At 40.0% G+C, this 144179-nt stretch overlaps 1 long non-coding RNA gene across 1 annotated transcript; it reads left to right on the plus strand.

Moving 5' to 3' along the window:
- Positions 1-8027: 8027 nt before the first annotated feature.
- Positions 8028-84350, plus strand: LOC110291991 (uncharacterized). Its single transcript, XR_002377630.2, has 3 exons — positions 8028-8194; positions 35274-35380; positions 83245-84350. It is a non-coding gene; the product is annotated as an uncharacterized LOC110291991 (long non-coding RNA).
- Positions 84351-144179: the final 59829 nt, after the last annotated feature.

A 144179-nucleotide genomic window follows, 5' to 3' on the forward strand; every position in this document is an offset into this window, starting at 1 on the left:
ATTGGTATCTACTTTACCATTTTGAAATTGCATAGCTAAATATACTTGGGGGAGGGAGAACAGAGAAATACACATAGAATAAAGGAAAATGAGAAATTAAGGAGAAAAATTTTTAAATATCAAGGCAGCTACAGTGAACATTAGTCGCTCCAGGGACTAGTGGGTCTTCAGACACATCTTCTTTAGCAATGCCATTGCTATGTATGCGAAGAATCAAAGCTAGCGAAACACTGGCTCCTTCTGAGCTTGCAAGTTAAGTCAGCTTGCTCTCTAATATGACAACCTGTAGCAGAGTGATTTACTGAAAATTTCTATGTGACTGAGCAAGCACATTCCAAATGAGTTGTGTGCTGTGGTCTTACCATGACATCTTCAGAAGCTGCACTCCAACCAGTTGTGGAAGAGGCCCTCTGAATATTTTGTTTGGGTGTTCAGAGCCTCCATTCCCTCAGAGGGTTGTAAGGATGGTTTTGATTCATAGAACTTAAGAGAAGGAAGAGGCTGTGCACAGACTGCCCATAAAGATGGCTTTACCCTCAGGGAGTAAGGAGCAGGTGAGAGCTCTGTAGGTATGAGTACCCTGAGACCGAAACACAGGAACACTGAGAGCAGACATAACACCCATGGTGGAAGCTCCGGGGTTCGATGACCTGAGCAAAGGCCCCAGCAGCTTTGGAAGGACATGGGTCCCTTGTGTCTTGCCAGTGACCATGATAGATCAAAAGCGAGAGGAAAAAAGGCCTTCCTACAGCGGCTCAGTTTCTTAGCATAAACTTCAGGGTTATTATTATTTCTTTTTTTATAGTGCAAATACATTAAAAAGCAAATCACAGAAAATTAAGTTTTGAGGTTGAGTTTCTTATCAACCTTATAAACTGGTAAGGCAGTCAGAGAGAGATAGATGAGTCAAATTAACTGAATTTTAAAAACCACTTTTCCTAGAGCATATGGGCTTTTGAGAGTCACATGGCCATAAGCTCATTCCTCTGGTAGAACCCAGACTCATGGGGTAAATGGATAGGATTGTTGTTTTTAAGACACATAGCCTGGCTCCAGCTCTGTCCTTTGTCTACTAAGTCCCTGTGAGGCAGTGTCTTCACCTGGAAAGCTGTCTGGCAATGTGCAGCTTTGCTAAATTGGGTCATTATGCTGGCGCCACAGCGAGTGTACATTGAAATGTTTGTCCCGTGCTGCACAGATGCGGAGTGTCGTTTCCAGCAGAACATGGGTCTTCCGAAGCTTGGCTTCTCTCAGATGGGAGGAAAGGACTTGTATGTGGGGCCTCATTTGAGAAGTCAAGATGGGGGTGGGGAGGGGAGAAAGAAGTAGAGAAACCCTCAAATAATGTTGGAATATATGATTTATTAAGAATCTAAAGTAGAGCAGATCTATACTAATTAAAGCCCTTCTCCCCCACAGTACCAGAAGTTGATGCTAACGTCTTTTATCATATGTTCCTAACAAACCACTCAAGCAACCCTAAAATGGCCAGGATAGATTGGAAACTGAATTCTCATAAAAATTAAGTACTGTTCGAGCCCACAGAGAGTAAATGATTAAGCCCAGTTTGAAGCATGCTATGATTGCTCTGTGCTTAGTAATCATTTCAAGAATGATTATCTAAAACCTTCCTCCCTGATTGTAATACCAAAAGAATAACAGTTACCAAGTACTTAGTAACTGTTCAATGCCTAGGTCCACACTGAGAATTTTACATATATTTCAACATTTGCATATTAGGACAATCCGGTATGACAGGTTACATATCTTGGTTTCAAAAAACAAATACCCAAATTTCTCATGGGGAGAGAAGGACACATAGTATAGTGTGTAGATAATATGATGTAGATCCAACTGAGATGTGCCTCAATTTGAAGTCTTTGATTTACCCCAAATTCTTCTCTCACTGTAATACCTGAGCTAGATATTCTACACTGTGGGAAGGAAGCCAGACAACCAACTATACTTACACATTGCTCACAAGATTTACTCAGAATAGTCCAAATTAGAAGCATCTTAAAGTGGAGAAGAGATGGGCAAAGGCTGTAGATCCATGCAGCGGAATATTACTCAGCAGGGAGAGAAGCAAACTATTCAGGAATACCGTAAAAGAGATAGACTTCAAAAGTGGGGAAGAAGATAACACGAGAGAACACACATTGTATAACTGTAGTCTTTTACAATAACTTATTATCTAATTTATTATATATATAATTAGCACAAAATGCAAAGCTCAGAAAATATATCCACCTATACTGTGTGTGTGTGTGTGTGTGTGTACACTTTGAAAACACTTTGAAACAGAAGTATGATGATAATTATATAACTAGATTATCAACATATATACTTGAAGTAGACAGACTATATAATATGCAAAGAATATCTCACCACAATTTCTGCTTTTTTAAAAAAAAAAAAAAAAAAAAGATAGGTCTCGTAGGGATAGTGCTAGCTCAGTAATGATACTAGAGTAGGCCTGGCAACCTGAGGTCTATGTCTGAAACTCATACAAGGGTTGAAAGAGAGCACTGAGTCCACAGCTGGCTGTTGCCCTCCTTGTGTGTATTGTGGCAAGCTTACATGTGTGTGTGCACGCACACGCACACACACATGCACACACACACACATACACACACACACACACACATTCATATGCATGCATACACATACCTACACACCAGTAATAGTATGATTATTACCATTATTATTAACAATTACTTATTAGTAAATAATTTTAAAGTATGAAGAATATTTACCAATAATTGAAATATTATATGCTTATAATGATGATTAATAACAACAACAATAATAATAACAACAACAGAGTTTTTAAAATTAACGCACTACGGTATGAATGCATGTAAATGGCACCGTGAAATTCATTTCTTTGTATGGAAACCAAAATGAATAAAACCAGTTTGAGAAAACAGTCTATACGACATCTAGCAGCTTATGTGTTCTTTATATTTGGGTCAGTGTATACTTTTCTTGTTACTTTAGACTGTCTTGGTTTTAAATATTGCATTGAAGGAATACCTTAATATTGTGAGTCACTTTAACAAGTACGTGCTCTTTGAGGGTAGGGTGTGTGGGAGGACATTGGTACAGCTGGGGGAAGGGAAATAATATGATCAAAATATGTTGCATGAAGTTCAATAAAACCATTGTTAAAGTCTTCATGCTTCTATGTATCACCCCGATGGAGTTTTTTTATTTATAAGTAATATTTTCATGAATACTGAAGAAGATACTGAGGGTCTCATCCTCATCCTTAGCCAGGTGCTTCTCATCAGTTATTGATAACTTTTAAATTGATTCTTTACACCAGGGGAGGGCAATGATTTCCTCTGCCCTAGCATCTGTACCTTCTTCTAGAGTCTCTTCTCTTTATCATTATCCACCTTAGTTAATGAGGAACGGTGAGAGAGGAGGCTGACTCTGACAGAGAAGGGCCTCCACAATGGGAAGGAATTGTGAGGTCACTTCTGAGTAGGACCATCAAGAGACTTCTAGACCTGAAGCTTCATGGGGACCTGGTAATATGGACAAATGCTTAAGACATACCTTGTGTGTGAATAGTGAAACACATTACTGACAGTCTGGATGTCCCATGAGAAAGTGGGTCTGTGATTCAACTTTAGTTGCAAGAGGCCCTGGTCTGTCCTCATGATTATGCCATAAGTAATCATGATACTGTTCACATTTTTACTGTATGAAAGCAGAAACTTGCCTGCTGCTCCTGAAGCTAAATTATAGAGCTGAGGCCGACTTTCACAGACTCCTGCAGCAGGATGTGTGCTCTATACAGTCCATGGCCAGTGGCTGGGCTGAGATATGATATTTGCTTGTTGCCTTCCTTTGCCTGAAAGGTGTGATTCAGCCCTTGATCAGTTAGAGTTGAGGTCCAGGGAATTAAAGTGCAAAATTTGACTTACTTTTGAACAAGATATTCCAATTCTAGGTAAAATTCTCCATTTGCAGTAGCTAGCTGTCACGGGGACTCAGAGTCTCCTTAGGTTAGGAGGATAGGGGAAAACCACACATCTTTTACTTCTTCCATGAAGGTCTTTCCTTTGTCCTGGGACAAGGAGAATATAGAAAGTAATGTGTACCAAGTATAGAAACATTTCTATGGCTCTCTGGTACTGCAGTATATATGTGCTTATGTGCTGTTTGGAAAGGGTAAGGGACTGACATTTTAAAGAGATTTTTTAAAAATATAAGACCAGAAAAAAGCCTAAATTAAATTCTACACTAACCAAGCATTTGTATCTATAGAACCAATTGGGTAAAATTAAAGCTGGAACTCAATAGAGATTAAATAACAATAATAAAATAATTGGAGGCTTTAGATTTTAATGAAGGGCCATTATATGCTCTTTCTATCAATATAATGGGCTATAAAGATGAACTCTTACTCAGTCATCGGTATTAAAGACCACTTTTTCACCCTTCTAAAAATACAGCGCCTTAAGATGCTCTCCAGAGACTCCAATTTGCGTTGATGACTTTCTGACATCTTGGCAAGGAGCTCAGCCTGCCGTCTCAGAAACTTAGAATTCTGTGTTCCAAGACTTGACCCTGACCTGGCCTTTACCGTGCCACATCTTGAACATCCTCTCCTTGTCACTGTTCCCTAGGTGACACAAGAGACCTTGCCCAGGTAGATGCCACTATTTCTTTCTCTTTCCATCCTTAACATGCAGCAAGTAGACAAAAATATTTTAGTTGGCAAACAGCAGCAGGGGAACACAAGCAGAGAGTGAACTCAAAAGCTTCCTTTGTAGATCCAAACCCCATGCCCTCTGGGAAACCTGGGGTCACATTTCTGTAGCAGCACTTAGAAAGACCACAGTGCATCTGAGAGGGAGGGGATGATGGTAGGGGGTGGAGAACACACAATGAAAACCCAGATCATGACACAAAAATCCTACAGGAGCAACGTAAGTAAAGAGCGAGCATTAAGCAAGCCAGAGATGAAGAGTGTCTACCAGCTGTGTTTGGATGTGGTTTGTCCCACCAGGACCCATGTGTTGGAACCTAGCTATCAAACGGTTCAATTGAGAGGAGATGACTACCTTGTGAAGGAATTAATGCTAACATCTTACCATAGGTTCTGTCTCATAAGAAAGTAGATTAGATTTCGTAAGAGCAGCTTGTTATAAAAGAGTGAGCCTCACCCAGCCCTACTCTCTTGCTTCCTTTCTTGCCACGTGACCTCCAACTTCCCTGTCTTCAGCTCCATCTAATGATGAATCCAGAGAGTTCTCCCAAGAGATACTGGTGCCATGGTATATGGACTTTACAGCCACCACAACTAGAAACAAACTGTATCTCTCTCCTTTTTACATTGCATAGCCTGAAATATATTATAGCAACAGAAAATGGATAGATATATCTTAAAACTAGTTCCTACCCAGTTTTTCCTCAAAATACAGACTTCAGTTTTGTCTTTTGATAAAGGAATATGTCAAAGAAATACCTTTTTCTTTTTTTGTCTCAAACTAAAAACAAAAGCAGGATTAAGGGCACAAAAATCTGAGAGACTAGTTGCCTTATGAAATGATGTAGTGATTACTTGGCTAGTTGGCTGCTATGTAGGGAAATTGACAAAGTGTTTCTTTAGTGTATCATTATCATTAGAAGATGGAGCTCCATTGACTTATGTGTGACTCTTCCAACTTTTATGCAAACTATATTCTAACTGTAAGTAAAGCATCCCAGGGAGGTACATGCTGCAAGTCAAATCTCCAGGGACACGGAGCCAAGAGTGTCATTGGTTCACCCTGAAGAAAAGAGAACTGAGAGCTGGAGTTCTCAAAGACCTAAAAGAGTCATTTTGGGTCACCCTACATGAGGGAAGTCACAAGGGCTGAAAGTTACCAAACACATCTTTGGTGCTTCAGGAGAGAGCAGTCTACAAACTGAACCTTTTGTGAGTCAAATGGATTGGCTCATGAGATGACAGGCATCCAAGCCTCGGCCTTATGGTAAATGGTCTTCAGTAGAAATGCTGCCAAAGAAATGTCTCAGTTCCTCTCTGACTGCGCTGAGATCTAGCCAGGACAGCCAGGGACTTCAGCCCTAACTCACATCCCTCAGCCAGGGAAAGTACATGCACCCACACCAAGTTTATTTCTTTACTTAAAATGTACTTTACGTAGTTATGATTTAAGTTGGTTAATGATTATGTCTTTCCAGGCTCCACACTGAAGGAGGCTGACTGTTCATGGAGGCTTGAACTGAGATTAACTTCATAACTTTGAAGAAATTACAGGGTCTGCAAGATGGGCTTTCTCAATATGCAAGATGGGCTTGCTAATAGTATCCTTTCATGATGTCATTTGGTATATATATATATATATATATATATATATATATATATATATATACACTGCATACAAAGTGTTTAAAATGGTATCTGTAACAGTTATGGATAAATAATAAATAGTAAGGCTACCTGATCTGCAGCAATGATAGCAGGAACAGTGCCAGTCCTTGCCCATGGATTCAGCAATGTAACTGAACGTAACTGGACATAACTGAAGGTATTAGAATGCACTCTCTGGAGAGCATGGGCTAAGCCTGCTTCTTCAATGTCATGCCCCAGTACTAGTCTCAAGGGCTGTAACTCCAGTTCCAGGGGATCCAATGCTCTTTTCTGGACTCCATAAACAATGGAATCTACATGCACACACCTTCACAAAGACACACATGTATATACATAATTACGATTTATAAATTCCTACACAATGGAGATCAGAGTGAGGCACTTCATAAACCTCAAGTGGCAGAAGGAGGAAGATGGGATGAAGCACGGAGCTCAGGTTTCAAGCCAAGAACAAGAGGTTTCCCTGATGCCACCTGTGGCTCAGCAGACAATTCCACATTTGTGATGAACACATTTTGAAACTGTGAAAATCCTTGTTTGGTGCGGGCATCAATAAAACATTGTTTTGTGAAGTCTAGCTGAAAAATATATGAGCCCCTCAGAACGGGGATGAGAGTGATCCAGCTGGGCCCATTCACTCATAATAAGTGGGATTCCAGAGTACAGCTTCACACAGCCACACACCAGAGTGTCATATCAAAATGCTGTGAAGCCCATTTCGTCTTCAGATCCTGCCAGATGGGACGGATACCCAGGCACTCAGAACAGATGCTGGCCTTAAACAACCTAGGAATTGAAACATTATAAACATGTCAGGTCCTGGCCCTTGGGGTCACTCCTAAATAGTCATGATCTTAACTGTGGGGTTGCTAAGGATCAGGGTTCTTTGGTTCTATTAGACAGTCTTAGGCATCATACACTTCTCAGGCAATGGTGTTTTCACACACACACACACACACACACACACACACACACCAACCATCAACCATTATTTTATTTTTATCAGAGTATGTTATTTCCCTTGCCAAAAAAAAAAAAGAAAAGAAAAAAAAAAGAAAAAGAAGAAAAGAAGAAAAAAAAGCAGCTACCCTAAGACTTGAAAACACAGACCATGTTTTGCTTGGGGCATGCCTATAATTCTATCATGGGGTTCTCTGCATTCAGTCCAAGGGACTAGTTGAAAAGATCAGAACCTTCTATTTTTTTCTCTGCAGGCCCAGAGTGTCCTGTACCTCTGCGAGCACTTTGTTAGAGCCTTAAAATCAACACTCTAATTACAGGCAAGAGGAAAGAACGTCGGAAATCCACACCAAGAGTGAATGGAGAAGGCTGCTCTGTCTCAGCAGAGTTATGTAAGTGGCTCAGCCCTGCTCTCCCCAATGACATGGAGTCCTACAAACCCACTAGGCACATTGTGTCTCTTGTCGCCCCCAACCTTTGCTTACATTTAAGTATATTAAAAAAATACTACTGTATTTATGTATGTCAGAGGTCATGTTTGTTAAGACCTGTTGGGCGCCGGTCTGTGACATAGTGGGCGTGTCACAGTACAGTTGTTAGAGAAGGTTAGAGAACAGCGTTCTGGTAGCAGTTCTTTCTGACTCTGAGGGTTCTACGGGTAGATCCCAAGTCAACATTCCCAGCAGCAAATGCCTTCGCTCACTGAGCCAACTCAAACTCTTTAAAGTTTGGAGAACCAACAGCATATTTGTGGGAAAGCCTGGAATGACCAGAGAAGCTAGGCTGTACAATTACAGTCATCAAAAGAGGATTCATTTGGAGGCATTAATGCCATCAATTAAGGTATTATCAACATTGTTCTTTGTTTATAGGGAACTCCAATGGCTAGGCTCAGCCCTGGAGAGCAACTTTAAAAGACATTTAACATTCTGTACCTTCCTCTGTCTATAATGAAAAGAAATTTGAGATTTTAAAAGTAAATTGTCACTCACCAGAGTTTGGTACATTTTGGTCCTCAGACCACCTACATCAAAATCTCCTGGCAAGGCTGTTAAAAATATATATTAACACTACCAGGAACTGCATCTTATTAACTTTTGTATCACTAGCTCCAACATACTACTTAGCCTAATGTAAGTGCTCAATAAATTTGTTGAATAACTTGACTTATAAATTAATAGGATCCCGAGAGGGGCGACTCGGATGGGATTGAGTTAACTAGGCCTTTGCTTTTATCTGTCCTTCCTCTGATCTTCAGTTGGCAGAAGTAAAACAGTTGGAAAAATCCAAGTCAAAACATTTTCCATCGTTTCCTCTAAGCCTCCAAATTTCCATCAAGTCAGTAATCTTTAAGAGATGAAGTTAGTCTTGGAGCGGTTCTCTGCTGGCTACCACTCAAAAGAGTCTTAGTGGTCCAGAATTAAACCCTAAAGCTCGGGCAAATAAGAAAGAATTCAACACCTGGTAGAAAGTGGGAATAAATGCATCCCCAGTGGAAATGAAGACTCCAAAAGTAAGACCCTGGGGACAGTGGAGGAGCACATTTGTACAGGTGTGCACACAGATGCCATCTATGACCTTCAGAACTGGCCTTACCACAGGAGTTAATGGCACCTTATAAGGCAAAGATTGAATACTAAAAAGCCTTTGATAGGGCTGGAGAGAAGGTCCAGTCACAAGACACTTTTACAGCTCTCTGATTGGACCCAAGTTTACTTCCCAAGTTAAGCCGCTCAAGACTGCCAGCTCCAAGGGTTCTGATCCTTTCTCCTTGCCTCCATTGCTATCTGCAGTCATATTCATGAACCCATACATAGATACACACATATGCCACCCACACTTTTAAATAAAATAAATCTTCTAAGAAGCTTTTAAATGCCCCAGTATTTTTGTCTACTGTGTTGCTTTGCTTAAGTATGACGAATCAGAATAATAGTTAAATACCAAATCAGTGATGGTCAGACCCCCCCCCCAGATCTACAGTATCGAGGTTTACTTGGTTTGACATGAGATACAGATTGAGTCAGGTGTGTACTGCACGCCCTCTTGAAATCCTCACCACTCTGATTTCATGTTGGCATAGGCACTCCTGAATAAAGATGCTAATGTGCTTAGCAAGAAGCATCAAGGAGTTGGCTGATGGGGGACATCTGGATATGCTAGGACACAATTTAACAGGCAGCTGCTTTCCTAAAGCTTAGCCACTTCATACCTCCTTTGTGCCTTTACATAGAAGGCTTCATAGAAGCTACAACACCCTGGAGACAGTCTGTCCCAGACCAAGTCCTTATTCTGTGTTTCTTATTGGAACAAATACTTGGTGTTCCTTTCACCCCATCAACAAGAGAAGGAGACTTGCTGACTCTTGGAGGGATAGTGACAAGCCCTACTTGAGGCAACAGCAGCAAGCCAACAAACCCTTCACATGTTATCTGCAAAAACATAATTTATGAAAGGTCTCTCCAACCAGGGTGGTCTGCACCTGGTGTTTCTCCACACTTTGTCTCTTCTGGGTTATTTTATATATATATATATATATATATATATATATATATATATATATATATATATCAAGAGCCAAGAAAGCTTGCCATTTCTGGTAGTTGGTCATGTGTTGCAGGAATTTCAGCATACCATCAATCGGTCTCTTTTCCATAGAAGACCAGGCCGAATACAAAAGGACCCAAGGCCCAGTCTCGTTCACCAGGACTGACTTAAAAGCTTTTGAATTTTTGGAAAAAGAAAACCTCAGAAGTATCCATGTTTAGCTCTACTCCACCTGATCAATGTTCAAGAACACAGGCTGTATTACAAAAGATATAAAGTTCTCCAGAACTAGAGGATCAGAAGAGTTCAGGGAAGTGTGGTCAGGACATACAGCAGTAAACCACGTGGTGCTGTGTAGGCTGAGCTCTACCTTTCGACCCGAGGCCCTCTATGCTGCCAGTCTGGCCTCACTTGGCCTGGATGTGTCTACAGCCTCAGTTAACTTACTCTCCTCTTCATTTTGCTTTGAATCCCAGGCATCTTCTCTGTAAGTATTAGCCTGTCTAGGTTGCTCCAAGACAGGTCTAGAGGATGGAAATGGAATCTTACTTATTTGAATATATTTTGTCACCTGTGTCCAGGAGGCTGCGTGTATTCCAGAGTAATTGTGAAGGTGCCCAGTACAGTTGTAAAAGACAGCATCCTGTCCTGTAACTGTGTTCTGTTGCCACAGTTAACTTATTTAATCATGTTTTTATTTATTCTTTGAGAATTTTATATTATATATTTTGATCATACCCCCAACTCCTTCCCCTTTTACCTCTCTACTTATCCAACTTTCTCACCTTCTTCCATCATGCCCTGGCTTCTTTTCTACCTTCCTTAACACCTGCCATTTTCTATTACCATACTTTATTTCCATGGTAGGCATGGGCTCTCAACATTGGTATTGTAGGAATTTAAACTTCCTCCATGATGTCCTCCTTCTAGCAGGGCTGTTTATGCACACGACTGGCTGCAAGATGTACACAAGATGTCTTTCCCTGCTGAAAACAAGTTCTAGACACTTAGGTCTCTTCAGCTCATGACATCAGTTAGACATGGCGCTCTCTGAGCAATCAAGCTCCATAGTCCCACAGTGGGGCAAAGGCAGGACAGTACCACCCAGCTCCTCTCCTTCCTGGCAGATAAAGCACGTTTGCTTCTAATTAAGAAGATTAATAAAGAATCAGGACACACTAGGTTCACGTCAATCATTGCTTTTGTGGTTCTTCTGACTGTAATTAAAAGTTATCGTTCCTAAATTTCACTGCACTTGAAAGCTCCCTGTGAGTTCCACACTTGGTACCTTCGTTCATTTCCTCCCTTCACAAGTAAAGAAACAAAGTTAGATTCTTGTGGCAGGTCAGCTTATCAGGCCCCTCGATACCAGCCCATCTAGAAAAGCGCATTGCTTTATTCTCAAAACACCCTGAAAGAAGTTGCATGTCTTTTATTTTTCATTCAAAATATGCAATTTCTGTTTTTTTTTTAAATCTTACCTTTACCTTTTCTTTTAGTCCAGATGTTGTTGCCCTTGAGATTTCTGATAGGAAAGGCATCTTTAACGGCTAGTTTAAAAATTTACTCATAGCTCTGTTATCATGCTTGAACCCAAACGAGACAAACTTCAGCCTCGCAGGATTGATATCTCCCCAATGCATCAGCTTCCCCAAATTGACACCAACTACCAGCACACCTTGTCCCTAGGATTGACCAGGAAATGTGTGCGATTCTGGAGACACTGATCTTTTTATAGAATTTGATGGAGTGGAGTCAACCCCAGGTCAATTACTGGGGCATTAGCAATTTAGTTTCCCTGCCATCAAATTTTATTAAGAACCAACAGGTCAACTGGGCAACCTGGACTTACAAGTTTTTTAGGTCTCAGCCTGGAGTTGGAGACCAAGTATCAGAGAAAATTCATAGCTCATTGTTGTGTTCTGGCTGAGTTCTCCCTGGCGAGAATGATTCTCTTAGGAAGCCAATTGATTGCCTCTGTGTGTGTGTGTGTGTGTGTGTGTGTGTGTGTGTGTGTGTGTTTCTATACTTTTGGATATGCCTTCCTATCTTGGAAATGGTAGTTCTTCCTGCATATGTTCTTCTAGCTCTCTCTTCCTGCATCCTGGTGGCTGGGAGCATGGCTGGTTGAAATGCACGAGTGTTGCCTTTCTCCAACCACTCAGCCCTCTGACCCAAGGCTCTATCTTCTCTCTGTTTCTCTTATCTGTGTCAAGGCAGGGGGCTTGTAACATTCTCTGCACATCTCCCATCTGCAGAGTTCAAAGCTGGAGCCTACAGCTCAGTGCTTTTTTTTCCCCACTTATCTCCCAAGTCTTTGCTGTGCAAATAAGGGCCTCAGCAGCTTCATCTATAAGGCGCCCTCACTGCCCAGCTTAACACACACCCAGACAGCCTGGCTGCCTCTATAACTCTAGCTACTTCTTTGAAAAAAAGAAAGGGGGCACACAACTTTAATTTGCAAGCAACATGTTTCTTAAAACAACCTCATGGCTTTTGCTTTATTAACATCCATCCTTACCATGGTCCATGGCATCAGACCAAAGCCCTTGTCTCCAAGGACTAAATAGTCTCCTGAAGCCAGAATTTCAGGCTGGGAAGACAGTTGGTTAAGTGCTTGCTATTCAAGCTAGAGGACATGAATTTGATCCCCAGAAACCACATAAAAAAGCTCCGTGTCTTGGAACATATCTATAATCCCAGTACTGGAGGGACAGAGACAGACAGTTCTTGGAACTTGCTAGCCAGCAAAGGAAGGCTATCCTACTTGGCAAGTTGCTGGCCAATGGGAGACCTGGCCTCCACAGGAATAAAAATAAATAGATAAGGCAATAATAATAATAATAATAATAATAATAATAAATGAATGAATGAATAAATGGAAATTCAAAGAAGCCTAAAGGCTGATATTTAAGTTTGACCTCTGACCTCTGCATGCATATACATACTTGAGTATACATGACCACTCATACACATAAAGAATTCAAATGTCTATTGAGTCATATTTTTAGACCACAGTATTTTTCTCAAAATCTTGTTACCAATACCGTTTCTGTCACTTGGATGGCATTGAGTGGAATGTTCTTCATGCCTTTGTAGCTTTGTTCAATATTGTCTCACTTAAACTGTGAGGCTCCAGGGGCTTGGGAGGTCTGTTTTTTTTTTTTTCTCTCTCTCTCTGGTTCCCAGTACCTCTTGTAGTGTTCTTTCATGGCATGTCCTCCCAGGGTGCTTAGAAGGACTCTTGGAGATTCACACAACGAGTGAAGTCAGAGTATCACAGAACCTGACCCAGCAGGTAGAAAACACACACACACAGAAATGCTTGTAGTTATAGATAATTAATACCCATCTACTACTACTGCCTGTGTCAGAGGCTGTCATTGTGGCCCCCTCTGGATTTCTCAAAAGCCAATCATCTGTAGTCAGAACCTCCTGGTGCAATAAGGCAGTGGAACAAAAGCTGAAATCAGTACTTTTTTTGCCAAGAGAATATTCCTTCCATTTCTCAAATATGGGTGAGAAGAATACACTACAGTTCAAAGATAGTTATCTGTTCTGACAAGATGATACTATCAAATGAAGGCACTCGGGGATTAAGATCACTGTATCTTTCTGAAGAAATATTTGAGGGCCAATCCTAGCCCCTCTTCCAAGTCTATGTGACATAGACCAAGCTTCAGGACACAAAGCCAAAGACCAAATGGAAAGTGCTATCGTTTTTTGAGCTCAGAACCGGAAGTGTGCAGTGTGAGTTGGGGGCTATGGGGACAGTGATACACATACTGAATCCAGAGATGGGGACAGGCAGGAAGAAGTGATTTACAGAAATTGTAGGAGAGTATGTGCAGCATACTGTATTCTCAGCCAAGTCTGCATTCACCTGTCACCTGCTGATACTCTCTCTATAATCTCTCTCTTGTATTGAAAGTTGAATTTTCCAAGGGAGATCCATCCATTTCAAATATTCTAAATCTGCAAATATTTTCAAAGAAATCGAACAGAAACATATCATTTGAAGCCACAGATATTTTCCACATTTTTTTCTTTGTTCTTTTTGGACACTTCTCTAACTTATGTTTGGTTTCACCGCTTTTTAAGACGAGAAAACATTATCAGTGGGACAGGGAGAACACCAGCCCAACAGAACACTCAGAAACAAGCAACAGAAGCACATTGTTTGGGCTGCGGATCCTTTTTTTACTTTTCCATATGTTGGTCTATGGAGCTGGTGATGAGGCAGAATGTCTGTCACCCCGAAAGCTAGTCTGGAGGCTCTTTCAATGGGGGGGAGGGGCACACAGCACAGAGCATTGGCTGAAAATAGAAATGGATGTGTGGAGGAAATGTTTTGTAGGTAAGGGCCTTGCTTTCTAACTCGTCTGCAAAATCCTTGAGACAGAGCCATGTACCTATCATGCATAGCGCATGGCTTATTTTTAGTATCCATTTACATACAAAGTTGATTCGAAGTCCTCGACAAACACTTCTTTCTGAAAAAAAAAGTTTGCTGGCTGTTGCAGATACAGTCTCCATTTAAATGGCATCCGTCCCACTTTGCCTTGGTGGCTAGCCATGCATCTTAAAGATAGCCTCTTCTACCATGTTTGAATAAGCAGTCCCAGACTCCAAAACCAAGAGCGGCCCAGTGAGATTTCGCCATGTGTCCCATTTGGCCCATGCTAGGATCTATCTTGTCTCTGTCACTAGTTGACCATCAGCTAAGTCATATCTCTGGCAACAGAACACTTCCAGTATATTTATTACATTGTTTGCTCAGATGTATATTGGAGGTGTGCCACAATTCAATATTAATAGAAGGTAATACTGGTGGAAGAGGAAAAGAAATGGAGGAAGGGGCAAACTTCCAGTGAACAGTGCAGGAAGGCTTCTTTCTCAGGTGAGCATTGCTATAAAGGGAATAGGGTCTGATGAGTACACTCTTGCCATAACTTGTCCTGGTGAGAGGTTAGTTTTAGACTCAGCCAAGAGGAAACTCAGAGTTGCATTTTCCTTTGTGGACAGTCCTATAATATATGGATTTGGTGTGGATCAAAGTGAATGATTCTTAGTCGAGCCCAAGACGACATTGGGAATTCAGTAGAAATCCCTAATTGCTTATGGAGCGTCTTCAGAGCAAGCCAGAGCAGCCACTGTCTGTGTGTGAGAAACCTTTGTGCGGAAGACTTTACGTCCCTGCACCATTCTCATTCTACTTGGCTTTCTGGGCCAAGTGGGTTATACGCTGTCTTCAGTCAGTGGGTTGGGATGAGTGAGGAGTAGTGTTTCATATAATTCCTTGAAATAGCTTCAGAGCTTCTGCACTGGTGTCTTGAGACATGGCTGGGTTGGGATATCTAGTTTAGTACTTGGAAAAGATGTGACCAAACATCTGTGGTGAACACAGAGAAGTCTTCAGATTTTTGAGGGAGTTTTTCTGAACTTTACAATAGACCAGAATTTGGTTTCAAGTTAGAACAAGAAGGCTATGTAGGAACAATATTTCTTTTAAATGACTCCACACTATGAGATTACACAGGGAGCAGATGAAAGTGGAATAATAGAGTTCAATACATTGTAACTCAAGAACAAGAAATTGTGTTTGGCAGGACTTTTGAACATTTTGAACATGTCTTAAAGCCAGAAACAAGTGCCTGGCCTAAACATTAAACATTAGGGGATAGTTATTTGTTCAGGTCCTGCTTCGTGCTGTGCAAAGGAACCACAAACAGGGTGGTGGTTTGTTATACGGAATGCATTCAGTGCTATGAATCTAGTTGCGAATGCATGGTGGTGATCATGAGTGTTTACTATTTCATCATTATGATATAGGCCATAGCTTGGAGGCAAACTACCTTAGAAAAATAGGTCTTTCCACATCTCTACTACCTACAGGAGGAAACAAAGAAAAAGCCAAGCCTTTTCATGGGTCTTTTTAGCATGACCATCAATAGCACAGCCTTTAGCAGACAAGGGTCCCCAAGCAAATTCATCAGGTTCTGGGACTGTAGACCTCAGCCATAATAGTAATGCTGTTTGAGGGAGATGGTTGTGTGCTACTCATGTTCCATTTATAGTGGATCCATTGTGACTCACTAAGGAACAGGAGCTGGGCCTTTGGAATGTACATATTTTACTCCAGAGCAAATGGGGCCCTGAGAGTGCAACATTTACTGGCTTTCAGGTTTAGGTGGCTTTCAGGCTTTGGTGATGGTTACACAGTGTGGAAGGTAGAGTAACACAGAGGAAACTAGAAACTGATTTAGTTCGTGTTCCTTCTCCTTTTCTTCTTCTTGTTTCTTCCACAATTCCTAACCCACAGTTTTCCCATAGGTCAAATAAACTAGGACTGTCACATCTATCATTTGGTGAGCACTGTGCATAAATGCTTCAGCATGTACCAGCTCATTTAATCACGTCCTCTATGGTCAAGTATTTTATAAAGCCAACATACAAGACAGAGTCACAGAGATGTTAAACCATTTTCCCAAGTCTGTGTAGTTAATGAATGAGTAAGAAATAGAAGCAATAAAACCGAAAGCTGCTAATTGATTGATTAGCTGTGATTGATTTTCAAGAGTCACGTTGACTTAACTACCAGGTGGCTGACAGACTTATCTCTCCATTCCCACTTCTGTTTACCATTCATCACAACACATTTTACCTATATAGGACTTTTATCTACTCATGCTGATACATGACATTTTAAAACTAAATTCTGTTTGCTTTCCAAGTCACCATTCATGTCTTAGGTGGACAATAACACCTGCCGACTCTACAGGGAAATGACAGAGAAGAGATGAGTGGGCAGATATCAGTTTTCCTTCCCTAGGAACATGCCAAGAACGTGGCTTTATTTTTCTCAAAATGGTGCTTCCCAATCTATCCCAGTACCCCAAAGATCAGATCCACCTTGACTATGGAGACCAGTTGCTCAGAGAACAGCAGATGAGAGGAGAATACACACTTAGGTTACCCCTGAAGCTAAAAGGCTACACACACACACACACACACACACACACACACACACACACACACTCAAGCATATAATCATACACACCAAGCAATCACAGACTCTCTAAATCTATTTAACAAGAAAGGGGAGAGCTAGCTGGAACCAAAACAGCACAAAGCCAGAGAAGTCCCTATTGAAGATCAATGACTAATGAAAAGTTCAAAGTGAGATTCTGTCAACAAGCGTACTAAGTATCTGCTGTCGGCTAGAACTGGGAAGCAGCCACAAACAGGAGGGGTGGATGCCTCATTTTCTTTGGGGTATACAGTTTATCAGGGAGGAGAGACCAGAAACAAGCATCAATAAACCTTGGTGAGGGGATGCTGTTTTGAAGCTGAAGCATAAGAGCCACCAGGATGGCTCTGCTGGTGAAGGTTCCTGCTGTCCAGTCTGGTAACCTGAGTCCAGTCTCTGGGACTCATGTTGTAGAAGGAAAGAACCAACTCTGGCAAGTTGTTCTCTGACAGCTCCACTGGTGTGCACACGTGCGGGTGGACTCCCCCAGCACACTAAATAAAATAACATTTAAAACGTGATTAATTCCAAGCTGAACTCTGAGGGGCTGTTAGAATTTGTCTAGGCAAAGGTTGGGAGAATAAAGAGATAAAAATCCTACATCAAAAAAAAAAAAAAAAAAAAAAAAGGTCAAAATATTTTAATGATGTCCAGTGCCTTTCCATGTTCTGATTAGCGGAGGTCTCGAAAAAGCTCATTGAGCTTCTACCAGAATAAGCTGGCTCTATTTTTGTAACATGTTCTACAGAATTCTCCAAGGTTGCTTAGCGATGCCACTCTAAGATAACTTGATAGAGCAGAGGATGGGTCTGTGTGTTTTATTTCTCTTTTGCCATTGAAATGGATAGTGATTCAGCTGCTCAATAAACAAACCTCGACATGAATGAAGCAAAATAACAGAAGAAAATCATGATGGAACATAGGAAGCAACAGCTCTGTGGCAGAGCTCACAAAAGCTCTCAACTTCAAAGGTCAGAACTTTGTCAATCCTATGGTTCTACCCCCACAATAACATTGTATTGTAGGATATATGGATGAAGTGCTTAAATACAGGATGAAAAAAAAAAAAAACAACAACAACAACAACAAAAAAAACAGGGGAACCAAGATCAGCTGGCCTCAGTGTGTAGCAGGCTTATGAGCACTTTCAGATGAAGGGGTGAGTACTGGAAGGAAGTGGTGTTCCTCATTCCATGACTTAGCACTCCTGTAGCTATATGGTTGAGAAAGAGATTGATGCCAGTCTCCAAACCTAATGCCCAGCAGAGTTGTTCAGGCAGTGTGATTGCACAGAGAGTAATTTAGAAAGCAGATCATTAGAGGCAGCAGGAGATGCTGTGTGCATGCATATGCTAACAAAGAAAATTGGGCTGACATGAACAAGAAAAGATGCATGCCTGTGAGGATCACCCTTGGGAAGAACAGAAAGAGGCTGTGTCCTGGCTTTGTCCACTCCTTCCAGCCCCTTTCTACTTTAAACAGCAAAGGGAACACACATGAAGGGTTCCTAGTAAGAGTCTACACTTTTCAGGGCCAATGAGAAATATTAGCCCTTGACAAATAAGTGTGAAAGTGAGAAAATCAAATGAGAGAACACAGAGTATATTGGGACAGTTTTCCTTGTACCATCAACAAGCAGTCACTATGAACTCAACAGAAGATCTCTGATGACTTAGTAACCTGCTTTTTCCTAAGCAATGAAATGAAGAATGTTTTTAGGGTAAGCATCCCAGAACCTGCTGTCCAGCGACTATTTGAATCTTCTACCTTCCCTCTGCTTCTGTCCTCTAGGTACTATGTCCTATTTTGATAATGGAAGAGCAGCTCTTCTTTCCAGCAACTGGCTATTTATTATTATTAAAAACTATCTGTGCGCATGGATAGATGGCTCAGTAGTTATGAGAAGTTGCTGTTCTCACAGAGGATCTTGACTTGATTGCATCTCTAGCTCTCATGCAGGGCCACTCACAAGCACCTATGACTCCAGCTCTAGGGGATCTGGTGCCTCCTTCTGGTGTCTTCAGGCCCCTGCATGCACACGAACATAACCACACAGACCCATACACATGAACACTTTAAAAATGAAATAAATCTTTTAAAACTATTCTTTAAATCCTTCCCAAATTAACTGTCTTAAAATTCTTTTTCAACTACAGAAATGGACACTTGAGTGATAATTGCTCCTAATGAAATCTCATAGTGCAGAGCACTGTTCTGCTGTGCAGTCAATTGTTCATTCAATCACAGTTTTTTAGAGCATTTTTAGAATTACTTTAAACAGCCTGTAGCCTTCCTTACTTTGTTTTGATAACAGCATCTACTATTTCTGCTTCAAAGAGTATCTCTATGATGCACATGCTTGTATTTCTCTGGAATTTCTGTTTATCTTCTCTAGTCAACACTCACTCACCAACTGACCCGAAACTCTCATTCTGTACAGTTTTTGTTGCCCTTCACAGGGTTTACTAAGTATTGATGAATTTACTACATTAGTTTGAATGTTAAGATTTTCAGAATATAATGATTTAATAATCCCATTTATGCTTACATCTATCTATCTATCTATCTATCTATCTATCTATCTATCTATCTATCTATCTTCATCTATCTACCCATCCATCCATCTATCCATCCCAGATATCAGTTCAATCACCTACCCACCCACTTTTCCATCAGCATCTGCCACAACAGTAAGGCTTAAGACCAGCTAATTCTTTGTCCTGGCAGAATTTGAAGCTCCTATCTTATAGGGAGAAGTAGGTGTTGTATGTAGTATATCTTTCCTGTAGCATCATTCTGCCACAGACTTCCTGAGCCAGGCCTGGCATATAGGAACAGTATGTGACATCCCTCTCTAAAAGTATATGTTGCCCTAGGGGAAGCTAAGGGAACAAAACACCAAACCCCTGACCCATAGACTTTAGGGTGACAATACACCGAGGACTCTTTCCAGATAGTCCTCAAAATCTGATGGGATAATCTATCAGGCAAGAAAGAAGACTGGTCCTACGACAGGCACGGGTTACACAAAGGCACAGAGAAGTAAGTGCAGGCCATTGAGAAAGCAATGGGACTTCTTGGCTCAGACCCAGTATTCATGGAGATGGAGCAGAGGCCATGGCAGCAATGAGAACCTAAGAGGCACTGTTATGTTCTTCCCACCGTGAAGTCCATTGATAGCCAGCATGAAATTTCTGAAGGCTGATAAAATTAACCTTGCATTTCAAACCAGTGTGGAATCAGCTCACATGAAAGAATCCATGAGAAATGGAATCTTATTTCTGAATTCCAAAGTGGCTTGTTACATGGCATGGGATGAATAGATTTCTTCACAGTACTCCATAGAGTGTCACGACAGTCACTCTTCCTGATATTAATTGTATTTAAAGGGACTATGGCACTCTAGTTGTGTTAGATAAAGAGAGACAACATGTGTTCACATCATGGCTGTCTTATTTTTTAAAGTTTTCCCCCAAAAGTAAGAATTCTGAACCAAGGACCTATAATATTTTCTCTTTCTCTGACTGAATTGTTTCTTCTAAACAATTCCCTGAGATTTCTCCATTGATTAAAGTATGAGGGCTTCACTGTGGGAATCCTTGAGTTTTAGCCAAACACAGATTACTCTTTGGATAATACTGTGCACAGGGAGACGGAATATGCCTACTGTTGTGTATCTAAAAATGATTAAGAAGCTCTGTCCTGAATGTGAGAGCCAGAATGAAATGATACGCATTAGACACAAAGCAAAGAAGAAAAGTACCACCCAGAGGGCCAAAAATATGGGTTTCAACACGGGCACGACTGTAGGTCTATCAAAAATACAATAGGGCAGAAAAGCTGCTTGCATTAAGATCCATGTTGGACTCCTACAGAACTCAGACAGTAGTCAAGTGTGGGAGATCAGCCTGTTCCCGGGCAGGTCCTCAAGGCAGGATGAGGTCCCGAGAGACCAGAAATGTTGATGATTCAGCCTCGCTGTGGGCCCTACATAAGGAATTCATATTGTCAGTGTGTTTGATCCTCAGGTAAGCTCTTTTGTCTCCTAGCATTCCATCATTTTTCCTTGCTGTTGAGAACTGGGGTACGAACTGTGGAGGGAGGGTGTGGGGTAGGAGGGAGGGGAGAGCGTAGGTTATTCCTCTATACCTGGGAAAATGCTAATTCCTGTTTTTAAGTATATAGGCTAAGAAAAGGCTTAAGGGAGTCTAGGACATCAAAGAACTCTTAAAACAACTTTTTTCCTCCATGATTTAAATGAAAATGAGGCAGACATATATGGATTAAATTTCCCCTTCCTGTGCCTGAGGTTTCATGACTGGGGGCGGGGGTTGGTGGCAGTAAAGTGTGATTTCCACAATGCTGACCCTGAGCCCACTAACCCACAGCGTGGTTGTAAGCAGGCTCCCATGTTCTCTCCCTGGTGCATGCATTCATGCATGTGTGCCATGTGGTGAGAGAACAACCCCTCCACGGTAGATGATGTATGCGGCGTGCCAAGAGAGAACTAGGCCACGCTAGCCTTGAGAGCACTTCAGTCGGGTTGTTTTTACTCATGAAGGACACTTTGTCCTGTAATTACTCTGTCATTTCTTAGGTGAAATCCTGAACAGCTTTGCACCTTTCCATGTTGCTAGAGCTCTCTGTCAGAGCATGTCTAACCAAGCTGGACTCTGCTGTCCACCCCTCTTTCTGAGGAACAAAGGGGAGCAGATACAGCAAAAACAGATTAGCACATAAAGGAAGGGAAAATGTGTTAGTACAGGAGAATTAGGTAAGAACAAAATCATAAACAATATTCCTGTTTCCTCTTGGGATCTTCAAACACCTACAAAATATATTGCATTAAGTTTTTAGGTTCCTCTCTGCTCGTCAATACACAAGCATCGTTTTGTATCTATCTGTAGCAGAACAGACTGCTAAAAATAGCCATGACTTAACTCAGAGGCAAAATACACTAGGATTCCGACAAACGTGAATTAACTAGTGTTAAAAGTGTCCTTTAATACTTTGGAAATCTAAAGAGGATAGTAGCATTGTTCTTGCTAGCTCGCTCTTTCCTGTACTACTGATACATCTTTCAAAGTTAGAGACTTAAAAAGAGACAAGTTTTATTGCCTCAAAATAACCTGGCATCTTACCATTTCAAATGCAATAAGTATGTGATACTTTTTTTTTTCTTTTTACCAAAATTAACCTTTCAATTTGAAAGATGGATTATTGTAACACATTAAAGCATGCCCTACAGGGCATTCCTGGGCTGTATCAGAATGAACAGTGAGCAGGCTTATCGTCAACGTAACAATGACGTTTTTGGTTTCATGAACTGTTCACAGTTTTGATACTGTCCTTTGGAGAGACATCCTTATGGGTGAGTGGCCCATGCATTGTATGGTTTGTGTGGCTAAGGAGCAGGCATCCGACCTCTGCGTGTGATACAGGCACTCATGACATGCTCTCAAGACCCTCCTCCCATAAGGTTGTGAAACCACAGCCATCACAGTTACCAATTCATTTAGATCTAAGCTATAGCAAAGCATCCACAGGCAGCCAGCTGGTTGTCCCTGCCAGGGACCTGCACTGCTCCTCCTGTCACACCGCTGCTCAAGAATTTCTATTAATTTGAACTTGTGAATTCAAGCACTTCAAACACTAGCATGGAAGTGAACACTCCTAGTGTTCTGTTCTTTTGGTTTTGTCTGGAGTGCTGGTCTGTGCTTGTCACCCTCTTTGGTGGTCAGTGAGAAGCCAAACTGGTTATTATATATTTCGAATGTTGTTTGTGAATGGATGCATTGGTATCTAGAATCTTCCAGATTAATATCTCTCTCTGCCTCTCAAGTTCCACGACCACACACTCAGCTTAGGCTACGCTGATTGTTTGTCAAAGCTGTTACAACAGGCCTTGATGTAGCATGAAACCCATGACATTCCATAGTATAGGCATGTCTGAGCATCTCACTGGCTACTTTCTATTAGTTCTTCAAGAACCTGTTGGTCTGTCAGTGAGGCATCTTTTAACCCCTTTATAGACCCCTGGTTAATTTATTTGGTGATTCTTCCATGATTCCTTAAGCAATGTCTTAGTTTTATCCTTATTGAATGAAGTACCCTGTCTATGTAGCTTTGGGTAATCTGGAACTTGCTGTGAATAGTTCGTGCTAGTCTTGAACCTACAGCAATCCAGTCTTTCCTGTGCCTGTGCCACTTACTCAGGTTCTATTGTATCACTTCTTGTGAGTCATAGTTATTGTTTATCTGTTTAGTTTTCCTAGAGTTTTTAAATCACATTCTCATTTGCATCAATCAGAGGAAGACTTTGCAGTCCTTATCTGAACACAAAAGGTCCAAAATGAAGGAAAAATTGGGTATTGCTTCAGAATTCTCCTGGCTCTAAGAACCACTCTAGAAGTCTGAGGGCATGAGCTTAAGTCACACTGGGGAGTGGCTAGTGTGGGAAGGGGAGGTCTCTACTGAAAGTAATAGAGTCTGCTTACAGGCAGAAGGCAGGCCAAGTCATGTTTCTTTGAGAAGGTAGGATGCAAATCGTGGAGAAATCAAACTCATCAGGATGCACAGCACCCTGAGTCTGACCTCCAGTATGACAGAGGAGAAGGATGAGGAGACATGTCACAGGGGTTTGCAGGAGGCCTCAGAGTCAGTGATGGGTAAAGAACACTGACAGGGTCACCTGTGGCTTCAATGAGTCAAGCAGGTTAAGATATAATAGACAAAATAGATAAAATGTTTCAGTTTGATTGACTTTTCAAATGTGATCTCACTGTGTAGCCCAGGCTAGCATCAAATTTATGGTAATTCTCCTGCCTCAACCTTCTAGGCATTGGAACTGTCATCCTTCTTCACTGAACACAAAGATTTATTTCTAAGTTGTGATTACAAAAATCATAAAAAGCACTGAAAAAACACAAATTCTTAAAGTTTAAAAATATCTCCAAATTTTAAAGCATGATAAAGCATAAATAGGCAGAAGAAATCTTTTAAACATTATTTTATATATACCTTGGTATATAAGGAATCTATACAAAAATAGAGTATATGACTCAACAAGAAAATACAATTTACAGAGTGAAAGGTAATTTGGAAAGATTAAACAACACACACACACACACACACACACACACACTATACTGCTGGGTTTAGGTACAAAGAAGGAACACACTAACAGAACCTGTCGAGAGAATTATGGCATGCTTTTTGGTTCATTTGAATGGGGGCTTCGTTAGGGCTGCAACTGCAATCCTTAGGTGAAGTTTTTCTTCCTTAGAGAGAATTGTCATTTAAGGAAGGCCTTTTATGTGGTGAAAACAGGCCCACCTATATTATCTGAGATGATATCCTTAATGTCAACTGATTTTGAACTTTAATCACTTCTAAAAATATGCTCACAGCACCATCTGCTAATACTTACTCTAGTCCATCTCATGAAAATGTGTCAAATATGCATTTTTGTCTATTGTTAATCTCCAAGTAAAAGCTCAACAAGTCATATTTCTGCCTCACATGAAAATATCTTAAATGTAACTGAAAATCACCCTACACCTTTCCTCAGAGGATACAAAGTCCTCGGGTGACATTTTCTTCAGCATCCATAAGCTATTGTCAGCCAATGCATCTGAAATAAATAATAAAGCAATAAAAAGATGTAGAAAACAAAGATGCCATGCATGTCTCTGCAGTCACACATGCTAATCTATATTTACAAAGCAATAGAGGAATATAGATTGTACCACGTGCCTTCATGGTGTCTGCCACTGTTGCAAAGATGTGTTTGGTGCTTACGGCTGCCTTCTCCCACTTTCCATTCCTCACACTTCTTCCTTATCAAGTTCCTTAGCCCTTGTTGTTTGGATGGCGTGGTTCAAGCCTTCCTTCATAAAGAGTTTAGGACATTATTAGTCTTTCCCAGACAGTGCAGTACAGCTGCCAGATCTTAAGTGGAAATATATGGTTTTTGAACTATGACCCCTAGACCAAGAAAATGTAAGTCTGTTGGAATGGCCCCAAAATATATGATAGTGCCTCACCAGGAGAGTCATTGCTGGCCTCATGATTCCTGAATGTGGAAGAAACAGTACCCTGTATTAGATACTGCTGTAAAGCATATTGGTCTACCAGGGGACACAGCTTCTATTTTAACCAATGACATAGCTGGGTTTCCAAATACTGTTCAATTGTTCTATCAAGCAGCTGCTGAGGGATAGTAGGTGTGGTTGTTTGAATAGGTATGGTCGCCATAGACTCCTGTGTTTGAATTCTTGGCCACAGGGAGTGGAACTCCTTGTGGTCTTGTTGGAGTAGTTGTGGCCTTGTTAGAGGAAGTGTGTCCTTGTGGGGTGGGCTTTGATGTCTCCTATGTTCACGTTCTGCCCAATGTGGAGTACAGACTCATTCTATTGCCTTTGAAACAAGATGTAGAACCCTCAGCTCCATCTCTAGTAACATGCCTGCCTGGATGCTGCCATGATCCCCACTTGATGATAATGGACTGAACCTCTGAACCTGTAAACCAGCCCCAATTAAATGTTGTCCTTTATAAAAGTTGCCTTGGTCATGATATCTCTTCACAGAAATAAAACTCTAAGGAAGACAGTTGGGAAGATGGTATATTTAGCCAGTGATCATAGAACAGAGTACACTGTAGCCCTCCCTGTGCCACAGAGTGAGTTAATTGATCCTATCCTATACAATATTCACATGGTAAAAAGAGCATTGTGTGCACATCCACAGATTGCATTTATGGAATCCAAATACAGAATTAATGTGTGTCCTGGTAGGAACAGAGCTTGGCCCCACAGATGGTAAAAGAACAGTCCAATGGAACATATTCGCCAACAGGGAGCTGACTGACACTCCCAGGCAACACTGTAAGGTCAGTGATGTGGAGTTGGTCTCCTCTCCACACAGTATGGGCACCATGCTAGTGGTTGTAGGCATCCCAGTCTTGGTGAGCCCTGAGAACATGCTCACCCCTTGTCATTTCAAGTATTATATTTAAAAGAGAGAACACACATCTATGACCTTCCATTGTTTACATTTTGAAATCTATACAGTCTAATTACTGACAATATTTACTGAGGCCTACATAAACATAACCATATGTACATAAAATTACAGGCATACAGGTATATATTAACAAGCAAGGGAGCAAGAGCTCCCTTGGAACACTAGAATGGCAACAGTAACATTGTGTTGAGCACTTAACTCCTTCCCTTCACAGATCAGCTATTTAGAAGTTTCCTAAACTTATAGATGCTATTAGTACAACTCAACAGATAAAAGAATAGAGATGTAAAAGAGTTCCTTTCAAACAATATTCCAAAATTAGCACAGAGGTGACCAAATACAGCAAAATATCATTTCTCACCCATAATGACTTGCCATGTCCATGCTTGAATTCAGTGATCCACCCAAGAATAATGTGCTGTGAATTAAAGTTCTGAAATCTCCAGTGCCCAGTTGTGTGACCTTGCCAATATCATTTAAACTTGGTGACCTTCCATTCTGGATTATACAGTCTATATCTTTCATTATCAGCCAAACCTAGTTTTTTAATCATTTTGTGAACAGGAACATGGGAGTCAGATGTGAAATTCTATTGACTTTCTTTGTAGCTTTTTAAGAGGCCAAGTGAGAATGTTCAAAACAGCAGATAACAATTCTCAAAGCTATCCTCTTAATAGTTTTACATGGAAATTAATATCCTTATTACAAAGCATAAAACTCAACATGCCAACTCAAGAAAATCAATACTACCTGAAGGGATTTTGCTGAGGGGATTAAAAACAGCTCCTTCTGAAAGACAGGTGAGTGAACCCCAATACCGAGAACTCACTCAATTTGCTGAGCCCCATTATGCTTCTTAGTGAAAGGATTGTGTTGGAGAGATACTTTAAATGCTCTCACAGGCCCAGCATTCTGTCCACAGAGACCTTCAGGATTCCCGGGCTAGGGCCACTGTCTCCCACCTTTCTATGACAAACATGAGAGCCTTCCAAGGAAATCAGTCACCCAGTTGATCTGAGTTCACTGCAACTGCAGTACTCAAATGCCAATGTGCAGCTCTGTCTGCTTTTCTGAATTGAATTGACCTCATAGTGCTGTAAAAATGTATCTTTCATTGACTTCAATGCAAACCACTTAATCCCTGGAAATTAATCGAGGGAGTTTGAGTTTGAATTTCCCTGGTGTTATTGGCCTATGGAAAATCTTGTTACTTATGTCTTCCTTTTGTGTGTTACATCGTTACTTTTAAGAGATCACCACAGCCATCTCCTGTTTCTGTTAACACTCAGAAAATCCAAGTGGGTTTACTTCTTAAATTGCTAATAACCTTACCCAGTCAGACAAATTATCAAGTATATGGACGACAGTTGAACACAAACTCATCTTATTTTATGAAGGCAAAAAATATAAAAATACCAAGATTTCCATTTTGAGAGTAAAAACTGCCAGAGCGAATTACTGGGAATGCAGTTCAACATGATGAGATGCCATAAATTATACTGAGTATTTCTTTGTGTAGGTATTTGGTCCTGTATGCTCTTATTGATGAAGCGCCAGTCTCCTTGCCTCTTTTTGCTTAGGAGAACTAACAATTGCATTACCCTGGGAGAGAATTTACTTCTATTAGCTGACTGTGGCACTCGGACAGAAAACTCATATTGTTTTGTAAGAATTTTGACGGAAAAAAAAAAAAACGTTCCCATAAGAATGTCTTGTACCCCAAACCGACTGCTACCTGCCCTGAGTTCTTTTGGACTCTCCTACCAAAGAGCTAAGGATGGTCTTTTCACCCAAATTAAAAGTAGGATCCAGTGTAGAAAGCTTGCTCTGCTACGACACAGCAAATGCGAGGCTGCATAAAAATTCTTCCCAAACAAAAGTCTGGCAGAACTCAGGAATGGGAACAGAAGGTAAAGTGGAGTTCTCCCAGGCTACACTGGAAGCTCTCGAAGCCTGCTGGATGAATCCCCACACGCTCTCCCCGAGCGGGCATGCGTTTTTGGCAATGGAAAAGTCCTCTGTTTAGGTTCTGCCATTTGATTTTCAAGAAATTGCGGTCGTACACAAAAGTGAAAAAGAAAAATCAAGAAATTTCAGTTCCATATGTGTGAGGAATAGCTTCAACACTGACCAGCTGCATTTCAGCAGAACCTGTTTGAAAGCTTGGGAGGAAGGCTCAGGAGTTAGTGAGGCGACCCTCCCCGCCCCTCCCCCTATGTTAGTCAGTCTGTAAAAGATTAATCCTAATGAGCCCTTTTCTCCAGGCGGGCACACCCAGGCTTTACCTCACATACCTGCGATTTCTCAGTGTTTGGGCCAAAATGTGTACACTCCAGTGCTGATAGACGGCATCTTTCCAGAAACCATTAACCACAGTATTAGCTGTAATAACTTAGTTTAAGGAATGAAGCCGAGCAGGGTGGCTCAGCTTCGCTGTGGAAGCAATTTTCAGGGGGGAGGGGGGGCAATAAAAGCAAACATGTAGATGGGACTCAGGTTTCTTAAACCGGAAGGAGAAGCCAGCCCACTTCCCTCTCGTTTCATCTTTACTGAGTGGCCACCACCTCTTCCTCTGAGCCATTGCTGGTCATTCTGCAGCAGGTTGTGGCAATAACCTAACTGATTTCTACACTCAATGGCAGCTGCTGTGATAGAGTAAAAAGTTCTTTACTCAAAGAGTCAGATTCAGGCAGATTCAATTTCCTGATGGCGCTGCCAGACTTTGGGAGGACGGGTGCACACAGGGCAACTGTGCCAATCCAGGGGACAGCAGCAGCTAGCTCCATCTACAGGGTGATCCAGCACTGTCCTCGAACATGGAGGGGGTCACTCACTGTGAACTATGGCTAGAGACTATAGATGATAGCATGGGCATACCACTACAGTCATGATGTTAACTTTCACTTCTGTTCCGTGACTGATTTGCCGTATTAAACTTTTTTAAAAAGAGATTTCTTTTTATATCTTATTTTTCTCATTCATCTTGGAGACTGTTGTGACTGTTGGAGCTGAGAAGGCAAGAGAGTTAGGGGAGGAAAAGAGCCACAAACACAGAGAAGCAACAAACAGAGGGCACAAAACAGGGAGGAGTCTACATCCAGGTGTCGGTAGCATTTGATCTGCACAGATGCCCAAAGCAGTCACTCACTGAATAATTGTGCACACAACTGTATGCCCAGAGAAGTTCTAAGGGAGGTTCCAAGCAGACCAGCATAGTTCCTTACCTTAAAAGGCTTACATTTTGTAGAAAGCAGAACAGCATTAGCTAACAGCACTGTGTTCTTTCGGCCAAGGTCTAGCATGAAGCAAAGTGCCTTAACTTTCCATAAACCATGTGATTAATTAATAACATTTCCTCTACTTTGTTGATAGGAAATTTGAGGCTCAGATAAAACAAACAACTTTTTTTCTAATACCATACAACCAATAAATGGGGCAGTCTAGGAATCACGTCTAGACCTTCTGAACTCAGGGGGGTTCAGATTGTGGTACGGTAGCTCTCCCAGGACGCAACGGTTAGTGCTAGCCGCTCATTGGAAGAAAGGCAGAGTAGAGGCAGGGAAAATTCTATACTCACGAGGAAGAACTGACTTCTTCCCATTTTACTGGGAAGCTGCTCATGGTCTCTCAGTTGCTCCACTGTCCATGGCTGTTCTAACTCTCTGCATGCCCACTATGAAATGATTGGACATTATTTGAAGGACACTGAAGTTCTCTCCCACCTGTCTGACAGTCTGACTCAAACTTGTGCATGAGAGCTGGCAGTTTCTATATGGTGATGGAAAAAGTCACTCTTTGGTTTAAATTAAGGCACGTGGGAGCTTAAGTTTAAAATCTGATGCTTAACTAAGTTTTGGGGATGTTTTCACTTGCTCGGAACCACTTAGAAGTAAGAGTGGCTCTTTTTCCCCCCACAACACTAAAGTATATAAATACTAAGCATTCATCAAATACTTCTAATAAGATGTTAGTGTCTGAGATTTTCCACCATTTTTTAAATATATGTGGAATTTGGGACCTGAGGAATGGCTTACTGGGTAAAAGCATTCCCTACACAAGCTTGAAGACCTATCTGAGTTCAGATGGTTACCCATACCCACATAAAAAGCTAGGCGTGGCTGCAGGTGCCTGTAACATCATCACTGGGGATGGAGGTAGGCAACTCACAGCAGCTCCCCAGCTGAACACTCTTGTCCAAAGTGTAGGCTTATAGCACAGTGAGAGACTCTTTCAAGACATTGGGACAAAGAGACCAATAGGATGGAAGAAAACACCTTAATGTCTGTGTCCTCCTCTGGATAATGCAGGTGTGTGTATGGGCAAGCATATCCACCCACTCACATCCACGAAACACATGCACAATACATACTCACATACATACATACATGCACACACACACACACACACACCAACTACATAAATAAAAATAGTAAAATAAAATAAATATTAAACTTGCAGACACATGAGAAAATATGAGACACTATCTCAACGACATTCTTATGGTTTCACATAGGTAGAATAAGTAAAAAAAAACCTAGTTTTTGCCTATTTTTGTTTGTTTTGAATATAGTGGCTACATAATTTTAAATGATTTATTTGGATTGTGTCATATTGCTTTTGGAAAGTACCAATTTGACTAAGGACATATTTTCCCATAAGTGCTCTACTGTTTAAAACCAGCCACTGGAATGTACCCATCATGGATTTGGCTATGTCTGTTGTAGACCTGTTTCAATGCTTGCTATGTGTCTAACTTCTATGGATTGCAATGTACCTTTAACTGATTTCTTAAAACTGTGCAAGCCCTGATCATTACAGGGAGCTCCTTACTACCATACAATCATGGATCCCTGAGTCATCTCCTGTGCCTTTAACCTCAATCCTTTTCAGGCTTTAGAAAGACTTGATTTGTATTAATCAGCCTTTTCATACTCTCATGAGTGTGTGTGTGTGTGTGTGTGTGTGTAGGTGTGTAGTTGTGTGTGTATGTGTGTGTGTAGGTGTGTAGGTGTGTGTGTGTGTGTGTGTGTGTGTGTGTGTGCGTGCGTGCGTGCGTGCGCGCGCGCAGGCACACAGCTTGTATATGACAGCATCAGCCATGGAACCTGGGCAGAATTTTGGATCGCAAAATGCCATCGTCCACTTCTTTGTAGGGTGATCGCGTCCCAAGAGCAGACCTAGTCAACTGCTGTTTACTCTCAACTACTTAATAAAGATTTCTGCTACATTATGTGGATTCTGTTTTAGTTGCTATGAAAAATTCTTCTGTCAGTATAAGTTTATCTTCACAGTACGTTTCCTGTTTAGTTTCTTTAGTTGCTCTTAGAAGATTCTTTGATTCTTTGGTGCTTGGATGTCTTACTATGATGTGTCCAGGTCTAGATTCCACTGTATTTATCATGTCGGAGCTAGCTCAGTCTGGCAATTCATAGATATAGATTTTGGAATGATTTCTTAATTATTTCAACACGGCATCTTCTCCACCCTCTCTATTGTATTCTTCTATTCTCCTCTGAATATCTCCCTTTCATATTACCCAACTCTGCTTTTCATGCTGTATTATGAGTCATTTCCAGACATTTATTTTCCTATTTTTTTTAATTCCATCTTTAACTAGAGCTAATCTTTTATTTAAATAGACACTTAAATTTGAATTGTAATGACTATATTAAAAATCTCACACATTTGGTTTACATTTTCCAATACTTGACTAATCTCTTTTATATCCAAATGACACATCTATGCCATATATGTATCCATTTACATACACAGATAAATATATATTTATAAAAAAGCATATATATATAAACTAACACAATACTACTCTTTTAATCATTCTTTCATTCCCTTTGAAATATTTGAGCATTTAAACATACTTTATAATACATAGATTTTTTTTTATGGAAGAATAAGCTATGCATAACTCTCTGCTTCCTGTGCATAATGACTCCCATTTATGAACAGTCTCATTCTTTTTTTTTTATTTCTATTCTATACTAATTATTTTATTTATTTTTTTAATTAGGTATTTATTTCATTTACATTTCCAATGCTATCCCAAAAGTCCCCCACAAGCTCCCTCACCCACTCCCCCAACCACCCACTCCCACTTCTTGGCCCTGGCGTTCCCCTGTAGTGAGGCATATAAAATTTGCACGACCAATGGGCCTCTCTTTCCACTGATGGCCGACTAGGCCATCTTCTGATACATATGCAGCTAGAGACATGAGCTCCGGGGGGTACTGGTTAGTTCATATTGTTGTTCCACCTATAGGGTTGCAGATCCCTTTAGCTCCTTGGTTACTTTCTCTAGCTCCTCCATTGGGAGTCCTGTGATCCATCCAATAGCTGACTGTGAGCATCCACATCTGTGTTTGTTAGGCCCTGGCATAGTCTCACAAGAGACAGCTATATCTGGATCCTTTCAGCAAAATCTTGCTAGTGTATGCAATGGTGTCAGTGTCATTTTGGAATTTCCAAGCTGGGAATTAATTTTGAATGCAGACTTCTTGAATGAATCATAGTTATCCACTGAAGGTTTGATTTTCTAATACTCTGTGTTTAAGTGTTGCTTGTTTAATAAGCCTAAGTTTGTAGACTAGAGATCTACCTAAGAATTGAACATTATCATCAAATCACTGTTTTGAGTGATCTGACCACAAATCTAAACTCCACTCTATTTATTTCTGGCAAGTAACTTTCCCTGCAAATAGGCCAGGTTTTGAATAGATCACAGTAAAGATCAAATACTTTCTTTTTTTTTTTGATTTTTAATATTTTTATTACATATTTTCCTCAATTACATTTCCAATGCTATCCCAAAAGTCCCCCATAGCGCCCCCCACTTCCCTACCCACCCATTCCCATTCTTTTGGCCCTGGCATTCCCCTATATTGGGGCATATAAAGTTTGCAAGTCCAATGGGCCTCTCTTTCCATTGATGGCCGACTAGGCCATCTTTCGATACATATGCAGCTAGAGACAAGAGCTCCGGGGTTCTGGTTAGTACATCATGTTGTTCCAACAATAGGGTTGCAGATCCCTTTAGCTCCTTGGGTACTTTCTCTAGCTTCTCCATTGGGAGCCCTGTGATACATCCAATAGCTGACTGTGAACATCCACTCCTGTGTTTGCTAGGCTCCGGCATCGTCTCACAAGAGACAGCTATATTTGGGTCCTTTCAGCAAAATCTTGCTAGTGTATGCAATGGTGTCAGCGTTTAGAAGCTGATTATGGGATGGATCCCTGGCGATGTTCCAACTGTAGTTTGTATAGATTCTCCATCGACATGGGCTCCAGATTGAGTTCCTCTTGGAAAAACTATGTATGTGGTATTCCAACTTTGTTCTAGCTGTGGTCTTTAATCAGTATCCTGTGGATACTTCTTCTAAGTACTCAAGCCACAATCAACTATTTAATAAGATGACTATTTTAATTCAGATGACCGGATGATTAAATAAAATGATTAAGTTTTTGTAAACAGTATGTACCTATAAAAGACTGGCGGCCATAAAAATATTCAGCTAAGCTAATCATTTTGATATTTGTGAGGTTGTACCAAGTGTTAGTCACAAAAATGGAGATAAGACATCCTTTCTCTCTGGACTTTTATTATTGTTCCCACTGTTGCTCTGATTACACATGCTTAATTTCCATTCTTTTGTTAGTGAAAGTGAAGTAGCAATAAGAACTCCATAATTTAAAAAAATGGCCATTTTAAATGTACAGTCTCTAAACACACATATTCTCAATATTTTTGTAATAGGACCAAACACTCTTCAGTTTTCTATGAGTATAGTACAAGGTGAGAAAATAAACTCTGTAAAATTAGCAGGAGAGGGAACAGAGCTGATTAGAAAAAGAGCCTGGTGCCAATGTACATTTTTTTCCAAGAGGATGTGGGATGAGCTGTGAGAAAGCAAGGGAATAAGGAGAAAACTGGAAGGAGATGCTGAAGGAGCAGTTTGGAGTGGGAAGACACCGTCTATCCAGCAAGGCTGACAAGGACTGGGCAACATCTTCAATTACTAGACAAAGGCACTGGGCAAACATTTTAAAAGGTCAGAGCAGAACAAAGTTCTTGCCAGGAGGGGACTGTCTTGTAAGGAGAGGGTGTCAGAGGGAGTATTTGGTAGAGGTTTTTGGCAGAATTTATTCAACTGGATCTTGTAAAATTTATTTCTGGAATTTGGAATTGGAAAGTTGGATGTAACAGAATATTTAAGTAAAAATAAATGTATGTAAAATATACCAATAGCAAAAAAAATATGTAAAGTCAAGTCTTACATAACTTTTAAAACATTAATCTTATTTTTCCTCAGGAAATGATTATAATTCCAGCCATGACTGTACAAGAGATTAATTTAAAATTTAAAAATCTTCACAGGCTCTAATTATCCTTAATATTCTGGAGATAGAATGTGGTTTTTTTGTGAGTGTTAGAAATAAAATAAAGTATACAGCACAATGGTATCAAGTAGAAAACCAGCTGAGCCTGTTTTAGAGAAGTCTTAATACCTCCTAAACAGCACCCAGAGAGGAAACATGTATCTTAGCGTGTTGGTCATATTCAAATCCATTAGTCATAGTCAATAAGTTTTAAAATATCAGTTTATACTTAATAAATGTAAGTCAGAGGAGGCTGCTGCCTTTCAATTCCCTAATCTGCAAGCCCTCGGAGCTCACAAAGAACCCCACAGTCTCGCTTCACTTCTGGGCAAAGATTTAATAGCTGTGAGCTTTGTCGTGGTCTCGTGTTACTAAGACTTCATTACTTTTACATGCCACTCTACAGGACACTTACTAATATACTATTAAGTATTATCATAAATAATTAAAACACAACTACGCCCGACAAAATGAAAGAACAAAGTGTATTCTGTATGGCAGTCAACTTGTATGTGTATGTTGGCTGGAGAGAGGCAAGCACATATTTAAAAAAAAAAAAAATCAATTACTTCGAGACCTCAGTTGGACTGCAATGGGCCTACCTCTCATTAGTGTGAGTTAGTGAGGTCTATTCTTGGCTTCTACCTAGCAATGAAATCATAGAGCCATTATATTATTAGTACATTGAAAATGTATATTTTATTTTTAAAAAAAAGTACCAATGAATCTGTGTCTTCACTCAGTCTTTCCCACCTTGCCACAGCTCCACTCCTGGTTGATTTGGCATAGCCAACACTTTTGCTGCTGCCTTGCTTGTAAGAATTTATCATCGCATTAGTTGGCTGACATGCATCTGGTAGCAATGCAATGTGGTCAGCAGTCAAGACATGTTATTCAGGATGTATTATCATATATTATATTCTCTTTCCTCAGGTAGACTACATTATAGTTGAAGAAACAAGGTGTGAGTTGAAAAAGAGAACAAGAGGAAAAAGACACGAAGGATGGCAATTCCATGCAATGGCAAACAGATATTGAAGGTACACATTAGGCGTCACTGAAACCCTTCAGATTTCCAGAGATTGGATTGAGTATAGATCTCATGTACCCAACTGTCACCCATCTAGTCTAAGTTCCCCATGTATATAGCAATCAAAAGATCCATGTGAAGAAATGGAATAGTGTAACAGTTCCCCTCAGATCACGTGCATCTAGAGGACAGGGCAAAACCCTTGTTCTTAGCACTCGCCCCCACACCCCATCAGCCTCAGGGAGCAACAGGAATACAAAGTGACAGAAAGCTGACGTCTAGGTGAGCATGTATCCTTCAGGTCTTCCAAGCAGGATTTTGCTTGCAGCCGGCAGAGTTCAAAGCCAGGGGCCTGATCAGAAGTTTGCAAACAGCCCCCTGTCCACAGCATTTTGAAGATCTGGAGCAAAGTGAACATGGGGAGCTTAGACAACTAGGAATAAACATTCAGCAAAGTAATAAGGGTTGGCCAAAATTAACATGTGTTTGTGGTGTGATTTACTCAAATTTGGATAATAGCCAGGCTTTCTTGGCCGGTCCCATGGAAGTGTGGTTATTTCTCTGTTGTTATGAATCAGCTCATTATTTCTGAAGGTAAACAACTTAAATCACATGACTCTCACTTTGGATAATCTCTGAGAGTCCTGAGTAGTTTCTGTGTTACAGGTTGGTTCCTCTCATGAAAGGAAGTTAAAGGTAACACAGTCGTACATTCAGAGCAAGTTCCTTCTCTTAGCAGGTGGCCGAACTGAGTTGCTTCAACTCAGGGAGTCTTTCATTCTTTGCCTCTATTATTCCTTGGCAAGCCTACTAGGTTTCAGTTCAAACTGCAGCAGCATCTTCCATCAAGATCAATGTCCTTTCTGAGGAATGGGGACCTGTCTCAATAGTGTACAACAAGCAGGCTGAGCTTGCTTTGGTCTCTAAGAGATGTAGAACTGGGCGTGAAGTGGGAAGAGGGGAGTGCAATACTTTGCAGAGAGCAGCTAACGTTACCAGTTGGAAGGCTGGGCATGCCACTATGTCACACTCCCCGGTGGCTCTCACTAATCTTTGGGCCACTACCAATAGCTTTCATAGGTTCTGTGCACTCCTGCAGGAGTGCCTATATCTTACCTAACTTCAGCATCATTTTATACCTTTCTTCCCCTGTGAACAGACAGCTATATATCATCTGCCCTCCATTCTCTACTTCGAGCTTGGCACATACTCATGGTGTTTTTGATTGTTAATAATGCATATAATGTATTTTGATTAAGTCTACCCCCATACCCTCTCCTTAAATCTCTCTTCTATCTCTTCCATTACTTTTACCTCCTAGCTTCACATGCTCTGTTTGTCAACCCACTGAGTCCTCTTAGTACTGCCTGGATACACATGGGCAGGGTACCATCTACTGCCTTCCTGAAGAAAACTGACTCTACCTCTGCTAGCAGCCATCAATGGCCAATAGATCCTCGGGTGGGGGGCGGGACTTGATAAGCCCCTTCCCTTTCTGTGCTGGGAATTTTGTCTGGCTTGATCTCCTGCAGGTTTTGTCCTTGCAGTCACAGCTCTGATTGAGTTCATGTGCAGGCACACAGCTCATTAAGATCCCACCATCGCCATCTTCATCTGAATAAGTACGTCATGGGGCTTGAAAGATGGTTTAGCAGATAAGAACACCTGGTACTTGGCTAGAGGACCATACTTGGTTCCCAGAACCTGTGTCTAGCAGCTTACGGCTTTAGAACTCTGGTTCTAGGACATCTAACACCCTTTTCTGGCCTCCCTAGGAACCGACATATATATGGCAAGAACTCACACAGACATGCATAGCCATAAAAAAAACACCACCAAAAGCTAGGCAGAATTGAGGAGTCTGAGGCAGGAGGATTGTCAGTTTGAGACCAGCATGGACTCCATAGCTGTACCTGGCCTCAGAAAATCATAAAGAACAGTTTCTTTCTTTCTGTGTGCTGACTGTTATGCTCTGGTCCCTCCTCACTTTGTGCTGCACAACTATTGCCCACAGTTTCTTTAAGTCTTGGCTCGATAATTATTTTCCCAGGAATGCCTTCTCTAGGACCCTCCCACCACCACCTCCACCCGAAAACCAGTGAGGCTGACTCATACATGCCCACACGGCACCATATAATTAGCCTTCACATTGCTTAGCACTTGTACTCTTAATTAATTTATTTGTATCTTTATCTGATAGATGCTTCTCCCTCAACAAACTGTGAGCTCTAAGGAGACAGTGGGAATGTCTGCTTTTCTACAACATTCAATCCCTAGGGGTTAGATTGGTACTTGGCCTGTAGTATGTGCTCAGTAAGTATGACTGAGTATATAACCAAGTGGAAGAACACAGTTCTCTAATGATGATGAGGTCTTAGGGTCTTCCAATCTTCTGGGATTAGCATCCTTTCTTAGAGGTTTTGTATTATTTCCTGCATGTTACCTTGGGCTTCCATCTCCTTCAGTGCAGCTATAGATTTTCAATTGATTTTCTTATGTAGTGGATGAGAGAGTGGTAACCACTAAGGCAGAGGGTTGCCTCCAGAAAGTCTTGTATTGTCCCACTGGGGGTGGGTGACATCTGAGCTTCTGAGTGTGTACCTACTTGCCACAACAAATCAGAAGTGCAAAAGGGACAGGAGGCCCTGAAGAGACCCTGTATGTGCAAGTCCTCTGGGCTCCTTCTCTGCCTCTTGAAAGGAACAGTGGACATTGTAAGATTGTATCTTATTTTTCTAGATCAACACATGGAATTTAAAGGGAATTGTTGAGCTGAGGGGATGGCTTAGTGGGTAAAATGGAGGATCTGGGAACCGAGCTTCAGAACTGATGTAAGACGGGAGAGGCAACACATCTTTACAACCCCAGCTTTCCTACGGTGAAATGCAGGTGGAGAGAGAATCCCATGGTACTCACAAATAGTTTACTGTTCAGAGACTGGTGAGATAGGTCATGATACTTACTTCCAAGCCAGACAACAGAGTTCAATCCCTGGGACTCACATGGTGAACAGAGAGAACTGACTCAAAGAATGTGTCTCCTGACCTCCACAGGACACCATGGAATATATACATACCCTCGTAGTAAATTTAAACATCACCCAAATTTTAAGTTTTCTCTTTAGGTTTTCCCAATAGAATTTCTAGTAGTATGAAGAGATTGGATGTTCCTTGTGAGTACGGAAAGGTTCACTGGCTTCTCATCTTCTCCTGTAGTGTGGACATCAATGAGACTGCAGCATCCTCACATAGACACGAAATTAAGGGTACACACAGCCTTGGATGCATTCATCCTCACTGCAGGGAAATGGACCACGGTGGCAGGGACAGAAAGGCTTGGGGCACACAGTCACTGTGGAAATGGAAGAAATCAGCAAACAGCAAAGACTCGGGAATCACTGAAGTCATAGCTTCTTTCTCTGTGGGTTTTCTCAGCCAGAGTTTTTACCCAGTTCCTTGCTTCTGCCTGTCGCAGGCCCTAGACTAAAATTGGTGGCCATGACCACAGGGTCTCAGGGAGAGCAGAGGGCGGCCTGCTTCCAACAGCCTCAGCTGTAAGAATGCACACACTCTCCCAGGGGAGAGGTAGTGCGGCCAGCCAGGGCCTACTGGGAGGCTTGTTTCCAGTTCTCTTTAGAGTTGCAATAAAATGGTAGAAAGTAGTTGTGAAGCCTCCTTTGAGCTATTTTATTGTCTGTTTTCTTTGCCACCAAAGGGTGAAGTTGATAAACTGCTAAATAATCAACCTTTGTATATTTCATTTGAAAACTTTAAAATTTTAAATACTCACTTTATGGGCCTGATAAAGCATGGCAGCGACTCAGTACTGTCCTCATTGAACTCCTGTGGTGGGTGGATGGGATATGTTTGGTTTAATAGCACGCTGAGGGGCTCTCCCTAGCCTGGATTATTGCCCCAGTCCATGACTCACAGATTGGAGAGAGGAATGACTCCTGGGAAAGCAACGATTTCACATATTTCCAGGGAAGAGGCTGGGCTCAAGATAGAAGTAGAATATAGTCTTCCAGGGTTGATTGGGCGAATGAATCATATTTATTGGGACAGAACTGTACAGATGGAAGTGGATGTGGCTGAGGGTGGGAGGAGTCTAGCACCATAATCATTTACCACCTTGGGATATTAATTCATTCTTTTGAACATAGGAACTGAACATTAATTTCTGGTTATTTTTTTATCCCAATGTTCTGTGCAGTGCTCAGGACATATTATCTGCTCAATAATACATCCTTGTTTGATCAATACATACATGAGTAAATAAGACAACTGGGAAAGCCTCAGTTGGAATGGTGCTTTTTGTTGTTTTCTTATGGTTTCTCTCATGAGTGTCTCCTGTGTGACTTAGACCACAGCAGTTCATAACCTCAGAGCTCTGGGGACTGAGCATCTGGCAGCAGGGTGTCAGCATGATTATGCTCCCATGGGGGAAGTGCCTGCTTTAGGGTTCTGGAAGCTTCTTTTCTTGTGACAACATGGCAGACACCAGCCCTCACATACAGGTATCTTCTTCTTGTATGACAGATTTCAAAATTCTTCCTCGTTTTGTATAAAGACAGTGGACAAGTTGAATTAGGGACACAGAAGGGTCCACCGGGACCTCTTCTTAACTCATATAGCTTTAAGGTCTTTGTTTGTTAACTAAGTCCATATTTTAAACAACCATAGGTTAGGGATTCAAGAACTGGGCCAAACACTGTTTACCTCAAGACACGTTCTTTCTTGTGCATTTGAATACATTTAAAAGTTGAACTACATAATGCATTTAGAAGTTTTGCTATATAACCATTCAAAGAGCATCCATTTATGAGATGTTTAACTTAAACATCTCTACATATGAATTTATTCTAAATGTCAACAGATTCAAAAGTTCTAGACTCAATCATAAGCATAACACAGAATTCCCTTTGAGCTAATAAAGGGAGCTAACATGTAAGGTTTCTGAGGAGATTGAAGCTCAAGGTTTTTGAGTTTCTAAACTATCGTTCGAGACATTTATAAGCCTTCTGTAATACTGCATATTTAAATGAGACTCTCAGAGTAAGATAGCGGTTGAGTCCAGTGATTCCTTTTCTTTAAGGAATTCAAGAGTTTAGACTACCTACATTCAGAAGAGCAATATTTTACATTCACAAGCTTTTGACTCATGCCTGTTTTATTGATGGGTTTCAGCAGTTAACATAGCCCTGTTACAAATGTAACAGGTGCCCACTACTAAACCTGATGTGGTGGTGTACACCTTTAATCCCATCATGACGGAGGCAGAGTCAGGGAGAACTCTTAGCAGTTCCAAGACAACCTGGTCTATAGAGTCAGTTCCAAGACAGCTAGAGAGATCGTCTCAAAAACAGAAGTTAAAAATAATTCTTATTAATAGTAGGCATTTGCAATTTTCATATGAATAATATTATGTTATAATAAATATAATTATAATGATTTATATTTATAAAAGTATGAATTTGAGAAACATTGAATGAAATGGATATACTGGTTTTAATATTATTTCTACAAATTTGTTAATGTATTCAGCTTCATTTTTATCTTTCTGTAAACATTAAACTTTACCTACCAGCATCAGTGTAACTTAGAACTCAAAAATTCATGTTCAAGGTACACAAATCAATGGCTGTATATAGATAAAATAATTTCAGGCTATCTGGCAGATTTTAATAAATATATGGCCTATTGGCTTTGTAAAGACACAGAGGTAGACTAAACAATGTTTGGCATGGTGTTTCTCTATGTCACCTTTCTGTAGAGGCCCGTCAATAGATGGGGTGAAGGTAGCTTAGGGAGCCCAGAAGACGAGAGCACAGAGATCTGTGTTACTTTGATTCCCAGGAAGGAATGGAATGGAATGAACAGTATGCAGTGGGAGATCATGTAAATAGTGATGAAGTTTATGAGTTATAAAATGTGCTAAGTTCCTTCTTGTTACTAAAGGCTCCAGAGAAAGCTGGTCTTTCCCACTTTTCTTTAGGGTTTTAATGTGGTCCCCTTATTTGCAAGGTCTGGGACTGAAACTTGTCCTTGGGGAGTCAAAGATGCTGTGGGGTGATGTCTGCCTATGCCTAGGGCACTGCCCTCACTTACAACAACCACTGAACTCTGAGAGAGGCTGTAACTCCCTTGGAGTCATAATAGGTGAAGCTCATGAAGCCACCTGATGCTAAAACAATTTGATCATTTGAAGGACAGTTTTAAGTTGGGGCTGGGGAGCCCAAAGGAGGTTTTTCTTCTTTTCTACCTAACCCAGGGGACCCTTTAACATTCAAACTGTCACAAGCCTTTAACCCAGAACTGGGGGACTGTTGGAGAAATCATCCAGGGTACAGAGGTGCCTTGTTCTCTTAAGCAGTGAAGGGCACTGACTTCTTCCAACCACATCAGGAGAAAATTATATCTCCTTTAATTTCTCTTATACATCCTAGCTTCATTTCTGAGACTGTTCGGTTCTCTGAGGCTGTAGCCTAAAATCAGAAATGCTTTCTTCCCATCCCCACCCCCAAAGAAGAAAAGATTTCCATTTGGCGGAAATGCCATTCAGAGTGACTGATTTTTAAGCTCTGAACTCAGACCCAGAGCCTGAAATCCAGGCGCTGGCAACTGGGTTGGGATTTGAAATTACAAGGACGGGCTGAGTTTCATAGTTGGGATGTTTTAAGCAGTGGGGGCAATTGCTTTTCTCACCTATCTCTCCAGAAAGAGACGGAGGAAGGGAAACATTTAAGAATTAAGAAAAGGAATTCTACAGCTTTTGAGTCACTGCTTCTTGCTCTGCTAGAGGCAGAATTTCAGTTTGCATTTACTCCGGGAAACTTGTGTGAGGAATTTAATAAATCTTTTGGTAACTGTGAATTGTTTGAAAGGAGAGTTGGAGAAGACAAAATAAATGACAGAGCAAGGAAAGCATACAACCCAGTCACTTTATTAAGGCTGGACTTGCTAGCTGTGTAGGTGTCTGAGAGCATAATGGGCCTATTTAAAAATAAGCAAGGCATTTCCAGGGTGTGCCTAAAAGGAATTGGTCTACTGGAAAAAATACCTTTTGAATATTCTTCAGGAAACAGTAAGCACTAACAATGGTACCAGGACATTAGGAAATATAATGTTCATTTAACTTTATTTTTTTGGTGGACTGTGGTTTTTAACGGATGGAATTGTCCGAGGCTTACTTCTTCTTTCTCTTCCCCAGCCCCCAACCTTCAGATGTGCTGAACTGTTTCCTTGTGTGCCATTTTAAATAAAAGTATTTGTAAAGGGAACACAATGTTAAGAGAGATGCATAAATAAGACAAGTGATAATTGCAGTGTCTAAAAGGAGACTTCTCATGCTGCACATCGTGCTGTGGCTGCTTACACAGAGAAAGGGACAGTTACCATCCTGCACTGTGCCTTCCATCAAGTCATGGGGTATAAATCTGGCCTATAAATGATCAGGAGGTACTGTACTGTGTAATGTGTACAATGTTCATAAAAGAAATTAATGAACAAATAAATATCCTCTGATGGATAAGCTGGTAAGAATGTAGCTTGCAAAGATAAATAAATAAATATAAATAAATAAATAAATAAATAAATAAAACTCTTCTGCTTTAGTGGCAAAGGATGGCGCAGAGGTGACATTTCTTTGAATAGTGTGCTTGGTCTCACAGAGATTAAATGCTTAGAGAGAAATCTCAGTTCCTGACCTGATAAGTTATACCAGGAACCAAATCCTTGTAGCTGTCCACAGGAGTCTGCTGATGGTGAGGGGGCAGGGCTAGGCTATTCTCTTACCTTCTGGTAACAAAGCCACCAACTTACCTGACATTCTGAGACATAAGTATTAATATCCACAGTCAGAATAGAACTAATCCCCCAACCTAAAGAAGAATAGCAAAACTGTCGGTGGATCCTGGTTTGAGGTTGGCAGTCCAGAAGCCTCCTGAGCTGTTATGGCCAAGATGGACATGCAACAGACATCCCATGGGAACCGCCTTGACCATTGCTCATTTCTTGACTGGCATCTAAATGACTCTGTAGCAGGTGACAGCCACTCTGAACTTTGAGCATACTTATTAGACCATGAGCAACTTTGCCACTGATGAGTGTATCCTACTATTCCTAAACAGGATTCCAGGTGTCTCTTGGGGTAGGGGATTGGTTTCAAGACTCCATGAGGGCATTGGGACCCATGGATGCTCAAGTCTCTTATGCAAAATAGCATAGGACTATTAATATCTCATATCCACCCACTCACCCACATGCTTTAAATCATTTTTGGGTTACTTTGTAATACCTAATATATTATACATATCATGAGCATAATTGTATTTATTGTTCAGGATAGAATGTCCAGACGAACACTGCTTGGTGGGGCAGAGCCTGTACATTCAGATGGAAGACTGTATTTCTACTCATCCTTGAGTTTACATCTCTGTCTTCCATCATTCTCATTCCCTTGGACCCACATGGTTTCCTTCTCAGCTGTGCATCCTGACCCATTCAGTGAAGCACAATCCAAGCTTTACTACTTAATGAAGCTCCCCAGTGCCTCTCCCCCTAGAAATTCTCCTCAGAACCTGGTTACACATGAAACCCATTTTTTCAAAGCTGTCACTTTTCTTCATGTTCCCCTTCAGAGTAGACCTAACTCCTTAAAAAAAATCAAGGACAATATCGAACACGAAGATTATTCCTCATGTGGACATGTAAGAAGGTGACCTTAAATCATGCCACTCAAAATCTTAACCCCTTGCCTTATGTACAAAGTTGAAAATGATCATATAAAATGTATATTGTCATTTTAAAATATTGTCAAGGACTTGCATGCCTGATTCTGTAGCCTTTCAGCAGTATTTTGTGTTGAGCCGATGTTCTCTCCTATTCTTGTTGGCAGTGCGTGAATCAAACTTCCATTTGTCTGCAGTGAAAGTTTTGTCAGACATTTTAACAACTCCTTGTAGCTAACGTAATTCCACTATAATTATATTCATATATATATTTAAAATTGTAGACTATCAAATGGGAATCCAATTTATCATTTATCAGTGTTAATAATTTAGCACAAAGATAATGGGACTCACACAAATAACATTGAATTAGAAGCTAGGCACAGATGACGCTATTAAAGCCAAATCATGGCCAGGATGGGATGCGAATCACATGGGATGAAGTGCTCCGTGTAGTTCTGCTGATGGTACGATGCACAGAAAAAGCAACCTTAAAATAAACACGTTTTGAAATTCTCAAAAACTGTGGAATAATCCAGCCAAAAAGTGACTTTTAAAATGGGAAAAATAGAGCAGGTCCACCTGGTGTTATGGCTGTAAGATCAAATCCCCCAATCTGCCCAAGGTTTGAATAGCAACACATCTGACGGAAGCTGGGCGTGCCTCCCCCTGCTTCCCATGTACTGTATGATTAATGTAAATTCTGAATTATGAAGAATCTTGCGCACACTCCTCCTGTCCTATAGCTGTTTCATGTAACATAAGGTTGCCAGATAGAATGCCGGCTGAATTTAAAGACAGAATTGCAGTTTAATTTGAATTTTGGATAAACAACAAAGAAATTGTTGGTTTATGTTTTCCCTGCAAACACGGTATGTGACCTATTTACCAAATTAAGTTTGAGTTTTAAATCACACTTTAAATGGCTATCTTCTAATATGGAATTTATTGGATAATTTGTAGCAATTGAGAATCAGTTAGTGTGCTTGTGCTTGCTTTTCCCTGTGCCTGATGGATGGTGTGTATGAATGGTGCTAGTCTCTTTCAAATTTATGACTTCTTTTCTGTTATTTTGAGATAATTTAAGAGAATACCTCTCCCTTTTACACTAATAGCCTTTTAAAAACCAATTATTATTATGCACCTTTCCTCTATCTTTCTATCTATCTATCTATCTATCCATCCACTATCTATCTATCCATCATCTATCCTTCAATCTATCTATCTATCTATCTATCTATCTATCTATCTATCTATCCATCCACTATCTATCTATCTATCCATCATCTATCTATCTATCTATCTATCTATCTATCTATCTATCCATCCATCCATCCATCCATCCATCCATCCATCTATCTATCTATCTATCTATCTATCTATCTATCTACCTACCTACCTACCTACCTACCTACCTACCTACCTATCTATCTGGTCAAAATTATGAATATAACTTGATGACTGTGCTTTTTGTTTTTCTCGTGTATATGATTCTAGGGCTGACCAGTTTTGTTGGATAAGCAATTAGGGTTTATTCCTGGGAGAAAATAATTCCTCCTCTCCTCTCTTGAAAGCCATTGGTTGCCTATAGTTCTTTGTCTGGGGTTGGGATCCTTGAGCTTTGCCCCCTTCTGCATTAACACGTCCATTGATATTGCTGCTCTGCAGGTCTTGTTTGGGTACCCATTTCTAGGAGACATACTCTCCTAGCTATTTCCCCAGCCCAAATTTTCTGTCCTGTTATCGTGATGCTCCTTACATGGTGGAGTTGTTTTGTAGACTTATTTATTGGAGCTATGATCCCCATGATCCATTGATCCTGTAATTATGTTTAGCTGTGAGTTTTTGTGCTGGCCTCCATTTGCTGTTGAGAGAAGCTTCTGTGACAAGGGATCAGAGCCTATACTTACCCGAGGGCATAAGTATAAGCTTTAGAGTACACTTAGGAATTAGGGTAATCTAATGAAGCAGATGTATTAGTCAGGGTTCTCTAGAGTCACAGAACTTATGGATAGTCTCTATATAGTAAAAGAATTTATTGATGACTTACAGTCGGCAGCCCAATTCCCAACAATGGTTCAGTCGCAGCTGTGAATGGAAGTTCAAGGATCTAGCAGTTACTCAGTCTCACACGGCAAGCAGGCGAAGGAGCAAGAGCTAGACTCCCTTCTTCCAATGTCCTTATATTGTCTCCAGCAGAAGGTGTAGCCCAGATTAAAGGTGTGTTCCACCACACCTTTAATCCCAGATGAAAGGTGTAGCCCAGATTAAATCTCCTTAAACTCGGAGATTTAATCTTCTGGAATCCAGAGCCACTATGTCTCAAGATCTCCATACCAAGATCCAGATAAGGATCTCCAAGCCTCCAGATAAGGGTCACTGGTGAGCCTTCCAATTCTGGATTGTAGTTCATTCCAAATACAGTCAAGTTGACAACCAAGAATAGCCACTACAATCCACCCCTTGTCAACTTGACACAAATAATATCCCATGTTTACATGAAACAATAACAAGGTTGTGAATACGCCTAACATGATATAACTATCCCTCGTACAATCGCAAACGCATTTGTAAATTTACAATGGGGCATTCATATTACTTTATAATCCTCGTTTCTGCAACTGGTTACGTGGCCTTAATTGGTATTTATAACTACCTTCCTCTACTACCCATTCTGTATTTCCTTCACCTTCGGCCAGCACCTCAGCAGGTCTTGGCTCTTTTCCTGGAGGATTGACCCATACCTTCATTCCTGATGGGTCTGCGTCCTTTGTCATCCTGCTTGGATTAGGCTGTTGTAGTTTCCCATTGACTTTAATCACAGGACATGGTAGTACTAGGAGACGCCCTAAGGGATCTCCTACACTCCAGACATAATCTTGCTTACCTCCATTGTGAAGAGGTAATCCAATTTCCCCATGGTAATCTGGATCTATCACTCCTCCTAACACGGTTATTCCTTTTTTAGCCTGTTGGTTTAAGGGCATTAGAAGCCCAAAATGACCAGGGGGAAGTCTGAGCTTCCAGTTCAATGGAATGTTTGTTGTAGCTCCTGGTAGGAGCACTCCCCTCTCTGGAGCCAAAACTTCTAGGCCAGCAGAACCTAGAGTTATGGGGACAGGAAGCAAAAATTTTCCTAGAGGGTCACTAGGAGTGATAGTAAGTGGAACTATTCCCTTTTCCACCCCTTGATTCCTGGACCCATGAATCCTGGCTATGGGTGAAACTGTACCATATATCGAGCGCTGATTCAAAGCATATACTGCCTTCTGAAGAACTCTACCCCAGCCTTCCAAGCTGTTACCACCTAATTGGCGCTGTAACTGCGTCTTCAAAAGGCCATTCCATCTTTCTATCAGGCCAGCTGCTTCAGGATGATGGGGAATGTGGTAAGACCAGTGAATTCCATGATCGTGGGCCCACTGTCGTACTTCTCTGGCTGTGAAATGAGTTCCTTGGTCAGAAGCAATACTGTGTGGAATACCATGACGATAGATAAGGCATTCTGTCAGTCCATGAATGGTGGTTTTAGCAGAGGCCTTACGTGCAGGAAAGGCAAATCCATAACCAGAATAAGTATCTACTCCAGTAAGAACAAAACGCTGTCCTTTCCATGAAGGAAGTGGTCCAATGTAGTCAACCTGCCACCAGGTTGCTGGCTGGTCACCTCGAGGAATGGTGCCATATCTGGGGCTCAGTGTTGGTTTCTGCTGTTGGCAGATCTGGCAATCAGCAGCAGCTGTAGCCAGGTCAGCCTTGGTGAGTGGAAGCCCATGTTGCTGAGCCCAAGCATAACCTCCATCGCGACCACCATGGCCACTTTGTTCATGTGCCCATTGAGCAATGACAGGGATGGCTGGGGAGAGAGGCTGACTGTCCACAGAACGGGTCATCTTATCCACTTGATTATTGAACTCCTCCTCGGCTGAAGTCACCTTTTGGTGAGCATTTACATGGGACACAAATATCTTCACATCCTTTGCCCATTTGGAGAGTTCTATCCACATACTTCTTCCCCAGATGTCTTTTTCACCAATTTTCCAATTGTGATCTTTCCAAGTCCCTGACCATCCAGCCAATCCATTGGCTACAGCCCATGAGTCAGTGAATAATCGTACATCTGGCCATTTCTTCTTGCAAACAAACTGTAATACCATGTGTACTGCCCGAAGTTCTGCCCACTGTGAAGATTTCCCTTCACCTGTGTCTTTCAGAGTTGTCCCAGAAAGGGGTTGTAATGCTGCAGCTGTCCACTTCTGGGTGGTGCCTGCATAACGTGCAGAGCCATCAGTAAACCAGGCCCTAGTCTTTTCCTCTTCAGTCAGTTGATCATAGGGAACACCCCATGAGGCTATAGGCGCATGCTTGGCAGCAGATGGCATTGTAACAGGAGTAGAAACCATAGGCATTTGAGCAACTTCTTCATGTAACTTGCTTGTGCCTTCAGGACCTGCTCTGGCCCGATCACGTATATACCACTTCCATTTGATAATAGACTGCTGCTGTGCGCGTCCCACTTTATGACTTGCAGGGTCTGATAGTACCCAGCTCATAATGGGTAATTCAGGTCGCATAGTAACTTGGTGTCCTATTGTCAAACGTTCAGTTTCCACTAAGGCCCAATAGCAGGCCAAGAGCTGTTTTTCAAAGGGAGAATAGTTGTCTGCAGATGATGGTAGAGCTTTGCTCCAAAATCCCAAAGGTCTTTTCTGTGATTCACCTACAGGGGCCTGCCAGAGGCTCCAAACAGCATCTCTATCAGCCACAGACACCTCAAGTACCATCGGGTCTGCTGGGTCATATGGTCCAAGTGGTAGAGCAGCCTGCACAGCAGCCTGGACCTGTTGAAGGGCCTTCTCCTGTTCCAGGCCCCACACAAAGCTAGCGGCTTTCCGAGTCACTTGATAAATAGGCCTAAGTAACACACCCAAGTGAGGGATGTGTTGTCTCCAGAATCCAAATAGCCCCACTAAACGTTGTGCTTCTTTCTTGGTTGTAGGAGGGGCCAGGTGCAATAACTTATCTTTCACCTTAGAAGGAATATCTCTGCATGCCCCACACCACTGGACTCCTAAGAATTTCACTGAGGTAGATGGTCCTTGAATTTTGGTTGGATTTATTTCCCATCCTCTGATACGCATATGTGTTACCAATGAGTCCAAAGTGGTTGCTACTTCCCGCTCACTTGGTCCAATCAGCATAATGTCATCAATATAGTGCACCAATGTGATATTTTGTGGAATATCCAAACGATCAAGATCCCTTCTAACTAAATTATGACACAGGGCAGGAGAGTTAATATATCCTTGAGGCAAAACTGTGAAGGTATACTGTTGGCCTTGCCAACTGAAAGCAAATTGCTTCTGGTGGTCCTTATGGACAGGTACTGAGAAGAAGGCATTTGCCAGATCAATAGCCGCATACCAGGTGCCAGGAGATGTGTTAATTTGCTCAAGTAACGAAACTACATCTGGTACAGCAGCTGCAATTGGAGTTACTACCTGATTTAGTTTTCGATAATCAACTGTCATTCTCCATGATCCATCTGTTTTCTGCACTGGCCAGATAGGAGAGTTAAATGGAGATGTGGTGGGAACCACCACCCCTGCATCTTTCAAGTCCTTGATAGTGGCAGTAATTTCTGCAATGCCTCCAGGAATACGTTACTGTTTTTGATTCACTATTTTCTTTGGCAGAGGCAACTCTAAAGGCTTCCATTTTGCCTTTCCAACCATAATAGCCCTCACTCTACAGTTCAGGGAACCAATATGAGAATTCTGCCAGTTTCTGAGTATATCTATCCCAATTATACATTCTGGAACTGGGGAAATCACCACAGGATGTGTCCGGGGACCTACTGGACCTACTGTAAGTCGGACATCAGTCAAAACTCCATTAATCACCTGCCCTCCATAGGCCCCTACTTTAACTGGAGGGCCACAATGTTTCTTGGGATCTCCTGGGATCAGTGTCAACTCAGAACCAGTATCCAGCAGACCCCGAAAAGTCTGATTATTTCCTTTTCCCCAGTGTACAGTTACCCTTGTAAAAGGCCGTAGGTCCCTCTGGGGAAGAACTGGAGAAAGGGTAACAGCAAAACCTTTGGGTGTCTTATCAGGATCCTTCCTCAGGGGAACCTGGCCACCCCTTCATTCAAGGGGTTCCGGATCTGCAAACTGGCTCAAGTCTGGAAATTGATTCACTGGCCGAGATTGCTGTTTACCACGATCTAATGTAGCCTTTCTTTCATTTGTTTGAGAATTTTTTTGTTTATACAAATCAAACAAATATGCAGTAGGCTTCTTATGTATTTCATTCCTGGAAACACCATGATTGACTAGCCAGTACCAAAGGTCCAAGCGAGTCATGCCATTATAAATTTCACCTTTCCTGTGCTGACCGTTACTGGGTCTGTCATTATAAACATTCTTTTGCCTACGCTGTCCATTATAATAACTAGGATCACCTTGTCTCCGGCGATTCAATGCTGCCACCTGGCCCTTGTTACCTCGGAATCCAACTAAACCCAGTGAATTTAATTCATCTAATTGAGCAGAAGCATCTCCAATGCTAAGATCTGGCACAAGGAAAAGGGAAAGAACAAAACCCTTCAAATGTGCTGGTGCCCCTCTCACCAATTTGCGTCTTATAGAGCTGGTGAAGGGCATATCTTCTGGACCTTCCCATTGTGGACAATTAGGCTTTACACAATATATCCACTCTAGCATTGCAATTTCCCTAAGTCTTAAAATCCCTTCATCAACACTAAGCCATGGAATATCAGGCATCTCCAAGTCATTTCCAGTAGGCCATCTTTTGATAAACACCTCAGCCAACCATTCAAACAAACTTTTGACACCTTTTTTAACCATGCGAGCTTCCGTATTAAACCTAGAATCTCTACTCAGAGGGCCCATGTCAATAAACTCAGCCTGCTCTAGTTTTATGTTCCTTCCACCCTTATCCCACACCCTTAAAATCCATTCCCACACATATTCACCAGGTTGCTGTTTGAATGAATTAGCAAACTCATTAAGCTCCTTAGTAGTGTAGCGAATTTCCTCATGGACTACACTTTCTACCTCCCCTCTAGGAGCCTGTTTTGCTTTGAGTCTGGTTACAGGTCTAGAAGAAACTATTGGTGGGCCTTGAGAAACATCAGTAGTGAAAGTCATTGCTGGTTTATCAGACTCTGCAAAATTAATTTCCTCATGTGGGGAAGGCATTATTTCAAGGGGTGGGGCTGAGGGTACTACTTCCTCAGGTGGGGCAAACCCTTGAGAATCTGAAGATTCAAAATTCTCAGCTTCAACATGGTCTTCCCACACATCCCCGTCCCAAGTTATAGGATCCCATTCTTTGCCAATTAGTGCTCTTACTTTAACTGTCGACACATTCTGAGGCTGAGACTTAAATTTTCGCTGTAGTTCAGCCAACCTTATAATGAGGGTTTCAGTTTGATTTTCTGCAACTTGAGCTCTATTGCTGCAAGAGAGAAGATTCTCTTCAAGGACACACTTAGCAACTTTTAGATCGTTTACTTGTGTCTGGAGCCTTTCGATTTTATCACACAACTCCTTCCTTTCATTCATCATTTTTTCCCCAGAAACTAAGAGCAGCCAGCCAGTAAAATCATTTTCTGATTTTTTCCCCATCTTGTAGAAAGCTTTGTGCACTGAATCACCTAATTCATTAAGAAAATCAAGGGCATTAGCTTCTTTAAGTTTGAAATATAGTTTCAACCATGGGTCTTCAAAATTCTCTGAGCTCCCAGGAGGGAGAGAATCTGGAGAGGTTTCAGTAGTTGAAAGTGCTGGTGGCTCAACAAGCCAATTCCAGTATTTTAAAAGATTCATCCTTGTACTTCTGTTACTCTAGAACCACTCCTGGTACCAAATTCTGTATTAGTCAGGGTTCTCTAGAGTCACAGAACTTATGGATAGTCTCTATATAGTAAAAGAATTTATTGATGACTTACAGTCGGCAGCCCAATTCCCAACAATGGTTCAGTCGCAGCTGTGAATGGAAGTTCAAGGATCTAGCAGTTACTCAGTCTCACACGGCAAGCAGGCGAAGGAGCAAGAGCTAGACTCCCTTCTTCCAATGTCCTTATATTGTCTCCAGCAGAAGGTGTAGCCCAGATTAAAGGTGTGTTCCACCACACCTTTAATCCCAGATGAAAGGTGTAGCCCAGATTAAATCTCCTTAAACTCGGAGATTTAATCTTCTGGAATCCAGAGCCACTATGTCTCAAGATCTCCATACCAAGATCCAGATAAGGATCTCCAAGCCTCCAGATAAGGGTCACTGGTGAGCCTTCCAATTCTGGATTGTAGTTCATTCCAAATACAGTCAAGTTGACAACCAAGAATAGCCACTACAGCAGAAGTAGTAGGTTCTTTTCAAAGACCCATCACCTCACTATCCATGGCTAGTTGGTTAGGTGTCTATGCTGGATCAATTATGATTTCCCTCCTGTTGAGAGGGCTGGAAGTCCAACCAGAGAGCTGCTGGTTGGTAACAGCTAAGATGTGAGCATCACTACTGCATGTTTAGGGATACTTTGTAATTTCGGTCTTTGGTGTAGCTCATAGACATCTTAGATAGGTAGGATTATTGACTGATTCTCTTCTGTGGCAGTTATCTTGTACTTTCTGGGACTATGGAAGAGGCTTTCAGATTAGATCTGCTTTTATTATTCAAGTCCTGGGTCCTAAGTGGGTGGTATCTTCAGCAATAGGGGCCTACCCTTAACCCCTGAGAAGCAACTGAGGGCAACAGCAATAATCTTTATTGTTTGGGGAGTTCTTAGGCCACCCTGAGCAACAACTCAAACAAAAGTGTCTCATACCTGGACCTGGGGTTTTAGGAACAAGCTTTGCTCTTGTGAGAAGCTTTGTCAGGCTAAGTAGTATAACTATCCTTATATGTAGGGGAAATCAGATTATCTCTTACTTGACATAGCCATGGGATTTACTCTACTACTAGACTGCCCCAATGATTATCTTTGAAAATTAAACCAACAAACTTTCCTAAACCTTGTGACCTCTCAGGTTTAGATAATGTCTATATATGCTGATTTAGAAGACTACTTCATAATATTTAAAGCCAGCTATGTTGTTTCAGCCTTAACCATCCATTTCTATATTTCCATGTCTTGTTTTGACTTTCTTTTGGATGAGAAAAATCTCCATTTTTTTTAAGCTACCATCCACAGTACCTTAGTTTTGACTATTCTTCCATTTCAGTATGATTCAATATTGTTTAGCCTCTGTATTTTCTCTCAGTCACTTTTTACTGTTCCCAAATATTTAGAAGGCCAACTTAAGGGAGGAAGGGTTTCTTTGGGCTCATGGCTTGAAGAGATATATAGTTCATGATTTTAGCAAGGCATGGCAGCAGGAGACAGCATGGGGCTGGTCTAACTTTTTGCATCTCTGTTGAACAGGAAGTAGAGAGCAGAGACAGGAAACAGAGACTATCTTTAAAGAGAAGGGTTTGACCTTTTTCTGTCCACTGTCCCCCACTTCCTCCAGCTAGGCCTCCACCTTCAAAAGTTTCCACATCCAAAAGACTCCATACCACCACCTGGGGACCTGATGTTAAAATATACAAGTTTTCCAGATGGGAAAATTTCACCTTTAAACCCTAGCATGGACCTTCTAGGGACCAGGTTCTGTTCCCGGCTTGGGAAAGTGGTTAAGGAACAACAACAACAAAAGATCCTAGTTTTATACAATTCACATTGAAGTGATGGAAATTAAAAAAAAAAAAAACCTAATTGAGCAGGTTGTGATTAGTAATCAGAAGACAAGCAACATGAAAGAAACAGGGATGCTTTGATGGAGCCACAGCAGAGGAGATGTCTATGGAAGTACAGGTATTTGATGGCTGAGATAATTAGTGTCACTGCAGTCTGTTTCCTGAGTCCTGCCTGAACTCTCCCTGACTCATAGTAAATTAAATGTGCATGGGGAGGTACTGAGCCACACCATCTACATTTATTCTCCACTGTTGTTGTGATATTTGCTAACTTCTAGAGTTGCGTGCAAACACTCAGAAGTTCCCTGACTCTATCTTATGTAATGTATTAGTTGGCTTATTGTTGTCTCTTAGTGACATTTTCCAAGGATGCTTCTGATTACGTAGTCTATATGCACGAGAGGACTTCAGGGGCCCTTCCCCTTACACACTTCCTTTCCTCTATCACTGATGACTCTGAAGTTCTTGGGAAATAACCTCAGGGTGAATTCCTTTGCTCAGGTATCTTCTGATCATTCCTGATGGACACGTTTTAACCGGAGACTCAACAATAGCGGTTGTTTGTCGCCACCTGGTTCTCATGCCTGGTTGTAAAGTTCAAAGCTCGTCAAGGAGATAACAGTCACTCGCCTAGGAGACTTTTATATTCTTTCATTTAGACACTGACTGAATCTCTGTTCTTTCCGGGAAATTCTGGGTTCCTGATCTTTAATCTGGTACATCTCTAGATCACCATCATAGCTTCCTTCTTCTGCCCCATTTGCTATAAGTCAGCAAAAATTCCAATTTCTCTCTTTTCCAGGATTCTCATTCTTTTGTGCACAGTGGGTGTTTTAATCATATTGATTGGCAAGCCAGTGTGTATCTGAGATACTGCATCATGTTCTGTATTTAAAGAGTTCCTCAAAGCATAGCTTCTTTGGAGACCCTGCTTTTAATAAAATGTTTCTCTGAAGTTACATTTGCACATATTTGTTTACAGTTGCAAGCAAAAGTATGAAGTGATAGGAGAGAAAGCCCTCCATTGAGTGAGAAAAGTGAATATTCTATTTAAGTTTAACTTCACACTGTGAAGCATAAAGAGCTGCCTTTCGCTGAGGAGCCTAATCTTTCCCATAAGAAGGAAGATCAGAAGATTTGGCTTAGCAGCCACCATGCTGGTGACCCACAAAGCAATTCTGTTGTAGCAACTAACATTGGTAAACAGAAACTAAACAACCCTGTTGATCTCATGGCTAATGTGGCACACTGGGAAAAAATGATCTGAGGATTCTCCCAGCCCTGCCCAGTTCTTTTTTTTTTTTTTCTGAATTATAAGCTAATTTTTACTCTAACTCATTATTAAGATGAAGAGCCAGGTACCTCCATGAATAAATGGTGATCACAGGAGTAAGTTAAAGGGTACATAACCCCTGCTCAGAGGCTATGGCTTCCATTTCTAGAGACAGTCTTCATATATATTGATTCTTCTGCCTTCCTCAGATGTTATTCTGCTTCCATGGATGCTCTTTGAAACCATTCTGTGGTTCTCTTCCTTTCTATGTGTCTTCCCAGATTCTGCTATGGCAGTCTGGGCATGCATCCAGCACCAGGAAATGAAAACTTCTTCATGCATCTGAGCTTTAGTATCACATACCAGCAGTTAAATGCTGTCTTCCCCACCGCATATCTCAGTGTTAGCATATACACTATCAATAGGCTGCTCCATTCCTCTTTCCTACCCTAAGGAGGTGTTTATATCTGTGTGGCACATTTACGGAATTCCAGCCAATGGGCTTTGGAATGGGGTGAGGACCCTCCATTGCTAACAGGAACCCAACACTAACCTCATCAGAACTCTGGCTGTCTAACTCCATGCCTGACTCTCTTGAAACAGGTCATTCTCAGAATTATGGGACAGTTTGATAAGCTGGGATATACTCATTTATTGGCCATTTGAAAGAGAGGAAATTTTATTATGGATTACTCTGCTTTCTTGAAAATGTTTTCTTATAATTAAAAACATCTGGAAGGCATTTTAATATATCATAAACAAGAGGAAATCCAAAGCATGTGACTTCAAGAAAATGATGCAAAAGGATTCCTTGCCAAAATTTACTGTAATCTGTTTTTCTTCCCCCCCCCCTTTTCTGGTGGGCATGTGGGGGTGGAATATTCAAGAAGGAAGGGCAAATGAGACAGCTTTGGTGATTTTGCAGAGAAAACACTTATTTTAAAATTACTCCCCCATTGGCTTTGCCCAGAGTTATAAGACATTACACACTGGCGGTGACTCTGAAATAGTCTTAGCTTCTTTTTTTAAAAAAACTTAGTCATTTTTACTGGTAACTTTATTTCTGAAAGGGCAAATAGCTAAATAAACACAAATGAAATTAGAAGATTGTAATCGGGAGATGAGAAGGAGAACCAGAGTGGGAACCTCTTCCAGGGTAAACTTAGGTAAGGACCCGACTGTCTGCTCGGGCTACACTCTACAGTCTGTGTCCATCTCCTAATTGGATCACGGCATCGTAGGAACAACCCATTTCTAATAGCAACCACCCAAAACGTATGCTGATACAACACTTCAAAGGTCTCCTAATCTGTCTTTCCCCTACATGTGAAATACTAAAAAAAAGATACACTCTGCATGTTTCAACCTCCTCCACCCTGTCCTCCCCTTTGCCCCCTCCTCTCTATCTCCTTTCTTGCCTTCTATTTGTTTTTTTGAGACAGGGTCTCACCCTATCCTAGGCCTGGAGCGTATAGTGTAGCTCAAGCACCAAGGTGACTTCAAACTTGTTACAATCTTCTTACCCCTGCCTTCCAAATACTGGGATTCCAGATAGGAGCTGCTGTGCCCAGCTGCAGACTTGGTTCATAAACATGGAACTGTATGGAGAATAGTCATGAACCTCGGGGACTGTATTCCTTATAGTCACCGTTAACAGGCCATCCCACCCCACATACTCGAACCTCCATAGAGTGACCCTAATAGTAACACTAGGGCCAGCGTTTACCTTATTTGGCTTCTAACTCTCAAAAGCACACTTAATAATTCCATGAAAATAACAATGTACTTTTTTGTTTGGTGTAGAGTCTACTTTAAGTATATAAATAGTTTATAAAAGCTCATTGTACTGCTATAAATCTATAATTATACAAAGTGTATGAAAGAAACAGTAGCATTTTATATAATGCAGGAACCTCTTATTTTCCTGGCTCCATTCCAGACTGTTGCTGTGAGGAAATTCAGAGTTAGGGCAGACAAGCTGTGTGCAGGTTGTGAAGTCATAGCACACTTCTCTGAGATGTATGCACTCCTTTAGGATATGGTGATAAAATAACCTTTATTTTCTATGAATTAGTGCAGATAACTCATGTACAAATGGCTTGAATGGCTTCTAGCATATGTCAGGGTGCTGATTGATAATGCTATTATTACTGCTGCTATTGTATCTGTATTATTATTGTTCGAATAATTCCATAAAGGACCAGCTGGTGATAAGCCATTCTGTGTTTTGTTCTCATCCTCTTTGTGTATATTTGGGAGATGTATATTCTACATTGTTTCTTTTCTGAGCAGAATCATGGTCAACACTTCCTCCTTACCCCATGCAGCTTGGTAGAGGTAGATGCTCATGTCTTTCTTCTGGGCTCAAATGTGATCAGATATGACCAGACTTCTCTGCCCCCAAAGAGAGCAGTTTACTTTGGCACATTTTTGTGTTCCTTTAAAGCCAGAGATTGTGAGAAGTGATACAGACAAGAAGTGGGCGAAACAACCATTTTCCTAGACTAGAAAATCTCTAGGTGCATGTCTCCCTCAACACAGGGCTGTGAAGGGCTGGCAGACAGAGGTCATTAATGTCAGTGGTAGGAGTGGAAAGTAACAGCAGAGGTCAAAGGATATAGCCCGCCCTCTCTGTTTGTAGTTTCTACATCGGTGGGTTTAACTAGCCTTGGGTTGAGCACTCAGAGTGGCCATGGCAGTGCTTAGCATCAGTGTTTGTGAGGATGAAACAGGAAGATTGAAAGGTTGGAAACAATCTAACTTACACAGAGAGATTCTTTCTCAAAAAACATGTATAACGTGGGACAGTTACCTACCCACCATTTCCATTGTATTGGGCATTTGTTAGGGTTGAGAAGTGACTTCATGTGAAGGTAGGAGTGGATTACACACACACACACACACACACACACACACACACTGCAGTTTATGTAAAAGACTTGAACAACTGTCAATTTAGGCATTCACAGGTAAGAAGTCATAGTACTGACTCATCTTCCACCTGTGGATACTAAGGGACAATTGTATGCAGCTACAATGTGAGAGAATGAGATAAATATATATATATATGCATATATACATAAAAGTACACAGACACACATATATATGTATAAGTACACACACACACACACACACACACACACACACACACACACACACGGAGAACACTTCTTTATAAAAAAAAATCCTGAATCTGTCCCAGTACTTGGCGTTCCTATAAGCCCTATTAGGAAGCCTTCATTTTCCAAATTGTTGAGACAAGCTATAAAAAAGTTGGAGGTGGGGAGCAGTGCAAAGTAAAGTGAGAACTAACTAGAGTACATGCTCTGTTCAGAGTCTGGCCTGGTTTCATAGCAGTGATTTCTCTGAATTTCATGTACCATCTCTCAAAGATGGAATGATACAACCTCTGTAATTTTCTAACATGAAGCATCAATTGAAATATGTAGCCTGCTTTGAGTTTCTCCTCACTACAAAAAGAAATAAAATATAGTCACAGTAGTTGTTAATATCAGTGTTGATTTATTTTAAGCATCTAGCAGATGGTATGCCTATTATTATTGGCCACTGTTATCGTTAAGACAGACAATGGACTTAGTATGGAAACGTTTTGCCCAGTAATAAAAACACTATTAATATCTATTACATATTCATATATGTTGTTACATTAGTTTGCCTTTCTTTATTAACAATACAGATAGCTTTGGAAAAGTTTTAAAAAGTATTTTGTCTACCAAAATCGATACACATGGAAGTTTTGATTACATGCTATAATCCAAGAAATTGATTAAAATAAATGTAGACACTTTAGTGTTTTCAAAGATGGTATTCAGTGACTTAGCAATTTTTGTTAAACTAATGTTAAAAGTGTGTGTGTGTGTGTGTGTGTGTGTGTGTGTGACTCATTACAACACCACAGCTGAAGTAGAAGAGAGTGAGATTGTATTTACCACTCTTCTGACCTTCTGACTTCTTTGTCCTTAATAGGAACATAAGGCTGCAGATTAGGCAAGCCACAGCAGACTCTATTTCAAAGGAAATTACAAGGCTAATTTGCATCGACTGGTTTAGACAAGAGTCCACCAGCTAGACTAGTCTGAGAAAACATTACACAGAATCAGAAAAAAAAAGAACAAGGCTAAGAGAATGCCCGTTCATATTTCAGAATCCTGATCTCTTGAAATGGGTGGTCAAAGGTGTGAATTGGCCTTACTCTTTCATTTTGACTCTAAATACAAAAAGTTATATTTCTGGAAGGTATCCTTTATAGGAACCTCCATGAGCCCAAACACAGTAATTGCTAGTGATGCAAAAAGCACTGGAACACATGAAGCCTAGCATGTGCCCTCGCATGATATAGGAGACCTGAGATGTCATCATTAATACTTGTGAAAGGAAATCTTCCTAACAAAATAAGCAGTAAACTTCAGACACATACTAATATTTAATAAAACAAAAGCTATTTTGAGAGAAATCTATGAGGAAGTGAAATAATGTGTGCTTATATATAAAGAAAATATTAGTACCAGTTTTAGCAATTTTGTTTAAGCTCTGATCTATTATCTGTAACCTTCCAAAGATTCAGAAATATCTTTTTCTCATTTTTGATCTTAGCCTGTGGTGATATTCTTTAGCTCATAGTTCCTACTCCTGCAGTTTAACAATTTATATTATACTGTAAGCCAATATATGTACATACATTTTGAACAGATATTTAGTTTCTAACTAGTAGAATAATTTCCAGATTAGAAACTAAAACAGAGGGGAAAGAATCTCTTGACCGAATGCTAAGACACAAACAAAAAAAACAAATAGAAATCCCATAAAATCTCTCCAGAAAGAGAGCAAGTAAATATAATAGCAAGTTGTTCACCATTGTTCCTTTTAACCTTACTAACTGAGGATGCCAGTCATCATGTAGTAGACAAAGAAGGGTAAGGAATATTTGGGATGTTATTCAAGCTGCCTGTGTTAACATATGACTACTGTAAGAGGTCATCGGTAAATTTTAAAACAGTGCCCGATTACTCTTTCTCTGTGCTCAGTTACTGATGCTATCTGTAAAGCTATAGTCCAACTCTGCAAATAAATAAACCAGTAAAGCCCTTGGGAAAAATCCTTAATCTACAAGACAGTGATTTTACAGCTTAGAGGAAAATAAACTTTAGGAAATAAACTTTCAAGGAACAGCAGTAAGAATGGTAGAGAGGACCACAGTGTTGACCAAAACACAGTGTTGTTCATTAATTTATTGGAACAACATTGAGCTAAAGAAGGCATTTGATCCACTTTGGAGAGTTAAATGAAACTGGTATCTATTCTCATGGATTATAAAGTCTAGAATCTTATCCCTTAAATTCTTTCCTTTAGTCTGTAGACAATTTGGATTTTAACTCATCATCCATTGTACCAACTGTCTGAAATATAAAGAACATGGGCGTATCTGATGGGAAATAATGTTGGGAAACAAGATATGGGTTCCAGATAGAAACTTCCTCTAATGAGCAGCTCCTACTTTCTCAGCGAGTATCATTAAACATGAAGGAATAAAATCCAAATTACTTCCTTCATAATAATAGTAAGAAAAACCCTGAATTACCCCGCAATATTTTTTTCAGAATATATGGTCTGAAAAACCCAGGTCTTCTCATTCAAATAGTTCTTGAACATAGGTTCGCTTTGGGTTCCTTAGCCTCAAGATGAAGCTGCTATGATTCAGTTATGAAATATACCTCCAGAAAGCACGTATGCTGAAAGTTTGGTTCCTAGATGGTGTACTCACCACTAAAATATGATTGGATCATGAAGACTCTGACCTAATCAACAGATTGAATCCACTGATGGAATCATAACTATATAGATGGTTGGTTTCTAGGGGAAATTGTGGAAACTGGTAAATGATTGAGAGATGTAGGCCTGGGAGGTGCCTTTGAAGAATATCGTTGGAACCTGCTGTTTCTTTCTGCTTTCGTATAGTCAATTAACAAATGCAGTCCTGCAGAGTTTTCTAGGACTTTGCATGATCCAGGCAGCAGGGAGGAGCTCAGGATCCTGAGCAATGTGATGAGAACAGTGAGGCTTGTTGAAGTTGAACTGGAGAAGATTATGGCTGATCTGGAGTCAAATTAGTGGCACTTAACATTTTGAAGCATGAAGACTCTTTGAGCATTGTTAGAGAATGTCTTTTACAGGATTAGGTTAGTGTCCTTGCCCAGTGGCTCAGTAATAAGAAAAAGATTGGAGAAATAATCACACAAGAATTCGGTAGAATAATGGAAAGCTTTGAAGTGAGCTATAAATTATAAAATGTGACAGCCGAATGTATTTAGGAAAATGGAGTAAGAAAAGGAGACAATCAAAAATTATGACCATGCTTTAGAGTCAAATAACTGGAATTGTGGCTTGAGTATTGACAAATGTTCAAATTTGGGTAAGAAGGAAGAACTGTAAGGAAGAAGGGATGAAATCAATAAATGAGAAAGAGAAAAAGAAGAATGGAGTAAAAATGGAAGAAGTGGCAGAAGGGAGGGAGAGAAAATAGGAGGGCAGGAAGATAAGGTTCCCCTAGATAGGGCATGGAGGGTGTAGGTAAGGAGAGGAAAGGGAAGGTGAGGCAGGAGGAAGGTGGGAAAGGGGAAGGGAGGGAGGAAGAAAAGAAAGGGAGGGAAGGATGGAGGGAAGAAGAGAGGAAGAAAGGAAGAGTAAGGGAGGAAATAGAAGAAAATAAAGCCCTAATCTTAATTGTGTCTATCTGACACACCCCAAAAACACCTGGAAAGAGGGCCTGACACAGAATTGTCTAACATAGGTTGGCCTAGACACATCTGTGAGGTATTCGACCTTAATTGGGTTAATTAAGTTGGGAAGACCCAAGCTGAACACAGGCAGCATCATTTCATTAGCTGATCCCTGGACTGATAAAAGGGGAGAAAGAACAGTCATGAGTCCATTGTTTCTTTCTGTCTATGGACATAATGTGACCAGTTTTTCTTAAGTCCCTACTGCTGTGACCTCTACACAGTAACAGTATAGCTTAGAATAATGAGCTAAAACCAAGCCCTTTCTCCTCTAAGCTGTTTTTTTGTTAGAGTACTTTTTTTTTATCATAACTACAGAAAATGAGCTATGTGGTGGCTAATTTTATGTCAACTTAACATAAGCTAGAGTCTTTTGAAAGAAAGAACCTCAACTGAGAAAATTACCTCTCCACATGGCCCTTGGAAAAGCCTGCTAGGGGCACTTTCTTGATTGATGATTGCTATGGGAAGGCCCAGCTCACAGTGGGCAGGTTCCACCTCTGCGCTGGTATTCCTGTGTGCAGTAAGAAGGCAGATTGAGCAAGCCACATGGAGCCAGACAGTACACAGTGTTCCTCCAGGGCCTCTGCACCAGCTCCTACATTCAGCTTCTTTTTCTGCTTGAATTTCTGCCTTGAATTCTCTCAGTGATTAGCTGGAGTGTAAGCTGAAATAAACCTTTTCCTCAATTTGCTTTTCGTCCTAGTGCTCTACTTATCACAGCAATGGAAGCCCTAACCTGGACAAGTGAAGACATCTTAGTTGTAGTATTTGCCATCATCCCAGGCTGGCCTGGGGGTGGGGGGTGAGTCTCTTGTTGAACACTTAAAAGGTCTCACAAACCAACTCTAGCTCATCGCTACCAGAAATAGAGCCTGTGAAGAGAAGAGAAGAGAAGAGAAGAGAAGAGAAGAGAAGAGAAGAGGGAAGGGACCTGAGGCCTTCAGCTTAGGACACATTGAATTAGAAGTGACTGAGGTATCTGAATGATAATATCCAACCAGTAGTTTCAAATTGTAAGCTCTAGCACAGTGTAGAAGACAGAAATATTGATTACAAATTATTTATGCATAGAAAAACATTCAAGGTCCATTGGATTTGCTGGAGAGAGAGAGAGAGAGAGAGAGAGAGAGAGAGAGAGAGAGGACAACAACCTTACAAAATATCTATATTTAGTAAATCAGTCCACCTTATGCTGCTACAGCAAAATGCTTGGAAGCATGGTGCTTTATTAAAATCAGAGGCTTGTTATGGCTCATGTCTTTCATGAGCACAGTATCCAGCTTTGATCTAATTTCATTTTTGCTGTTGTGATAAAATGCCCAGAGATAAAGCAACTTAGGGGAGAAATGATTTGTTGCATCTCTTTTCAGGTTAAATTCTGGTGAAATAAAGGTGATGAAAAAATAAAATAGCTGGTCACATCAAATCCCAAGCCAAGAGCAGAGAGAAATTGATGCATTCATACTTAGTGCTCAGTGTGCTTTCTCAGCTAATGTATAAAGGAGTATGTTGCTCACTTTCAGGCTGGGTCTTCTCAAATCAATTACAGCTTTAAGATAACCCACAGAGGCCTGTCCAGCAGCCAATTTGATCTAAACAATCCCATGCCTCATTGGTACTCTCTTCCCAGGAGTTCAAGATTATGTCAAGCTTATATTCAAGTTGACCATCAAAAGTATTCTGTTATATTTCACAGTGGAATATCCTTGACATGTACTATATACAAAAAGAAGAGACCACAGGATGAGACTACAAGCTAGAGAGCTTTGGGGTTAGGCTTGCTCTTCCACACATACTGTCTTTCATAGGATCAAATCACTCTCTAAGATTACAACTCACTCCTTCCTCCCTGTTGACATAACCATTCCTCACAGGCCCTATGTATTTAAAGTTCCCACCTCTCTACATTAACATAGTGGGAACCAAAGTTCAGTCCAATACACAAGCTTTCAGAAGATAAATAACATCTAAGCCACAGCAGGAGGCAGAAGAGCCAGATAAAAGATGAACTGGCAAAGTGAGAGGCATGCCAGAAGCATGCTGCATTCTAGAAACCAAGAGGGGAATAGAACAAACAAAATGCTTTAAAAGGGCCTGGTTAGAAACTGGAGACACAGCTTAAAGTTAAGTGTACTTATAGCTTACACAGAGGACTTGGGTTCAGTTCCCAGCAACCCACATCAGGCAATTCTTAACTGCTTGTAACTCCAGTTCAAGGGAATCTTGCCTTCTCCTCGGTCATATATGTAGGCACTAACACATAAATATAAAATGAAAGTCAATGAATTTTTAAAGTGTGTGTGTATGTGTGTGTGTGTGTGTGTGTGTGTGTGTGTGTGTTGGGTCAGGGAGGAGAGTGAAGATCCTGGTTAAAGTGTTCTAAAGGTCAGTAGAGAGGTTGAAAAGAATGAAATTGAAAGAAAAAACATCATTGTCTCCAAGCTACTTGCCCCCTGGGAGTGGCAGTCTCAGGAGTCATGGGATGGGAGAGACTTTGAATGCTTGTAAATATTCCCATTTCTACCCAAATTTTTGGCAATGAAAGGAATAAGAAAAGAAGAAAGAAAAGCATCCTTGAAAAAATTTTTTTCTTGGGAGAACTATTATTATTATTATGTCAGTAGAAATTTAGTTACAAAATAGAAGCAAAGCAAATCCTTGCAAATCTCACTAGTAGCAAGAATGGCTTGATTCCAAAGCCAAATCTCACAGCCACTTAGGGGCTGACCCTTGGGCTGTGGGCAATTTGCTACAAGCCTCACTTACTCAGACCACTTGGGAGAGGAAAGACACTCATGGACAGCTGTGACCAAGCAAACAGAAGTAATGGAATGAGCCAGCACCAGTCAAATGGGGAGGTGGGGGGGCTAGAACAAAGCATTTGTTTCATGAGAAGTATGAAGGCGGGGAACAGGGAGGCTGTGCCAAGAACAAATATCTGAAAAAAAAAATTTTCCAGAATGACTTGTGTAATCCAGCCAATTTAAAGCTGAATATAACAAACTTGTCTTCTAATCCCACAGTTCTTGTTTCCTGCCGTTCTGCATGGTAGTACTGTTTTGCCTGGACCAGATATAGTCTCTACTTCTACATGTACAGATTCTACTCATGTTACCTCATTCCTACCTTCCTGTCTTCCTCCACTCATGACTCTTACCAAGTTGCTCAGATAGCCCACAGGTTGTATCATGGCTGGTCTTTATTCAACAGATAACACAGTGCAATAAATATCTATTAAGTCTATATTACAGGCAACACACACACACATAACACACACACGCACACACACGTGCTAGTTATTCCTTCTTTCAACTATACCTGTGGACACTGGTTATTTACACATGAGTAAGTATTATTCTTTTGCTTTGTAAATCTGCCCACTTTACTTGTGTACCACATTAAAAGCGACTTTAAAACAAATGAATGAAACCATGTTTTAAAATTGATCTGGAATGTAAAAGAGGTTGTTATTGAAGTCTTGTGCATGGAAGCTATTCTGTGACAGAAGATAAAGTATAGTATATTTTTATTTAAAATCACTTTGCTTTTAAAAGTAGTGTTTGGAGAAAAGGAGTGCCTCCCCTGAGAGAGGCATCTGGAAATGACTGGAAGGGAATAGTGGTTTATCAGTATCTTCATTTTCTCCTATTAAAAGGTTAAGACTTTTGAAATAAATGAACTGAACCTCTTCCTATTCAGCCAGAGGCATCCATTATATCAGGCATGATTAATATTATTAAAGTAGAAATACAAAGAGAAAAAATGTCATTATTCAAGGAAAGATTTAAAAAAAACATCAGTGTGTAGTGAGACAGGAAAATGTGAATTAAGATTTGTGGTCATTGAAAAGGGTTTTTTATGAATTCAAAGAGCGACTGGAATATATAAATTAAACATTGGAGGGATGGAAATATGCTTAAATGTGAGGGAGGAAAAATAACTAGATGTTTGGAAACCTCAACTTCAGCCAAGAAAAAGCAAAAGGTGTTGAAGAGTGTTTGGTTCTGAGCACATTCCAGAGAAGGGAGGCAAGCATTTAGATTGAGTGTCCTGGCTTTTCCCTTAGGAAAACTCAGGAGAGAAGAAGGTGGTTGGGTTGAGAAGACTATAACTTTCAGTCCCAGATGATGCATGCTGACTCTCAGGAAGGTGACAGTGCTCTGACAAGCCAGCATGGCGATGCCACACCATGTCAGCTGGATGATGTTTAGAAACCATTAACCTGCATTGAAGCAAAGACAGGGCCAGAAAGAGTCTTCTCCTGTGACTCACACCAACTCAGAGGTAAGATTTGAGTGGAGAAAGAGCAGCTACATCCTAAGGCAGAGAGGGAGAAGTGGCAATGGTGACTCTGGGGGCCCAAGCAGGTGACTGAATTGCTATGAGGTCTGGACAATGGGTCTGTCACAGTGAGGCTAGGGACAGAGGAACGGAAGCTGACAAGATATACTGAAGTATCAGTAAAAGCAGAGAGGCAACTGCAAGAGTTGAGCGAGGCAGATCTGAGAAATTCACTAGAAGTTCATTTTCCCAGTGGCATGATACCTATCCTGCCAAACCCACAAAGGCAGTACCTCTGGCAATGACTCAAGAGACTAATGCCAGATGCTGGAGACTAAAGTCACCCCAGGTACCTTTGTCAGTACACAGATCGACAAAGGCTCAAAGGACTACTTGTAGCCTTCTTCATCTTTGCTTTTGCAGAGGTGAAGGGGTCAGGGATTAAGTAGCTGTTGGGGTGGTGGTGGTGCAGAAATGCTCAGGTGATCCCATGCTCCACGTCCATAATAGGAAAGGAAGCTGGATTGTTTCAGTAAGCAGCTTCTAGAGTGAATTAACTATTTACTCCAATCCTATGTTTATTGCTCCAAGGAAAGTTTGGACTGTACAGTGCTGTGGGGGGATTCAGAGCTTGAAGGTTGAAGCTGATCATGGCACATTGTCACAGAATGCAAAGTTTTTATTTTTTTTTAATTTTTTCATTCCTCAACCCCAACATTTTTGAATAACATATATTTTGTTAGCCAAACTAACTGGGGAAGAACAAAAGTCCTGGGGAATGTGATTTTTCTCAGATCATTTTTAGGTTGCCATGGAGATCTTCTGTCATTGCTAATCTTGTAATGAGGAGAGTAAGTGAGGAGAAAGCCCTCTCCTTTGCAGGACGCGGTAACGAGATGGAAGGCGGTGGCAGCTTGAGATTAAGGGAGGCAGGATTTCCTAGCCTAACTTAAGATTCAAGCTGAGTTAAGACCACACAGTGCAACTGATTGGAAATGGGACAAGTCAAAGCACTTCCAGCTCAGAAGCGTCAAAGTAAGAAGTTTATTTTCTAAATCAGAGTACAACTGAGTGAAAGCCCGTTGGACAAGTTAATGAAGCATCCAAGAAGCCTCTCTTCTTTGAGGAATGCCCTAAAGCTGCATTCTTTTTGTGGATTCTGAAAATTATAAATTTTAGCACTGCACTTACATTATTTTGGCAAATGTTTAATCTTATGGGAAAAATTTTATTTCGGGAAAACACATATCTGAGTATGAAATTCTGTTTATGAGTGGACAGTCCTCACGGAGTGGGCACACATTCATGAACCAAACATCACCAGTAACATAACGGTAGTTTCTTGCAAAGAAAATAGAATCTGAAGGGTGAGCTGCAGTGCTGTAATGGTGTAAGTATTCTATAGGAGAGACATGGTTTTATAAGTAATCGATATAGGAGAACTTGGTTATTGCAAAAGTTCAGCGAAACTGGTCAAATTTGAGGGGATTTTAAAACGAGAAAAATAAATTACTCCATGGAATTATTTCTTTCTGACTGACCCATTTTGATTCATTGAAAATGAAATCGTCGAATGAGTAGTGAGGACCATGCATTTACAACTGCCACATCTTTCGATGCATTTGAGAAAGTCATTCATATTTATTGTCCTATTATTTTCCTTAAAAAAAGAAGGATGCCATTTCGTAGCTCCAAAAATGACACATAATTCTTCGGGTATCTTCCTTCTCAATAACAAACCTATTAAAATAACTTGGTAATTATGTCTTTCTCTTATTTCTCTATCCACTTCCCCACCCTTGTGAAAAAGGGAAGAATTTTATACATTAAACTTCTTCGTGATTGAAATATGCTTTAGGTAAATAAACCTAAAAATTCATGAAATCCTATGAGGAATAGTGTGAAACTCAAAGGAGAATGACAAGCTAGGAGCCATCCAAAGGAACCTCTGCCTCCACATGTCCATGGAAGGAGAAAAGGGATAATGCTGGATCATACAGTTTTCTCTACCAGATTCCATGGAAAACTTCTTTGAGGCTCTGATTCCCTTTCTTCTTCCTTTTTAAAGATTTATTTATTTATTTTATGTATCTGAGTACACTGTAGCTGTCTTCAGACACACCAGAAGAAGGCATCAGATCCCATTACAGATGGTTGAGAGCCACCATGTGGTTCCTCGGAACTGAACCCAGGACCCCTGGAAGAGCAATCAGTGCTCTTAGCCACTGATCCTTCTCACCAGCCCTGTAGCTTTTTTCTTACTTGTAAATACTCATATTTGCCACAGTCTTCGGAGAGGAAAGATCTCACTCATGGCTGCTTAAAACTTAGCAATTGCTGTTCTACAAAACACTGAAATATTCACAGAATCTCTTTCATGATCATAGAGTTCCATGGATAGGCCCCATGTCTGCGGATACATCCTCAAGATGAAGATGACTCAGAGCCCAGATAGAAGAACTGTGTTTCTTCTTTTAAAGACATGGTTTTTAAATTGGCAGATGCAAATTACTCATAGTGGATTTCATTATTAAATTTCCATACATGTATATTTTGATCATATTTGACCTCCACACTTCCTAATTCCCTTTCTTATCCCCTTCCACTCTTAAAAATTCCCTTCTCAATTGCTTCCTCTTCTACTTTCATGTCTTTGTTTGGGAATGATGCAATGAGTTAGTGCTGCTTCCAGACAGGAGTATGGGTTTGAGAGGCTGCTTCCAAGAGTGTGAGAAACTTAACAATGGCTACACCATTGAAGAACCCTTTCCCTCATTGTAAGGCTCTGTAGAGCCTTACAAGACCCGTTATCCTTTATGATAAGGTGTTGACAAGCCCAGGCTTGTGCAGACTTCTGCAGGCAACCAAGCAGCCAGGCCCATATGTTAGCAATTTGCACTACTCTGTGCCCCTCTCTGCCTCTTACAGTCTTCCCATCCATTACTCTAAGATAGCTACTGAGTCTTGAGAGACACGTTTCTGCTGTTCCATCCATAACTGGACACTCAACGCTCATTTATTCTCATTTAGACCAGTCCTTGCACCTACAATTACCTGCTATTATGGAAGCTTTTTGAGCAGGCTGATGGCAACACCAGTACGCACAGTCTTTGGGAAGGCAATTCAGTGGGCATATCATGTTTGCTTAGGACAATAACAGCAGCAGTTTCCCCACTGAGGACTATGGCTTCCCTAGTCACAGGTTTTTAACCAGGTTTACAGAACCAGGTATGAATTCCCTGCTGTGAAGAAGGCCTCAGATCCAGCCAATTAGAAAGCAGTTGGTTACCCCTATATACAGAAGACTTGGCATAATTGTACAGTAGGCACATCTTGTCTGTCTGATCAGTAGCGCTGCACACAGGGTCCACAGGTAAGGAAGGCTAAGTCACAGTTCTACTGGTGTAGTCTGTACAGCTTCTTCTGGCACTATGATGTCAATCTAGTATGGAGAAAGCTCCCAACACGTTCCAGTTGGATTATACCCATATGCGACTACAGCATATGTATTAGACTAATAAAAGTAGAAATAATAAGATTATCCAAAGAGAGGAAACTAAAGTTTTAAAATGTCTTTTGTTTGATTCTCTTTTGTGCTTCAATATGAAGGTGCTAATAATATAAGCTCCTGAATTTGCATCCCTTCAGGTCAATGTTGAACTTGATCTAAGGCCACTTAATTTGGTATTAATTCATGTTTTATTTAATAACATAGTATTCTGTTAATGATATATATTTAAAAGAAATGCAAAATAACAGTCAAAGCATCACCATGAAATTTGTGTGTGTGTATTTTGAAGGGAATTGGGGGGGGGAGTATCCCCAAATACTATTATCAGTTTCTCAGTTGCAGAATAATTTGTGATATTGTATTATTTTCTTTCTAAATGTTTCTGAATTTTATGAAAAGCCTATCACAAAACTCTCCACTTATTTTAAATCAGAAAAGGAAAAATGAAGAAATAAATCAGAAAAAAATATTAAAAGTAAAGAAAAAATTTGGTTCTCAAACATCATACCCATTATATCTTTTAAAGTTTAAATTTAAAATTGACATATTTTCATTAAATATTTTTATTAAAGTACAAATGAATTCCAGGAAATTTCAAAAAATGGTGTTAGATACTACCCCTGAATCATGAGTAATATAAATAACACCTCAGATTTTTATAGAGATCTACATTTTTCTAAGTAGTTATATATGCACACATCATCTGCTTCCTCTGCCTGCTCAACCTGTTTTTATCATAGAATTAGAGAATCTGACTTGGAAAGATCCCTAAGAAGCAAACGATTGAAATCCCTCTTGTGTAACAGAGTTTATTATAACTTACTGAAATATGCCCTTCAACTATGTTTCCAAATCTCCCAGCACCAGGAGACATTTTTATTTTCTGGATAGTTTTGGTTGTTTTAAAGTTCTACTTGCACAGAATGAAAATAGACCCAAATCACTCAAGGTCTACCCTCATATTTCGTTGGGTATAACAATGATGTGTATCCCCAATCCTGAGGTTCCATTTATGAGAGAAAGACATTCCATTTATGGGAAGACAGCTCTCATCAAGGGAGTGGACAGGGGCAGTGTTGAGATTTGAGGAGTGCAGTCACACAGACCACCTACATCAACAAACCTGAGAACCTCCCAATATCAGATTTCTAGGTCTTTCCAGAACAGGCAGAACTGAATGTGAAGTCAATGACTATCTGGTTTTCATGAGTTTACCTATTCTTGGAAGTCTGGGTATGTAGAAGGCAGTTAAGTGTATTTTTATATGTGATGCGCACATACATGTGCAAGGAGACACTGGCCAAACGTACAGGTGTGGAGGTCAGAGAGAAAGAATGTACCATTCTTAGACTGTAACCCACTTTGGTTTGGGGACAATATGAGCTATGGAGTTTAGTCCTCTACAGGTCGATATCAGTTTTAACCTATGAGCTCTTCTATCCCAACATTAGTCCTTTTGTTTAATACCATTCATCCAACAGCCTTTACTTCCTATGACAGGACACTGCAGAGTGTTAGGGCTGTCAAAGTGATTACCATGGTGTCTGAGGGGTACAAGGATGAACAAGCTGTGTTCCTAGCAGAGAAGCATATGGTTTAGTTGGCTGAGAATGGTTCACCCTCTCTGAATTATGATTTGGCTCTTTGTCTTTTATGACCTTGCTTTGAGAAGCAATGTCATTTAGAGGTACAGTGGTATGAATAAGAAAGGTTCTCTACTTCTGTGTTTGAAAATGTGATCCCCCACCTGCTGGCAATGTTTGGGAAGGTTATGGAAACTTTAGGGGGTGGGGCCTTGTTGGAGGAGGTAAGACACTGGGGGCAGCTTGGGGAGGGTATGGTCTCACTTCATTTCACTCTCTGTCCTTCATGTTTGTGGTCCCCATACTGAGCTGTCTGGTGATGCCTGCTCCTCCTCTCCCTGTAATTGTGGACTCTTCCTGTGATCTGTAAGCCCAGATAAATTCTTCCAAAGCATACTTTTGTTCATGGTGGTTTACCACAGCAGCAAAAAGTAACCATTATCAAGGTTTGTGAATTATAATGGATGCTAAGGTGTGGTTTTTCGTTTACTATTTGTTTGTTTGTTTTTATTATTAGAGGGTACCCACTGACGTTACCACTTCTCCATCCTTCTTTCTTTGGGGAATGAATCACACTTAGGATGTTCCCCATGTTTGGACTGAGTAACTTTCAGACACCTTACGCATGTTGCTTTACTTTTATTTGATGAATAGACATTGGTGTTTTGTCATTCTGATATAGAATTTATATGACAAGAACTTCATCATTCCCTACTGAACAATGGGATAGCAATACTAATACTGTGTAACCACTACTTGTGTTTAGATCCAAATACTTTAATAACTCCAAAAGGAAAGCCCAAATCCATCTCTAAACAGTTACTTACAGTTCTACTAAGCACTACTCTCTGCTTGGTGAAAAATTTTGATTTCTCATTTTGTGGGGTTTTTTTTTTAATGCATCTTCACTCTTGTGTGGCCCATTAAGAATTCCTTGTGTGTGTTCATTTGTATGCTGCATGATATGTGCTTGTGTGTATATAATGTGTGTGGAAGTAGCAAGCTTGTGCCATGGTATGAGTATGGAAGTCACAGGACAACTTTGATGTCTGTCCTTGTCTTCTATCTTGTTTGAGACAGGGTCTCGTGTTTGCTACTGCAGATAGTAGGCTAGCTGACCTGTGCATTTCCAAGATTCACCTGCCTTCATCTTCTATCTTGTGCTGGCATTACAGATTATTATAACCACATCCAGCTTTCCAACGGACTTGAAGTCAGTTCTCATGTTTATTCACAAAGCACTTTACTAACTGAGCTGTCTCCCCAGACTCAGGTCTGCCTTCTTAAATAACTGGTTTGACCATCCATCATAGTAAACATTCTACATTATAGGTAACAGATATCATACTTTTTATTACCGTACCAAATACAACTTATATTTTGTCAAGAGTAGCAAAATATTTTTATAATACAGCATAAATTGTTTTAATTATGAATGTAATATGGATGTGCTGCAGCCATTTAAGTGTCATATAAAAGGGAAAGGTGAGAGATTTACCTGTGTGACTACATGTAATAACTTGACACATAGCTTTTCAGATATTGCTAGATTCACTTGCGCACATATTACTGCTAACAAATTCTATCATATTAATCATTTCATTATGGAAGAAATCAGTTTTACCACTTGATCATTAATGTTGGGTCATTCATTCATTCATTCATTCAATACATATTGAGTGCTATCAAAAGCCAAAAATTTTCTAAGAAAGGAGAATTTTGAGGTAAATAAATATCTGTGTCAGCACTTGACAGATTGTGATTTGAAATAAATATATATCATCCTGTCAATCAGATTTGCCATATTTTAATGCTATTTAATCCTTTTCCTATATATGGTCAGAAGGAATTCTTTTACCACATAATAACAACTTCACTGATGATGAGAAGTATTCATTTATTGATTTTATCACTAAAGGTAGTTTTTTTTTTAAAGAATCTGTTAAGATGCAGTCACCTGTGTGCTCAAAATGTGAGGAGTGCATCAATCTCTCTTTAAAAGACTTCATAATAAAATTATCAAAATAATTAGTCTCCCTGGCAGGAGCAATAGCCATTCAAATGGACAGCTGACCAGTAAAGACACATAGAAGCTATTTAGAAAAATAAAAGCGTACTAGTTTATGTATGTTTACACTCTAGTAAGCTCTATAGGAATATCTCATCCTCAACACAGTTAAATCATTTGGTTCCTTGTGTGTGTGTGTGTGTGTGTGTGTGTGTGTGTATGCTGTTTTATTTTACTTTCAAGAAATGTGCAGCAAATATTTGTGTTTTTCATTTACATATCTGGCTATGTAGAAACCCCAGGGAATGAATCATTCTGGATAGTTGAAAATTTTAATCATTTTTGATGGAAATCTTTCTAAAATGGATTTCACACTTCTCTGCCTTCTTAAACAGAATGGATGGAATGTAATTAATCTTTTTTTGATGACTTGGTTTTATCATTATGAACATTAATGACTATGCTGTGCTATCCAGAAATGATGCCTGCGATACCAATTGTGGTGTGCAGAATTGTCTGTGGTCCTTTCGTTCTGTCTGAATACATGTGCCTTGCTTGTATTCTTCCTGACTGCTGTAATAACCAACACCACTTTTGCCACTGACAGTGATGCAGCTCCACACAGGTGTGGAGAGGTAGGCTTGGGAGGAGGAAAAAGCTGTGTTCAAATCTACGCTGTTGGCTGGGAGGCCTATTAACTCTCCAGCCCTCTCCATTTCTAAGATGAGCATAGTAATCCACCTGGAAGAGCTGTAATGAGCATTAAGTGATGGCTCACACTCATGGTGAAAAATAAACCAACTGTTACTTCCCATCTTCTACAATGTGCTTGCAATTATGGAAACATTGCTTCCTGATGGAACTCCCGTGTTCAGCTGCTAGAAAACGGGCAGTGGAGCCGATATCACTGTGTTCAAAATCAATCAATTCAGTATTTAGCAGATGAGACTCTACATGTTCTGTTTGGTTCCATATAGATATTGTGATGGTGTTGTTGGGAACCTATACTCACTGGTTCCTTCTTGTCTCCCCGCTGAGAGAGTCTTGTCTCCAGAAAATAGAGATGAGAGGACAGGATGTTGAGGAGACGTGTGCCTTAGGTTTTTGAAACAGGCAAAATGTGGAAAACACATCATAACATTTAAACATTCGGTTATAAACTTGATTTTTATTGGTTATTTTATTTATTTACATTTCAAATGTTTTCCCCCTTCCCAGTTTCCCCTCGGCAAATCCCCACCTCCCCCTTCTCCCCTCTGCTTCTATGAGGGTGGTCCCCCACACAGTCAACCACTCCCACCTGGCCTCACTGCCCTAGCATGCCCAGACGCTGGGGCATGGAGCCTCCATAGGACCAAGGGCTTCCCCTCCCATTGAACTGGGGGGTAGCCACTATGAAATTGATTTTTAAAGATCACAAAAAACATGAGTGTGATGAATTACATCCAGATTCCCAACATAGGCAGAAGGATTTGAAGTTTAGGGCCTGCACGAGGTACATAGCAAGACCCTGTCTCAAAAGACAAAAGGAATGGCTGAGGGACAGAGGGGCAGATTCCAAAATCCTATCATTCATCCAACCTAGCCAAAGTGGTGCATCCTCAGGTCAGTGGGAGTCCCTGAATCAAATTAAAAAGTTAGGGAGGGCTGAATCAAATCAAAAAGTTAGGGAGGGACAGCAGAAGACACCCAATGGCTTGCTCTGGCCTGCTGATTCTTAGGAGGACAAACCTTTACATTCATGTATGTGCACCAGTCATACACAGAAAAAAATCAAGCTAACACCAAAACAAGAAAGACTAGAAAAATGAACATTATTAAAAAATAAAGAGCTTATAATTACAAGTACTTAACTCCTACTAATTATGTTTGTAGTTTCCAGTTGAAAAATAGCAAAAAAAAAAAAAAAAAGACAATGAACTAATCAAACACAGAAACCCTTTTTACATGCCTCTTCCCCTTTGTTAGAGTAACTAAAAGAGAAAGCACACAAAGCAGAAAATAGATAATGCATTATTTTTATACATCCTCTAGAGAAAGGAAAGCAGGGAGGAATATAAATAAATGCAGGGATCCAGGGAAATCTTTCAATTTTAAATATAATGATCAATGGAGGCCCCATGGAAAAGCTGACATTTGAAGAAAGGCTTAAAGGAGAGGCCTTAGCAGAGTTAGTGTCTCCAGAATAATCTTCTATGAAAAACAATAGAAGAAAGTAGCAAATTGCCATGTTCAAGGAACAGCAAGGAGTCCCAGTGCTGGACCAGAGCACAATGTCAGTCGGCTGGTGGTAAGAGCAAGGGGCTTTAGGGAATATGGCTGGGATGGCTGGGATGGCTGGGAGACTTAACATGAAAAATTTAAACACACTGTAATTTGAAGTCTACCTGTCTTAATTACCACACAAATGGTCAGATAAACATAGACTTTTCTCATACCAAAAGAAATTCAAAGTTGAAATTCAAACAAACTTAAAATTGAGGAAACAAATTAGATCTAAATAAAAGTTCTTAGCTTGAGAAATGAGGAAGAAAACACATTAAAAGAAAGTAAGTAAAACAAATGAGATGTTTGATAACAGCAAAACATTTCAATAAAAAAGTTTGTTAGAGAAAAACCAAAGAAACCAAACCTGCTTTCTTGAACAATTTTACTAAAATTGATAGAGATGTAAGTACAAATTACTGATATCATAAGAGAAGAGACATCACTACAGACTCCACAAATGCAGACAGGAAAATTGTGGAAGCAACGTTTCTTTTCCAAGTCATAAAGTATGAAAATCTACTCAGTAAGAAGTATAGAACACAGCCAGGCGTGGTGGCTCTCACCTTTAATCCCAGCACTTGGAAGGCAGAGGCAGGCAGATTTCTGAGTTCGAGGCCAGCCTGGTCTACAAAGTGAGTTCCAGGATAGCCAGGGCTACACAGAGAAACTCTGTCTCAAAAACCAAAAACCAAACCAAACCAAAACAAAGCAAAACAAAAAAAAAAAAAACCAAAAGAAAAGAAAAGAAAAGAAAAGAAAAGAAAAGAACACAAACATCTCCCTGTACAAAAGAAATTGTGTGTAGTTTCAAAGCTGTCTACCAACTGTTAACTCAGTTTGAGTGAAAATGGTCATTCTGTTATCACAGGTGAAGCCACCACTATTCCAGTATTAATAGCATATACTAAAAATACAATACCTAATATATCATAAAAATACATAATAAGCACAGATACAATTAAAATCATGAGAAATTTTAATCAAATAATAAAGAGCTAGGACACCCAAACTAACTGGAATTTAGGCGAAGGATATAAAGAAATTCATTATATTAATAGACTAAAAGGAAAAAGCATGTAATAATTTTAATAAATAAAAACAAATCATTGGATATATTTATGATCATTTTATAGAAATACATCTCAGCAAATTAGAACTAGACAGCAAATTTACTCACCATGCTAAATGCCATCCATGAGAAGTCTAGATATGATAGAAGCATTCTGAACACTTTACCCATAGAACCAGGAATAATGAAAATAATTGTGCTCACTATTTTCTCCAAAATTGTGTTGAAAATCTGCATGGCAAAATAATAGAAGAAAAATGGTAGAAAACAATAAAATATTCTTTTTATATATACAATCATTGCCTTACATGCAAAATCGCACATAGCAAAATATTAGGAAGACTGAAAGATAGATAATCAATAAACAAAACCAGGATGTTTTTTACTGAAACCAAACAGCTGAAATGCTAATAAAGAAACTATAAAGTTAAGCAAACTATAAAACACCCTTATAACAATATACTATATATATTAAAAAAAATTAGTGCTAGGTGTAATGTCTCACACCTGCAATCCCAGCACCCAGGAGCTTGAGAAAGAGGGACTGATAGGAGTTCAAGGCCAGCCTAGACTACAGAGTGAACTACTGTCTCAAACAACAGAACAAACACAATAATTGCACATTGAAAACACGTCGGAATATGACATAAATAAATGAAGAAATGTGGTTCTTCAATATAAGTTAAGATATTTCACTAATAATTATTCTCAAACTTACCTGGAGATATAATAAAATCTGAAATGGAATTCAGGAGAATTTTTAATGTCAAAATTGATAAAATGCAATGAGCCTAGAAAATCCTAAGAAACTTTCAAATGAGTAAGTCTGGAGAAGTTATTCTAACTGACTTTAAGATTTTGTTATAATAATCAAGTCATTATTATAAATACAACTAGTATGGTAAGCATAGAAAGATAGACAAACTTATTGAATGAATGGAAAGATAATTTAGAAACAGTTCCACCCATATATGACCAATTAATTTTGACTCAAATGCAAAAATGATTAACTAGGAGAGTCACTTTACCTAATAGAACTTAGTGCTGTTAATAAATAAACTTTAACATATGCCCCTAGCTCAAAACATAGATAAACATAAAAACCAAATCTGTGCAAGTTTTAGGGAAAAGTAAAGGGAAATAATAATAATTTTTGTGTGTTTAAACAAAGACTTTAAAACATTTGAAAAGTGCAGTATGTGGAAGAAAATAATTGAGAAGTTGGATGTATGTTAGAAATTGTTTGACAGGCACTTCAAAAGAGTAAAGTATAATATTGCACAGACTTGAAAACAATAATAATAATAACAGACTCAATATTAAGAAAACAAGCAACCCAGTCATGCATGTGCAGAAAATATGTAGATAATGTAAATAAAGATCATGGCTGACAAACAAGTGTGGGATGACACATTGAAGATTATTGATTGTTAAGATAATTAAAAGGAAAAGTGATAACCTGATATAATCTAAGTACTCCATAAAATGTACCAAATCAGAGCAAGCCTTTTGTGGAATGTGAGGGAATGGAGTGCTCTCCGTGACGCTTGGCGGGTGGCATTCTATTTCTGTAAATCTAGCCACAGGAAAGGAAAGCAGTGCGCCTTTATTTATCTATAGAACACATATAAATATTCATGGTGGTCTCCCTAATCATAGTCCAAACCTACACTTAATCTATATGTCCATCAATAGGTGAGCAAAATCCACAAATTGTGCTATGCCAATACAAGCAGTAAGGAAAGGGGGAGGGACAGGTGGAAAGAGGGAGGAGAGACAGAGAGAAGAATCCATGTTATTCTTATAAGAAAATGTATTGTATAATCATAATTACATTAAAAAGTAAAGATGCGATAAAACTCATAATAAGGAAAATATAGATGACTTCTGGGGACAGGAGTGTGGGCAGAGATGGATATGTAAGATTATGGTGTGGCAGAAGGAAACTGTCTCGACTGTTGTATGTTTCTACTATCTTGACTTGGTCATGATTTTATAGTGGAATACTTGTGTCAAAGTTAATTGCATTTTATATCTTAATTAAATACAGTTTATTCTGTAGCTGGTAAAAATTAAAATTAGAACATAAGATGACATATAATAAGGAAGACAATTCTAAATTTACCTTGATGAAAGACATTTTAGAGCATTAAAAATTGGACAAATGATTGAAAACCATTTTATTTAGTACCCAGGGATGAAAAGAGCTCACTCTGGGGTAGGCATCCTGTGACTCACCAAGTCATGGAGATAACTGTCCTGAGGATGGTTGTTGTCCACAGTCCCCTCGCCTATGGAGAAATGAGGGCACTGTGGTAGACAGTTTGGAAATGCTGGATGGAGATTACAGCCAGGCTACCAGGCTCCATTTCATCTAACTATAAGGAGAGAATTTGTTTGCACTACTTTGGAGCCTTTGTAACTTTCCTATAGGGTTTACTTTCTCCTGCCACCCACATTCTTGAGTAGAATTCTGAACACAGGTTGAGTTCTTTACTGTGTTTTATTTTTATAGGGGACTACTTTAACCATACTAATCCTTATTCTCGTTAACACGTAGTATCCCGCCCACTGGGTCCTGACATAAGCACCTTTGTGCCCCTAGTCCTTACTTCTTTTCCAAATTATTTAAATTTTATGAACCACCCGTCTTCATGCTCATGCTTTCTTAAGCACGTTAATGGATCCTGTGCCCCTATTCCCACTTAGAGCCTTTTGTACCATCACACAATGGTACAAAATTGTTACAATGTACCGAAATGGTAACCTTTTGTACCCATAGACTTGGGACTCATCGCCCACATCAGATTAGTGGGAAACTGGCTGTAGGTCGTTTCTAGTACTTCTTCCTGGGTAATAATATATTTTGTTACCAGCAACATTTTGTATCTGGGAGATAAAAAATCAAGTCTCTGTCTTTGTCATTCATGTACAACAATACCTAACATTTTTGTCACTTTATTCGACCACCTTACTTGCTATTATCTGGGGATTCATAAAACAGAGATGTCCCACTAAAAATGTAGCTTCTTATAGAATTGTGCTAAAGCATGTAAAATAAGTGTCTCAGAACGGGAGAATTGTCAGGAATTAGCTCCCTCCCTCCTATAATTTCTCTGGTTTGTTTGCTTGGTTCGTTTGGTTAGGTTGCTTTGTTTTTGTTTGGCGGGCTGTTTTTTGTTTTTGTTTGTTTGTTTGTTTTTGTCCTGGGTTTGTGACCAGAAATGTCCACCAAATCACGAAGAACAGAGGTTGAAGGGCTTGTGTCTGAATTGTGGAAATGGCGTACTTTATGTGGCTAGGGAAAATTCGACTTTTTATGCTTTTTTGCATTGTGCTAGTGAAGAGTTTGTGGGCCTTCTCAGAGGGGATTACAAATTACCCAGGTTCATCAGGAACGCCAGGACCCACATTCTATTCAGTCCATCCTCCTCAAATAGCTTTCATTACCTCCTGAGTTCTAAAACAAGTCGCTCTCATCTTTTTCCATTATAAGTTTCACATAATTTATTGTGCATAATAAATAGTTTGCAAGAGTTGGGTTTATGAATAGCTTGAAACAGGTTTTCCATGTCCAAATCAAGCTGCCATAGTAACCATTTTTCATTTCTGCCAAACGTATGGTCTTTTCTTTTTTTTTTTCCTGACTTGAAATATGTTGTTAAAAAAAAAATCCAAAATTATTCAGGAAAGTTGATCAGGTTTCATTACAATAATGACTTCATTGTTAGGAAATGTTCATTTTAATCTCCTCTTAAATGACTCTTTGCGTTAGGAGCATCGAGTTGAAAAATCTATACTTTTAAACTGTGGTTTCCTGATATTTATCATAAAAATAAATTAAACTAAAACCCCCCTTCTATTTCTCCATAAAACTTCTCTGCTCTTCTCAAAGAATAGAACTAGAAGCAAGCTCTGAGTTTGGCCATGAGCCACCATCACTTTTAGAATTACACAGTTCACATAGCTTATTGTGTGTGCACCTACCAGTCATTCACCTCTAGTCAGCAAACAATAGAGAAATGGGCACCTAGGAAATCCTTGAGCTCTGCGTCCATTTTCACAGAAAGGTTTGTGAAGGCTGGAGGAGGTAGGTGTGTCCCGTCAAACCAGGAAAGCTTTCTTAATTCATTTACCTTTAAGCTTTCCTTTTCAAAATTTAGAACTTACAAACTTCAGCTACCTATTTCTTCCAGCCTGTGCTCAGCTTAGGAAAAGGACATTATTTATCAGTTCATGCTGTAGTCTGTAATTCAGAGACAAAGAACAACAACAACAACAAAAAAAAAACCAGAACAAAACTGCATGTGTTTTTAGCCTTTCTCATTAAAATGTCATGCTTTAAAGTTTCTTTATAAAATGGCCATTGTTTTATAAGTACATTCTTCAGTTCTTCACATTGTTGCATCTTTAACATAACTTTAATTCCTTAATGACTTCTTGCGAATATTCAACAGATGTTTAATGGGGAGCTGCTTTCTGTTATATCATAAATGTTCCATATCATTAAGAGTAGTATCTGCTGTCTGTGACCAAGGATGGGGAAGGCTCTGGTAGGTATGTATACTCTTTAGACGCCAGGATGGCTATGAATGGCACACAACACTTTTATAGACAAAAATATCATTTGACAATGTCAAAAGTTTGGACATTCCTGGTACTGGATTGGTTATTCTAGACTCTACAATCTTGAGTTTCTCAGGAGTTCAAGGAACAGGTTAATACCAGTTCTCGGGAGTCAGAGCAACTATGTCTCTTTTTAACTTGAACTGGAAGCTTCAGTACTTTCTGTTTCCATTGATTCCACCAAAGCAAAATGGGTCCTACTGTCCCGTCCACAGCTCCCAACTCAGTCCTCGGTGCTGAAACAGTGACTCCAGCAGGAAGTCTGATATGCTGTTCACTCCTGATGGAGAATCAGTGAGACAGCTCAAGTGTTGTACAAATTGGGTCCCTCCTGGATATTAGGAGAGTTGGGACAGAGGAGAGTGAGTCGTGGCATAATTGGCAATATATGCACTTTGTATAACAACAGTTAGAGTTCTAGAAATGAGGCACTTTCGGTACTGGGAAAACGTACTAAGTTCTTTGCTTAGTACTTTTCACAAGTTGAATAATCTTTCTGGAACAAAGTCTAATTCGGCAGATTGGGTATTTTCACATTTTCTATTATAACAACAACAACAACAACACATCACATATTAAAGAGAGCAATACTCAAGCAATAGGGGCAAAGTCTAAAGCCTGGATCTGTCTAGCTAGCAAGCCTTTAGTCTTTTCAGTCCTCTGATATCAATTTGATAGGTTTACGTGTACCTGGAGTCTGGTGTCTTCGCATCCACTAAACAGCTTTCAGTGTTCAATTCTTTATGTTGAAGATGTGAATGGGTGAAAGAGTAATCAAGTTACCTAGAAATTATTTGGCCAACAAGTTCCCCTACCAGTCCTTAGTTTTTAGCCACATTCTAATTTGGAAATGATAGGAAATGAGGTCTAGGTACATGTGAGTGTGTCTTTCTGTGGAGGCATTTACGGAGCTAAAAGTTCATGAAATGATAGCGTCATTATAATATTCTAGTAGATCATAGTGGATATGTCTTGTGGGTGTTCTTGTTTAATTTTCATTGCTGTCACAAGACCAAAATCACCTCACTGAAATTTTATTTTGGCTTGTAGTTCTAGGGGAGGCACAGTCCACCACGGTGGAAAGAAGGGCAGCATGGGGCTGTTACAAAGGAAGCAGACTGACCACATTTCATCCACAGACAGGAAACAGAAAAAGAACAGGAAGTAGAGCCTAGATAGAAACCCAAAATCCTGCCCCCAGCCCTATGATTGTACTTCTTCCAACAAGGATCCACTCCTAAAGTTTCTGTATCCTTCCCAAACTGTAGCACCAACTGGGGACCGACTGTTCAAAGATGTGGATCTATAAAGAATCATTTCTGTTCCAACTACAATAGCATGAGACCATCTACTACTTATTTCTATTGGAAATTCTAAATATGGAATAGAAATATAACATCAGGACATATAAAACTAACGGACTGCCTGGATACTGCTTGCAGACCATTTCTTCTGGACAGTCACCAACGTCGACATATAATATTCATATCTCTAATGAATGAAATTTTAGTGGACAAATGGAAAGTGCTCTAATCTTAAAGGATTAGAAATATAGGAACTTTGGGGAGAGTTAGGGTGCAGCACACTCTAAGAGGTTTCTAGGAGAGCAGCAACTTCCCTGCAGAAGAGAATCATACTTCGAGACAAGCATTCTAACTCATGAAACAGAAGTCCTAGCTCATGATTCCAGCAGGTAGAGACGGAGGAGGGAGATAAACAGAATGCTTAAAAAGGTAAACTTTTGCTGGCCATGGCTTATTTACATTCTTAAGTTATTTTGTCCCTAGAAACCCACAAGTTAGAGACTTTTCATGAGGAAAGTTTTTTTCATTGCAATACTACAATTAAACCCTCAGGGTTAGCAGTCCAAGTCCTGAGAAAAGAGTGTTCTGTTCTTTTATGTGGTAGAGTTGGTATTGAAAGTAAAACCTCTATTAACAAGCTAGCATTCATGGTTTCTTTCAGGCTAACCGAGAGAAAGGAACTCCTTGTGGAACTGTGGATGCCCATGTTTGGGGGTGAAGATTCTGCACGACACTGAGCTTCTTGGGACTGTGAGGAATCCCAAGAAAATGGACACCTCGGGTGGATAACTTATGGTTCTGAACTTGATTGTATTCTTATTAGTCAGGGTGTTTTTATAAGCATTGCACAGGAGTTAAGGATTAACAAAGAATGTAAACATATCCAAGTTTACAATGATGGATGAATTAATTTGATGTAAGTAAGTAAAAATTCAGATACCAAAAATAGGAGCCAGTAGGAAACAAAATGACTTCTCGACTCATGAGAGAAACATGTTCTGGCCCCCACAGCGTAAGTTCATTTTTACTCCTCTTTATGATCAGAGAGGAGGTGCTTTTCACTAATTCATCCAGTGTGGCTTCCAAGGAGACCTGGCACAATCACGAAGATTCATTGTCTGAAGTGTGCACAGAATGTACCCAACTGGCTCAGATGCTAAGTGGCCCTGGACAGGAGAGTGAAACTTCTCCACTTGTTAGCTCAGAGCGAGAAGGAACAGATTGTGACCATTGACGTTCCTTCAGCCTGCACATAACTCGAGTGCCTAGTTATGGAAAAAGAGGGAAGGAGAGGCCTGGGAAAGAAGGGAAAGATTACAGCAGAGAGTAAGACAAGGTCATCAAAATCTAGAAAATATATTGACACAGTTAGTGGATATTAAGTTCAAATGATCTTATATGTGAACCCTGCCCCGGCATACACAGATTTTAGGGCTCTAGGAAATAATGCCTGTTTGTTCTTTCTTCAAGACTGAATACATCCAAAAAGAAAATGGCTACAACTTCCTTTGCACAAAGACAAGTCGGAGGGACCTGGGGAATGATGGAGGAATATTTTGTGGAACAAAATATTTATTCTTGTTTCACTTATGAGGATATCAAGACAGCAAATTGTCTCTGGAGAAAATCATGCCTCAGAAAGATATTTTAAGATCAGAGTTTGCCTGACACATAAACCAATGCTCTAACAGTGAAAATTATGAAATTCTATTTTGAAAGATACAGATTTTTATTCCCCTTTCCTTTATCAATTTGGCTTTTTTTTTGTCTCACAGAATATACATGCACCTATAACAAAGTGATCTTTAAAAAAACAAAACTGTTCACGCTTTAAAACTTGAAACTTTCAAGGTGATGAGATAATTCAAGCCATCCTCAGACTGGAAGGGGCTTGCACAGCTCTGATAATTTTTTGAAACAATGACATTTATCTTATAGTAAATGCCATCAATTTTTCGATTTCAATGTACAATGTATGCTAAATTTTGAGGGAGAAAACCTTCCATAGTGTAATATCTTTTTGTGGCTCAATTTCTTTTCAGCCATTGATGGGAAAATCAGAAATGCATTATTCTTACTAACTTGCACAGAATGAAAGTCCTTATTTAAAGTAACTTAATTATATACAGAAAGTATGTAATAAAATAATGACCTCCATTATAAATCATAAGTAGCAATCAAAATAATGATCAAATCAGATAATAAATTTGATTGTGTGTGGAATTCCACTTCCTTAGGTGTGCTATTACTCCCAGAGCAGGGGAGAAACAAAGAGACTTGGCTGGAAATAGGTTTTCTCTTGATCACAGGCCTAGTGCAGTGTTCGGTGCCCAGTGGGTTCTCAATAAATATGCAATGATGATGATAATGAGTCTCCTGGCAAACACTGCAGTGTGGAGGTATGTATGCACAGATCCCATATTAGAAGAAATTGGTCAGTGTAATTGATTGTGTCAAAAGAGAAAGAATCCCACATCTAGAATCAATCACAGAAACTGTGGACTCAGACAAACACAACTGCTCTCTGGTCTTTTTCCCTTTCATTTTTTTTCTCATGTTCACTCCACATGTGAAATGGAGACCCATTGGACACATGTGTCAATTGATCAAATTATCCCCAGACAAGGCTGGCTGGCAGCACTGTTGTTGAATGTCCCTGGAAGCTTTATCTTGTTTCCTGAGCCCATTGATTTTGGAGTGCTCTCTTCCAGAATCTAGCCCTGTAGACATCAAGGTTTGGGAAGGTTTCCTGAGGTTGCTCTCACTAGGTAGACTATTGTTCATCATGAAGTCAGAGGACAAAGTTAGAAGGGTCATAAATATTTATAGTAAGAAAGTAAGCGCTGAATTATTTTTAGAAATAAAGAATGAAATAGTTCTTGTTATTGACATGGTTGGAGGATGGCTGGGAAAGTTATGAATCGGTCAGAGGGAAAGTAGAGCATTAGAGTAGTCACTGCTTTGACCCAACCAGTTCACTTCTATTCACTGTGAACTGCAGATTCCCAGGGGAAGGGGAAGAGAAAAGGATGAAATGCTGAAGACAGGAAGCTGGAAGTCAATGCTGACATTATCTTGCAGGCTGCATATACATCTTTTGTGGGTCCGTGTAATCCATATATAAATGCAGTTTACTGTCTATCCATATTGCTAAACATTTGCCTCTCTGTGGCCTGAGCAATCCTAAGGGACAAGACATACCAATCTTACTGTGCACAGAGCACTATGATATTCCTTTACGTTGGTTTGCATTTCTCATTGGATTCTCCCCACACCCAATGGAATAAGTACTATTGAATTGATTTCCTGTTGTTTCCACAACAAATGATGATGACCTATACAATGTAAAGCAAGTGGAATTGATTAAGTTCTGTAAGTCAGAAATCCAGAGTGAAACCACAGTCTAAACTCCAGATAGTCTTTTTGACAGATGACACAATAACAACGAAATTTCTACATCTAAGAAAAGAGTCTAGACTAGCATTTAACCTTATAGTTTCACAGTCTTTACCTCAAAATGAGTCACGGGCACAAATATAAAATAGGGAATTATTAGAAGCCAAAATAAGAGAAAGACTAGATGACAATTTAGTTACAACATCAGAGGCAAAAGTCCTGGAAAAAAATTGATAAAATGGACTTCACCAAAATTAGAAACTTCTGCTATGTAAGAGTCAGTATATCAAATGAATGAAATATAAGATATGGACTCATAAAACATCTTTGCAGAAGGCCTATCTAAAATGCACAAAGAATTCTTAAACCTCAGCAATGAAAAAAACAACCCAATAAAAAAAATGAGCAGAAGACCTGAACAGACAGCTCACCGAAAATGATACATAGATGATAAATATGCATGGGAAAAGATTCCTCACTTCCTACATCATTAAGAAATTGCAAAATAACAGAAGGGGTCAGGAAGATTGCTCCATATAATAGAGGGGTGGGGTAGGGGATCAACTGGTAGAACATATTACAAAGAGACATAGCACAAGAGAGCCATCCACATCTACCAAACCCTGACCACAGCACCTGCTGGTGAACACACGGGTCCCCGGAAGCTCTTATTCATTGTCAGTGGGAATGCAAAATGGTATCTTCATTTTGGAAGACACTTTGGCAGTTCCTAACAAGACTAAATATACTCTTATCATATGATCCAGCAATCACATTCCTTGGTATTTTCCCAAATAACTTGAGACTTTACGATTGCACATGATGTTTATAGCAGCTTTATTCATAATTGCTGGGATTTAGAAGCACCCTAGATGACCTTCAGAAGGTAAGTGGTATATAAACTGACAGTGTTCCATGGAATATTATTCAGTGCTAAAAAGAAATGAGCTATCAAGCCATGAAAAGACATGGAAGGAATTTAAATTCATATTACTAAGTAAAAGAACCCCATCCAAAAATATTACATACGGTGGGAATCTAACGCTGAGGTTCTGGAAAAGGCACGACTATGGCAATAGTGTAAAGATAGCAACTGTTCAGACAAAGGACCTGTGTGGCAGTGTTGCTATGGTGGCAGTTACGTGCAATTAAATATTATCCATACCCAAGAGTGGGTCCTCTACAAACTGGACTTAAACTTTGAGAGCTAATGTCAATGTACCAATCAACCTACATTTAAATTCAGTGAGGTAGAGACAGATGCTCAAGTTAGACAAAAGAAGCAGGATTATGAGTTCCATTAATTCACAGAGTGGATGTAGAGTAATGAATTAGATAAAAATAACAAAGGTTTGCATTTCAGTGCCAGACAGAATGGCGCCATTGTTGGTAGATATAGAAAATGCTGAAGCTCAAGTGTTTGGGCAGTGGGGAGACTGTCATCACATTTGGGACAATGGAATTTAAATAATAAAACAGATCACTAAATAATCATTATAGCTGAAGGACTGGAATTTGGAGCATGTTTGGGTCTGGTCCTAAAGATCCTTTGACCGGTATTTATACAGGTAAATAACAAAGCTTTCACACAATTAGTTTACCTTGCACACATCTAATCTCTTATGAATTATCTCATTTAATCCTTCTTTAACTCTATGAAGTGGCCATGTTTGTAGAAGTACATCATCGAGGGAACAAGGAACCATGTCTGTTTGACCTTCCAGTTCATACTTGAGAACATGTTATATGGTCATATAGCTCCACCATGGTGAAACTTCTCAACCTTGGCTTCCAGATTTACCTGATGGTAGACAGAACAGTAGCTCATGCCGCCTCTGCCTGGCTAAAGAAGGGAGATGGGGAGGGTAGGTAATTGATAGATATTTCAAGTATTAATACACATACACCTTCTACCTTTAAAAACCCATCCTATTGTAGTGTGAATAAAAAAAAAAACCAAGGAGTTCTCCCCATATGTCGGTACAATCTAAGCTATGGAGCTGTGACCTACCATCTTGATTTTCACTTTCAGCAGAGTCTCCTATAATATAAGGACTATAAATGAATAATCTAGTGAGAGTGTCATAGGACCTACAGAGACATTGAGAACTGTTAAAATTCTGGAGCTGAGAGGAAGTCAATGGCCTTAAGAAAGGGGAAGAGTTAGACAACTGGGGAGAAACCAGTGCAGACCAACACAGCAAAGGGCAGGGAGGGGGATGGGAACTCAGTTCTGTCCAGCTATACAAGAAAGGTCTGGAAGGTTGCGGGGGGGGGGGGAGGGGCAGGAAAAGGAAAAAGAAATCAAAAGAAAAAAAGCCTCTCTATTTATTGACCAAGAAGTAACATCTAAAATAATGTTCACTTGAGTTGAGAATCAGATTTCAAGTAGGTACAGAGCAGGTACTATTCAGACACTGAGGGGACCCTTGGGGAAACAGAGGGGCTTTGGATGAGTATAGAAAGGAAAAGGGTACTAGTTCAAGCAAGTTCAGAGATTGTGGGTCCAGTAAATGTTTGCTGTGCCTACAATTCAAACCAAATCTTCACAGCAGAACCACATGAAGATTTAGCACAGAATATAGTGTCTCGTTGGACCTGAAACCCTCAGACTTTTGGGAAGTCTAACCAGGAACCTGTAGCAACAGACCAATGCTGTCTGGCGAGCCTTTGCCTTTTTTCTGACCCAGTGTTGATAGGATTCCTGAGCGAGCACATTGCAGGGAAATAGGCTGGTGGCTGAATTCTGGACATGGGCTCATCTTTGGCCAAGGAATGACACTGTTTTTTTTTTAATTATAGCTTACCTTTAAAAGAAATATTACTTACTCAAGTATAGTCTGAAGCATAAGTTGTATATGACAAAGAAACCCCAAAAGCAATGGCAACAAAACCAAGCCAAAACCAAAAACCAAAACCAAAACCATGGAATCAAAACCCCAAGGAAAGACAAACCCTGAAGATCACTGAGTACACTTCTACCGAGTAGTAGAAATACTTGCTTGCACATCACAACGCACATGCTTGTGATGCTAGCTGAAGCCCATGCGTGCTATTTGCTGGTTTGTCATAACTGTCCCTTAGCCAGACACCCTACTCTGCTGAAGGATGATGAATAAGTAGGAGTATGACTGGTCAGTGTCAAAAAATTCAAAGCAAAACCTGATATAGACATGAGCAACATCAATGACAAAACATACATGACTTCAAAGATAGTCTTACAGAGTCTAACACAGTAGAGAGAAGCCTTATGTATGACCAAAATCAGATTTTCTCGGGAGATAGAGGTCACGTGTCAATGAGTTCCTCTTCAGGCCACCATTAAGGCAAAATAAAGTTTAGCCAGGCACAGTGGCACACCTTTGTAATCAGAGTACTTGGGAAGCAGAGGCAAGAGAATCTTTATGAGTTTTAGGCCAGCCTGGTCAACAGACTGTGTTCCAGGACAGCCAGAGCTACACAGTGAAACTCTGTCTCAAACAAAAAGTAACAAAAACAAAACACCAAAAAAAAAAACCAACAAAAAACAAACAAAAAAACAAGACAAGACAAAACAAAACAAAACAAAACAAAATAAACAGAGCCCAATAAAGTTTAAAAAAAAAAACTGGTTCCCATAGCCAGTATGAGTGACAATGCGAGAGAAGTGAGCTGGGTTCTGAGGGATGACTGAAATGTGTCTCCTCAGGAGTAAATTGAGGAGGGCTGCTCCTAAATCTTAAGAGCCTTTTCAGCTCTGACAAGCTATGATTCAGAGCAGTGTGTACTAAAATTAGCAAGGCTTATGCAGAGAATAGTAAGCATGAAGGAAGGCTTGATTGGAGCAGAGATTCATTTGGAAGAATGTTACCAGCCCCAGGAGGGTCAGTTGATGGATGTCTGGCTGAGATGTTGGAGTTCATACGCCTCTGAGAGGGTTAAGACAGCATGTCACCCCTGACATGTAGTATTTACCCATCACGTAAATGAACAAACATGGACATTAAAACAATAGTGCCCAATTCCTATGGGATTTGATTAAAAAAATGGAAATTATTTTCCTTCGGGTTTATAGATTTTTCTGTTGGGGTCCTAAAAACTGAGATTTCTTCCATGTCTTATTAGATAGACCTGTGTTGGCCAAGGCCAGGCCTTTCTGTTCAGCTCCTCCATTCTGGTTGAACAATGATTGTTTCAGAAGTGAAAGTAATTTGGTATCAAGAACTAAAGCAGCTTGCTTTCTAGATTCTTGCCTTCCTAGCCCTTCCCTGGCAATGGCTGCCCATAAAAATGTTCATCACAATCACCTACCATTAACTAACTGGCCACTCCAAAGTAACCCCTGGCAACTGGGAGCCAAAGAATACTTAAATCCCTTTCCACCCCGTTCTTATGAACCCTATTACAGGGACTCCTCAACTCTGCCATGTGGGCCTTAGAGCTTCACTATGTGGCAGCAACTCATCTGTCTGTGGTGTAAATATCTCTTCCAATAAATGTATTCAAAAGGATAATCTGTTTCAGTGTTCCCCTTAAGCCCCAAGCCCCAAGCCCCAAACCTTTCAAGAAGCTATATTCTTTAACTCTGATTCTTATAGAGTCTAAGTAACTTCCAACAGATGCACAGAGCCTCTGAGACCATGTCAGGATCTGTGTAGAATGAACATACAGACTGGATAGCCATTCCTAACCATCAAATAAGCCCACTCATGGATATTCCATGAGGTTTGCTGAGGGTTTTATTCACAAAGGGAAACACTCCTTGTACGTACAGGAACTAGATTATATTATGAAACAGAGAGTTCTCTTCATTCTTTTTACCCTTTTATATTATCTTTCCATACTTTTGCTTTCCTGTGCTTTTCAATCAGATTGAAAAATTCTCTTTCACTCAAGCTTATTTGCATTGTAGCACCTCTGTATATCACAAACCAGCTTGTGTCTGCTTCCCTGCCTGGTCTCCCTGATCCTCCAACAGTCTAGCAGCTTGTCTAGTCTTTAGGTAGCTATGACTTTTTCTAGGTTTCCATCACTCCTTCTCAGGACTTTTAGCATTGTTTGAGGTAATTAGAACATTGTCTTCCCTTTGTGCTCTCTCCATCCTGTTGTAATTAGGCCCATTTTATATGATATTTTTATAAGTGCTGTGGGAATATTAACTATGTCTATAACTGCTGGATGGGCCATCTCCAATTCAAGAGGGCAATAGAATCTACAAGTTAGAGCTGGTAAGCACCTAGCCTGGACAAAAGGGAGAGATTCTTCTTTGTATAAATTGTCCTTCCTACTCCTAGTATTCTACAATGGGCAACGGGCACCTGATCTCATTAGGGGAGTCTTCTCAAGTCACCATATATGTCAAACATATTGTTCTTTTTAAAACTGAAACCCCACTTTATCTGTCTTCTACCCCTCAGTCTATGATCTACTCATTATACACTAGTTTTTACTGTTCTGCCTAGTTTCCATTTCCTGTTTGCCCACATTTACAATCTAAAATTATGCCAAACTTCCTCTTTATTATGATTCACGTATATGTTTTACATTTTTACTAAATGTAAAGACATCTTGCCACCATCAATTATCCTTCTCAAAGATTTAAACATCTAAGCAGAAATATATTAACCTCATATTTTCTCTAACCTCCAGAGATCTCCAAAGGACAAGTATATCTTACACTGTGTTCTTCCTAAGCTGTCCATATCTGGTTCACATTCTAAGCTTCCTTTCTCTAACTTTCCCTCCCTTCCCTTCCAATTTCCAATCTCTCTTTCCAGTATATACCAGACCTTCTCACCCTTCACTTTCCTCCTTTAAACCTTCCCTTGATTTTGCCTTGCCTTTGAAATGAAATGTGTGAAACACACATTTCTTAGCAGACCTTCTCTAAGAAGACTATCAGCTTCCACGTCCCTCTGTGATAGCATCCTATGTGAATTTCTGCTGTCCTTTCTGTGTTTACAGCACAGGCGTTCTTTCTCTCCCTAAAACAAAATGCCTCCAGACACTTGGGGGACAAAAGCTTCCTGCTGCTCCTCAGAAAGGATTTCTCTGATGCCCTGTCCAAGAAGCCTGTATCTGATTCTATGTTGTCTTATTCTTTTCCTTGGTGGCCAGGCCTTGAGGATCTGCTTTCCATAATCTCTGCAGTCTTTAATTCTCACCATCCATTCAGTGTTCCAGAATATACCAAACTTCCTGCCATCTCCTAACTGCCACCTGGCATTTCTTTCCTGTATTTCTTTTTTTCCATATAGACTCTTCTTTATGGGTACCACTTTCACACATTATACTTGACCGGTATTAATACCCATACCTAATACCTTAAGACTCATGCTTGCGTTCCTACTGGTAAAACTGGTTCCAGTGCCTGTGGAGAGCTCATATACTATCTGTCTTGCTCTTACCATCTAAAACTGGCTCACTGAGTTGCTTCAGCATAGGCTTCCTTGTCCTTTAAATGTTTAGTGAAATTCCTAGCACACATAATTTACTTTATTATCTAATAATTGACTTGTTAATACCATATAGCTAACAACTCTAATATTTTAGCAGCTTGTCATCTGCTTCTTGCCACAGTAAAAAAGCACAGTTAGTAAACTTCCATCAGAACAAGTACAAGGTTTGACAGAATATATGAAATAACTATTTTCAGCTTTTGGAAGGCAGGCAGGACAGAGCTGAGATAGTTGCGAAGAGGAGCTCACACACACACACACACACACACACACACACACTCAGAGACAGAGAGAGTCAAGAGACAGAGAGACAAAGATAGACAGAGAGACATAGAGACAGACACAGAGGGAGACAGAGAGAGACAGAGACAGACAGAGAAGGGGGAAGAGGAACATTAGAGTCTTCCCTGGATTTTGGCTGAAGTCAAAGTCAAAGCCATGTGTATAAGGATTCTCACTGAGATGACCCCTGAGCCCTCAGATTTCAGAAGATGTAGTTAAACTTAATGGCTGCTGAGACAGAAGGAGTTCTGACACACATCCAGAAAAGTCAATTCAAACAGACTAAGAGATTGTAGAAGTAGTAGACAACAACAGGGAAAAACTGTTACCATATTAACTACAGATGAATATATTGTAAAGAGAAAGAAAACATGTGAGACACAAATAAATATGGTTCCAGAAATAGCTAATAGATACTACGTATAGAATTATTATGACATCAGAGGGGAAATAGAAACCATACAAAAGTATCTCAAAACGGTTTTGGACAAGTACGTATAACGTTGAACCAATATAGCAAATAGAAAGCAGTAATTTGAACAGTTTCCAAACTCCACAAAAGACAATGAAATGGTTTTTTTCATAAGAGCAATAGGTGAGGACTTTGTAGTTATGACTTGGGAGCAATGTGCCCTGCAAGGAAGACCGAGGTATTACTATAGTGATGTTTGTTCTAACAATACTTTAGACATGTTCCATAGGTGTTTTAATCAGAGCTTCTATAGAGAAAGAATGGGATATAAGTAAATATATAAGAGAACATTTATTATGGGGGTTGAATTCCATTGATTATGGCAGTTAGGGGTACCTTAGTCTATAATCTGTCATATTGAGAACATGGAATGCCAACAGTATGATTTAGTATACCAAGATCTGAGAATTTTGGAGGGCCCTGGAGTTCAAAAGAAGCTAAGACAGTTGATGGGTTCTGAGATCTGATGAGTAAAGATCTAGAGATAAGCTACAGCTGCACAGGACAGATGTGATCAGGGGAAACATGAGACAATAGAAACAGATGACGAAGATGGCAGAGGCTATAGGTAGGATATGGCGGTAACACAGTTAGTGCATAAATGATGTGTAGGAAAACAGACTAGAACGAGACACTAGGAGGGAAAAAACACACCGTGGCTTTCCTACGGATGAAAACAATATATTAAACAGACGCTTTACTAAACAGTCAATTGAAACAGTCCACAGACACGGTTTATGATCTGAAATGGCCATGACATCTCATGAGAAGGTAGGATGAAGGCGGAGGGCTTACTTAGCATGCAGGGGGCCCTGAGTGTGGTCCTCAGCATAATACACAGGCAGAAAACAGGCATGCAATCAAGACCCCAGAAAGAAACAAGAATTCTAAAACATATGTGTGTGGGAAAACATACAGACTGTCTTACATATTAAATTCTTTAATATATAATCAACAAATGCAAAGGCAGTATGCAGTTTACATTATGATATTTTAAACTGTTTATTTTATGCCTGAAGACCATGGTGATAATTTCTACTTTGTAGGCACGAGACTTTGTAGTACAGGGGCCAAATATTATTTTCTTTGTTAGAGACACTATGACTATGGCAACTCCTGTAAGGAAACCTATTTAATTGGGGTTGGATTACAGTTCAGAGGTTTAGTCCATTATGGTCATGGTGGGAAACATGGAGGCATGCAGGTAGACATGGTACTGGAGAAAGAGCTGAGTATTCCACATCCAAATTAGCAGGCAGTAAGAAGAAAGGGAGCCACTAGGCTTGGCTTGAGCTTCTGTCTCCTCAAAGCCTAACTGCTAGTGGCACACTTCCCCCATCAAGGCCACACCTCCTAATAGCACATTCCCTGTGGGCTGATGGGAGCCATTTTCATTCAAGCCACCAGTTTTCTACCCTAGAAACTTCTTTAACCTCTATTCCAAAATCTGAGCAGACAGATGCAGTCATTCTGAGTGGGGGAGCAGCAGTAATAGGTAAAAATGAATTTGCAACTTGGTTATGATGATATATGTCTATAATTTCAACACTCAGGCAGATGAGGCTGGAGGATGCAATACTGAAGGCTAGCCCTAGATGCACAGAGAGTGCCAAGCAACCCAGGCTTATTATTTAGCAAGAGACCAACCAATCCAGTGGGAGTCTGTCTCAAAACAAAATAAAACAAAAACAATGAGCAAGCAAGCAAAAATCAAGTACCACCAACGGCAACAAATCCACATTTATAAACTATTAGCACAACCACTCAAAACTTAACGAAGAAGCATGTTGCTAATAAGTAAACAGCAAGGTAAAACGGATGCTAAATATAGTCCATTAATTCATAAGGAGTCAGGAAAAGAGTAATGAAGGAACAAAGATGGCAAGAATAGAAAAATAGCAAGTTGAAAAGTTAAAACTGACAATAGCGGTAATTGTGTGAAATGTAAATGGTCTGAAAATTCCAATTAGAAGAGATGAGTTCTGAGAGCGGATAATGAAAAGACCAAATTTCACACTGTTAACAAGAAACTCATTTTAAATATAAAACACAAAGAGTGAAAAGGTTAAACGTACAAAGATGGAAAAGTTGATCAGGACAAACAGCACAAACAAGATGCATTGCCAAACAACGGGAAGCAATCGGAGCTGCTAGCTTTAATGAGTGTCAGATTAAACTGCAGAAGGAGGCAGAGACCTGGAAGCCCCTAATGCTGAAAGGATCACTGTATCAGTACCATGAGCAACGCTAAAAATGTAGTGCTTTAGAGTGATGTTTCTAAGTAAACAAGGAAAACCGCAAATAAAGAGAAAGGATGGGTATCCACGGAGAATATGCATAGGGAGTTGGGAAGAACACAGAAGTTCTGAACAGTATTACACCATTTATGCTGTCTACCCACCAGATGAATTAAGTTAGAAATGGATAACAAGTCAAAAATCTGGAAACTCTTCAGTCATTTGGAAAAAAAGCATGCTTCTTCATGCTGATAAAAGACAAAATATTAAAAAATAAATAAATAGAAAATAATTTGGAATGAAGGAAGACTAGCAGTCTCAACAAACCTGGACCCCTAAGATCTCTCAGACAACGAGCCACCAACCAGGCAGCATTCACCAGCTGATATGAGGCCCCCAACACATACACAGCAGAGGACTACCTGGTCTGACCTCAGTGAGAGGAGATGCACCTAACCCTGGAGAGACTTGAGGTCCCAGGGAGTGGGGAGGCCTGATGGGGTGGGAGGGTGAGGTAGAGACATCCTCTTGGAGGAATAATGGGATGAGGAATTGTCAGAGGGCAGAACAGGATGGGGGATAATGACTAGAATGTAAAGAAAAAAAGATTAAAGATAATTAAAAAACATATCAAAGTTATGGGACATGGCTGAAGTTGTGGGAAACTCTGTAACTAATTTTTGTTTTGAAACTGATAAAATTCTAAAATTGGTTATCTAAGATCCCATATTAAATAATATTTTAAAAGAAGCCCAAGTCTGGTGTGGCAGGTCATACCTATAGTCTCAGGACTGGAGAGATTGAAGCAGGGCAATTGCCTCCAGTTTAATGCCAGTCAGTTTTGGTTAAGATACTCCCTCCCTGTACTCTAAAAGAGTACAGATTCAGTCCCAAATCAGCAGAAGGGATGAATCTAAAAGCAAGGAAGTCAATTGAATAGGAAAAGAATAACACGTGTCAATACAATCACACCTTGCCTCTTGGAAAGAAATCAACAAAATTGATAAATTTCCAGCTAAATTAATCAAACAGAGGAAAGAAGAGCAGCCAGCAACAAAGACAGTGAAGCAAGAGTATCATCAGGGACCAGAGAGCGATCAAACTGCCAAGAAGAGAATATTGTAAAGATTTTGTGCCACTAAACATGACAACTTGGGCTAAATGGACGAAGCCTATGAAAGACACAAATTACTACAGCTAACTAAATTCATCCAATATGATCAGTACCCATAGCCATAGCATCTGTAAAACTGTTTTGATAGAGTAAAAATGGCTGTCAATAAAAACAAAACAAAAAAACCTTTAAGTCCTGACTTCTCTATTTGATTATATTGAGTACCACCTAAATTGCTTTCTTTCCTCTTCTGATGACACCACACACCTTTTGAGTTAACCCTACTGCAGTGGGGCCATTCTTTTATTGTTATCTTTCAAGGATTGGTTTTCAATTATTCACATCTGAAACGTGGGTCCTTCTTAGATTTCTGCCCAGGGCTCCTGTTCTCATTCCAAAGCTCTCTAAATAGTTCCCTTTATTCTCAATTTATTTCATGACTCTTCATAGAGTGATGAGTCTCATATTTGTGAGTCAATGATGCAATTGATATCTTCATCCAACTGGATAGCAGGTGCCCTGAACTCCGCACATACCAGCATGAGAACAGATGACAGCGAATGTGGGTGTGAAAGGGCATACTTAGTCACTGAGTGGGGAAGTGCACACCAGTAAATCTGTGTGGAAACCTCTCACAAAAACTAAAGAAGTCACTGTCATATGAACCAGCTTCCCCCATCTGGACAACATACCTAAATGATTCTACACGATACCCCAAAACCTTTGCATGTCCATTTTAGTTGCTATTCAATTCACAATAGCTCCACAGTGGAACCCATCTAGATCAGCAAGTTCTCAACCTCCCTAAGGCTGAGGCTGTTTAATACAAGTTGCTCATGTTGTAGTGACCCCCAACCATGAAGTTATTCCATCTGTCCTTCTGTAATTTGGCTATTTTTATACATTGAAATGTAAATATCTGGGTATGTAGGATATCTGATGTGTGAACCCCGAGGGGGTCAGGACCCACAGGTTGAGAACCACTCACTGATCTAGATAGTCATGAGTTGATGAGTGGATAGTGAAAACTTAGAATTTTATTTGGCCCTAAAGGAAAATGAAATTTGCACACACACACACACACACACACACACACACACACACACAACCTCAATTACCAGATTCACTGCTCTGTGTCACGGCAGGAAGTTGGAGTCCTAAAGTCCTAAAGTTTGAGGTCCGGGATACGGAAAACATCCAGCACATGATGTAAAGGGGGGAAGCAAGCCACAGGCTGAAGACTTCTGGGATTATAGACATATTTCCTTTTCATCTCTCTCTCTTTGTCTGTGTGTCTCTGTCTCTTTCCCTCTCTATCTGTCTGTTTCTTTCTCTCTCTCTGTCTCTCTTCTCTCTCTCCTCTCTTGTCTTCCACTGTGTGTGTATAAAGTGAACACACACATTTCTGTTTGCATGTGCAGAGGCCAGAGGGTATCTATTTCTCTCTTCCCATCTTAGTTTTTGAGACAGGGTCTCTCATTGAAGCTGGAGTTCACTGGTTTAGCTGGACTGACAGATCGTCCTATTTCCAAGCTCCCAGGGCTGGGTGGACCAGCCCTTTGACTCAAATGAGAGCTCTGTCCTAGGATTTTGGTACTCTAAATCTCTATTCTGTCTGGAGAGTACCAGGTCAGAGTTCATGAATAAGAATTAGAAGTCTTCAAACATGGACAGAGTGTAGGGAGGAACCAGCACTCCAGGAGTTGAGAGCATTGAACATAAATTGAAGGGAGGAAGCCTGAAACTGCATTCGTTTGAGATCCATGGGGTGCAATGACTTCCAGAAAATGAATAATTAACCACTAGAAACTTAGAAACTTTTCACTCTAAGAGTCTGTTATTAAAAAAATAATAAAAAATAAGTAAATAAGGTGGTTCAAATATTGAATTTCCTTGCTATTTGCCTTGTATAGAAAGCTGCTAGGAAATGTTTGACACGAGACTGAGAATTATGGCATGTGCCAAAAGAATTTTAAAACTGAGATTTAGCTTGTGATCTAATTAAACAATAAGACCTGACAAAACAGTCATTCTGTTCCCTTAATGTCTTCCCGGGGCAGTTCAGCTTCCTCTGTCAAAACAGACCCAGGCCAAGGTCAAATGCCTGAGGCTGAGGCTGCTAAAACTCAGGCCTCTACTACTCTACTATCCACCCTTTTTCCCTCCCTCTGTCCCTCCCTTCTTCTCTCCCCCTCTCTCTCTCCTCTCTTTTCTATTGTCTCTTGCCTCTCCTCACTCATCTCTTTCTGCCTTCCTATAAAGTCATACATTAAAACAGGCCAGAGAGTATGAATCAAGAGTCCCAAGAACAATGTGAAAAAAAGGCTTTTTAACAATCATCTAAAAATACACGAGAGAAAATAGCATGCCACAACCCACAGCTCTCCCAAAGTTGAGGCCTAACGTGAGGCAAAAGAGAAGAGAGCTTGAACACGCATGGCCACAACGACAGGTGTAAAGGAGAAGGCGAAGGCATCAGAGAGATCCTCAAACCTCAGCTCCCACATGTGGAAACATCTGTTTGAATTGTGGCCACACCTGCTGTCCCATTTAGAACAGAGGCTAGCTCAATTTAGGAGAGAGGCTCATCACCTCCTGCAGGGACCACTTCCTGAAGGTAGTGGTGGCTCTGAGCATTTTTGTATGAAGAGTTTATTTATTTATTTATTTATTTAGAATTGCTGCATATGCTATGCTTTGTTGAGACATCAAGTAAAGGTTGATGTAGGGAATGGACATGTTCTCAGCAAGGTTTGTGACATTTTTTGCTTGGAAAGTCTGAGACCTCTCTCTTTGGGGTGATTTTTGGTCTTAACAAATTCTCATCATAGATGCATGCAGCATAATGTTGTATTTTACACTGACCAAATTAAATAAGAAACAGATATTTGTTTGAAAAAAAATCTTCTTAAGTGAAGTCTCTATACTGTCATTTATGTCCGATCATCTCCAGAAAGAGCAGTGAGGAGCAAAGACCTGTTCCTGTCCCTGAAGACAGAAAACTGGCCTGCTTCTTGATCCTGAGCTGGAGACCAACATGATTATCATGGGTCACAATCTTCCCACACAGCAGTCTGCCTGCCATGCGCATAGCTTTGCCAGTTAGCAGAATGCATTCTGAAATGTCTGTCATAATCATACTTGCATCTCAGAGTATCCAAGAGACGCTGATTTAGGCAGGCAAGACCATCGCATCCATTTGATCTTCCTCAAAAGGATTTGTTCACCTTCACATCTCTCACAGTTGGTCCTTTCCTTGTAAGTTTTAATGCAGCAAACATTATCCTCCCTGCCTGCTTCCTTGGGGATTTCTACATGGTTTACTGTAATTACTCCTGATGCCAGACCTTGTGTGTTATGAACAACTTTTAAAAAATATCGGGAGAGGACTGCCAGAAGAACCTCTTCCCCACACCGTGCTGCTTTCTTTCATTTTTTTTTTAAAAAGACATAGTATCAAGGAGACAAGATAGCATTTTGTTCTCATAATGTGATGGACAAATCATAGGGCTGGTCTATTAGGATGATGGATGGCATACATTTTAATAGGAAACATCAACGACAGCCAATTTCTCCTAGGCTGTCTTTGAAGCCAAATAAGCTCTGTATGGTCTAAATTTAAGACCCAAGTCTCTTCAGTTTCAAAGTTTTCTTGATATGAAAATATTGATTGGTTTTTAATTTTGCTGCTTACACCAACCATTAGAATCTTAGCTCAGAGCCCTGGTTACCAAGGGAAGTACCTGAAAATGAACTTTCTTCCCCTCAGCAGAACTCGTCTCTTGCTTCTAACATCCACTCACTGCATTTTCTTGACTGTAATTCTGATATTCCCTACAGTCTACTTGTATTCCATAGAAACAGATTAACCCAACAGAATTCTTTTTGCCCTACTCTATTTTATTACAGACCACATATGTCGCTTTAAATAGAGTTTTGCTCAAAAGACATTTCTTGGGCATCTACTATAGGCTTGGATTTGTATCTCTTGGCCTTGGAAAGCTTTGTTTCTGTCCTTAAACTGTTCCCTGCTCACTGTGGGTCGGACTTAAACAAAATGCAATCTTTGTAAAAAGACATGATGAATGCTTTGCTAGTTATACATATGAAATTACTTTGGAAGTAAAAAAATGGCAGATAGTGTACCTTATACTTTATTTCAAAAGAGGGAAAACCGCATTTATTTTTATGTTGTGTATTAGTGTTTCTCATACATGTATATCTGCCTAGCATAAGCATAAAGTGGCCGAGGAAGCCAGAAGAAAACACTGCGTCTCCTAGAGCTAGAGTTTCAGTGGTTGTGAACCACCATGTTGGTGCTGGGAATTGAACTCAGGTCCTCTGCAAGGGCAGCTAGTGCTCTTAGCTACTGTTGAAACACTTCTCCATCCACAATGCACATGTGGAGGGTTCTTTTTTTAAAATGTGTATGAGTGTTTTGCCTGAATGTATGTATGCGCATCCTGGTGTCTAAGGAGGCTAGAAAAGGATGTTGGATCACCTATAACTGGAATTGGTGGTTGTAAGCCACCATGTGGATGCTGGGGGAAAACTCAGGTCCTCTACAATAATGTCAGAAAGCAGAAGATGCTGTTGCCCTTGAACTAATTCAGTATGAGGCCATGAGGCCTCTGGTTGAGACCATGAAGTCTGTGTGGCTTCACAGGATGGAATAAGCAATACATGAGCAATAAGTGCCCTTAACCACTGCACTATTTCTCTAACCCCCACTTTATACTTCTTTTTTCCTTCACTGTAAGTCATAAGTAGTGAACCACAATAAATGAGACAGCCCTCTCTGGAGTGTGATCTGACTCATTCTGCGAAACAGCCTCAGTTGGTAAAGGTAATACTCTACCCCCATTAGCTCTTGATATCATTTTATATTTCTAATCACAGTAAAACGGTCATAGCATTGTGTAGCTTGAAAGTAGAACACTGGTTCAAATGAGCCTTGTTTAAAAACCCAAGTCTTCTCATTCATATGATATTTTAAAACTTCTTAACCATCACGAACATTGGTGCCCCCAGATGGTTGGATGCTTTATTCCCATGTACCACTGCTGCCAGTTGCACTGCTATCAGCTGACATTCATTCTCGAGATGTGGTTGGTGCCTTTCAAATTATTCAGTAAAGCGTCACAATGGCCTTCTGAGGTCTCTGCCACCCATGCTTCTATTTTGAAGAAGTGAAAGTACCGGTGGAAACAGTCCATCCTGTGAAGCCACGTAAACTTCGAGGTTTCACCCAGAGACCTCATGCTGAATTAGTTCAAGGGCGGCACTGCCTTCTGCTTTCCTACATTATTGTTACACTTATGATTATTGATCATCTGGCCTTATTTTGTTAAAACCCTTAAGAAACTTGAAAAAGCACAGTCAGTAAATATCTCAGCCCATTTGCACTGTTGTAACAGAATATGAGACTGGCAGCTAGGAAGGCGTGTTATTAATTATTTTGGAGCAAGCGTGAGAACCTGAGTTCAGATGTTCAGCACCCACCGAAAACCATGGCAAGTCTGTGATGCCATCCCCAGGGAGGCAGATGCTCATCGCTCTTTAACGAGACAGCCTCACCTAATTGTTGAATTCATTTAACTCCAGGTTCGATCAGAGACCCTATCTCATAAAATAATAATGTCGAAAGAGTGACAGAGGAAGAACCTAGCTTTGACATATGGATTGTCTACCACTAATTTTCAACACGTGGAACTGGGAGGTGACACATTCAATAGAAGTAAAATTGCTGAGTAAGTTCAAAGGTTTTCCACTTTCAGGAAGGCTGATGGAGATATCTATGAAATTCTGTGACTTCATAAGAAGATATGAAACTTAGGTTCACTCCAGTTTGAAAACCAATGGTGCATGAAGAATGATTGTACTAATCACGGCTTGGTGAACCAATGAGTTTATTGGGGTTATGTATAGACACATGAATGGGGAGATACGTACAGGAGCATGGTTGACTCAGCTTCTCTATTTATGAAGCATACACCAGCTTAGTGATATCTCCTGAAAGTGGAGTGGCTGGAAGTTCCTGTCTAACCTGTAGGCATCTCTACCACTCTCCTTTCCTCTAGTAAGTTCTTCTGCAATCATGGAAAGAAGTCTTTCCAGTTTCGAGTGCTCCCTGAGACATGTAAACTTAATGAGATTTCTGAGTTCTCTTAGTCTCACTCTTCCCAGTCTCTTTCTCTTCACACTTTAGAGTAAAACTAGTATTTTAATCAGGTGTCTGGCATAGACTGGGCTCACAATTTTCTAGTTAGTAATGAGTATATTTAGAATGCTTTGCTCTAAACAAGAGATTTCATTCTTATGATATTGATCAGCAAATGGTGACAACATGATGCCAGTCTGCGTCTGGCTAATTTCATACAATGGCTAATAAGGGAAGGGCACATTCCACACTGTTCTCAAAAAAAGGTTGGGAAAAAGAAAATCTACCCTGGGCATAGAGACACAGCTCAGTGGAACAGAGCATATATTGCTTTTGCAGGGGGCCTGAGTTTGGTTCCACATACTTATGCTGAGCCACACACAACCTCTTATAATTCTAGACCAGGGAATCTAATGTCTCTGGCATCCACAGTCATCTACACTCACTGGCACAGACACACAGACACATAATGAAAAGCTAAATATATATATATTTTTTTTAAAAAAAGAAAGAAATGCCACTTTCAAAGGATAACATGTCGTGTTTTATCCATTTTGTACGCCCTCCATACTCCTTGTCTGCCTCATTATCCTTGTTCAGAGTAATGTAAGTCTTACTAGACATAGTTCCATCTACTTCCTTCTTGTTTACTTGCCTCCATCCTGATGGACCCTGATGTAGGATAATGATGGGGGCACATGGAAATGCAAGTCTGCTTTCCTCATGCCGTGTAAGAAGCAAAAGGGTTGGACTCTATATATACCTTTCAAGGGCACACTCCCAATAATCTAGTGTCTGTCTTGTAGGATATCAACTGGAAAGAGTATCACCATCTCCCAATAGCATCACAAGTTGGCAACCATGATTTAAGCAAGTGAGTCTTTGGGGAATCTTCATATTCTAAATATAAGCAGTTTATTCATTAAGTTTTATACAGTTCTCACAAATCATTCTGCAAGAGTAGACAATCTTATTTTCATTACTTCATATGGAAAATCTACATCTCCAAAATATTCATGAATTAGTACAGGATCTTCTACCTTATTAGTGGTAGCAACCACACCATACTACATCTCCCCTGAAAAGACTGGGATCTTAATTACATCTGGAAGGGAAGGGACATAGAAAGAATGAGAACAAAGTACAACTGTTTTGGGTATGAGCTACAGATCTCTAACCTCTTAGTGATTGTGGACAATAGCCTCCATTTCTTGGTTTAGAGAATATACCCACCAAGAGCAATACCATTTCCTCTTGGGACATCCCTTCATTGTGGGTGGATTACAGAAACACACTTATGCTATATCAATCATAAGCAATATTCAAATGCATCAAACAACATCTCACTGCCTCTCCTACTGCTGCCTAGAGATGAGAGTTATTAATATGACCTTGCTTTTGGCACATATATCATCATTGTCTTCAGTTTGAGACAATGTATCTACTTTTCAAATAGATCCCAGTAAATGGAATTGTAGTATTTCATGTATGAATGTGCTATAGAAAGAAATGTATTTTTATGTTTGTTTTAGGTCACTTTAGAGGTAGGGTCAGGGTGCTGTCATGCATAATTGTTTTTAGACATACTTTTCCATATTAACAAGGTGAATTTGGGAAAAGATTGGAAATGTATCTAATCTACATCTAGAAGAAAATTTAAACTTGAAGGTACCCTGAGCTAACTATTGTGTATTTATACAATTAAATTGTCTAAATTCCTACATAAGAAAGGGCACCTAAAGACTCTGTCGACATAATATTTTCTCCACGTCTTTATTCAATATTCAATGTCACAAATATCTTAAACTTTAGAAATCCAGTGCAGATGTCAAGGGGTCTTTAAGCAAAGATGGAGTAGAAATCAATTCTAGAATTATTATTTTGAACAGGGTATCTACAGCTATAATAAAGTTAGATCAACGGGGCCCAGCAATGTAAAGTCGGTTAATGGACTTTATTTAGACAACATCAGATAAGGACATTAGTAATAACTGTTATCGTGATAGATAACCTTAAATTCAAGAAAACATTTCCCCAAACACAAGTTGTTGTGAATTCCTTCCCCTTTTATCTTACAGTCAGCAGAAGATTGCAACCTCCCATTATGAAATGGCATCATAAAATGCAGAGCACAGCCACCCTGACGGAAACCACCTTTCTCCTCTGCCAATACACACAGGCTAGCAGTAAATGCTTTTTGAGCTCCTGGCGTGCGGATAAATTCCCGCAGACGTCCCCAATTGGACTGAGAGATTGAGAGACACAAGGGAGAGAATAGCTGAGGCCAGGAGAATTTAACATGGCAATTAGCAACCCTTTGGCTTCCCTAGACCCCACAGCCTAAGACTGGGGTGCAAGAAACCGAAAATCTCTCCAGCAGCGTCCATGATAAATTGGTTGGGTCCCTGGGGTTATTGGACACAGTTATTATCCAATGGCAGCCCTGGATAGTGTGCAAGTCTATGTAGTGAGGTCAGAAAATGAAACAGGGCTTTAAATTCCCAAGGAGAGCTCCTTTGCTTACGTCTCAATTGGTATGCCCTTTCCCCTTATTCAGGAAGGCGCCGGATCACATCACAGCATCTGTATTACCTTCTCTATCTGAACAAATAACTTCTCAAACATCACTTATACGCAGCAATTGTAACCATTACCACTGGTGACTCTGTCCTTGAAAAGTTAGAAAAGTATGAGATGAAATTGAAAATAAAAATATTTAAAGACTTTTAGCCTCTCTCTCTCTCTCTCTCTCTCTCTCTCTCTCTCTCTCTCTCTCTCTCTCTCTCTCTCTCTGTCTCGTTCTCTCTCTCTCAGAAAGCAAAGGGTTTCCAGGCAAAGAGGAATCTTAATTCTCTTTGGATATTAGCACTGAGAGCTGCTTTTAGGCATTATTTTAAACATCACATATAATTCATAACAACATCACATTGCATTGAAATGAACTTTTTACATTTATGCATTTCTCAGGGTCTTAGGAGTCTGGGGAAAATAGCATTGCCTATTTACAACTTTGCTGGAAAGATTAAATGAATTAATATGGAGAAAATGCTAGGAGGCTTGGCATTTAGGAACTTTTCAATTGTTAGTAGCTAGGATAATAATGATACTGAAAAAGATGGTCATGATGATTTTTAATGTCATCTTAGATATATTTTATCATCCCCACAGCAAGGATTGTACTTGCCTTATCCAAGCATTGAAAGCAAACTGCAGAAATGCAATTGATATTCATACATGGGCAAAATGAAGGATTATCTGGAAGTATTTGGAAAAATGCTGAATTCCATCCTTGTGTTACTATTGATACAGCTTCATTATGAAGATTACTAGGGGTTGTTACAAAGGAAGTGAGAAATAGATTGAGCAAAGTCAATATCTTCAGAGCACTTTTACTGAGAGACTACTATGTGTCAGGTACATTGCTTAGTATACACACACACACACACACACACACACACACACACACACACACACATATATATATATATATATATATATATATATATATATGCCACTGTTAAAATTAAATCTATTCATCTGTCTGGCTATCCATCTATCTATCTACACACACACACACACACACACACACTCACACTTGTGTGTAACTGGTACAATAAAGAGATCATGAGGTAATGCTACAGATGTGTCAGTTGTGTTTTTCTATTCTGTTCAAATGTCAGTTCTCTCTTTCTCTCTCCCCCTGTTCTCCTGTTCTTAGTTCTTTCCCGCCCTCCTTTATTACCTTTCTTTTTTTTAATACCTTTCCTTCACTTTCTCTGCCTCTGTCCTTTTCCTCTTCCCCTTCTCTACTTTCATCTGTCTCGTTCATCTCTTTCTTCTTTCTCTGAGTTTTTAATATCTATGTTGTTTATGTATCTGAAGATAGATCACTAAATAAACTGTAAAATGGGAAATGTTCCTCCAGCTGTTCCTTGAGCTTTTTCATCTAGATCTTGTTTTGCCTGCAAGTCTGAGCCACGTCTATCTGAAAGGGCTGAGTGTCCATTCTTGGCAGTAGCTCAGTCTTCCATGGCTTTGGCCAAGCATTTGCAACTGTTGTGCACCTTAAGATTGGAGGGGGCTCTGTCTTCTCTCTATAGTCCATCCTGCTCATCTTCAGAGGCCAGAGGTTGTATTTAGTGGATTGTTTAGCAATAATGGTGTCAAAACCAAAAACTATTAAGTTTCTTGGACTTTTTTTTAACCCTCTGTGGTTCTTTGTCTTGGCTTCTTTTCTTGTCTGTTGAAATTAACTAAGTTAAAATGTAATTAATTGCAGCACATTTAAGAAACTGAAAGCTAGCTATGGATGTGTGCACACTGGTCCAAAGTGAATACTCCAGTGTCCATGGTAAATGTCTTTGAATTTGTAAAATCTTCACTCAATGCAATAATTTGAGAAGGACGTGCCTGAAGGTGAATCACATTTTCTGTCCTCTTGTGGTGTCTGAGGTTCAAGGCCATTCTTTCCTCTGCCTTTACCAAATTCCCTTTGCCTGGCTGTGCTATTTACAGACAATTTCCAGTGTTTTCATTGCTGTTTCCTGTTTGCTTGTTCATGTGATTGCTTTGCTTGGCCATTACTGGCTCTATCCTCATTCATTCTTCTCAGAGGACGTTTATGAATTGATCCCGAGTGCTGAGGCGCTGCAGAGTAGCTGCTCTGCTTGGACCTTCTGAGCCTGATTTGCCTGTTCACTCCCCATCTACCTAAAGTATTATCTATTTAATGCTATCTCTAATATGAGTATGACCAGACCAGAGCAATGCTTGCTCCAGAGTGGGAACATTGAAATGAACCTTCTGAAATAGTGAACAGATATCTTTAGGAAGATCTTCACTCTCACTGGCCTCTTTAAGCCTGGGGCTGTCACAGATATGTCAGCCATGGGATAAGTCACTTAGCTATAGGTTTTCAATGTGTAAGTTTCTTCTCTGGTTGTGTATCCTACTCAAAATCAGGAAGGTAAAACAATCCCAAATGTCTTGGCGTCCTGTGAAATTACTCACTGATCAGCTACAGCAACCAGTTTTTAACTACCTTTGCTAGATTGTTCTGCTGGAAAAAAATCTCAGCATCACATGCTGCTCAATGATAAAGTGACTGATGAGCTAATCCCCCACAAACTGAAAGAAGTGCCCTTCTAATCATGTAAAAGGAAGCTTAAAGAAAGACCATACTTTAGAAGGTGACAGCTTTCCACAGGTAGTAAAGAAAGAAGCGGACTTCTCTGCACTGTGAATACATACAACTGTGTAGATACTAAAGGGCTTAGGAGATGGCTCATTCAGTAATGTTCCTGTCGATTCAAAATGAAGACCTGAGTATGAATCTCCAGCATCCATAAAAAATGGATGGAGCCAGTGGCTCCTGTCTTGCTGGGATGGTCTGAGAAACAGGGAGTTTCCTGGAGCTCATTGGCTAGACAATTTAAGTAAATTTTAACTCAAGTTCAAAGAGAGATACTATCTCAAAAACTTAGGAGGTAAGTGATGGAGGAATTCATTCAACGATGACCCTGGCTTGTACATGCAAGCACACTCATGTGCTTATGTACCCACATGTATATGCACACATTGATTAACATGTATCTCACACACACACACACATACACACACACATGGACACACACATGGACACACACACACACTGTTGGTCTTGAGAAGTTCAGTCTACTCTACAGTGGTTCTCATAGAACGTAAGGTTGTATACAGGTTTAGTGAGACAATTTCTTTCAAGACCAGAAGTAAGTACAAAACTATATTCAGATGCAATGTAAATGGTCTAAGTCTAAGGGAAAAATCCAGCTTAACTTCAGTGATCAAAATAAGTTCATGAGACGAGTGTGTTCTGCATTTCTGGAGTATGAATCTGCTCCCCAAATAAAACATGGCTGGCAAGAGATGGGACAAAGTATCATGGAGAACAAGGCCATAGTTCCTTTGGGCATTTTTTGATTTTGTGACCCACCTCCCCCTAGTGTGTGTCAGGAAGTGGTGATGTCCTCTGGCACGAAAGATTATCCATATTCCGAAGCCACAGATTTCCCTGCCTATGACAATGGTTAGATTTGAGAAATGTGTTAGGAACAGTTGAAATAAATAAATATTTTATGGCTTATGAAACTGAATTTTATAGAAACAAAAGAAAATAAGGATGACCTACTTGAAGAAAGTTTATTTCCAAACATAGCAAAGGCCCCACTGTGACCATTGCTTACATTTTTCAAAATTGATTTTCCACCATATAAACAGTGACTTCGACATTACCCGTGGCATTTCCTCCTGGTAACAATGATATACTATCTTCGAAACATTTCCTGGAATTTCTCGGGTCCTTTTCTTTCTCTAATTCTCATTGTCTTCATACATTCTTTCCAGTAGATTGTGTATCAGGGGTCCACCATGCTTCCTGTCTCCCTGTGTAATCCAGAGACACTAGGAATCAGGAACCTGTGAAATAGCATTGAATCTCCGAGAAGACTAGCCTGCATTAGTCTCCCCTCAGTAAGTCTTAACTCACTTTCAAGTGGGAAGCATTAAGGCCTGTACTAATCGGTTCTCGTTGAATTGCTCCCCAAGGCAAACTTGTGAAGGAGGAGTTGGTCTTTAGAGCTTGTATAAACTCCTTTGCTCTCTTTTCTTCTCTTCTCTATTAGGGATATTTACTGCCTGCTTCTTCCCGAAGTCTTGGTGCATCAGCTTCCCATAGCTAGAAATGGATCCAGACCTCCACTCATGGTTGCTCCACACCACACAATCCACCCAAATTCCTCACTTGCTTCTGCCTCCACTCAGTTTTGGTTCCCAATATTTCCATGGAGACAAAACAACAACACTTGTTAATATCTGACAAATGATCTACAGTAGATCTCCCTAATCCATGGTTCCCATTTCAGTGGTTTCTGTTACAGGACTCAATTCTTATCTAAAAGTGTTATATCTGTATCATATATAGGTAGGTGGAGAAAGAGAGAGAGAGAGAGAGAGAGAGAGAGAGAGAGAGAGAGAGAGAGAGAGAAACTCTCACTGGGCTATAGAATGTTACTATTATTATCAATTTATTATCTCTTATTTATAAATTAAAATTTATCATGTCTGTATATAGCTATAGAGAGCGAGATAAAGAGAGAGAGCTATACTATATAAAACAGTTCTATCTTTAAGTGTTAAGTATCCCCTGGCATCTTACATCACACCCCCTCAGATAAGGGGGGTTATTGTGTATTCTACAGTGGTAGAATCTTCACATATGGAAAGAGAAGACCTCAAGTCACCTTCTAACTCTCTTACCATTTAGATCTCAGGAACAGATCTCATAGTTTATAAACCGTGGTCTTCCTTCTAAAATAAAATAAGGTTGAAAATATATATTAAATGGTGTTTTAAGGCTCAAATTAGGTGAAGCATGTGATTTCTTTCTTAGAAGTAGTAAGTTTTCTAGCTCTGGAATACTATTTTAGTTAATGACACTGGGAGAGGGATTTAACCCATCTGGTAGTCAACATGAAGGCTGTGTCCTGCTTTATCAGACTGAGCAGGGGCTCTTCCTGGAGAGGGCATGACCAGTGTTTGTATAATCAGAACCATGCGCTGGCTGAGTTTCTCAGTTTGAATTACCAGTTCTCTGATTCTCACTCTTCCTCCTCCTGCATGCTTTATGTGCAGACTACATTCACTGTGGGAATGCTTCAAGAAAACCTACACTCCATCTGTGGATGGGAGAACAAGGCCAGAGAAGCAGTGTGCACACCAATATTGTGTTCATAGCCTAGGAGGAAGAACATTACCTATATCACACAGGCAGCCTCATGAAGTGAATTTAGGGAAGTGGTCCTAAAGGCACGTAGGTGTTCCTGAGCCTCACTTCTGGTTGAAGGTGTAGGGTAACTGGATATTTCTTGGTGCTTTGTGATATCTAGGAGCTGGCCACCGTGGCAGTCCTCTCTGAGACCAGGCCTGAAGAAGAGGGGCCAAGGGAATCCTACTCCTTCTAAGCATTTGTAACTTGAGATGGTGGATAACAGAGAAAGGAGAAAATGGCATAATTTGAAGGCAGATCACTGAACACTGTACATATTATGAATTATTTCATCACGAAATATCATCCTAGGACTCTGGAGAGGGGGAAAAAGAAAATTATTTCAGTCCATGAGGCTCAGTCAGTGCAGAAGCTTGCATGGTCAACGCTGTAGACTTCGACAAAGGATCACACTGTCTGTGAACATGCTAGCCTCTTGTCATGAAGAACTGACTCTGAGTTTCAATTAAAATGGAGTCTAGAAGCAAAATCCCTCCTTGTCAATTGACTTTGAATGACTTTGATTGGCGTAAGATTTGGGCACTCGTCCTCACAGCCATGTCTTAACTTAATTTGAGTATTAACAACAACAGAAAAAGTTCAAATCCTCCACCATAAAGTTCCTTTCCATGGGCTGAGTTTTAAACTCAGTGGTGTCATAGAAGCATCATTTAAATTTATCATAAGAAGTAAATTTACAGAAATAGAGGACCTGGCATGTCAGAGACATAACAACTCATCAATGCAGTCATTGAATTGGTTGCAAGTCAGGCTATCTGTGTTTCGCTGGCCAAGGGTTGATGATCAGCGTGACATAATAGAAATATTATGGGTGAATTTCTCTTGTTAGCTCCAAAGATGCTCCCAGCTCCTTACCAAGCTCCGTGAATGAGAGTGAATCCTAAGGACTCTGAGGAGTGCGTAAGCAGGGCGTCTGCCTGTTTTTCTGACATCGCTGTACCTCCAAAGCAGGAACTCACAGGCTCATTTGAACATTCTTTCAGGGTTTTCCATCCTCGCTCATGGTTTCACATTATATTTTGGTGTATAGAAAACACAGTGTGTGAGGAGGATAATATCATATCAAAAAGAACCCTGGAGATAGCTGTAAAGTACACCAGTTAGCAACTCGGCGGAGAGCCTTAGCATCGAACAACCTGAAGTGAGGTTGCTTTGTTCATTAAACCGACCCTACGTGAGCCATTATTGCTATTTGGCTCTGAATTATTAAAAATCAGGAGCAAGATTTAGCACACCTCTAACTCCAGGCTCTCCTGTTCTTCGAGATAAAAACAGTCTCTCTTTGTGCTAGTTAGAAAACATATGTGAATGTACTAGCACTCAGCTACCAGGGATAACCTTGTTAGTGTCTATATAACTGCATGGGACCGCTCAGCATGGCATCCCTTTCCATTTCTCTTTATGAATAATTTTGTTAGACCTCATCCATTTTCTAGTGCTCTTTATTACAGCATGCTACTACATTTATTAGAGTTCCCATCAGAGAATTCTTCTTCTTGTTATCCTTAATAGTAGCATGAACTGCCCTCTCTCGACTGTAAAGCTGGCACTGTTCAAAGTACATTTATTAGTTTATAGCCCTTCCATTTAAAATTCTTGCCAAGAACTTCCTAGGTGAAGAAAAAGTTTGCAGTGGATACTCACTCACACCACACACATACATCACACATACATGCAGATGTGTGTTTACATGCACACATGCATACACAGAAGTGTGTGCATACTCCATCACCATCATTGCCATCATTAAACCAACACATCACCACCATCATCACTGTCATCACCATCAACGTACTCCCAAACGACAGCACAATTACCACCACCATCACTACTATCAACATCACTACTATCAACAGATCACCACACCATTACCACCCCCAATGTCAACATCAGCACCATTACCTTCATCACACCATCATTACACCACACCACCATTACCACGTCACCATCACTATCACCACTATCAGCATAACCATTGCCACCATCACCATGCCACAACACCACCACTATGAACACAAACACCACCAACATCACCATACCACACCACTACCATCAATACTATCACACTCATTTCTAATAACATTGTAGAACCACGGGACTGGTGTTTGTTACATACACTTCAGGGAACACATGTACTGATAACATAATTCATTTAAGTGTTTGAAGGCAGATACTCCTGCAAACTGTAACTAATAAGATCTTACGTAGACGATAGAACACACCTCAGACTTTTCAAGCTTTGTGCTGAATTGAAGACTATTGATTTTGGTTCAGCTACATGGTCCTTAGGTATTTATTGCAGACCACTGTTACTTTCTGACTACGGGTGGAGACAGACTACAGATGTGATATAATTGCTTCAACTTTGATTTCTTATCCAAAGTATTTTAAGGTTAGCCAGGTTAGGTGGTGGCTCCTTAGTATTAACAAATTGCCGCCTTTGGGTTCTGTAGGAGATCACACTGGAGGTACTGATAGAGAACACAAGAGGGCATCTGTCCCTTCATTGGCGAATACCTGTCTATGAAAAGGCAAGTGACTCTGCCAAAGGAGAGAACATCCTCCTTGTGTTCTGATCTTAGTGGGGTGGGGGATGGAGGCACACAGAAGAAAGGAATGTAGTTATGGGAGAGGAGAATAGAAAAGAGGGCAGGAGATGGAGAGAAATGAGCTGGATTCCTTCTACTCCACCCAAAGCATTTCAGCAATGGAATTTGCCAAATGTCCATTCACATATAACCACAAGATCGCTAAAAGCTTTCACCACCTTGGTTTCAAGTGGGTTTGCCTCTACTTTCTCCAAACAATAAAATGCATTGTTACAGGAAGACAGGCGTGCAGACATGCCAACTCTATTGTAATTTTGGGAGCTCACAAAACTCTTATTGTTCATCTGACATCCAAAAGTCCTAATGGGGGGGGGGGGAGAGAGAGAGAGAGAGAGAGAGAGAGAGAGAGAGAGAGAGAGAGAGAGAGAGAGAGAAGAGCCATGATAATAATGGGATCAGATCACCAGAGGGAAGGATCTAGGTTCTGTTTTGATTCTCAGAGAGGTGTATACTCTGCTACCAAGTGCAGGAATTGCTATGCATGTCATCAAGTGCTGCCTTTAGCTAGATGGTGGCACCCTCCATGCCTCCTGAGAGGAACAATGTAGCAATGTGCTACACTGAACCTTATTTTTTTAGCAAAGAGGCAGCAGAAGCACTAGGAGCCTGAAATTGGGCACATCTCCATTGATTATTTTTATACTCATAAAGAGGCCATGAACAATGGTGGAAACTTCTGTTTGTCTTTCTTCTTCTTCTTCTTCTTCTTCTTCTTCTTCTTCTTCTTCTTCTTCTTCTTCTTCTTCTTCTTCTTCTTCTTCTTCTTCTTTTCCTCCTCCTCCTCCTCCTCCTTCTTCTTTTGGTTTTTCGAGACAGGGTTTCTCTGTATAGCCCTGGCTGTCCTGGAGCTCAGTTTGTAGACAAGGCTGGCCTCGAACACTGAAATCTGCCTGCCTCTGCCTCCCAAGTGCTGGGATTAAATCATGCGCCACCATGCCAGGCTTTGTCTTTCTTCTTTGCTCTTCATCTCCCACAAAAGACACACATCACTCTATACCCATTCCCTCTCCACTGTCCATCTACTTCATCCTGATATAGAGTCTTGGCAATTGCATCTGTAGTATTAATTGCATGAACTGTTCTATTTTAGTAAACCATTGGCAACATTTTAGATGCTTAAGTTACTAGAAGTGGATTGCTGTATCTATCTATTTGAAAAATTAGTTTTCTAAGCATACTCAAAACAGTGCCTTTAGGTCTGAATCCAAATGTTGGAATGTGTTCAAACCCAGAGCTTTAGTAAGGTCTATGAGGAAAGCCCAATGCCTGCATTTGAGGTGTGAAATCAAGAACTTGCTCACAAGCCCCATGTAAGGAGGAGGTATTTTCATCCAGCACTACATTGTCTCAATTAGAGGCCACATGGAATAGGCCTACAAATGAAAGTGTACAGAATCCAGAAAACTATTAAAGAAAGGAAGCCTGACAGGCTGAGGAGAGACTCAGTAGTTGAAATCCTTGCCTAATTAACATGAGAACTGGAGTTCAGGTCTTTAGAAATCACATAGGTTCCTGGCATGTGTGGAAGCTCACAGTAATTCCACCATCAGAGTTTGAGAAAACCGGGCCTTAGAGCAAGCTGGCTGCTGAGACCAGCTCCATTCACAAGCTCTGGCTCTGAGGAAGGAGCTCTGGCTCAAAGCAAAAGGAAGAATGAGCAAAGATGATCCTTAACACCAGCATCAGGCCTGTGAAATCTTGAGCACACAGTTATTGCCACACATGTCGACCCAAACACATACAGACATGCACACATGCAAATCACATACATATAAGAATGTAAAAAAAGAAAGAAAACCTGAAAAGCTTTTAGGTGATACTTTATGGTGATGAGAACAAAAGGTACCAAAGGAGTCACAGATGTAGGAAAGATGGGGCAAATCTTAAGACAGGGAAATATTAGCACAGGGCTCCAGAAATGGAGGCAATACCAAAGCCAGCAAGGTAACAGCCAGTGACTCGAGAGAGGCTATGAAACACACAATACAGCTAATTTGATTTTAAATGTAAGTGATAGTATAGGGCCTGTTGGTAAGAGTTCAAAAGAATGACAGTTATGAGGTGGAAAATAGTCCATATTTTAACTTAAAGGGAATCACAACCACGTTTTTCTATAAAAGTTGTTCCAGGGAGACTCAAGACCAAATTTATTGCCAGTTAATGATGATTGATTGATCGGTACCTGTGGCAAATTTTCCCACAGATGCACAAAACTGTCTCCTGATTATCTACACAAATACGTCTAAGAGGTACTGTGATGTTCCACCTGGGTCCAGATAGACTTCGGGGGAAATGTGAATATCCCTTCCATATATCTCCTTCCATATATCTCCTTCCATATATCTCCTAAAACCAGACTGAGTCAGAAGGGCAAAGGTTTCCTTCCTTTTTGCTTCTGTTTGTTGTCACTAACGTCTTCAAAGTGGCCTTAGTTAAAGCAGCCATTTAAGTTCTCTTGAGTAAGTGGGAGGGCATGCGCATGAGTTTTGGATTTCTGCTTTTTGTTGGGCAGCTGGGGTTCTTCCTGAATAATTGCTTCAGATTCTTGTCATGCACTGTTGGACCTGCCTGGAGGAACTCCGGTCCTAGGGAAAAGCTAAGGGCAAAGTGCATGTGGCCGACTCATCCTTTCCTTAAACACATGGCTTCCCTCGAGGTCTTGAGCCAAGTGAGAGGCAAGTTAAAAAATGTTATGGTTAGATACAAATCTGAATTCCTATGGTAATTTTATTTTTTCTGCAACTACTTGATGATGTAGTTAATCATTACAATGAGTAGTGAAGGCAGTTTCTCAACATTCCTACGTTTATGCTTTTTCGAAACATTACCAACCTGCTTTGGCTCATCTAACATTAAAAATAAACAAACAAAAACCAAAAACCCAGATCCACCAAGAATCTCCTTGATCACATTAGAACTGACTCATTTTTTGTTTAACAACCGAAAACCTTAACTTCCCAATGATATGGTTATAAAATACCACACACCATACAAATGTTATTCATTTTACATCTAGACTTCTATGTCCTATATTTTCTAAAAAGTATATGATAAATACTCATATTTTTAAATGAAAGTCAAATTTGTCACCTCTAAGTCATATTGTTTAGACATGATATCATCGTTATTTTTATCTAACACATATGCATATATGTATATATACAACAAAGTCCTGTACATTCTGATCTTTGTTTATATGGAATGTATTGATATTATTTTCCCTTAGCTCTTGACACCCTGGGAACTGCAATATGCCAAAGCAAACCGAGCACTGAAAGTAAATGAAGTTTGCACTACCGTTTCCATTTTGTATGTATTCTATAAACCTTTAACTGAAATTCAGTCAAGACAACGCTCTCCGACCACTCAGACCCATCAGGGATGAGCAGAACAGGGGGCTTCATGAATGATAAGGATGACCAATATTCTGCCATAAATGTCACAGCTTGAAGTATATAGCAATATTAGTCATATGAACATGCACATGATTAAGTAGAGGCATATTGACAAATATGGGATAAGTCAAGTTTTCTTCATGGATTTCTTGTTATGAAAGTCTTTTATGTTACCTGAATCAAATAAAATAGTCCAAACAGAAACAGGTTGTTTGCTTAATGACCTGTGAAACTAGGAACAATGATTGCACTTTTAATTTCTGGCACGAAGTCTCTCCGGCATTTAATAAAATCATCACATTGCTGAAATTTCTTTCTTGCCTCTGTGCCCTGCTATGGCCCAGAGATTAAATTTCAATAATGCAATCAATAGCGTGATGAGGAGACAGTGGTTTTCCTTTCAGGGATGCATTTCTCAGACAAATGCAGGGCGCTGCTTTCTTAGCCAGGAAAGAGAAAGCAATGTAACCACTGGTAACCCCTTCTGTTTTACCTCAGCCTAATTCAAAATGTCTTCTACCTTTTAAGATAGTACCCTCCACATTTGTCAATAATTCATCTGCATCTGGATAAAAACCTCCAAATAGCAACCCCCCTCACAATACATATGCATACTCTATTCAACAATTCTATTCATAGTCTCTGAATATGGTGTGTACATACCCACAAGACACGAAGTCAGGGAAACGAAATAACAATGAACTAAACATTATTTTAAAGAGATGATTAGCTAATATTTCAGGGCATATTTTCCATTTGGAGTTTGTTATTATGACAGCGGGTGATAAATTCATCTTTCAAGTAATTTTTCTTGATTCTTTTTTAAACTTGTGGCAGAGGAGATATCAGAAGATCCAGACAATTCTTCATGCATTTCCTCACAGTATAAACGTTGACTCTGTGAGTGGAAGTATTGCCTCTTTGCTTTGCGTACTTGTCACCTGGTTCCTGCCACCTTTATTGCTGGATGATGCTATTTTGAACAATACTATTTGTTAGGGGAAAATAGGACAAAGCTATTTGTCACTTTGAGAGAGTTAGTTTAGTTCAACCTTGGCAACGTAATCTCTAAATTGACCAGTAGCCACATACAGACTAAAGCACATCCCAATCTGCCAAAAACTGAACCAAAGGTTTACAGGCGACTCCATTGACCATTTTGAGTCCTATGTTTACAGGTGACTCCATTGACCATTTTGAGTCCTATGTTTACAGGCGACTCCATTGACCATTTTGAGTCCTATGTTTACAGGTGACTCCATTGACCATTTTGAGTCCTATGAGCTAGAGGGCTCTGTCCAGGACTCTGCAAAGAGAAAGGCGAGCTGGAAAGAAGGCCAAGGGCAAGCTCAGGGAGGGGATTGTCGAGTTCAGCCCTGCATACATTCTGACAAGTGCTTGTCATTGGCAGGTAGAGTGAAGAGGAAGTGGGATCACACTGATTGTTGTTGAAATTGTTTATGGGAAGCTGTATAAGTGAGCTTCTGCCTCCTTGTTGGCTTTGAGCTTGCACCAGCATACTCAATGCTAAACCATTCCAACGGGGCTCAGAAGCAACCCAGTGGGCAAGATGGGTGGGCCACTGTTTCTTGGGATTAAAGCATTTAGTGTAAATCAGCCTTTTGATTAGTTCTAGTTAGCCTACAGTAGTGATGACATGGGAAGGCACACTGATTTAAAGGAATATTCAATTTGGGCTTTGGTGAATTTGGGACAGCATTTGAAAATGGGAAATTTGGGCAGATGATTGAAAATGAAGGTAGGGAGAGACATAAAAGGAGAATGAGAAACACATTCTAGCTCTGTCTGTCTGTTTCAGTGGTTGTTTCTATAACTTCTCAACTTGCCAACTCTTAAACATATTCACACCTCAGAAATGAAGGGTTTTTTTTTCTATGAAAGAAGCCTTGGAATTAGGCCTATGTTCTAACCTAAGTTAACTTTCTTGCTAGCTCAGCAGGGTCAACATATCTGAACCCTCTCATCCTCTTCACTTATATGGGAATAGTTGCATCTACTTCTACCTAAATAGCTTTGAAGACTGAGGAGTTATCTTACATATCCTCAGGATGGATCTAAGACACGATAGATGCTCGTTATTTTTCCCCTCATGACTAATTGTACTGTAAATATGAAGCCCCACTTTATCAGCAAGAAAACACACACACACACACACACACACACACACCACTATACCACTAGCTTTAAAGAAAGAAGAGAGTAAACGGTATCATTTGCATCTGTAAAATAACCGTTATCATATTCTCACCAAGTTCTCCCTTATGTTTCTTTCTAAACATTTTAAGTGATCCTGAGAAAAGAAGGTATCAGTCAGGTCAAAGAACTCTCATGGCATCTCATTCTAAGGAGCAGACTGCCCAAGGGGCTCCTGGGAAGTTATCCTACCCACCCACTAAATTGATTTGTCTTCAAGAGAATTTGTTCAGGAGAAATTGTATGTTCCTTTGGCATAAAACATAAGCATTTGGGAGAGGAAGAACCAAGTCGATCACCTGACTGAGACTGGAGCAACTTATAATCTTAATATACTGTGTGTGATAATAAAGGCATAATCTCAGCCATGGTGCCTCCCTTGTAGTCTTGTGAGCATCCTTTATCCCACCCAGGACTCAGAAACTTGTTTCAATTCTTACCTGTAAGTAACAAGCACGGTAGTTCAAACATCAGCAAAAACATACATGGTCACATGCGGACTATAATGATTAAGTTTCATGTTAATTTTTTATGATTCTCAATGAAGTATGATTAGTAGTGAGATCTCACAGGTAAGAATTATAAGAATTTAGCCATCTCAAGGAAATATTTTAATAAGAAACACAAGGAAAAGTTTTTACACACTAGGTACTCTTCTAAATGTTCTCTGTGTATTGGCTCAACCTTCTAAGTCATAATACATATTAATATTATTATATTATTTCCACCAAAAAGAAGGAATTGGGGGCCTGAGAAGTTGAATAATTTGCCCAAGTAAAATATCTATAAATATAAAATTTCCTCATGCTGCTGCCCTACCAACTCTGTCATTTACCACAATTCATTCTGAGACTTGGAACGGAATGTACCAAAGGATGATATCTTTCTTCTAATATCAATGTTTTCCTGGTGCTATGAAACTCTTGTCCTGTTCCACCCTTCATCCAAACCTTTAAAGATGAGCAAGCAAGCGACCTTCTAACAATATAGAGAGATATTATTAGAGAATTTATTGCCAGGTTGAGACCTTGCATGACACACTAAATTTTTATGACAGTTATAAACACTTAAAAAATATAAGTCTATCATGGGGCTGCTTATAAATCCTAATAATAACTCTCTGGCCAGCCACGTCAGTCATAAAAGAGGCGAATGGCTCAAGTCATGTGCGTGAGAACAAAGGTTGGAAGCTCTCTTTAGCTCTCTGCACTCTTCTCCCGTTTCTCTGCAAGATATTAAGAGGAGGGGGAGGGAAGGGGAGGAGGAAAAAGGAGGCTTCCCATAGGAGCCCCAGTAGATCTAATTTTCTGAACTCCACTTTTCTTTTAAGTAAAATGGTATTCAGTACATTGTGAAGTTCTTTGAAATTCCATTTTGCTAAATCCGCTCAGGATTTAGGAGGCCAATTTAATAAGTGATTGTAGAATTCCCGCCATCCAGTGCTGCCTCAGGAGTTATTCCCCTGTTGTGTGTTTCTTTTTAAGTATTGGAAGGCCTGGGGAAATACTAAACAGAATTACAAAAATGAATTATACAAGATGTGACTTTAAAGTAATGAGACCAATTCTGAGAGCCACACCTGAAAATCAATGCTATCACCATCATCACACTTAGACTCTGAGTCGGAAGAGCACAGCGGACTGACAGTGGGACTGGGATGAGGGCTCAAGGGGGATTAGGAGAATACACATCAAACTGGAAATAGTGCTTACCCATGGGTTTACTGGAGACTTCGGCTCACCCTTTAATGTTCTACTTTTTAAGTGTAATATGTTCATGTGTGGTGGGTTTCTAAAAATCAACCCAACATATTGTGATTTAAAGATCACCTAAACCAACTTAAAACAAAAGAAGAAAGGATGAATCGCTGAATCTCTTTAAGTATTTTCAAAGAATTCGTTTCTATGCTTTCAGGCAAAGCCTCCCCCTCTCCCTGGCTTCAAATCTTAGCAAAGAGTACATTTTTAATTATTTATTTTATTTTACTTTATTTTATTTCATTTCATTTTATTTTGAGAGAGGATCTCATTTACTCCAGGCTAGGCTCTGACTCCCTGTGTCTTGAAAGTTGGCTTTGAGTTTTTGATTTTTCATGCCTCTATCTTCAAAGTGACATGACAAGGTGACAGGCACTCGCCACTGTTCTCAGCACATGAGAACTTCTGCAGGAGTGTGGACAAAACCATCATTGCAAGAGGAGCAGAAACGCATTTGTCGTGAGAAAGGCATTTGCTGTGAGTGAGGTCTCATTGGTTTCTTTAATGTTCTAATGGCATCCTGTACTGGTCCCCACTAGACTTCATTTATTAATTTATCAACTCGGTTTCTCTCATTTACTTACTAGGTCCATCATTCATTTGATTTTGTTTATTAGATTTATGATGTTACACCCATTGGATTGAACCTATTGATTGGATTCCATATGTTTCTCTGGGATATTCAAGAAGAAAATTCACTTTTCTCTCCTTACGAAAGAGAGAGAGAGAGAGAGAGAGAGAGAGAGAGAGAGAGAGAGAGAGAGAGAGGAAGCATTTATTCATAAACTTGAATTTGTAAGTGTAAGTCAGAGAGCTGTATCTCCAAGCAGATATGGTCTCTCTGTAGGCATGATTGTTGGAAGATGCTGGATATGTATCCTAGAAAGCCCAATAGCAAAATATATCTCCTGGTATAAAAAAGTCAGAAAATGTATTTTAATTTTACCCATGGGAAAATATTGCTCAACATAAGATTGAAGTTCGAATCAACATTGCTTGTCTTCTCCCCCTGCAAGTTCTCAAAAAAAAAAAACAAAAAAAAAAAAAAACAATACCAGACATTTATATGCCTCGGGGCCAAACTTATATTGACATTGATAATATACAACCAAAATAGAGATCTGTTTAGGGAAATGGGAAAGACAAGGTAAGGCAGTGTCTCAAGGTGTTTACATCTGTGATTGCCTAGGTATCTTCTTGCACAGAAGGGCAGACAGTCCCTCAGCAAACACAGGAACAGAGCAAGAAGAAAAAGAGCAACTTTCTTATCTGCTCATCTGTGCAGAATCCAGAATAGAAAATCAGCTTTTCTGAGTTATCATCTTCGCATGAACGTAGGGCAAGGAGATGCCAAGAGCACATTAACATAAACAATTATTGGTGATAATATTTAAGCACCAAGTACCATAAACACTGGCAAGAATGTATTCAATCTCCTAATGAAGAATATGAAGTGGAGGACAAATCCCCATGGAAGGATCTGGGATAAGACATCCCCGACTCTTTATCAAGTAGTGAAATTAACTGAAAATGCTTCATACGGCTGCGCCCTGAAGCCAAGTGAAATTCATATGAGATCTTTCTGGGTTAACCCGCCAAACCAGAGAATTAAGGTATAAATACCCACTTCAATCCCTCCAGCTCCCTGCTCCCTTCTGAGCAGAAAGTTCTGCGGGAAACTGCACTTAAGGGCTGGTTGTCTTAAGCATTTGCACGTGAAATATAAAGAACTTGACTATGTTTTTAAAATCAAAGAATATTTGTAAATAGCTATCTTGGGTTGGAATTTTACTTCAAGTAATTTTAAGCAAGTCAAGGGGAAAATGCATAATTGATACGGAGTAGATGTATGAAAAAATGTGCCAACACTAAAAGAGAAACACTATGCATTGGGAAACCATTTCCTGTGCTTAAGCACTTTTAATGTTGTAGTGTGTGTGTGTGTGTGTGTGTGTGTGTGTGTGTGTGTGTGTGTGTGTAAGTTAATATACAAGCAGAACTCATAGGATGCTATTTGGTCACCTTTTCCATCACTCTCTACCTTAATTCTTTGAGGCAGTCTCGCACTGAAATTGTAACTAGCTTGGTGACCAGCAAACTCCAATAAGCCTCCTGTCTCTGCTGCTCTCCAAGATGAGGTTACTTGAGCAAGTAGCTTTCTACATGACCGCTAAGTCCAGCCTCAGTTCCTCATGCTTGTGCAGCAAGCATGTTTATCTACTGAGCCATTTTTCCTGCTCCCATGTTATATAGATTTTTAAAACCGGGCAGCTAAATGAAAATCTCCTGGCCAATATGGAGGGAGAAATAGAAAGAATAAAGTGTTTGGAATCTGGCTCAAAGTTGCTTTCAGCTTCACCCACTCACTCTCTCCTTATGGACTCATCTACCCTCTCCCGGGCCCTAATTTCTTCATCTGCAACGTAGAGGTACGATCTATGTCACATGATCACGCAATACAGAGGTAATGCATTGGGAAAGCAGCGGAAAGTAGATACTTCATAGTTGACAACTTTTTAAATTTTCCACTCTTGATAAAAAGAATTTCACTTTCTCTCCAAGGCCTCCCCTTCTCTGGGGAGTAGATCATACAAGGCACTAACAAGAGGAGAATGGGCAGTGCATCTATGCTACTTCTAGCAAAAGTCAAGAATTTCATCATGCATTTTATAAGGGAATTAGTTAATTTTAGGAAGCAGGCAATCTTGGCTCTGTTTAAACATGAGAGGGCTGAGAGAGAATATGGTTAGGTAACTGCCTTGACATCACACCAGTACAGCTGTCCAAAGGTCATATACCAAGGACCTCTGGAATACCACTTTGTCCTTATTGCTTCGCTAATTGAGTCCTTGTAGGTTTCCAAATTCATTTCTCTTGGATATCATGTCAGATGTGATATCTATGACCATACAATTACAGTTCTCACTTAAGTTGTCCTCTAGAAAGCTGCAAAGGGCTGCCAGTGTGTCCCTGTGACTATGTCCAGAGATCTCAGTGATGCAGACTTGAATGTTTTCCTGAGTATTCTATAGGTCTTCTCCAGAAAGGGAGTATTGATTTTTCTTTACTGTGGAAAACGTAAAGAACTTGCAGTGGCAACAGTCAAGTAGACCTTCCCTTTCCTGTATTTCCTTCAAATCGCCTTGGGTGACAGTTGATCAAGTACTCTGTGCTATGTCAAAACTGTTTGTGAAAATGGCCCCAGGAAACTGTAAATTTCAAAACATCCAGGGTTGTTGTTCTCAGAGTATAATAGCTAATAAAGCCATAAGGGCACTAAGTGCTCATTTTTATCCGTGGCCCTCCAACTAACACAAAGAAAGCACCAAGACATGGACACAGCCTGTACTCAGTCTTCATAGGGGACCCTGGTCTTGTCAGATTAATGTAATAGTCACCTTTTTAAGAGGCTGAACAAATTTTAATAATGGAATACAAATCTTAGAATCGTCAGAATAATTGCAAACCAAAACACAGTGCATCATTGTTTTGCTGCAGGCAGGCCGTTGAGGACCTTTTGATGGAGTGAGTCATTGTCACATGTGTCTGAATAACACCCTCCATTAATTACCATCACAAACAACCCGTGAGTGACTAAGTCAAAAGCTAAATACTTCTCTTCCCCCTTTAAAACACAAAACTCATTCCTTTGTTAAGTTGACCCTAAGGAGCACACTCAGTATGTATTTTCAGAATGAATGATCAAGTTTATTCTCACTTAACTGGTTCTAGAAAGATTTTCCCTTAATACTCACCCACAGAACATTTAAGATTATGTGAAAATCATGTAGAAATTATATACCCTCTGAGTCTCCATCCATGAACATTTTAATGTAAGTAATGACTACTACCTCACTTTCAATAATAGATAGAGGACAGATAGTGCTATAAGCCAAATACCTATTAATAAACAGAATGAAGTCATTGGACAGCTTATATTTACTGTAGCAGAAATAGAAAAAAATGGAAGCATCTACCTTACCCTCAGCTTTTGAAGGCTGCTTATTAAACATACTGACTTCTATAGGGAATTCCAGCTCCTTATGAGCTGTTTAGTCAGAACGGCCAGATATTTTGATATAAATGACTTAACCATTCATTCACACTACTGTTTTGAGTCCTTCACTTGCATTGAAGAAAATCCCAACTTTCCATTACACACCATTCAAAGCCCTTGAAAACTAGGACCCTGCTTTCCACTAACTAAGCTACGGAGCTCCAATTTCAATTCACTCATAGTTTTTCTAGTTTGGTTAACCAATATGAAATCTATTGAAAAGGTATGTACTGCCAATATGTTGAGGTGATGGTTGTAGAACCAGACGGGGCAGAGAGGCCTTAGTTCTTCCAGAATATTGGAGCCTAGCAACTTCAAACACAGTTGCTGTCCTTGCCACTCAGCCTGACTCCAAGCTAGCAGAAAGGAGTGCAATAGTTCCCTCCAAATAAACCAGATGCAAATTGCCTCCCCAAAGGGGAACCAATAGTGACAAATGCCGGCTACCTTCTGTCTTTCCTTTCAGCTTATTTTCTGCCTCTTTCCATTTAGTCTTTGTAGTCTGCACATTCCCCCAGTGACCTCCTGCATAGCCTTCAGTCCCTTTGTCATTCTGTACCCTTTCCTCTCTACTATATATCCTGTCCTTTCTTCCTCTGTTCTCATAACATTGTTCCAACAGAGCCTACAGACTCAGCATCTTTCACAAGGACCTTTACCAGTGTCTCTTTTACTTTCACTCGATGTCTGGACTAGGTTTCTTACTTGTTTTCACTGTGATTCTCTTCCTCATTCCTCTCATCCGAAGGACATGGCAACTGCTGCTTTCTCTGCATTCCATTCTCAGGAATGCCCCTGTGCTTGTCTGAACATTTGCACTGCTCTCCTCTCTCCTTTGGCATGATGAGTGCTGTGCTCTTGGAAGGCTGACCTGGGAAGCAGGCACTTCACAGGTGCATGAAGTATGGCTTCTCCTCCTTGAGGTGGGAGATTCAGAGTTAGGTGGCAGCTACATGATATACAGGCAGGTTGGGAATACAAAGTATGGGTGATCAAAATGTGGACGAGCCTAGCTCCTTTGCTCCATCTATTCCTTACTTCATGGGACAGAGCAGCATTGACAAGAAGGTCAGGAGGACTCTCTAAAGCCATGGGCCAAGGGCAGGGTCCCAGAACCCTGAGTGCAAAGCGAAACTGCTCAACCACAGTGAGTTACTAGAAGGCAAGCCAAGGTCAGCTTTGTAGAAACATGTCAACTCCTGCAGGTAACGCATGGCTAGTGCCCCCTGTGAACATGATTAGGGGTAAGTAGATGAGGTCATGAGCCTTAGCTTCCTTTGAGAAATGGAACTCATATAATTTGCCTGTCACTTTCCATGGATGATGTGTAAGTTGAAAGAGTGCCTTGAAAAGAATTAAAAATTTAAAAGCTATTTCTAAGAGCTCCTCAAATACTTCATCTTCTTGGAGCAAGAAACAGCTAGGTGAACAAAGCCAATTACACAGTGTATATGTATGTGTATATGTATGTATATGTATGAATTATGAGTGATAACTGAAAGAGAATCTCTTGTATTTCTCATTCCTACATTTATACTCTTTTCTTTTACAATGTTAGGGATCTTGTAATAAGTGTCTGTATACATCACTGACAGGCACAGGACATCAATCATCCTTACTCAGATATATATGAGGGGGCACAGCACCTTAATGTTACAGTTTGGGGATAAATTATATCCTAAGTGTAATTATGGTTTCTGTAAGCTCATTTATAGGAAAGATCACCACCTGTCATGTGTGCTGACCTCAGTAAATTAGAGGAAAATCTAGGAACTGTAGTACACGAGTTCTATGATAACAGACATGCTCATTCATTCTTCACCTGTTGTAAGACAGTTACAGTGCAACTATCTCATATAAATTGTAGGAGATCTTGGAATAAAAGACAGGATGTCTTCCCACCATACACTTGTAGTCTGATGTGAGAAAGCAGGCCTTACAACGCTGTGCTGAAAGCTATTAGTACAAATCCATGAATCTCAAGGCAAGATGGACTGCAGTCTTCACAGACCAAGGGGATCCCACTCCACCCAACCACAATATCCATGATAAAAGACAAATCGAATTTGTTTCTATCATGCTTTCTGTTGGTTTTTTGTTTCACCTTAAAATCCTTTTGTCAGCAGACTGATAGAGTTCTCTACCATGTCACAAGATGATAATGACTGTGCCTAATTCAGCCTCAATGTTAGCAAGGTTGATCCGGCTCAAGAACACAGGGAGGGTGTTCATCCCGCTGGCCATTAGATGGCTGCCACTCAGACTCATGTCCTAAGTGCTACTTGATGAATCAGACATCTGCATTTAGTTCTTAATTGTTTACCCAAGGTTCCGATGACATGGCCAAGAACTCTGAACACCGTGTGCCTTCCATGCAAGAGAGGGAGCTCACAGACACCAAGTCACATTTATATCCCCACCCTGAGCTCACATTAGTGTCAATGAGTTATAAATGTGAGTTGAGAGAAAAATGGTGTCTAGTGATCTCTCATGGTTCCTAAAATAACAGGACTCTTGCTGGTAAACTAAATTGGAGAGTAAAGGCCAACAAAAACTGAAGAATAATACTTTGATAGGCATTAACATTTTTCAGGATTGTATGTTTTCATGCTAGGAACTCATACTAAAGTGTCCTAGACAAGAAGTTAATATGTGGCCTTAAAAAAAAAAAAACTGATTGGTCCTGAGAAGATGACTCACTTAGGAAAGTGCTTGCTGAGCGAGCATGCAGACATGAGTTTAGATTTTCAGCACTACAGAAAAGAAGACCAGAGATTGCAGCAAACGTTAGCAACCCCAACACCACAGAGCCGATACTGGAGCTTGTTTGAGCTTCTTGGCCAGACAGTTTTATCTATCAATGAATTTTAGATTCAGTAAGTTGTATGATGTCATGGTGGTATGTCACAGGATTTTCCCTGTTCAATTACATCAGTGCAGAGGAAGTCTGTGATTGGACAGAGAAAGGGAGTGAAGCTAAGAGTGGCAGAGACAGGGAAAGTCTCTTGATAAGGGAGAAGGAAGATGGCTCTGGACATGAACCTGTGTGGCATTTACCAGTCACAAGTAGCTATGATTTCTCAAGGTTAGAAATATTGGGATAAAGCTTTTATCATTATCAATTGGCTCTGAAATTATCGTATTGGCGTCTTGTAAATTGTGATTTTATTGATACATAAATCTGATTGGTTAATTAAGCTTTAAGAGCCTTGATTTTACTGAGTTACTGGGTATTGTGATATGCAACCGTGAGGTTGGCGGTTCCATTTAGTCAGTGGAATGTGGGATCGCCAACTACGTGGGTTTATGGCTGAAGAAGTACTAGCGGCTCCTGGGACAAGCAAGTCAGATGCTGCTGGGGCTAGCTGGAGAGTCTTGGCGGCGGCAGGGTCATGGGAGCATAGTCCAGCTCAGCGGAGAGTTGGCAAGTTCTTTTTTTTTTTTTTTTTAATATTTCCTGAAACAGTGGTGCATGCCTTTAATCCTAGCTCTTGGGACACAAAGGTAGATCTCTGACACAAAGGATAGCCTGGGACACAAATGGTAGCCTGGTCTTCAAAGTGAGTTGCAGGCTGTCTGAGACTATAGTGAAACCATGTTTAAAACAAACTAAAACAAACAATTAAAAAACAAAAACAAAAACCACGGAGAACAACTGAAGATGTCTGACTCTCTCTGTCTCTCTGTCTGTCTGTCTGTCTGTCTGTCTGTCTGTCTGTCTCTCTCACCTACACAGAGAGAGAGAGAGAGAGAGGGAGAGGGAGAGGGAGAGGGAGAGGGACAGGGACAGGGACAGGGAGAGAGAGAGAGAGAGAGAGAGAGAGAGAGAGAGAGAGAGAGAGAGAGAGAGAGAGAGAGACATACACAGACATACACACAGGACTGGCTATGATATCCTAACCCCTTGACCCTTAATGTTAAAAAAAAAATCAAGAACCATGGAGCCATGGTAGATCTGTTGTCACACTGAATGTGAGGTATTTGCTGAGTTCCTTGATTCTGGTCTGAGTTTGTTTAACGTGGTTCTGCACTAACGTTGAGGGAGACCTCCGTGCCAGCTCTTTTGACAGGTCTTTAGAAGGAGGAAGTGTGGCTACTGGCTCTGCCTTCTGTCTCACATCAGAAGTTTCCAGTCCCCAAGGGCTGTGTGAGACCACAGGGGCCGAGGTAAGTGAGTTTGTACTTTGTGTTTCCTTTCCATTCTTTACACAGTGTAAGCGCCCCCAAACAGGTTCAGCCTGGTACTCACTCCATGGGCTGCTTGTATTTTCTGTGTTTCCTTGCTACCTGGACTATATGATGTCAATTATTCAACAAGCAAGTACCCCAAACCTTTCCTAACTTCTCCAAGCTGCATAGGATATGACTTAATATGCAAAGATCCTGGGTGCTTTTGATTAAAACAAGCAATTTTAAATTTTTCCCCATGGGAATAGAAGAAGAGAAAGGAAAAAAAGCATGTTGGTGACAAAGAAAATGTGAGGGCAAAATAAAAAATCACAAAAACGCCACAGTGGGGCATTCTGAGGATCCTTTAGCACTGACCTCTGACCTCTGTGTGTGTCACAGTCCTGTACCCTTACTGACCTCCTTCTGCCTCTAGCCCTGGCACCAAATTTCTGTGGCCCTGCCAGGAGTGCATCAGTTTTAAGTAGATCCTGCGGTTGCTACTACAGCAAACTGTGTGATTAAAAGTTTCAGTTTGGTTTTGTAAGGTCATTTAAACAGAATAAGGTAAATCCTATAGACAAAACAATAGTGCCATAAGAAACAGGAGAGGATATAATTTTGTGCTCTGTCATTGCCTTGCAGAACCCGCTCAAGGGTACACAAATGTCACTTTTCAAAATGTTCACCTCAAGGGTGTGAGAAGCAAGAACTAACACATTAGACTTTCATGTTACCGGGGTCATTTGTACACATAGGGAAATAGACACAACCTTTTTTTGTGATGCTTTCTAAGGTATGTGTGTGCGTGTCCTACATGGCTCTGAAAAGTTTATAAGAAGAAAGAGCATGTTTATAAATAATCATCAAGCCGGAGCCCGGAAGGTGATGAACCAGGAACATAATCTATTATTGTTTTGTTTTTCTGGGTTTATTTTTGTTTGTTTTTTGTTTTTGTTTTTGGTCACTAATGAATGCACCAATTATTAGTCCAAAAAGTCGACCAGTGAGAAAGGTACACAACTTACTTCACAATATTGTGATATGAGCTGTAATTAGGAAGGGGACATTTTTCAAGATGTGTTCAGGCACGTTCTTTTACTCAAAGAATTAATATGATTGGATATTCATTAAGGTTCTTACATATATTTTATATTTACAGTAAAAATATAGTAGCAGAATTACAGAGTTTCAGAAATGTGATTCAGTTGAAAGCAATGGACATCCAAGGAAAAGACACTCACACACCACTGCACACATGTAACACACAGACACACATGCAAACACCATACTCAAAATCCCAGAACATCTCACTAACATACCGTCACATTCTCACGGGAGCTACTTACTAAAGACAGGGACCATGAGATGGCAGAAAGATGAATCAGCAGCCTCGGCCTGCTTGCCATTGGGTAGGTTTGTGTTCACAATCCTGATAGCAATAAGTAAACCTTCTGTTTCTCTTTCGGGGATTTTATGAGATGCTCTCATGTCCTTTCCTTCCCCTCTTCCTCCTCCCACAATGCAGTCAGAAAATGCTATAAAGTTTCAGAGAAGAGGTTTGCTCAAAGCAACTACAAATGAAGTACACGTTCATAAATAACTGCACTTGACTTTGTGTTTAATGTCCAAGATGATTGGAACAGATTGTATCATGAACTACTTTCCCTTTGGCTAATTAAATAGCAGTCCCCACTTACCACAAAGCATATTCTTATTAAAACAAGCAACTATAGTCGTTCTGCTGGATAAATGGCTCCCAAGTAAGTGCCATAAAGCCCATTACATTCCTGTTTCAGGAATGGAGCAGGTCCAAAGAGACAATCAAAGGATTTCAGTGGGATTATTTTAGATTAGAAAGACTGAGGGAGACATGCGGTACTGACAAGATCATAAAGGCAGAAGGGATAAATTAGTGGTTCCATCCCAACAAAGTGCTTGAGTGGTATCAGTACATCCGAAAGCAAAAACAAATTCCTACTGTACTAACCTTCGCCAACATGGAAATCTGTTTATGCAGAAATAAAAATGTCACGGACAACTGTTATCTCCTGTGCAAATCAGAATGACTGTTTTGAATAATAATAAAAATATCCTTTCGAACCAACTATGGAAACATGCCATGGGGGAAGAAAATGCCTTCATTTCAATAAATTGCCTTTTACATTTAATAGAAAAGGTTATGTTATGATTTATCATATTAATGAGACATTATTGCATAACCATATTTTTGTGGCGATACATTCCCTGCTAAATGATGCCCCTTTATTTTTCTCTCCAGGAGGAAAAGATTTCAGAGAACAGATTCTATGAGACTTTTCATTGCTGCCAGTAGTTAAATCTTTCAAAAGCTGTCAGGAGCCTCAGAAATCAAGTTCAAAATACCATAGCTAACATGAGTACAGGCATAGGTGAGTCTATTTTTAAATTGCAATACAAAACTGCTGGAGAAAAACCTAAACACAAATGATTACTTAAAGTGAGATCATCGTATGGGACTAGTCAACTTAAAGGACAAAGTCGGTGAAGTGAAACTCACCTTACAATTCCTATAAATAAGACCAGGCAGTGGGGACCTAAGAGATTTTTTTCCAGGTTAATTCGTCCTTAAAACCATTATGTATTAGAACCTTTACATATTAATCCTACACATTCCTCTCTATGACAGCCACAGGGAGTACAGGATACAAACCCCAGAAGGCAGTCAACAGGCTGAATTCCCTTCCCTGTCTCAGTCAGGGAAGTCCCATTTTTAAGAGGAATTGTTGCTTAAGCACTGGTCATCTGCCCTGTAAACTGCCACAAGACAGGAGGCATGCTGTATTCCTACCAAAGGTTTGATTTGCTCTGCCCTAACGTGCAACCTTGATGTATCATGCTATCTGTGCAGGACAAGAGTATTGGATATTACAGTAACAGCAGCATTACCTGAAACCCTCAGACTACTCCAACCACATGACAGGGAGTTAGTTACCTGACGGGAGCAGAGATAGACCATTCAGTGTATTTTCCTGGGTAATCTGTTGCTTCTGTCATATTTTTGGTGATGAGGGCCGGGAGAAACAAAGGTATGTGCTGTCATTTTTTAACACACTGACTGCCTTTGCTGTCAGTTTATGGGTGTGCTCACCTTTTGGCTGTTGCTGATGGATGTTACAGCCCATCATTCATTCCCATTTTTTTTTCTGAGCATGTATTAGGTGACAGTATTGCACTTGGGACTGGAGACAGAAATGAACAAGACAGGCAAGGTGCTTACTCTCAAGGAACTTTAAGTCTGCTGGAGACAGCACTGAATAAAGATTCCATTTGGCTCATTATCAGCATACATAGATTCTATAAAAATGAAGTTTGACAGAAACTCTCTCATAGCTCTTTCCTTTAAGAACTATACAAATAATATACACAAACTGGTATGCTGTGAAGACATGAAAATACAATGCCATAGGAGGCCTTTTCTCTGTAACCAGAGCTTTTCCTAGAGCTAACTACATCTTCCACATAAAAATAACATGCCGAGTTATGTGCATGCCATTCTTCCCTATGACAAGAGGCTATGCTTTAAATGCAACTGTAAATGGTGCACAGGAATACACTCTATACAGTATAGATACATCATGTTTGAAATGATAAAATTTTTTTTGTGTAGGTATGTGTATGGATGTGTATGTGTGTGTGTGCGTGTGTGTGTGTATGTTTTGTTTGTGTCTATGTATGAATTAGAAGGCCAGAAATTGACATTGGGTATCTTTCTCTTGCTCTCCACCTTAACTGATAAGACTCTTTTGATCACTGAATATCGAGCTCAGTTATTGGCTTGGCTGATTAGCCAAAAAGCTCAGGGAGTCTGCCCCTTCCAGCAGTGGAGCTACACACTTACTGCCATAGCCAAATTCTTGTGTCCTGGGTTGGTATTCTTGATGCCATAGTTGTATGGCAAGCATTTTACTGAGCCATCTCTCAGATCCTCATATTTATGAAATTTCTATACATGTCATAAGTTGTATAATTTTTCTCTTTGGTGGGTGTATTTTGTTGACCAATGTAACAAATAAGCACAAAGCAGACAGCTTAAGATAATTCTGTAGGCAAAATGCCTGAAATTAGTACCAGTTGGCTGAAATCAAAGACATATCAGAAACATGTTCTCCTTAAGGCTCTTGGAAAACATTTATATCTTGCCTCTGCTGATTTCTGGTAGACAGCTGTAGCATTCAGCTGTTGACTGTACTACTATAATCTATAAGGAGACTATCTGAAAATTGGTCTGTGTTCTGTGTTTACATTGATTTCTTCTCTGTGTGTTGAACCCCTTCCTTCCCTTTCATCCCTAGGGACCAACTTCGGGAGTTTAAAGTCTTGTCCCACTTCCAGTTCCTTGTATGCTTCATGTTTGCAGATGAAGAGGCAGTCTCCTGCCTTACTGCTCTGGCTACATGCTATCAGGCCTCCTCCACCATTATGGACTCTGCCTCTGGAACCCTAGGTCAAAAGAAAGTCTTTACTCCATAAGTGGCTTTAGAACATGATACAGCAACAGTACAATACCTAAGGCAAGATACTATTGCATTTACTCTCTACTTGGCTAATCCAAGATAATCTCTTTCCCAAGATCACTATTTCAGTTGTACCTGCAAAGAGAATTTTAATAACTCTGCTAGGGAACAGAGGTTAAACCCTGGTAACCATGGAGAACCCTGATAAATGTGCATTGAAAGCACTTTAGCAAAGATGGAAATGCAACCTTGATTGTTACACATTTGTATCTGTGTTCTTTCATAGGTAGGTAGGTGAAATTCCTGAGGCAGGGTGCTGGGGGTGGGAGTTTTGAGTCAAAGAATTTTTTCAAAGAAAATATGTTGTCAAACAAGGCCAAAGTGTCCTTCAAATCTCACAATTCTGTGTGCTTCTCAGTCCTTTCCCAGAACTTCTTCATGTAGGTCAAGATTACATACTTTACGTTTGCCTTGCAACTTTAGAGATTAAAACTAATGGCTTGTTGATCTGAATTTTTTTATTAATAATTGACTGAAAATATCTTATTTGTATACTTCTTACGTTTTATTTCAGTCTTCTCAAGGTTTTTTCTTAATTAACAGGCATTTGATATTTGATTTTGATTTATTGATTTATTACAAACCTTCCTGCGCTATTACTTTTTGCAGGATTCCTAAAATTTCAATTCAAGTAAAATCTGTCCATATCTTTTTTTAATGAGGTTTTAATCTGATACCTCTTTTTGAAAACCTTGTCTGGTTTAGAAAATGAACAAATTCTCTGAAATTCATTTCAACTTTTACATTTTATTTATTTATTTTTGCTCTCATGAATATTAATTCTGATGAGTACATTAAGATCTATCAGTGAGATTCTTGAAATAATGAATTCATTTACTCACACTAACTTGAATTTCACACCCAGATTTTATTTGAGTACATGTGACGTATGTATTTTTGCTGTTTCTATGAGTGTTTTGAGAAAAATAAAAAACTTTGTTTTTCTCTTACTTTATTTCAGTGACTCACAGCAATGAGTCAGTTAAGATGCTTACTAAAGTACTGATTTCCAGTTAATTTTGAATTTCAGATGTGTAATAAATAATATTTATTCAAACTTTACTCCAAGCATTTCTTGGGCAATGCTTAAACTATAGCATTATGTGTTGTCTTATTTACAAATATATTAATCTCATATTTTTTATTTGATAAAACAACTACCCTATCAAAGTTCTATTGGGTAAATACACAAAAATACTATCTTCATTTTACAAATCCATTTATTATGTTTTGCAAGTATATTTACACCAGGCAGGGAGAATTCCTTTTCATTGTGCTTTCATGACTGCTTTTGACTCTTTATAAGAGTGTTTTCCTTCCTACTTTTATACAAGAAAACAATTTTCATTGACATTTTACTGGGAATTAATTGACTTTATCATTGGCGTTAGTTTTACTTAGTATATTTCTTTTATTCCTAACTTCTAGTTGTGCTGAAAATGAGTTACTTAGATTAAAGAAATCAAATCATGTAATTTCTGACTAATCACGTGCTTATTGGTTAAAGACTAAAACCATTTTCACCAATTGACAAAGAAGGTAGGGACATGTGACACTACCACCTGGGGTTTTAACTTCTGTAAAACAACAAGGGAAAACAAGATATAAACCTGAATAAAAAATTATTTTCCATTATATTTCTGCCTAAAATATACAAAAGAATTAATGAACCATTTTGAACAAATGTGAATTAGAGATGTTTACTATTCACAAAATACATATAGGAAAATTAGGTTTTCTATGTATTTACATAAAAGTCATTAATTATGGTAGATGGATTATCTATTTCCTTTTTGTCAATGGAAATATAAGACAGCTAGAAACAAAATTTTAAAAGCATGAAGAATGTGTAAGAAAAAGGTAGATTTTTAGTTTCCACATGAAATATAATATCAAATCTGTTATTTTATTAAAATAATACCCATATTTATTAGCATCTTTATTAGAAATTATAAAATTATATCTATATGGAGAGAGAGGATAAACAGAATAAATGTATAGATATGGGGAAGACATCAAGGAGTTAAAAAATTAAAAAGTTTAAAAAGAAATTGTGACGGTAAGCATTAAGTTCATTCACTACATGAAGAATATCTAGAGGCCCAGGGACAGTTGTGAATGTCCGTGGAGGTGTTCCAGTTTCCAGCTGAGGTTAGTGAAGGAGACTGCATGGGACCACATGGGGAAGACCAGTCCTTGGCATCTGTTGGCATCATCTTTGAGATAAGAAGCTAGGAAAAAAGCCCAAGTCAATGAATCTTCTTCCTCCTAGCTTTTCTTCTCATGTAAGATTTGGGACACATTTATCTTCTAACTTGGACTCTAGAATATCATGGCCTTCTATGTGAGTTCTCAGATTTTTCAACTTTGGTGTGTGGGTATGCCATTCATCAATCTTTTGAGGCTTTTGAACTTATCTATATAACCAATATGTCAGCATCTCCAGATTGCAAAGAATCCACTGTAATCTCATGAACCAATCCTTGTAAATGCCATCTAAATGTATGTATATCTTTATACTGGAGAACTGCAACTAATAAAGAATGGTGCAGAGTAACTGAGAAACTTGATCTGTCTCCTTCTCCCTTTCTCTGTCACATGCTCCACAGAGGACTGGATTTATTTTTTACCAGAGGATCAAACCCCAAACAGGTCAGGATAAAAATACATAACCTCTTTAGCATTGTAGAGCAAAAATTTATATGGAAAATGCAAGAAAAAGGTACAATGACTTTTCTGTTTGATCTCATATCCTACACTGATTAAAAATGGAAGAAGAACCAGTTGTGCCTAGGAATCCGAATAAAGATATCAACTCTCTATCTATTAGCAGGCCTTTATTTTGGCGGTAACTATAGTATTCTTAAGTCTTCTTAGCTATAATGCTCATTGCATACTGATCTAAGATCCAGGGCCAGCTTTTCTAATTTTATCTCTGTTGCTCTGATAAAACCTTCTGACAAAAAGCAATGTAGAAGACAATGTGTTTATTTGGCTTATATTCCCAAGTCACAGTCCATTACTGAAGGAAGTAAGGGCATGAACTAGACACAGAAACCAGGGAGGAATGCTACTTGCTACCTCTCTTGCTCATAGGCTTATCTAGATTTTTTTATATAGACAATGACTATCTTCCTGGGGAATGGTACTGCCATTCCCCAGTGGGCTTGGCCTTTCTATACCAAATAAAATACATATCCACAGGCCAAGCTGACCTGGGAAGTAATTTCACCCTAAGACCACTCTTACCTGTGTCAAATTGACAGTTAAAGTTAAGATACCAGTTCTTCCTCTTAAGTAATAAGGCCATTGGAAAGAAGCCTACAGGTTTTATATATATATATATATATATATATATATATATATATATATATATATACCATCTACTTTTATTAGTTAATATTGGGTCACTCATAGGAATAATCTAGCTGTTAAAGAAATAAGGTAGTTAACTAAACAATAAGGGGGAAAAGTTGGTCTTGGTAGAAACATCAGTAATGCAATGAAAAACAAAAAAGTAAGCAACTGTCCTCAATGCCTTTTCCACAATGTATCTGCAAAGGGAAACAGATCAGATAGGTCATTATTTATAGTGGACCCAACAGCATAAGTACTATGCAGCTACTGGAAAGGATCAAGTGTGTTCACATGAAATGACTTGTGTGGAAGTTTAAGACTTGGTTTATTTGAAGTAAGTTGGTTGTAGATCGAGCCTTTTTAGAAAGGGGAACAAAATACTCATGGGAGCAAATATGGAGACCAAGTGTAGAGCAGAGAATGAAGGAAGGGCCACCCAGAGACTGTCCCACCTGGGGATTTGTTCCATACACAGCCACCAAACCCAGACACTATTGTTATGCCAAGAAATACTGACAGAAAGGATAAATACTATCTCCCGAGAGGCCCTGCTAGAGCCTTACAAATACAGAGGTGGATGCTCGCAGCCAACCATTGTCCTGAGCACAAAGTCCACAATGGAGGAGTTAGCGAAAGGACTGGAGGAGCTGAAGGGTTTGCAACCTCATAGGAAGAACAACAATATCAACCAAACAGTCCCCCCAGAACTTCCAGGTACTAAGCCACTAACCAAGGAATACACATGGCTCCAGCTGCATATGTAGCAGAGGATGGCCTTGTCAGGCATCAATTGGAGGAGAGGTCCTTGGTCCTTTGAAGGCTTGATAGATGCCTCAGTGTAGGGGAATCAAGGGTGGGAAGTTAGGAGTGGGTGGATGGATGGAGGAACACCATCATAGAATCAGGGGCATGGGTGATGGTATAGGGAGGTTTTTTTTTGGAGGGGGAGGAACTGGGAAAGAGGATAACATTTGAAATGTAAATAAAGAAAATATAAAAAAAAGAAAACACAAAAGAAAGTTTGTAATACAAAACCTAACTGCTTCATAAGAAAAAAGAAGAACCAGAATATGGAGTTTGTTTTGCTGCTTTTAAATAGTTTAAATTATTTTGGAGTTAGGATAGTTTCAACTCAAGGGTAAAGTGCTTCCTCACCAAATATGAAGACCAGAGTTCAAATTCCCAGCACCCACTTGCTATGACAGTTTTGATGTCTTGTGTCTGTGATCCCAGTGCTGCAAAGGCAAAGCAGGAGGGTGCTGGGACCCATCAGCCCAGAAACCTAGCCAAATTGGTAAAATCAAGGTTCAGCAAGAGACTCTGAATCAATACACAAGGTAGAGACTGTTGGCCTCTGGCCTGCACTCACACATACACAAACATACATAAAAGCAGGCTACTACATTAGAGCAAGTACCTGCCTCTTATTGGTAGAACTTGGGCAGGTGTTCAATACACTGGGCATCCCAGAGAATCTTCACAGTGGTATTAATTAGAACATGTAAATTAGGATGAACTCAGTCCATCAAAGACTTCCCATTCCTCCTCTTTCCTTCGAAGCCCTTCAGATCACACTTGTAAGTATCATTGCAGGATATTATGGATACTGACAGCATGGGAGATATCACAACTTAGTTCTTGCCTTTATTCCCAGACACCTTCATGCCTACCTGATAAAGATAAATTAGTGGGCGTTCAAAGATGTGCAGGCAATTGATCATTGGTCTGAAGGAGGTGACGTAGGGGGGGGCAGATTGGAACAATTTCATATGTATCTGATAAAGTAAGTGACAATTTGTTTGGGTGGGAGTAAAGAAAAATGTGGTTAGGGTCTGAGGACCACTCGACAATGACAGGTTTCAAACCCAGCCAGTCTGTATTATTCATGGAGTGTCAAGAAAAGATTGGCGCACTCTGGTGACAAACCACTTGCTATACTCACCTGTCATTTTGTGAGGAGATATCCTTGGATATCTTTAAGGATATTTACCTCAGATCGTCTCATTCTTGACTATAATTGAAGTGAGGGGTCCTGAGGTAAATAGTTGTTCTTAGTTCTTAACATCATGGCGTGGATGCTGCATGATTCAGTCTCTCATAGTGCCAGCAAGCCTATGTCAACCTCTTCCTTGCCTCTCAGCCATGATCACTCAGAACACTCTTAGTTTGTAGTAGAATGTTTCCCTTGTATATTATTTTGTGTCTGTCTCTACTGCTAGCTCACAAGTTCATAACCGGAAAGAATTTGTTCATCCACAAGGTAGTGTGCAGAACCATGTTTAGAGTCAGAGAACTTAGGAAGTGTTCAGTGAGAAAAAGAATGACATGAGTTTATTGCTTAAAATAATGTTGGAATGAGAAATTTGGTTTAGTTCAGAGGACATAAAAATGTTCACAAAATTTTGAGTTAGAGTTGGAAGACATGCCAAGGTCAGTGGGGTAGGCACAGTTACAGGTACCACTTACAGGTGGCCTGGTTGGCCTTATCCAAAGCACTTATTTGCCTGGACCTAGATTTTATTAATAAGCAAAATGAAAATTAACATGAACACCTAACCCTGAGAATTGTTAGGAGACTTGAAGGATATTAGCAAGTGCTTATTAAATACTGAACATGGTTGCTGGCCTCTGGTCTCCTTTCTTTCTCATTGTTTCCTTTGCAACCTGTCATGAGGATTCCTGAATCCTTTGTCACTGACAATTATCTCACATAAACTCAGTTCTTATTTATCAGTTTGTTCCAACCTCTCTGCACAGGTATCCATGATGCCTCCCTCCAGAAACACACATTTACCTGTGGCCCCTCCGCCAGCAGGGACACTTTTTTTGTTTTGTTTTGTTTTTAACACAATTGCCCATGGCAGCATTTTCACAGTGCATTAACTGTGACTTTTATAGATAAGTTTGCATACTCCCTGTGTGGAAGAGGAAGGAATGCTTTCCCCAAAGTTCATGAAGCTTCTTGCTCTGTGCTACCACTTCCTTGGCCACCATCTCTCTATTGTTTTCATTTGTCATCTATGCTGGCGTTGAAGGCAGCCACCCACCTCTCTGGTTTGGTCACAGTGGCAGAAATGTAAAGTGGCTGCCCCTATCACTTGCACAGCCAGGGTAGAGAGAGCCATGTAAGAGGATGCTCAGTTTGTCTTTCCCAATCTATTTAGAGTGAAGGTGCCACCCACCTCCATGGTGGCTATTCCCACTTTCATTAACCTAACACACATTGTGTAAGAATCCGAAGGGTTGTTATCTTAAAAGGATTAAAACTTCTAATCAATGAGTTTGAAATGCCATACTATTTATTTGTTTTCTTTAATTTCCTGTATTTTTTTGTTATATTTATTCAGGCTTACATTTCTTCTCTTAGACACTATTGCAAATGAGTACCTTTCTAGCTTATGTTGTAGATAGGTCACTGGTAATCTAGGTAAATAAAAACTGATATTATTGTCATATATTCTACTTGTTTCTGGCAACTTAACTGAGCTTTGTTATTTTGAATTATGGTTCTGTGGTTTCTTGGAAATTTCTGAATACAAAGCTATTGTATATGAATAGAAATTATTACACAAGACTCTTAAAAGTGTGTGCTTTCTCTTTCTTTTCATTGCTTAATTTGTTTCTAGCGTGTGCTCTTAATATGGTGCCTTCCCTAGAGATTTGATAAAGCCCCCCCAAACAACACCATCACCTGGAAATCAGGTGTTAAATAGACAGGCCTGTAGGAAAAGCATTACATCTAACCCATAACCTTCTCTGTCTTCCTCTCTCACACACTTTTAAAGGTTGACAGAGTTCCATTTGGTTTCTAACTAAGAGTACCCTCTCCTTACATTCTGTTGCATTGATTGGGTTTTATGTGTTGAAACATATCAGATTTCTGTGATAAAATTTGTTTGGTCATGGAAGTTGTATAGTCTTAGGAACATGGCTGGCAGAGATGGCTCACTGGAGGCTGCCCTTAAGGGAGATATCTATTTTTGTTTCCACTCGAGCTCCTTGCTTCCCACCAAGAGATGAGAATTATCAGTTACAAGCTCTCAGTGACAAGAGCCATGCTCCCTCCCTCCTTGCATTTTAAAAACATTGTTTGTGGTTATTATTTTGTTAAAATTTTTATATAACATTCATAAGGAATGTTGTTGCTAGCTTAGATCTTTTTCTTTATCTCTAGCTTTTGTATTAAGACAACACTTCCTGAACAAAAAGTCTGGAACATTTTCCTCTCATTTAACTTCAAGTTCATTGATTCGGTCTTTTGTCAGCTCAGATATGGTGTTGAGCAATACGGAATTTTCATTTCAATAATAATACTTTTGATTCCATAGTTTCTATTGGTTAATTTCATATTTTGTATCACCTTTTTGATAATTCTTATTGCGATTTAAGTTTTGAATCTATTTGTCCCCTCTCCCTTTTTATTGCTTTTTGACATATTCTGTAATTCTTTCTGAGAATGTTTTGACCATTTTTGATTTGCACAGGTATAACACTCTCACATCATTCTCTCTGTTTGTACCCTATCTATCTATCTATCTATCTATCTATCTATCTATCTATCTATCTATCTATTTATCTATCTATCCTCTATCTAGATGTGTGTGTGTACATGTGTGCAGGCTTACATGCTTGTACATATGCCATAGCACATGCATAGTCAGATGACAACTCAGTCTTCCTGTCCATCATATGTGGTTGTAGGGATCAAACACACATCATCAGACTTGGTAGCAAGTACTTTACCCCCTGAACTATCTTTCCATCTCTGAATCATTGCCAATGCAACCTCAATTTGATTTTGTCTGCATTTATTTCATTAAAAAATATTCATGAGTGTGGGCAGTGGTCATGTAAACAAGGAGATGACATCAGATCCACTTAAACTGGAGTTACAAGTGGTTGTGAGCTGTCATGTGGGTGTTTGAAGTCAAACACTGGCCCTTCCAAAGAGCAATCTATCTCTTAGCTACCAAGTCATCTCTTTAGAGCCCACTGCATTTCTTTTTCAGTATCAGGGATTGAACGTAGGATTTAGAACCTGTTAGTCAAGTACTCTTGTACTAAGCTACGTTCTCCAGTTGTACATTTTCTATCCTTTTATTCCTGTTGTAAATAAAAATTTTCAACCTCACTTCAGATCTAACCAGTGGGATTTCCCAGTAATTCATTTCTTGTGTCTTCTTTCCACATTATTCTGTATTGCCCATGTTCTGTTCAACTTGATAACTTGCCTCCCTTTCCATCATTCAAATGTAAGATTGTCATTTGGCCAACATAGTCCTCAAAAATTACACCTGCCATTTCTACTGTTCCTTTCTCACAGGACTAGAGTGCTCATTAGAGTGTTAATGTCACTGTGTAAATATGTGCCCAACTGAGAGTTAGCACTCTATTTTGCGACTCAACCTCAGAACTTGGCTTATTTCACTGATTACTTGGCTCTGCGTTGGTTCTCAAGATGGATTCTGTAGTATGTCATTTTCACACAGAATTTAATAAACAATCGTAAAAATCAAACATTAAAATGACACTTTACTACACAAGCAGTTGGAGGAAAGAGTGAAGGAGGCTGTCCTGGGATGGAAGCCCACAGCCCCACATGGCTGGGTCTCTGCCATATCTCAGCCTTTAAGAACGGAGTTTTTATTCACTGCCCTGCTTATCTGTGTGTTCACAGGTGTGTGAAAGACTGTCATCTGCAGAATAAAACACCCCATGGCACCATGACAATAAAAAAGTGGTAACTCTCATCTATCTTTGCCTGAGGGAAAGAGGACTTGAGAACACACAGAAATAGAATGGGGATGTTGGTGGGAAGGCCACAAGCAAAGTCTAAATTGTTTCCAATTTGGGTCAGTCAAAGGGGATGCCCCACATACAGCTAGGAGGCATTGACCTTGTGGTCTAGTAAGTGGCTCCACCCACAGATGTGGCAAGACGGTCCAGGACAAAGCCCTGGTCTGCAAAGCTGTAGTTTTGACCTAAATTAAGAAAGCAGAAAGACATTAAAAAAGGGAGATAAGAACCTAATCGCATCTTTCTGGAAAGAGAGAAAGATATTGTTAATAGAATGGATTGGGCAAAAGGGCAAAAGTACAGAGAAGCACGTGGAAGCACAAGTTCCCGTTAAATACAAAGATGAGGAAAGCCAGTGCCCCAGGAAAATAAATTGGCCAATGTGGCGACAAGTTCATTTATTTTGTTGCTATATTGTCTTTTTCCTTTTTGGTATAAAGGTCGATCTATTAAATAGAATGAGATCTGCTTTCATTGAAAGTGTGAGAGGATTTTTAGTTTAGAAAGAGCATAATTCTTTAGCAACCTATACTATTCTAAACTATTTTTTATACTAAACCGTTTTTAACTGTACATGGAAAACCAGGGTATTTTTTTGGTTACTAATGAATCAATGCTGCTTGTAGCAAGAGGCAAAGTTAAGATGGAGTGGTGGATACAAAAGAACCAAAAAAAAAAAAAAGATGTTTTTATTTTTGGGGGGAAGGCAGGGCTGAGGAGATGGCCCAGAAGGTAAGCTGCTTACTATGTTGCTGGATAAGCCTGAGAACCTGAGGTTGAGATCTAGAACTTACTGGAAGTTCAGTTGGGTGTGATGGCATGCTCTTGTAACCTCAGATCTGAGAGGATGGAAACAGGTGAAGGTCCCGGGCCCACTAGCTTAGCTGAATCAGAGGTCCAGGCCAGTGAGAGACCCCAGGGAACTGTGTGCTGTGGGATGACATCTAGAAATGACTGCCCACCTCCATGGGCACATGCATGCTCACACCCCTGTGTGATCATGGACGCTCACAAATGCACAAACACACACACACACACATCACTGTTTGCACATAAACTGTAAGTTACTATTATCCTGGTTCCACCCTGAGTGACCACAGGAAGAGAGTTACTGTAGACAGAGAGGGGTGGAGAGCTGAGTTATTTCAATTAGTGGGACAGAGGCCACCCGAAGAGGCAAGCAGACACTGAGTCTCCTCTGAAGGCAGATCATTCTGCTTAGACACTTGAGCTCCTCATGAAGGGACTTCTCTTCCAACAGCAGATGCCACAGCCCTGGCTTCTACTTTCAGAGATTCTGTCTCCTCAGAAATCTGGGGGGAACATGTATTCCCAGACACAGAAAATAAACTCTAACACATTGGAGGGCATCGATTTCCTTCTACCTCCAATATGTCTGCCCTCAGTCGGGCTTCCTGAATATGAAAGGCAGGTACCTTGTAAAAACAGTGGGGTGTAATGATTTTCCCTGCAGTGGAGTGAGCTTTGTATTGTGCTGAAGAGCATTCAAAGCAGAATACTCTACCCATGGGCAGAGAGGACACATTTTTACATTTTCTTCTTTTTTGAACTGAGTTTCTCCCTCTCCACATTTTTACCTTCCCAAATAAGAGAATTTATAGGCGTAGGTTCCCAGAGTAATTACTGGGTTTAATATCAGAATGGTGAGCAGCTTTTTTTGAACATGTTTGGTGTTTATTTAAGGGAAACAATCTTAGGCAGTTACATTTTCCTTTTCATTGGGGAGGGCAGGGGGTTGAATACTCGT

This window comes from Mus caroli, unplaced genomic scaffold (assembly GCF_978045245.1).
Source record: "Mus caroli unplaced genomic scaffold, Mus_caroli_1 scaffold_3, whole genome shotgun sequence".
Taxonomy (NCBI): domain Eukaryota; kingdom Metazoa; phylum Chordata; class Mammalia; order Rodentia; family Muridae; genus Mus; species Mus caroli.